A 144,179-nucleotide genomic window follows, 5' to 3' on the forward strand; every position below is an offset into this window, starting at 1 on the left:
TTCCGGCAAGCTCACCCGCTCCCTCCCAGTTGGATTGGTGTCAGTACAACGCGATGTATTACAACGCGTTCCGTTACAACGCGATTTTTACATCGCAAATACCATTACAATGCATGCCATTACAACGCATGGCATTACATAGCAGATACTTTTACAACGCATGGCATTACATCGTAAGTATAGGTAAGTATATCTTTTTTTTAAAAAAAGTAATAAAGTTAATTAAATTAATTTAAAATAATAAAAATAATATAACATTTTTAAAACAGTAATTAATTTAATTATAGTAATTTAATTAATATTAAAATTGATATTAATTTAATATATTTAAAATAATATAATTAATGAAATATAAAAAAATTATAAATAGAAAATAATATAATGTAATTAAATACAATAAATATAATTATAATTTAATTAAATTATAAATAATACATAATATAATTATATTTAATAAAATTAAAAGAATTTAATTAATGAAACATTTTTAAATAATATAATTTAATTATAATCGTTTATTAATACAATTAAATTAATAATTGTAAATATAGTTATAAATGTAATTAAATTAAATAAAATTAATTTAATTAATTTAATTTATATAAAGTCGTAATACCCCTGTACCCCCAAAAACAAACCCAGCCCTAAAACCTAAAAACACCCCTGTACCCCAAAAAACAAACCCTGCCCTAAAACCTAAAAACACCCCTGTACCCCAAAACCCAAACCCTGCCCTAAAACCTAAAAACACCCCTGTACCCCAAAACCCAAACCCTGCCCTAAAACCTAAAAACACCCCTGTACCCCAAAACCCAAACCCTGCCCTAAAACCTAAAAACACCCCTGTACCCCAAAACCCAAACCCTGCCCTAAAACCTAAAAACACCCCTGTACCCCAAAACCCAAACCCTGCCCTAAAACCTAAAAACACCCCTGTACCCCAAAACCCAAACACTGCCCTAAAACCTAAAAACACCCCTGTACCCCAAAACCCAAACACTGCCCTAAAACCTAAAAACACCCCTGTACCCCAAAACCCAAACACTGCCCTAAAACCTCAAAACACCCCTGTACCCCAAAACCCAAACCCTGCCCTAAAACCTAAAAACACCCCTGTACCCCAAAACCCAAACCCTGCCCTAAAACCTAAAAACACCCCTGTACCCCAAAACCCAAACTCTGCCCTAAAACCTAAAAACACCCCTGTACCCCAAAACCCAAACCCTGCCCTAAAACCTAAAAACACCCCTGTACCTCAAAACCCAAACCCTGCCCTAAAACCTAAAAACACCCCTGTACCCCAAAACCCAAACCCTGCCCTAAAACCTAAAAACACCCCTGTACCCCAAAACCCAATCCCTGCCCTAAAACCTAAAAACACCCCTGTACCCCAAAACCCAAACCCTGCCCTAAAACCACCCCTGTACCCCAAAACCCAAACCCTGCCCTAAAACCTAAAAACACCCCTGTACCCCAAAACCCAAACACTGCCCTAAAACCTAAAAATACCCAAACACCCCAAAACATATACATCAGTACCCCAAAACATATACTCCTATACTCATACTTATTTTAAAAAATACTTAAATTAATATATTTAATTTATAATATTTAAAAACGAAATAAATATTTTTTGATAATTAATAATAATTAAATCAATTATAAAATATTAAATAAAATTTTAAAAAAATTAAATACTTACCAATACTTACGATGTAATGGTATGCGTTGTAATAGCATCTGCTATGTAATGCCATGCGTTGTAATGGCATGCATTGTAATGGTATTTGCGATGTAATAGCTGCGTTGTAACAGCATTACGTTGTAAAAGATGCGTTGTAGCAGTAACACACCTCCCAGTTTCTCTCAGCACTCCCTGCCGTCTCTGCTAGCGCTACCCCCAGTCAGGAGTTGTTGACACTGAGTAGAGGTATGGGGAGTGGGATGCTTTCCCAAGTGCGAAAATTGCTTACGCGTTCTGCAGTTGGCTTAGACGAAAAAACGGTGGTTGCCAATCAAGCTTGTCAGTGGGCCAGGAATAACATTTATTCGTTTGAAGACATTTGGTCCACAATGAAAGATTTTGAACCTCTGATGCAACAGCATGCTTTGTGGCACATGTCGAACACGTTGATAGCGCTATGGGAACAGGGGTATGGAGGAGTGGCTCCCGCGACTCTACGGGACATAAAAAATGAAGCTTATAGGGCTAACACTGGGGTACGGGAGGTGATGCGAAGTTTACAATCCATGTTACAGTATAGAAATGAATTACCCTCTACAGGTTCACCCCACTTTCCTGGGATACATCCAATGCGTGAGGTGCACCCTATTTTTCACCCTGAGGCCCCCAAGGTGGTAGATCCAGTAACGAACGCCGTCACTAGGGCTCGTATAGATGCCCATTTTCAGGAGCAGTGGGTATATACACCGTGGAAAAGGAGTGAGGTGTTAGCTTTGAAGGCTCAGCTACCAGATTCCAGAAAAAATCTGACTGCCTATTATAAGGAATTGACAGAGGCCGCATCCTCGACTGTTATGACTTTAGCGGACATTGAATTATTTTTTGGGCTATTAGTCCCGGTGGACGTGTGGAGACAGGTGAAGGGTACTGATCATACAGAGGAGCTAGTTGGTACATGGGCGGAATTGCAGGATTGGGACTAGGAACGTAAGCCAGGGGAGAAGCCGAAAGCGGAGATTTTGGCATTGCCGGGGCGGATTATTAAGTATATGCACTCTCTCATTCCCCTGAAGAAAGTAGATTGGGATCAGCTGACAGCCTGTAGACAAAAGAAGGATGAAGCTGTCTCTGATTTCTTTACCAGGTTTGAGGAGACGTTTATGGACTTCAGTGGGCAGGATATATAACAGGACGGAGGGTTACGACTTTTCGTTAACAGGTTCGTAATGAACTTGTTACCGGAAATATCGGCAAGGTTGCAGGCATCGGAGAGTACGTGGACGACGTCCACTCCCTCTGGCATTCTTAGCATGGCCCAATGTTATGAACACAGAGAAAATGAGAGTAAGGACAAGCAGGAAAAGAAGGCCAAGGATTTGAAGGCGAGGGTTTTGTTACAACAGGTATCCAGAGGTCGAGGCAGAGGTGCTTCGCCTGCGGCAGCGGGACGAGGGGGCGGTGGTTATGGCAGGGGCGACAACAGGGAGCGATTGGGACCGAATCAATGTGCGAAATGTAAACAGGAGGGGCATTGGTGGAGAGATTGTCCTGAGTTCCAGTCGAATGCTGGCCATGGCAGAGGGCGGGGTCGAGGTGATCCCCGAAGACATGATGGGCAGTCTGACGGTGTGGGGAGACAAGGAGGAAATTGTTTCGATGGCAATAAGGATAGACAACATTTTCCGAGGGGAGGGGGACAGTACTACAACGATGATTATACAATGGATGATTGGACAGGATTCTCTCATAACTAGGACAGCGTAGGACGGAGCGAGGGACCAGTTTCTGTGGAAATTTATCAACGAGGACCCTATGTGACTGCAGATTTGTCAGGGTCCCAACAGAAATTTTTAGTAGATACGGGTGCTATGAAAAGTTCAGTGGCTCGTTCTCAGGTCCCAGGGGCGGCTCTGTCTGGCAAGAATAATATCTCTGTGGGGTTCTCAGGTACTCCGGTGATTAGCCCCATCTCTAAACCACTCACCCTTACGATTGGCCCTTTCACTGTTGATTCCCCTTTTCTGTTGACTTCCAACTGTGGCGAGAATTTGTTGGGTTTAGACTTACTGAAGAGGTTGCATGCCACCATTTATTGTTCCCCGGACGGTGTGTACCTCACATTGGGTCCTACTATTGCGCGTGCGCAGCAATGTTTTTCCAAAGACGAGCCTTTGCCGCCTGAATTTGAAGGGGTCCCAGAGAGCTTATGAGCCAACAGTGATACGGATGTGGGAAAAATGGACATTGCCCCTGTGACGATTAAGGTTAAGGTGGAGCCCAATTTCCTAGAATACCCCAGTACAGGATATCTAGGGATGGCGAAAAGGCCCTATTACAGATAATACAGGATCTGATTCGGTCAGGAGTCGTGGAGTAAACGGACTCTAACATATGTAACAGCCCTATCCTCCCGATTCTTAAAAGACGGTCACCTGATGCCAAAGATGATACACCTGATGTCTATAGGTTTGTGATTGACTTACGCCACATTAACAAGGTGGTGGAGCCCCAATACTCAGTGGTTTCTGATATTACAACAATACTGACAATGATTCCCCCATCGGCTAAATATTTTTCTGTTCTGGATTTGAAGAATGCTTTCTTCAGTATTCCCGTACATGAGGATAGCCGTTATCTCTTCGGATTCTCATTGGCTGGCCGAAGTTTTAGATTTAAGAGAATTCCCCAAGGATATACAGAGAGTCCCAGCATTTATAGTCAGGCATTAAAAGCACAATTGGATGATTTGGAACTCCCCGCAGGCAATGTTATGTTACAATATGTGGATGATATTCTTATAGCATCGGACACCGAGGACGGTTGTCGGGATGCTACGGTTAAATTGTTGCATCATTTGGCACACAAGGGCCACAAAGTGTCCCTTCCTAAATTCCAATATTGTCGAACGGAGGTAACCTACTTAGGTCATCTCCTTTCGAAGGAGGGGAGGAGGTTGACACCGGAGCGCATAAAAGCGATAACTAACATGGCTGTACCTAACACACAGCAAGAGGTGCGCGCGTTTTTGGGCATAACCTCGTATTGTCGCCAGCGGATACCTAACTATGCCTTACTAACAAAACCCCTACTGTATCTGACTACTAAAGAGGTGCGCAAACCCCTACCCTGGAGCCCCGCATGTCAGGAAGCTTTCGAGTCACTAAAAACTGCTTTATGTTCTGCACCTGTTTTGGGAACACCTGATTACCAGAAGCCTTTTGTGCTTTATGTACACGAGGCGGAAGGTTGCGCGTTGTCTGTCTTAACACAATGTTTTGGGGGGAAGCAGAGACCTTGTGCCTATTTCTCTGCGATGCTCGACAATGTGGCAAGAGCGCTGCCGAGCTGTCTGCGGGACACAGCGGCTACTGCGGTCTCTATTAGACAATCGGCAGGGCTCGTCCTGGGTTCAGACCTCACAGTGATGGTACCACATGCTGTGGACATTCTATTGAACAGAACGCAGACGCAGCACTTAACTAGTGCTCGTCTTACTGGTTATGAAATGACACTTTTCGCACCCCATGTCACGATAAGGAGGTGTGCCACTCTGAACCCAGCCCCGTTGCTACCCATCCCAACAGATACAAAAGACGATGAAATACACGATTGTTTGTTTCAGACAGAGGAGGAGACGAAAGGGAGAATTGACTTGACTGATACACCCTTAGATGATCCTGACGGGGAGCTGTATGTTGATGGGTCTTGTTTTAAACTTGCAAACAGTACATCGACGGCAGCATACGCAGTTACGACATTACAGACAGTAGTGGAGACCTCTAGGATCCCTTATCATTCGGCTCAGGCTGCAGAAATAATAGCCTTGTTGCGAGCATGCGAATTGAGTGAAGGACTAGATGTGAATATCTATACTGACAGCCAATACGCCTTTGGCGTGGCTCATAGTTATGGGCGACTGTGGGCAGAACGGGGTTTTTTGACATCACACGGACAAAAGATACAGCACGGCCCACTGATATTACGACTACTTACAGCACTGACGTTACCCAAACGACTGGCCGTGATAAAGTGTAGTGCACATAAGGCAGTGGTGGATGATGTGGGACGGGGTAACGCCTTTGCAGACCAAACAGCAAAAGAGACTGCGAGGACGAAACTCCCACGAATGTTTGTGGCAGGGCCAGCCAGATGGGTACCAGACGTTAATATGTTTGCAGATACTGTACAGAGTGTAAAGAATATACAAGAAAAGGCGACTGAGGATGAATTGAGGACATGGAAAGATGGTGGGGGGCGATTGGATTCTGATGAATGTTGGACAGATGTGACCGATAAAAGACGATGGTTACTCCCAAACGCATATGTCCTCCCAGTGGTGACAATGGCTCATGGGCCAGCACATATTAGTGCCAAGGGTATATGCAAATTATTGGACCCAGTGTGGAGCAATAAAAATATCCCTAAAGTGGCGACTCATCTGGTACAACAATGTATGGTATGTCTGAGGCACAATCCAGGAAAGGGAACACCCGTCCCAGTGGGAAATTTTGCACCCCCTTCTTTCCCTTTCGAGGTGATCCAGATGGATTATATTGAAATGGAAAGGGTTAATAACCTCAAATACGTCCTGGTGGTTGTATGCTCTTTTAGCAGATGGGTGGAGGCATTTCCAACAAAAGATTGCATGGCCATTTCCACAGCCAAGATGTTGATTAAGGAATATTTTTCTCGCTTCGGATTGCCTAGGGTGATTTGGAGTGATAATGGCACATCCTTCAATGCTGAATTGATGAAACAGATATGTAAGGGCCTGCAGATTTCTCAAAAGTTCCACGCGGCCCAACACCCTCAGGCCGCGGGACTCGTAGAGAGATTTAATGGAACATTGAAATTAAAAATGGCCAAAATACAGGAGACTACAGGACTCCGTTGGCCACATGCCCTTCCTTTAGCCTTGCTTTCTACCAGAGTGACAGTTAATTCTAAAACGGGTGTCTCCCCTTACGAGGTGATATTTGGCTGTCCTGCCAACGTGTGGGGAGTACCAAGACCTAAATGTTTTTCCGAAGTTGAGTATCCTTTGTTGATAGACTAGTTGTATGCTTTGACTAAAGATCTTCGTTCTATTCATCAGCAGGTAGCAGACACCCTGAAGCCGTTGCCGGAGGGGCCCGGACATTCCATCCTACCCGGGGACTGGGTAGTGATTAGACGATATCAGCTGAAATCCTGTTTGGAACCCAGATGGTCGGAGCCAAGGCAAGTGCTACTGACGACGCGTACAGCACTTCGAGTTGAGGGCAGGAAGGCGTGGACCCATGCATCGCATGTGAAGAAGGTCCCACTTCCATTACCATATGACAAATGGGTGAAAGATGGTGTTGCTGACGAGGAGTGTGAAGATATACCGAGATACACTCCTTTCTCTGATGCCTCGCTGAGGGGAGGGGAGCCGAGTGCAGTGAAAAGAAAGAAAGAAAAAGTTGCAAGCTCCAATACTCCCATTGAGAATAGTGATCAGGCATCGACGGACGCAACACTTGCCAAAGATACCCCCATTTTGTTCACAGATCCTGAAGTGCGAGGGAGCACTCGCTATAATTTGCGGCCCAGAAAGGAGAAAGGCATAAGGGACTAAACACTGGAAGAAGGGCTTAGATAGGGCACTGGAACAGGTGGCGGAGTGGACATTATCTCACAGAAGAAGACTAGTGATAGGGATGGACTTGTAAGAGCCCTGGTGTTTGGCCGAATATTCTGTTTTACGAGACATTAGAGTGGTACCTGGGCCCAGATTAGTGCTCCTGAGTTGTGGCAGCTGTGCAACTCCAACGAGGGATTAGGGAATGAACAATAGAAGTCTACCTGTGAGGCTTTAACGGACAAAGGGACGAAGATCCCTTTTAAGGGTTGAAGAACCCCTCTGGCCGGTTTTAGGAGTGCCTGGGACTATTTTTCTTAGTTTCGTTTTTTTTCCTTATTTTTGGTTTTGATTTTTGATAAAAGAAATGTACCCCTTTGGTCGTCCCGTCCCCGATGAGGAGCAGCCTTTTGCGGCTCCTCGTAGACCCGAGCTTGCTTCCCCATGGTTGGCCTTATCACGAAAAGGGAAAATAGTGGTCATCATAATAGTGCTCATTGCTTTCCTTGTGACTCTTGGAATACTGTTTTTCCTGGACAAAGCTTATCCTGTACATGTGTTTCCCACCACACCTTCTGCCATTCCCGAGCATAACATGATTACTGTTGATTATGGTGAACAAAGTTTGCGTAAAGGTTACAAAGATAATGTTTTTATTAAGACTCTACATCATGCTCATGCCGTGTACAATGTGACAGATTGCTGGGTTTGTGGATTGTTACCCTCTGCTGCTTATAAGAAGGATAGATTTTTAGCACTTCCCTTGACACCAGTGAATAGTTGTGTGGGGTGGTACACTTTGATTGGTATGGTCAAATATTTCCAACAGCCAGATTTTCTAACTCCCCGACTACAAGACAGAGGATCTACTATGACAATGCGGGTACGCCCCATGCCCACTTCTTCCCTTGGACGGTTGTATACTGATGGACGTTTCGACCAAACATTTTTGGAGACATGTGAAAAGAAAGTAGGACGATTCTTGACTCCCAATGACACTGACAAAGTTAGAGAGTTTCCTACAGTTAAATTCCTCCCTGTCTTATAGACACCCGCCAAAAGGAAATGGTAGCAATAAGTCTTTGGTGCCCTTAGCAGTTGTAGGACCATCACCATTCTTTTGTATTGTAGGAAGGGGTCCTATAAAGGTTGGGAACAGTTCCTGTAACGTGACAGCATCAATACGCCTGCCCCTTAGTCCTTCTCTAGTCACGCCTCCCAATATTTACTTCGTGTGCGGGGACAATGGGTATCTGTGGCTGCCTGAGGGTTGGGGTGGAGTCTGTTATCTAGCTTATATGATCCCACCTGTGTATGTGGCACCTTCTGACTATCATAAGACTCACCGTAGGTTTACCAGCTCGCCATTGCAGCATAAAAGGAGGGCACTTCAGGTTGACGACGTAGATCAGACTGATACCTCTTTACAACAATGGACAGATTTCTCTAAGGGCCTCTTGCCTTTCTGGGGTCCAATATTTAACAGCAGGGCCATCCGTAGGTTGTCGAGAGTGATGGAGAAAGTGGTTATTACTGAAGCAGACATAGCTACTAATATGTCTGTTGAGATGCAGGCTATGAGATTATTCACGATCCAAAACAGGATGGTGTTAGACGTCATCCTTGCTGATAGGGGCGGAGCCTGCCGCGTCATCGGGACGTCCTGTTGTGTTTATATTCCTGACTCAGCCCCAACAGTTAACTTAGCAGTACAGAAACTCCACATATTAGCGACTGAACTTCATCAGGACAATGGGACATGGTCATTACAGGGATGGCTCTGGGGTGTTTTCTCCTCGTGGGGTTGGAAGATACTGATGGGACTAGTTGGAGTAGTGAGTGTTCTCCTGACATGCTGCCTTTGTGTTTACTGCCTCCCCCCATGCTGTTCAATGTGTGCCAGTAATTTGCGGCCCTCAAGAAAAGTGACTGTCAATATCCTGCCTCAATGGCGTCCCGGCTTCCGCCTCAGGACCTGGGTCCTGAGGCGGAGTCAATATCCGCCTCAGGACCCAGGTCCTGAGGCGGAAGCCGGGACGCTGGTGGTACTAAGCCTTGCTTTTAATAATTGTTACTATCTGTGTGGTGTCACTTATTTTGATCAGTTGTGTTTTAAAACTGACAGCGTCTTACCTGACTCAGCGCCCTTCCTAGCGCTTCCAGCCTGCCGCCGCCATCAACAACGGCGTGCACGCTGACTCCGCCCCTTTTCGAGGCCACGCCCCCTTGATCCCTGGTTAAATACCGCTGATTCTCGAGCGGCTACCAGAAACCCTGACCCAGGTCCTGAGGCGGAAGCCGGGACGCTGGTGGTACTAAGCCTTGCTTTTAATAATTGTTACTATCTGTGTGGTGTCACTTATTTTGATCAGTTGTGTTTTAAAACTGACAGCGTCTTACCTGACTCAGCACCCTTCCTAGCGCTTCCAGCCTGCCGCCGCCATCAACAACGGCGTGCACGCTGACTCCGCCCCTTTTCGAGGCCACGCCCCCTTGATCCCTGGTTAAATACCGCTGATTCTCGAGCGGCTACCAGAATCCCTGACCCAGGTCCTGAGGCGGAAGCCGGGACGCTGGTGGTACTAAGCCTTGCTTTTAATAATTGTTACTATCTGTGTGGTGTCACTTATTTTGATCAGTTGTGTTTTAAAACTGACAGCGTCTTACCTGACTCAGCGCCCTTCCTAGCGCTTCCAGCCTGCCGCCGCCATCAACAACGGCGTGCACGCTGACTCCGCCCCTTTTCGAGGCCACGCCCCCTTGATCCCTGGTTAAATACCGCTGATTCTCGAGCGGCTACCAGAAACCCTGACCCAGGTCCTGAGGCGGAAGCCGGGACGCTGGTGGTACTAAGCCTTGCTTTTAATAATTGTTACTATCTGTGTGGTGTCACTTATTTTGATCAGTTGTGTTTTAAAACTGACAGCGTCTTACCTGACTCAGCGCCCTTCCTAGCGCTTCCAGCCTGCCGCCGCCATCAACAACGGCGTGCACGCTGACTCCGCCCCTTTTCGAGGCCACGCCCCCTTGATCCCTGGTTAAATACCGCTGATTCTCGAGCGGCTACCAGAATCCCTGACCCAGGTCCTGAGGCGGAAGCCGGGACGCTGGTGGTACTAAGCCTTGCTTTTAATAATTGTTACTATCTGTGTGGTGTCACTTATTTTGATCAGTTGTGTTTTAAAACTGACAGCGTCTTACCTGACTCAGCGCCCTTCCTAGCGCTTCCAGCCTGCCGCCGCCATCAACAACGGCGTGCACGCTGACTCCGCCCCTTTTCGAGGCCACACCCCGAAGTCGCCCTTAAATGTGCCTGTACAGGACGCGCAGCGGACGAGCGCAGCGGGAGCGCCGATTGCGCGCCGAAGGCGCGCCTAAGGCAAGCCCGTCTGCGCCCGTCTGCGCTAAGACCGCGCCAGGCGCCAGTCCCCCTGCCCAAATTCCATCAATCCTAAGGTACGCCTCTAGCGACCTCCACCAACTTCGAGGTAAGCTCGACTGCCCTTGTAAATTTGATATATCTACGGTACTTGTCTCCCCCAGTTGCCCCAATTGCCACTGGACCCTCAACCTAGAGGCAGAACGGTCAACCCCCCCCAATATCCTGCGACCTTTTTTTACAGGTGCCCTAATAAATGCCAGGTCAATGTGTAAACACAGCCAAGACATCCATGATCTCATCATTGACCACGATCTGGACTGCCTAATGATCACCGAGACCTGGCTCACCGAAGATAGTAACCCCGACATCGCCACCGCCCTCCCCCCGGGCTTTTCCTTCCATAGACAAGATAGACAGAAGGGTAGAGGAGGTGGTGTCGCAGTTATCGTCAGGAACACCTTTAGCTGTCACACCTTCTGCCTCGACCCTCTCACCGACGCAGAAGGCTTAGGATTCTGCATAAGCCTTAGCAAAACGCTCTCCTTCACCGGTGGCCTCATCTATCGTCCACCTGGCAACGCTACGAAATTCCTAGACTCGCTAGACGACGCTCTTGGTAGTTTCCTCCTTCGCTATCCACACTTCACTCTCTTAGGAGACTTTAATATACATCTTGAATCCACAGCAGACCCGCACTCCAGAAATTTTCTACAATCGTTGGACGTCTTTAACCTACAACAAAGCGTCAAGCTTCCCACACACTCCCTTGGTCACACCTTGGACGGCATCTGTTCTAACCTCCCGTCCCTCTACTCCCTATCCCCTATACCTCAAATCTGGACTGACCACTGTTTAATCCCCTTTCACATTTCTAGCGGAGACATCCCTACTCGCAATAAACGTTTACGCCAGCCCGCCCGTCCCATCAACTGGAATACTGTCCAGAAAAACCTCACTCTTCACCCCCTTTCCCCATCAAATGCCCCTTCTCCCTCAGGCGATATAGATAGAGACGCTATAAGTCTCAACAACTGGCTCACTCATGAACTTTCGACTCGCTGTGACCACAAACGGGACAAGGCCTTGAAAACAGCTAAATTCAAGGCCCCTTGGTACACGCCGGACCTTACCGCTGCCCATCTCCTTTGCAGAAAAGCTGAGAGGAGATGGCGTAGTACCTACGAAAACAGCGATCGCAGGAATTATATCCTACAGAGGAAAACCTACCTTGCATCCATCAAAGCAGCAAAAAAAATCTACTACGTTAACGCTATTAATGATGCTAGCCAAAAGCAAAAAACCCTTTTTTCCATAGTTAAATCCTTTACCAAACCCAAAGCTCTTCAACCGGAAATCCCCCCATCCCAAGAATTCTGTGACAAAATCTCGGATTATTTTGATGACAAAATCACCCTCATTCACAAAAACTTCCCTCCCCCTCCCCCAGCTTCTTCACAACGGGACCCGGTCCTTGTCCACCAGCCTATAAAAAGTCTCAAAAGCTTTACTCCGGTCACCCTGTCCCAGACCAGAGACGCAATTCTTGCCTGCAAATCTGGCTCCCCCTCTGATCCATGTCCACCTAGGATCCTCCACCTCATCATTGACGAAATCAACCCCTCCATTAACACCATAATCAACCAATCTCTATCATCCGGTTCAGTCCCATGCTCTTGGAAACAAGGAGTGGTCAAGCCGCTCTTGAAAAAGTCGAATAAACCCCCCTCTGACCTGACTAACCTTCGCCCGATCACCCTCCTACCTGCACTAGGTAAAATAACGGAACAGCTGGTCCACAGAGAGCTCAAGACCTATCTGGACTCAAATAATTTACTTCACCCCCAACAATCCGGTTTTCGGCCGAAACACTCCACTGAGACGGCCCTGATCGAGCTGACCGAAACAATCAAAATCCTTCAAGATCAAAGGAAGAAGGCTATCCTGATCCTTCTCGACCTCACGGCAGCTTTCGACACTATTTCCCATTCCATCCTGATCAAGAGACTCTCAGACATCGGTATTACCAACTCTGCCCTATCTTGGATCGGTTCTTTCCTCAGTGACAGGTTCCAAACCGTCTCACTTGGCCCTTATCACTCCAAGGAGAAAAAAGTGTTCTGCGGCGTCCCCCAGGGTTCCATCTTGAGTCCCCTCCTCTTCAATATCTATCTTATCCCTCTCCTTACCCTCATAGAATCGTTCGGCATAACGGTCACTTCTTATGCCGACGATACTCAGCTGATCATCCCCCTTGATGAAAATACCAACACGGCTGAGCTCAACCTGAAACACTGCCTTACAGCAGTCTTCCAATGGATGGACTCCAATCACTTGCGCTGTAACTCGAACAAAACCGAGATTCTTCCCATCGGAAAAAATGCATCCTTCTGCCCTGCCCTGTGGTGGCCGGACAACTCTGCTGCCCCCCCCCCAAACCGTCTCATCAGCCAGGAACCTCGGTGTCCTCTTCGACTCCGAGCTATCCTTCGACCTCCACGCTTCGAATACGGCAGGTAAATGCTTCGGCATAATCAAGTCATTAAGGAAATTCTTCGACTTCCTCCCGCTCGAATCGAGAAAAACGGTAGCGGTAGCCCTCATTCTGTCCCGTGTTGACTACTGCAACGGACTCATGGCAGGGACCAAAAAATCTACCCTCGCCAAATTACAAAGTGTCTTGCACACTGCCGCCCGGCTTGTCCTGAAACTTCCACGAAAATCTTCCATCTCTGCAGCCCTTAAGTCCCTGCACTGGCTCCCCCTACACAAGAGAATCCTCTTTAAAATTCTCATCGTAGCTTTCCGAGCCTTCAACAAAACCGGTCCTTCCTACCTAACTAAGCGCTTCCCCCATTATACTCCGTGCCGCTCCCTTAGATCTGCACAAGACAATCTCATGACCGTGTCTAAATTCAACCTGAAATCCAAAGGCGGCAAAACCCTGAGCAACTTAGCCATTAAAGCCTGGAATAGTATGCCAAGACATCTCAGGTTTCAAACAGCTGAGAAACCATTCCGGAAGCAGCTCAAAACCTGGATCTTCACGCTCCCCGACGACTGGTCCAAAGCTGCCATTTAGCATCCCCCTCTCCACTCTGTGACTGGAATCAGGATCTTCAGCGCCATGATGCTCCTTCCGGAGCGACCGCTTGCGCTTTATAAATAACACTCCAAATATCCAAAAATATCCAAATATCTTCTGCTATTGAACTTCCTGATATTCGTTGGTTGATGCTTATCGACCAGGATATTTTTGATTAAAGTGTGCCCGCCCCTAGAATGGAATGTAAAGGCGCTACCTTTTTAGCTAATAAAGGCTACGCTCCAGTTAGCCAAATGATGCTAAAAGGAGGGTCTGATAGGTTTCATTTTCGATGCCCCGCCCATTGACATTTACATATGCAAGTTAGCATCATGTGTCTAACTGATGAAGTATACACTTATGCTCTTACGTTATTTTTACTGCTCATGTGATTATTCATTTATACGTGTGGTGATATTTGGTTTCCTTAGCTTAGCTTGTGTGCCTCCATTTTGAGTATTCCTCTGTGTCTGCGAGCCACACTCGCTCATCCACCCCTCCCGTAGGAATAAGAAAATCACTAATGCAGCAGTTTTCGTTTCTCAGCTAACTCCAGAGACGCTGAGGCTCGGCTCCACAGCCTTGGGCAGAGATAGCTAATGTAGCCCTTGCAGGTGCAGATGCCTCTTGTATGATGCCATTGTTCCTCTCTCTCTGGGGTTCAGTAATTTTCCAGAAGGGGCGTGTTTTATTTCACTGTACCATGTTATAATGTATTGCTGTGATGATATGAGTTAGTCCTCTCGGCGCACTCTTAGGGGTGAGGTCGGACAGAGCCCTCTCATATGGGAGTTTGTGGCCTAATAAAATTACCTTGTTTATTCTTCTCCACTGTCCGGCTGACTTCTTACTGAGTAACTATAGGTGAGTGTGGTAAGTCACTCAGGTGGATTTGAGCCACTCTTATCAACCATATCACATCATATAATGTGCTACTATGCTGTTTGTTCACTGAACTGTCTATAACAATAACAATTTGCAATAAAAAGGATGATCTGCTATGAAAGTGGAATTGATAAATCTAGATTGACTAAATGAATAAAGAATAACTAAATCTGCTTCCATGGAATTTCTGTTATTGTCTAGGAGTGAAAACATTGAAAACGTATTTTGCTTCCAGGGTAGATGAAAATGTCAAAGGCCTACCTTGTACATTAAAACCCAACCTTCATGATGTATTGAAGCAAAAATATAGTACCACATTAAATGACCATTAGCCACAATGTGAAGAGTATGAATGTTCCACATGGTTATGAGTTTATGGAGATTCTGAGTTGTAGGATCTCTTTTTATTTCCAAACCTAACTGCCAAAAAAAAGGTAGGTAAAAGATGAAAACACAAAAATATATATGTACTCATAGTTGGCAGGGTTCAGTCTTGTAGAGACACGAAGTGTGTATTGGACAAATCAGTGTTGGAGACTTTGGAGAATCAGTCTATGGCATCTGTCTGGAAGGACTGAAACACTAGACTCCTAACCAGACATTTACCTGAAGCCTGTACTCACTTTCTGATTCTCAGATACTTTCTGGGTAAAAGGGATAGAGTCAGCACTTAGGGCACTAACTACCATTTATGTGATGCCTGCGGACGTGTGATTAGTTGCTGTGGCTCTCTATTCATACTAGTTTGCACCTCTCCTTACATCTCTCATCTGTGTTGGTTTTTCACTGTGTTGGTCCCTTCGAGTCTCTAGTCCACCTACCTTCTCCCCTTGTGGATATTTTGTTTTCTTGGTACCTTCAGGTAGCTTGCCTTTCTGTCTTGATTCCTCAGGCCTTGTCCGGTTTGGTTTGCATTGGCATCTTGGGGTCTCCTCCCAGTATCAAGTTTTGGAAGAAGTTTGTCGCTGCAAAATCCACCACTGAAACTGGTAAGCTGAAGTCTTGGGATACTAACCTTGCATCTCTGTACCCAGTATTAACTCGTGGTCTCCCCATCCCTTGCAGCCCATGATGCCCTGATGTCCCTTACTCCCATCAGTGAATCCTCCTGTACCGCTCCTGACCTGTGCCGATCCCAGCTCAGGAGGACACTCCAGTCCACTGTGTCTGTCTCACTCCCTTCCACTGTCTTTATCGTTCCCTTCTCCATCCATTCTCAAATCACAATTTGAAAGGAGTAGTTACTATACTCAACCACGTAGAGCTCAGAGACAGTGGGGCTGCACAGAAGGAGCCTGACAGTAATGCAGAACATAGAGCCCAATGTCCACGTCTCCTCTGTGTTTTGATGAAAGAGAGCACTCCACCCCAAAAGGCATTCTATAAGTTTATTCTTTGCTTTTGAGTGGAGAATACTGCAAATGAGAGAGGGTGTCTCATTTGGAACTGAAAACCCCTGCTCTTGTAAACTCATTTTTAAGTAAAAGGAATTGAAAATCCTAAAAGAATACTATGCTCTGCTCATTACAAATCTAACGAAAGAGGAAAATGTTATTTCAGATTATCCATCACCAAAAGTCACAAATGGGCAAATGTTCAAACATAAACAGCGTTGTTTCAATGTGATTCACATTGATTTAAAAGTACATTTCCTAATAAACAAAGGGCCCTATTCACAAAGGCATTTTGAAGCCTTTGTAAACTGTCCCCAAAACATCTAAAATGGGAATATTCATTGTATATTAATATACAGTTAGTACAAATATAAAGACTGTGTCCTCTTTGCACTTTCACTAAGAGGGAGTTGGATATTTCAGGACCAATTCACAAAGGCAAATAAGAGTACATAGAAGAGTACTCCAGTAGTACTGATACCCATAGTCTTAAACGCTTTGATGAAGAAGCTCAATTAGTCAATTGCTGTGTGCAACAAAAACGAAGTTTAGCATTTAAATAAAATTTAGAACTTCAATAAGTTAAAACTCATAAGATTTTCCTATTTTTCTGATCTCTGCCTGTAGCTTCAAAAGAATGTGAAATATGAGTTCAGCATTAATGTAAGGGGGGCAAAGTACAGGCAAATAATAGAAGAATGTGGACATTTTTGACAACATTTGGTTTCACCGTAATGTAACACCTATACAGGCAACATGAATCCAACTTTGTGTGAGTTATTACTCACCACATACAGGAAGTTCTGAATAAATGTTTTTTTCCCTAAACATCCTTGAAACGGTGACCAGGCAAAATAGATGTCAACTGGTCATAAAATATCAGAAAGGCAGAACAAAAAGGTGTGCCGCATGTCAATATTTGAAACTGAAAATCAAAAGTACACTCTGTATTTTCTATGTGTTCCTGTACAAATGAAAGAATGCATATTTTGGAAAGGCCTGTTAACATGTAAATGACAAAGATATTGAGAAAAATAATTATTATTGGGCTGCATTACTTCATTAAATTATAATTAAAATATAAAGTGACATTGAGGAAATTGTTAAATGACATCGTGATTTGCTTGTTTGGATACTGAAGGACTAGAATTGAGAAAACCTTTAAGAATCTAATGCAATACCAAGTAAAAATAATAACGAAGCCCATAAGACAGACTTCAGTTTAAGAAACAATGAAGGGGAAAAGTAAATATTTTCTTTTTAAAGAAGTTACTTTTGAAATATGAAAATAAGAGCTATTTTAAAATGCAATCCTTTTATCATGGGTTTAATAATTAAAATTACTTGTTATTTTTTATATTATTTCAAATATTAAATTACTGCATCCGTGGTCCAGTGACTGTGCATGGGTGTGTCCAGGATAGGTTATCGCATTCAGTAATCGAATTCCAATAATTTGACCCAAGGAAAGTACAGCCGGATAATCAATAGGACGTTTGTCCAACTGTTTCAGTGTTAAGAATGGTGGGTATTCATCATAAAACTGTAGATCTATTCTGCATAAAACAGTCACTATCTTGCCTAAAGGTGTTGGAAACAAACCATGATTAGTACAAACTTTGACCTGCTCTTACACACACCTGTTCACATTCTGGGTTGGGACCATGTAAATATTGTACCTCTGTCTAAATAGTTAGAATGAGCCCTAAGTCCCCCCCCCCACACACACACACATCATGCCACACTTATGCTCCAGAGCACCCATGTACAAATATGACACGTGTTTCAGAAATTGTTTTTTATTTTGCATTGACTGTAACCAGGTAAGTTGGTAAGAGATTCCTGGAGGGGCTGGAATCAGTGCACCCCCAAAATGGGATCCCAGAGCAGACTGAATGCACTAAAAGAACTGCTCTGAGGCCAGAGTGGGTTCTGGGCTGGTCCTTCCACAGCGTGTTTTTGGACCGGTCCTTCATGCTGGTGCGCTCTTCTGCTCTCCGGGGACGTCTCCTCACAGCGTTACACTCTGATCACACCTCTGAACCCTTGCTGTAGAGGGTGTTACACATGCACTGGGCCCTACACATTTTTGACTAAAAACAGGTGTATTCATTAGGTATTGTGGTGAAAGTGGGGGCTCCTAACACATTTGAGAATTTTTTTATCCAAGTGCTGCTTTAGTTGTCTCTTGGGGACATCACAACTTTAAGCTCCTGACTGCAGTAAATGGATAACAATGTCCCGGTAGATGAGGTTTCTGGGTTTTTCCTCATTTCTACTCCTCAGTCACCCAAAAGTAATCAGTGCCTATGACACACATAACAATCACACATTTTGTGCCTTCTCTTTCTTGCCCTTTCCATCCGTGATACAAACGTATATGAAATGTCATTCTGGTGCACTTTCACATAACGCTCTTCCTGTCCTTTACACAGTGACATTTCTTCCTAAACACTTTCCTTTAAAAGACTAACTCAAATTACGCCTGAAGAAACATCTCATTGTAACACATACACCCATTGAAATACTTTATAACACACAGTCATAAAAGCAACAACCTGCTTTTACTTCAGTTTATGGACAAACTCCTACTCTTCCATTAACAAGGCCTTTCACACAGGCACACGCACATGGCATATTAGGTGACAGAGAAGCAGAGATTTCGAGGGTGTACTTTAGGCCGATTTTGTTTTTGTGTTGCCATCTTTCTGTATTTTGGGAAGTTGGGAAATGTGTGAAATGTTTACGGCAAACACTTGGATGGCACAGAGGCCCATATTTAAAAATAAGAGATCTCCGAAGGTCCACCCACAAAATCAGTGCCCCTTGTTGAACCTCACACACACATTCTCTCTCATTCGCCCCCTCCCTCCTCTTGCACGCGGGGTCTCTACTTCTGCTCGGCTTGATTGTAAATCTTTTTCTGTGGACTGCGCGCCGCCCGCAGGTACTCAATGATGTCTCGCTTCACCACGGACACGTTGGTTCGGGGGTGCCAGCGTCTGACGGGCTTCCCATCCGGGTCAACCAGAAACTTCTCGAAGTTCCACTTGATGTCATTGACCTTGAGGTTATCCCAGAAGAGACGATTGGTGGGATTCCCGAAGCTGTAGCCAACAGGCGGGCAGGCGTTCTGCAAGGAAGGAAAACGCAGGAATGTTTATGAATATATTCATTGTGACCCGACCAGTGTTCCTTCTGGTTCAACCATTACAGTGTTGCATTTGCTGATGGCTTTGCTGGGTCAAAGTGGGCCCAGGAACGCTGGTGCTCCATGTTGTACACTGCATATTTTAGTAAGTACAACCTTGTTTTTAAACCTAGCAAAAGGAAGCAGTGTTTTGTGAGGAGATTCCTGTATTTGTGAACATGGATGCTAGCTTCCTTTCAATGCCTTTCTGCGCCTCCTTGGAGGAAAAGATTCAGCTACATGCATTTTACATTCGTTCTGCTGCTGAGGCTAATTGCTGTCTCATAATCTCTCTGCATTGATGTGTTTTAGCAGGAAATGTATATATGCCTGACCAAAATGTACATTATGTAAGCATGCTTCTCCACCTGGCCTTTTTCTAGCGTCAGCCGGGGTTAATTTAAATGACAATAGTCTTGGACCCTGCTTCAGCTTCCCCGTAGGACCTCTGTGAAGGCCGGACTAACAAGACTACATTGGCTTCCGGTGAAAGAGAGGATCAGCTTCAAATCCCTCTGTGTCGCTCATCAATCTTTCTGGGAAACTGGGCCACTGATCAGTCGCCCTTTAATCACTCCTTACCTTCCCAGTAGACAGCTCCGGTCTACCAATGCCTTATTAGCTGTTGTGCCAAAGGTTAAAAGGTCCAGATCAGGAGGTCGCTCCTTCTCTTTGAACGCGGCCAAGTTGTGGAACAGTCTACCTTTTCATCTCAGGTCTAACTCGGACCTTACCTCTTTTAGGAAGAACCTAAAAACTTTTCTGTTCAACAAATAATCTGTCATTCTGTATTCAGCCCTATTGAGAACACTGGTTAGCTTTCAGCGCTAGGATGCCTCCGGGCAGCTATTCTGCGCTTTACAAAACTCATTTTCATTTCATTCATTCATTTCATTTTTGCTTGGCTACCTGCTATTTTGTATTACACGCTCGTTGGGCTTGGACCTCCTTATGTGTTGTGTTCGATTTTTAACATCATTATTCTCCTTTTAAAATACACCTTTCCTTGCATTGGTTCTGTTTTAAACCTACTGGCTGTTCATTATATATATTTTTTTAATTCCTGTCTGAAAATAAAATTCCTTCAGTTTTAGCACTTTATCTCTTTATTGTTTCTCATTCCAATCCCGTGCACTTTTTCTTTCTGATCCATTCACCCTATTATTGTTCCATTCTTTAAGCTTTCATGGTTCCACTTTCTATTGCCTCATCCTTTCATTATTTCCCTTTTGAACAGTGTATCCTGATATTGTTTCTCTTTTGATCGTGTTCTTTTTCTTTTTGCCTCTCTAATATTGCATTTTTTCATAGATTCTCTTTCTTTTTTAGTCTTTTGCTGTGTCCCGTTGCCGTTTCTTTTTCAGTCTTCATCGTTATGTTCCCTTGTAACACCCTTTCACTCTACCCTGTCTGATAATATATATAAATTCATTACCTTGTTTAATCCATTATGCATTCAGACTTTTCCTTCCTAGTCCAGTAACATGGTTTGTATGCATCTTCAGCTTTGACTGTTTTTCTTTAATTCACCTTTTGTTTCTCTAGAAAATCCTTACTTCACTGTTTGGCTTGTATACTATTAATCCTTAATGTGTCATTAGTTGTCTTTACCAGCTTTCTTATTTGTGTTTTAATCCTGTCATTGTTTACTTCTAAATGACATTCAATAAAGTACTAAGTGGTGTACCACAGCTATCGTCCATGCCGTGTCCATGCCGCGTCCACTGGTACTGCTTCTAGAGCAGTACCGGGTAACTTCCAGATGTACGCCAATGGTACTCATATTCACTTCCACCCAGAAAACAGCCCAGCAAACTTGTCCGACATGTCCTCTTCTACAAAGCATGCATTTTTCTGGATTAAAACAGTTTTCATGTGCCTGGACTGAGCCATATTAGCAGCCTTCATTTTCAAAACACAAGAATCTGCCTTAGCAGCATTCACTGCCATTCGAGTGGGCCTTCAGTGTGGGAGCAGATCAGAAGTCTGGATTCTAAACTTTCCTCTTTCAATCAAGTAAATGAAGTGGTAATTATTCTGCAGCTCTTTTTTTTTAAGATTCCTTCCACTATACCAAAGTGGCAACAGGTTTGAGTTGAGAGAGGGGAAGAGAGAGAGCGCCATTGTAAAGGCTTGCTTAGGCTACAGTAATCATGGTTTACGCTGAGCTTCCAAACCAGGGGGCATATTATCAAGGGCCGGCGATGAATATCGCAAAGCGTGCTTAGCGCTTACACATTTATCGCCGGCTATCTCTGGTATTTATCGCCCGGTTAGCTCGTTATCAACAACGCGCATCACTGAGGCGATAAAAATTCCAGAGATAGTGGGGATATCGCCGTTTTCCATGGTGGAAAATGGCGATATTCTAGATGATAGGGCCTGTGGTCTTAGCCACACAATCCATCCCCCATGTTAGGTATGCCTTAGTCAGGAATTTAACAGACATTAAATTCCTGCATTAAGGCATACTAACACAATTTTATATATCACTAACCCTCCTTGATAATATCGCAAAGCTGCCTTCACGATATTATCCCATGTTTTCACAGCCATGCCTCCTTTGCATCTCATTATCGATGCGAGGTGTGTGAAAAATGGGTGATAAGTCAAGGAATCACGCACTAGCGTGTCCTTGATGATAATGTGATAATATTATCGCCGCTTTTCACCTGAAAACGGGCTCTAAAGCGGCGATAATATTATCGTCGCCCCTTGATGATATGCCCCCTAGACAGAAGTCCAGGATCAGAATGTGTCAGAGCCTGTGGCAATGTGACCATATAAAACCAACCTTGAAACGCCTCACTGTCTGCTAGATGGGGCAAGAATAAAGTTAGAAGTTCTATGCTGTATGCATCAGTCTTACTGGGCAGAGGTAACCAATATATCTGTTGAGAATGGCCTCCATCTATCTCTCTGGCCAACAGAAACGACCTGTATACAACAATAGCAAACCTTATCTCTCAATGAACCATTAAGTGCAAGAAGTCTGCAAAGAGCACCCTGCAGCTAGTGAAGGGGTGTCATTAATCGATCCAAGAGAGCCAGCTGTGTTTAGCATCTTTCCTCTGCTCCTTTGTCCCATTTCCTACTATTGCTAAAGCACAGCTCCTAGTCTACCTGAGTGACACCAGTTATTGGGATGGGCAAAGAGCTTGCAAGCCTCAGTGGCAGAGCTAAAGCCCTCTTTTAGCATCACCACCCTTAGAAAAGGACCATGCTGAGGTGTCTCTCTGTCAGTCTCTTGGAGCAGGGAAGGTGTCTTGGAGTTCCATTGTTGCATTCACTTGTAAATAAGAGATTCTGATATGTTGCATAAAGATGTGTTATTTAAGGAACTATAAATGCAGCAACGCAGAGTTCTGTTGGCTGTCTATGGCTGCCCAGATTTCGATGAGGTCTACCAAAGTTCTGTCATAAAGAAATCTGCAAAGGAATGATGTGCAAAGTTTAATATGAATGGAGTTTCCATTTGAAGTAAAGAGAGCTACAGCCTACAACGAATACCAACACATTTTTGGCCTCTCTTATGTATTGTATGTGCTTGGCAATTGAAAGGGTGTTATCAACTGGGTACACAAGTGAGCGTACTATACAGGCAGATTTTCTGGACTCCAGGTACCAAAGACTGTGGAACCCCCAGCATGAAACCTTAGCACACAAACACATTCTTGAAAACGAAAGTGTTCAAGCATGCATTCAATGAAACTCCTCAGTGACTGCTGAGCGTTGGTCTGAGTAGCTCCAGCGTTTAACTCTCTCTCTGTATTCCATTGAGCACTCCGGTGTAACCTAGACAAGCACGCGCTGCTGTACAAAACTCTCAGGGACTTATTTACAAGCCCCTTGCGACACCAGTGCATCACGTTGAGTGACGCACCAGTGGCTCAACCTGCTGCGTCATATTTACAAGCACACATAAAGCCACCCTTCGTGGATTTACGTGTGCTTGGAAAAATCGCCAATTTTCACGTAACACTTTGCGTGCTAGGGGAATGATAGAGGTGTTGCTGTGGGTGTTCCTACGCAATACCCAAGTCTACTGATGCATTTCCAGATTTATGAGCAATCATAAACCTGGAAATGCGTCCGAATGCAATGCCACCTTAGGGGTGGTATAGCGAGGTGCACTGAGGAGAAATGTTTCCATTTCCGCTCCGGTTTTTCCTCTTTCAATGCATGCTGCGTTCTACAGCATGCATTAGAAGAGGAAATAACCTGAATTGATTATTTTTGTGCAGGAAGGTGCCCCTTCCTACACAAAAACAATGTCCTCTCGACGCAGGCATCCTTGCACCATGGTGCAAGGATGTCTGCACCGGCGCATGGCAACAGTTTGTGCATCAGCGCAGGGAAAAGCACAGAGATGTGACATATTGTTGGAAGTATGTTGCATCCCTGTGCTTTGAAACTAACGCAGCGTGGCGCAGCAAAATGACTTGCTGCACCATGTTGCATTAGTGTCTCGTAACTAGGGCCCTAAATATATAAATAAACTTCCTCCATAACTTCCATGTTATTTTGCTTTTTTTGGTGTGATGGTGGGCGTCAGTAAAAAGAAACCTGTTCTGCCCCCCATTTTTCCTGGTTTTTTTTTTTTTGCAGAGTTTTATATAGCGCGAACTAGACCCGAACCGAATCGGGTATCAGAGAGCTTTACATGGCACCAGTTACGTTACATGAGACACACATTCATTTTTAGGCACGGGGAGATTAAGTGATTTGCCCAGAATCACAGGAGGTTTTGGCGTCGTTACAGAGACTCAAACCCAGATCCCCAGGTCACGCCTTAAATTGTGTGACCTTGGGCAACAGTGGGTGGAGTTAGGAATAGAGAGGAGTATGGTCCCTGGGAGGCCTTATAGTTGCCACACAAGTGGGAGCCGCAGTTGCCTCCTCCAGGCTGGCTTTTGCGCTAGTGGCTCCTGGTTCGATATTCACTTTTGGCACGCCCCATGACCGCCGCCTCGGATTCTCTCACTATCACCGCAAAAATGCCCCTCATCTATCCAATCATAAGATACTGCTAAACACAGCGGGGCAGATTTATGATAACTGGCGAATCCCCAGGGATGCGCCAGTTATTTTGCGCCGCTGCTCCGCCACCCATGGTGCGCGCATTTATAATGCGGCGCACCATGGGGCAAAAACGGCACAGATGCGTGACGCATCTGTGCCGTAAAGGTGGCGCATTGCTGGAGTTGCGACGCAGCTCCAGCAAGGCTCGGGGTGCCCCATCTTTACAATGCTGCGTCAAGACCTACGCCTGCTTCAAGCAGCCACCGGGTTTTGACGCAGCATTGGCCTGAAAGTGACTGAGTGCAATCTTATAGATTTCACTCAGCCACTTTTGCGAGGCGCACCTGCCCCGGAACGCCCACCCTGCGCCGGAACGCCCACAAGTGGCGCTGGGCTTTACAACGTGACGCATCTGCCTAGGTGCGTCACGTTGTAAATGGGTCGTAGGGATGCGCCGCGTTTACGCCGCAGTTGCGTGACGCAAACGTGGCGCATTCCCAACATAAATCTGCCCCTTGGTCCCTTCCTAAGGTCAGTGCCCAGTGCGGCTGCACCGGTCACACTTCCCTAAAGCCGGCCCTGTCCAGGGCTGGTGGGTACACAGGCCCCTGTGTGTACTTAACTCACCTTCAGGAAGGTGAACAACTTCTGCTCCTTCATCCCGTTGACATCTCCCTTCTCAAAAAGCTGAAAATTGGGGACGAACCCTCCTCCGGGCCGCACGTACCTGCAAAGGGAAGCAGAGGAACAATGCCAGACTGCGAGCAGACACCAGAAGAGGCCTTGAACCCACAAACACTTTCACACGCATGCAAAACAAAATCACACACAATGATATGCGGACGAACAAATGAAGGAACGTCCAGGTCTGACACAAACATATTAATTCATTGCAAACACACCAAGACGCACGGACACGCGCATAAACACGCACAGAGCATGAATGGCGCACACACGCGAGCTGTAATTCATTCATAAACACAAAGAACCACAGGCAGTTCTGAGCTTGGGTTAGGAAACAGGGCCGCGTGGAACAACAGTCAATCTCCGTCCGTTTGAGCTAAATATGTGTTTCTCCCGCCGCTGCAGGCCTGCACCAGCCTCTCCCCTGATAATCACCCGGCGAGGGTGCTGCAGGGGAGGGAGGACCCGGGCACGACTGGGGTGGAGCTGAAAGGAAGGTGCCAGGAAGTACCGCGGCGTCCTGGGTGGCTCTGGCACCGAGCACGCTACACAAGCCGTCATTACGTGACTGCTATCTTTTTCTCCTCTCCTCCCTGCTCAGCTTCCTATGATTTGAAAACCCACCCCGTACTTCCTGTTCACCCTCAAAAGACCAAGGAGGCAGACAGGACCCCCAAATAATCAAGCTCAGGCAATGCCAAATGCTCTAACCTTATCAGGGATGTCATGTTTTTTTTAAATTTATCTAATCTATGCAACTATTAGAACAATGGCGAAAACATAAAAATAGCAGCCGAGTAACAAGGCCCAAAACTTCTGGTTTGCTTTGATTTTTAAGTTGCTTTTTCCCCTCAGTTCACAATAGTAGAGACAGGGAGGCGAAATAAAGATATTTCTCTTTGGTACGCCTCACCTGAGAAGGCGTTTCTTTTTGGTGCATTCCCATGTGTACCAGTTTTGGTAAATTCGGGAATGAGTCAAAAACCTCTGGATTGCGTGGGAAGAACCACGCAAGGCCAATGGAGCGCCGTCCCACGCCATAGTAACCCAGCGCACCATTTGCACTGTGTTGTCTTACTCTAGATTTATGAAGCAACTCAAAGCCGCACAAAGTGGCCTTGTGTGGCTTCATAAGTCACATGTAAGGTTTGTGTTCCTGTTGCACCATGTTGTGTGATGCAAGAGTGACACAAACTGGTTCATAAATAGACCCCACAGATCCTGTAGATCTCTCAGAAAGGACCGACCCATTCCAATTGTGTCACCCTCGCTTCCCTCCTTTTCCCCTCACACTTTACTTAGTACAGTTTGTTCCATTGCATGGCGACTCTGCAGCCCGATATATTAGTGAGAACGCTAAATATAGCAAACTATTATTATATCCAGGAACTCTGGGTACAACGTTCATCGTAATGTCCTTCTGCTTCCCAGTGTGCTGAGCTGATCAACAAGTCTGATACCACCTCTAAAGCTGCCCTGCACCTGGGACTCCTAGTCCAGTTCCTGTGGCACTTCATGTGAGCGCTTGGAGAAAATGTGCCAAGTCTCACACGATGACTTCCGTGCTACCACGAACATTCTAATAATCGGAGCACTGAGTGCAGCACATGGAAAGGGTTATTGAGTGGTGTGAAGGGGAGGGTGAGGTCTAACATGGTTAGGGCGTCTGTGCACAGCTGGCTATTGCAGCCAATGGTGAACGCTGACGCATTGCAGGTTCAACCTCAGACCAGCGAGGATCTGGAAACGATCTGCTGGTTCTTTGTCTTCTCTCTACATTTCTCTTTCTTTGGCTTCTTTTTTACCTTCGTACTCACTCTATTGATCCTCCCTAACCATACTCTTTGATCTCGACATAAACCCTAATCGTCCTCTGCGGTCTATTCTTCACGTTCGCTGTCTGCGCCTCGTCCTTCATGTACCTCTTACCTTGCTTGACCCTTTTGTTATGGGATCAGCTTCTTTTCTCTTGAGGAACCGCTCCTAACCTGTTGACATCAAAGGCGCACCTAATGTCCCTGTGTCACCAGACCTGGCTTTGGCTGTTACAAAATACTGTACGTCACCGGTAATGATGCAGTTTCGATAAAGGTGCTATATTAAGTCAAATAAATAAATAATGCCATGATCATGGGACGAGGGAGTTTCCACGAGTGGACGTCAGTCAATGTTTTCATTGTACCTTGAACTGAAATCACGGTGAACTACAAACATTTTATTTTGGGAGCAACCAATGAGGAGGGGTCTTTGAGAAGCCAATGGTGGCCCTGATCATGGAGTGGGCCACAAGCCTGATAGAAGAGTAGGCCCGGAGTCTGCAGTATCAACATGTGGCAAGTGCTTCATCTACAAGTTCGGATGATTCCATATTTTGCGGTATGATCTTTTACATGAAGCTCACTCACTGTTCAGCTTACTACGGTGGCATTGTGGTGGCAACATTTTGGAGGCACCAATGCTTCAAGACAGTGTCAACACAGACTTTGAAGTGATATTTGGCTTTGACAATATGAGAGGAGAAATAGAAGCATTTGACTCAAAAGTATTTTTTTTTCGTAAATAATTACATTTCCTTTATTTGATATTTTATGTTGAGCCTATGATAGGGGCCTTCTGCATTTTACCTCACGTCTCTAGCTGTTGCTTCAATGTTCTAACCTCTGTATGCCATGCAGCAGCCGGATGTCTTTGTAGGAAGTATTACTGAGGAGGAGAGCATGGGTTCATCTAAAGGGGGTGAAATAATTCACAAACTCTTTAAAAAGAGAAAAAGATAAGAACAAGAAGTGACTAAATGGGGGTAGAAACTATCAATGAAGGCAAACTTCGAGGTGCGTCTGGAAATCACTGTAGCTTTATCCCTGGTAAAAAAATGTCTGACTGGCCAATTTTGGATTCAACTTGAAAGGGAACGGGTTATACAACAAGAAAGGCATGTTAGGAGTAGAACCCACCACTGGTTCCAAAATGCGAGGAGTGATTATGGATAGGAATGCACAAGGCATTCAATTTACTACCATAAACCTGCATCAACAGTTCTATTTCTTGAGACTAGTGGGCGAACAGGTCAAAAATACAATCAGACCAGGCAAATACCTAACAAAAGTGTAAAAAGTGCATAGACCAACAAAATTCAAAACACATCCCTCAAGGTCAGAAGACTCTAATCATGTTTTGAAAAACAAGTTGAAATGTCTTCATGGAACCCTCTTGGGGCAGACAAAAGCCCTATATTTGGAATCTTGAAAGGATCCCATAGCCCTTTAACAAGCATTATATGTTTACAGGTTAGAGAATATAGGGCTGGGAGCCAAAGCTTAATTTATACTCATTATGTCTAATGTTAGCGCCAGAGTTCTCTCGGATTATTTTCTTCTGTGTGCCCCAACAGCAGTGCTTTAAATGGGCCGGTACTCACCGGTACTGAGTACCGGCACTTCCGAATATTTGTGCTGTCAGTACCAGCACTTTTTCTGTAGACCAGGAGGGTACCGGTACCATGACGGCAGGCTCAGGTTATGCATCTCCTGCACCTCAGGGCAAGGCCATCGCCTCCAGGGCTTCCGAGCAGCATGCATGTAAATGATGCGTGAAGTAGCCGCCCTTTTGCAAAGTTGCTGCTGAAGATTAGCAGCGCCCATTTCATTGTTCCCAAACTGCAGGGGTTTGAGTGGGCACTTGTCACACTGTGATTAACAGGGCAGGGTCTCTAGACAGACCCTGCACTGTCAATCTGGTGTGCAGCTATGAAAGTGCTTTAGCGCCCCTACCCCCACCCGGTCTGCGTTCAATGCCATGGTTCCTTGCTTGGGAGGTAGTCTCTCGCAGCTCACTTCTTTGGATGCCCTCTCAGCTCCTTACGTGCTTTAAAAGCAGATCAATGAAAACTCCAGGATTTGCATACATATTGAATCGGATTACTACGGATCTAAAAGTACCTAAAAGTAGCTTTCCTTTTAGAAAGATAAACATTATATTTATATTAGGGTAATAGTGCGACCAACTAATTACAATGATTATTTACAAAGTTAAAACCCCGTAAATTGTATTTCTTTGGCATAAACAATGGTGAAACGAAAATTAATTTATGTACCATATTTATTTAATCTCTTTCCGTATTCCTGTCCTGATCATTGGAGAGGCTGCAAAGGAAAGAACCTGCTGCCCTAAGGAAACTTGCATGCCGCATTCGTTTACTTTCACAGGCGTAGGTTTCTGGACCATGAATAATTGTAAATCAAAAGAGAAAGAGTTCATTTGGGAACCAGCTTTATTAGTATTCTGCCCAACAGAGTCCCGGCGCTCAGTGGCGTCACTAGGGGGGTGCAGACTGCACGGGTGACACCATGAGTTACAGCATTGGGTGACACCAACCCTAGTGACGCTGCTGCCCACCCCTCCAGCAAATACCTCAAAACAAGGAAATGTTAACATATCACTGTTTGGCTGTCATTTTGTGTAATGAGGTAATCTGTTTTGTTGACAAACACATTTCTCATGTGTTTTGATATATGCTGCAACTTGTACAGAAATCATTATGTATGATCATATCTTCCAGTAGCCCCGCCCTAACCCCGCCCACTTGCCACGTCTCTAGCTCATTTTAATGAGTACCTGCACTTTTTTCTCTCCATTTAAAGCACTGCCCAACAGTATGTGTACAGTGACCTCTTCTGGGCTGTGTGTGCAGTGTAGAGCACTGAGGAACCACTATGCCAGTAAGGATGGTGAATGAGCCTTCAGATCTGAGGGTGCTGGAGGTGGAGACTCATAGATAAGAGGCCCCGCCAAGATGAAGATTGCTATCAAAGATGGTCTTAAAAGAGACTCGAGCGCGTCCTTCTCTCCCGTTTCCAGCGTACATCCAGTTACACAATTTGGACCATTAATTGGGAAAATGATCTTAGTGTGGGAAAGTTCGTGTTTCCTTTGTCTCAAATATGTGCAGGTTTGCTGCACCTTTACGTGTGAGCCAGTGCAAGCTTCACACAACCCCGCCAATGCTCAAGCACACATGTACAGAGCGACAATGGATATTAAGAGGCAAGCACACCCACGCATCCAAACACACACAGAAGCCCTATAGGGAAGGTAGCAGGACTCTCACACATAAGGGAAAGCACAGTCAGCAGCAGTACAAGATTACCTCACACACAGACCAAGGCGTGAGAATATCAAGCTTCCCTCACACACAAACCAAGGCGTGAGAATACCAATCTTCCCTCACACATAGACACAGGTGTGAGAACACCAAGCTTACCTCACACACAGACGCAGGCGCAAGAATACCAAGCTTACCTCACAAACAAACGCAGTTGTGAGAATACCAATCTTACCTCACACACAGACACAGGTGCGAGAATACCAAGCTTTCCTCACACACAGACACAGGTGTAAGAATACCAAATTTACCTCACACACAGACGCTGGCGTGAGAATACCAAGCTTACCTCACATACAGATGCAGGCGCAAGAATACCAAACTTACCTCACACAAAAATACCAAGCTTACCTCACATACAGACACAGGTGCAAGAATACCAAGCTTACCTCACACACGGATGCAGGAGTGAGAATACCAAGCTTTCCTCACACATAGACACTGTTGCAAGAATACCAAGCTTACCTCACACATAGACGCAGGCACAAGAATACCCATCTTACTTCACATACAGACGCAGGCGCAAGAATACCAAGCTTACCTCACACATAGACGCAGGCGCAAGAATGCCAAGCTTACCTCACATACAGACACAGGCGCAAGAATACCAATCTTCCCTCACACATAGACACAGGCGCAAGAATACCAAGCTTACCTCACACATAGACGCAGGCGCAAAAATACCAAGCTTACCTCACATACAGACACAGGTGCAAGAATACCAAGCTTACCTCACACACGGATGCAGGAGTGAGAATACCAAGCTTTCCTCACGCATAGACACTGTTGCAAGAATACCAAGCTTACCTCACACATAGACGCAGGCACAAGAATACCAAGCTTACCTCATACACGGATGCAGGAGTGAGAATGCCAAGCTTTCCTCACACATAGATACTGTTGCAAGAATACCAAGCTTACCTCACACACAGACGCAGGCGCAAGAATACCAAGCTTACCTCACACACGGATGCAGGAGTGAGAATGCCAAGCTTTCCTCACACACAGACGTAGGTGTGAAAATACCAATCTTCCCTCACACATCGACACTGGTGCGAGAATACCAAGCTTACCTCACACACAGACGCAGGCGCAAGAATACCAAGCTTACCTCACACATAGACGTAGGCGCAAAAATACCAAGCCTACCTCACATACAGACGCAGGCGCAAGAATACCAAGCTTACCTCACACACGGATGCAGGAGTGAGAATGCCAAGCTTTCCTCACACACAGACGTAGGTGTGAGAATACCAATCTTCCCTCACACATCGACACTGGTGCGAGAATACCAAGCTTACCTCACACACAGACGCAGGCGTGAGAATACCAAGCTTTCCTCACACACAGACGCTGGCGTGAGAATACCAAGCTTCCCTCACACACAGACGCAGGCGTGAGAATACCAAGCTTACCTCACACACAGACACAGGCGTGAGAATACCAAGCTTACCCCACATACAGACACAGGCGTGAGAATACCAAGCTTACCTCACACATAGACGCAGGCGCAAGAATACCCATCTTACCTCACACATAGATGCAGGCGCAAGAATACCAAGCTTACCTCACATACAGACGCAGGCGCAAGAATACCAAGCTTACCTCACAAACGGATGCAGGAGTGAGAATACCAAGCTTTCCTCACACATAGACACTGTTGCAAGAATACCAAGCTTACCTCACATACAGACGCAGGCGCAAGAATACCAAGCTTACCTCACACACGGATGCAGGAGTGAGAATACCAATCTTCCCTCACACACAGACGCAGGCGTGAGAATACCAAGCTTACCTCACACACAGACACAGGCGTGAGAATACCAAGCTTACCCCACATACAGACACAAGCGTGAGAATACCAAGCTTACCTCACACATAGACGCAGGCGCAAGAATACCCATCTTACCTCACACATAGACGCAGGCGCAAGAATACCCATCTTACCTCACATACAGACGCAGGCGCAAGAATACCAAGCTTACCTCACAAACGGATGCAGGAGTGAGAATACCAAGCTTTCCTCACACATAGACACTGTTGCAAGAATACCAAGCTTACCTCACATACAGACGCAGGTGCAAGAATACCAAGCTTACCTCACACACGGATGCAGGAGTGAGAATACCAATCTTCCCTCACACATAGACACTGTTGCAAGAATACCAAGCTTACCTCACACATAGACGCAGGCACAAGAATACCAAGCTTACCTCATACACGGATGCAGGAGTGAGAATACCAATCTTCCCACACACATAGACACTGGTGCGAGAATACCAAGCTTACCTCACACACAGACGCAGGCGCAAGAATACCAAGCTTACCTCACACATAGACGCAGGCGCAAGAATGCCAAGCTTACCTCACACATAGACGCAGGCGCAAGAATACCAATCTTCCCTCACACATAGACACAGGTGCGAGAATACCAAGCTTACCTCACACACAGACGCAGGCGTGACCATACCAAGCTTACCTCACACACAGATGCAGGCGTGACAATACCAAGCTTACCTCACACACAGACGCAGGCGTGAGAATACCAAGCTTTCCTCACACACAGACGCAGGCGTGAGAAAGCCAAGCTTCCCTCACACACAGACGCAGGCGTGAGAATACCAAGCTTACCTCACATACAGACGCAGGCGCAAGAATACCAAGCTTACCTCACACATAGACGCAGGCACAAGAATACCAAGCTTACCTCACACATAGACGCAGGCACAAGAATACCAAGCTTACCCCACATACAGACACAGGCGCAAGAATACCAATCTTCCCTCACACATAGACACAGGTGCGAGAATACCAAGCTTACCTCACATACAGATGCAGGCGCAAGAATACCAAGCTTACCTCACACATAGACGCAGGCACAAGAATACCAAGCTTACCTCACACATAGACGCAGGCACAAGAATACCAAGCTTACCCCACATACAGACACAGGCGCAAGAATACCAATCTTCCCTCACACATAGACACAGGTGCGAGAATACCAAGCTTACCTCACACACAGACGCAGGCGTGACAATACCAAGCTTACCTCACACATAGACGCAGGCGTGAGAATACCAAGCTTTCCTCACACTTGCGAGCTATAGGTGCCTCCCAGCCGTGAGCGGCCTAAGCGCCGCTCACACATAGTGAAGTTACGCCTTAGGTAACAGCAGATTAAGCTTCAATCTTTTTTACATACATTCATACACTGTACACAGACATGGTTGCAAGGCACCGCCAGTGCACAGCATTTACTTGCACAAGCCCATTTTTTTGTTTTTGTTTTTGCTGAAACCTGTCTGCAGAAGCTCTTGCACATTGTGGTGCAAAACGTGCATCCATTGACCTTATGTAGCATGCGCTGCACACGGGTCAATGGTCTTATGTATACGGATTTGCACACGTGTCTGCAGACTGGAGTGCTCAAAGTAGTGCATAGATCGTTTTAAACATCAGTTTGTGTAGAATTTTCTTGCAGAATCTCCACCAAGTACACTTCATTGCGAAGGTGTATGTTGGCAGGCACATCGCCTTATGCACACATCCATTAACAAGCAAAGAAAGACAACCGGTCTATGTGCACCTTGCGACTGCCTCCCGTGTGTTTGTTACCATAGCTTAAGCTCTTTATTACGCTGCATTGAGATTGCTGCGTAGTTGATTTTCCAGATGCATTTTAAAGTACGTAAATGTATGTACCCTGTGTGACATGTTGCGCAGGACTATTACCTCACAGAGTGTACTGAATGTTTCCTTGAATACTTATCTTTACTGTTCTGGGATTCACATATTTGTAAAGGTGCAGAGCTTGGTGTTCAAATAAAGTTTTGATTAACTTCTATGTAGTGCTATGACTAACTTTTTCCTGGTTTCTATTGAGGGGATGGTGTCTGCACCGCATATTAATGTAGCTCTATGTTTTGCTCTAATTGTAATTAAGTGACAGTAATGTTGATTTCAATTTCAGTACTTTCAAGTAAATAGAAGAAAAAACCTTTTGAATAACAAACCATGCTTACATAGAGGCAGGGCTGCTGCATCAAGTGGTCATGCAATTAGCCAAAAGGTTTATCTTTAGAGATGCAAACGAGAAGTAATGTGATGGGGCAAGGCCTTACCTACAGTCTTTGTTCTTCCTCCAACCACATCCACTCAAACTCCACATTAAGCGGTCCCAGCCATTAGTAGAGGCTCACACTGATACCACCCTCACCGCCCCACCGCACTCCGTCAGTCACTGACGTGCCCTACTTACTTGAGCCCGCGGAGGATCTCGTCGTTGCTTCCAGGTTCTTGCATCCCAAACTGGTTGCAAGGAAAGCCCAGGATGACAAAGCCGTAGGGTCCCAGTTCTTCGTGTAGTGCATTCAGTTCTGTAAGAGAGAGGGAGGCAGACCACTGACTGCATTCTTATCTCGAAGAGGGACTCAGACACATCATTCTCTGCCCCAATGAAACATCAGACGTTTGATGAGCTGAGAAGAACATACTTACACATGGTAACATTATAAGAATAATTTAACAGAGTAATGCATCTTGGCCATGGTGGTGTCCCGCCTGGATTATGGCAACGCCCTATATGCAGGTATTCCTGCATATAGCTTACGGCGTTTGCAACAGATCCAAAACCAGGCGGCCCGCCTGGTCTTCAAACTCCCGAAATTCCACCACTCCACCCCCCTCTTGAAGTCTTTACACTGGCTCCCTGTGCGAGCCCGGGTCCAATTCAAGCTCGCCTCCATCACCTTCCTGGCTCGACTGGGCTTGGCACCGGCGTTCATCTCTTCTGAGATCACCCCTTACGTTCCCACCAGGGAACTACGCTCGTCCTCCCAGTCCCTCCTCACCATCCCACGCTACCGGAGAAAGAAGTGGGGAGGCTCGAAATTTGCCACCCTTGCCCCGCTCCTTTGGAACTCCCTCCCCCTTGATCTTCGATCCCTCACCCTGTACCCACAATTTCGGAAACACCTCAAGGCTCATCTGTTCATGAAGTCCTTTGACTAAACCTTCGCAGTTTCCCCTGTCTTCTGGCCCCGGATTCTTTGTTAGTTGTAGCGCCAAGAAACCGCTGGTGTATGTTGCGCTTTAAAAATAATTTTAAACTCAAACTCTTAAACTCAACTCATGCAGAGCTCTGGGGCAGTCGAATCCTATCAGATGCAGCATGAAACCGAACCCCTCTGTTGACAGGGGCTCCAGTTTCCATATGCTGCAACCCCAGTGATAAACTGGGTGCACGCCACAGCCTTATTTACGAGGCCCTAGTAGCACTTTTGTACCATCAGAGCAAGTGACACAAGTGGCGCAAAGTGCTGCAGCATATTTACAAGGCCACGCAAAGCCACTTTATGTGGCTTTTCATGGGGTTGTAAATATGGGCCCATTTCATGCATTACTCCCATGCAACACCAATGGAATCTGAAGCATTCCCAGATTTCCGAGGAGGAATGGGGTGGTGTTAGCAAAGCACAACAATGAGGAATATCCCTATTTCGCCTAGTTTTTCCTCTATGCGTGCTGCATTTTGCAGCACGCATAGAAATAGGAAATCACCTCAATTAATCGATTTTGTACAGAAAGGTGTCCCTACCTGCACAAAATCAATCACCACTCAACACAGGCTCCCTTACAACATGGTGCAAGGGTGTCTGCATTGGCACTAGGCTGTTTTTCTAGTGCCGGAGCTGGAATCAGTACAGGAATGCACCGTATTCTTGTAATTACGGCGCTTCAAAGCACTTTTAGAATGACGCGGCGCTGCTCTGTAAAATTGCTTGCGGCACTGCGGTGCTCCATTCTATTGTAAATGAGGCCCTCCATCTTAATGCACATTGATTGCAACATTGTATTGTCCACCTGTATGCATAGACGGCCAGAAGGATACATAAATTCTTACCTAGATACTGCAGGGTCAGTCCTCAGAAGGTGGCTACGTTCACAATCAGAAGAAACTTCCCAGCATATTGCCTGAACGGAACAAACTGCGCGTCATCAATGGTGAGCGCACCATAGTTATGCACAGTTCCATCCACAGAGCTGTAACAGTTCACCTGAAACATGAAGATGAGAAGTGTCTGTCAAGCTGTGCTTCATGTCCCACTTGGGCTATTCTTATCAGTAACAAATTGATATTTCTGTCAGTCTAGCCTCCTTCCTTTATCTAAATATATTTTTCTGCAGTACACAACATCTAAGTTTGAGGGGCATATTTTTCATGGTTTTGCGTCATCCTTGTGCCATGCAAGGAAAATTCAAAATCTAGAATAACATTTACCAGGTTGCATGACCCTGCCTTGCTTGGTAAATGTGGCATAATGCACGGCAGCTCAAGCTGCTGCCCTGCGTTACTCTGCCCCGGTGAGGCGTTATGTGGGTGCTACCACACATCCACCTATGGAATTTGTTGCATTCGCAGATTTGCTATCAGTGCTAGACCTGGGAATGCATCAAAATGCTACGCCTCTCTAAGGGAGTCATAAAAGGCATCCAAGATAAGAACGAAATCCTTCTCCTCTCCAAGGACGGAAAAACCCACCAGGTCCAAGAATGGATTAAGCTTATAGACTCCCTAAACTTCGACCGTACCCTGACCGGCTCTGCCAAGTCACTGGGCATCCTACTAGACCCAAACCTGAACATGAGCGCGTACCTAATGGCTACCGCTAGGACTCCCCTTTACAAACTAAAACTACTCAACAAAATCAAGCTCTTCCTCCCGCCAAATGATCTCAAGACTGCAACGCAAGCCCTGGTTCTATCCAGACTAGACTACGGAAATGCCACCCACACAGGCACAGCGAAATCCCGCCTAGCCCCCATGAGAACAACTCTAAACGCAGCAGCAAGGATGGTCACTGGAACAAAAAGAAACAATCATATCTCACCCTCCATGAAAAACCTCAACTGGCTCCCCATTGAAGCTCGCTGCCAATTCAAAACTGCTTGTCTCACCCACAAAGTCCATCACACTGGCAAACCAGCCTACCTTGCAGCCAAGCTCACCAAGGCAGGCCAGGCAAGAAACCTGAGGCGCACCAACAACCTACTTCTCATCCCCCAAAGAGACTCAAACAAAAATCCCTGACATGCTCCTTTTCTGGAAATGCCCCCAAAATCTGGGACTCCCTACCAGCAGATCTCAGAACCAACCCCTTCTTCGTGACCTTCGAAAAAACCTCAAGGATCTCTTCCTCGCTCAACACCACTAACTTTCTGACAATTTCACTGCAGTGCCTTCCCATAGACTCTCCTTTTTGCTCTGTCTGTCTACTATCTCTTATTCACCTGTGTACATGTTATAAAGCGCGCTGATGCCCTCAGGTCTTGCCAGCGCTATATAAAACTCTCTAAATAAATAAAAAATAAAAAAAAGTAAAGAGAAATGTGTATTTCGCCTCCTTGTTCCCTCTTTCTATGTGTGCTGCAATGTGCAGCACACATAGAAAGAGAAAAAGTGCCAGAGTACTGTTTTTGTGCCGGAAGGTCCACAACGCCTGCATTGGCACTAGGCAGTAGTTTGTGCACCAGTGCAGGCAGAGAGAGCAGGTATGCACAGTGGGGCTGTCAGAAAACAGTGGTGGGGGCAGAGGGGTTAGAAAAAAAAAGAATGCTTACCTGCTCGTCACCCGTCACCCGTCGCCAGCCGCTGAGACTCCTCCTGCCTCTACAGTTCCTCCATCCGGTCAACACCCAGGCTTTCATACTCCCCTGGCCAATCACTTCGCTGCTGTCACAATGACAGCAGTGTCGTGATTGGCCTGAGTGCCATGGTTCAGCACTCAGAAAGGGAGTAGGAGCCTTTGCATGTTCTCCACCCAGGCTGTGCATTACAGCCAGGTGGAGAACATGCTAAGTGCACATGACGGTTTTGCCGGCCCAAGGCGGCTGGCCAATCCATCATGCACACTTAGGTGCACCATCCACTCCTCCCTTCGAACTAGCCTAGCCCCCCCCCACCCACTCCACCCTAACCTTGCTCCAGTGCATTATAGTAAATATGAAATAATAATAAGGTTCAGTTATTAGCATTTTATTTTTCCTTTACACTGCTCATAGAGCAGTGGGGTGAAGCTCCTCAACTTTAGTGGGTATGAGCTGTATAATATGAAATTTGGCATATTCCTGCCCTGTCCCTTTCACTCAGCACAGCACTATAAGGTGGTGGTTTGCTGCATTGCATAGCCTGAATATTTGATAAATATGCCCATTAGTGTTTCACAGACTTCTGCAGCATGATACAAGTAGGTTAATGCTTGGCAAAGTGGATTGCTCATCAATGGTCCCAAGTAGAGTAGGCTATTTATTGCATTCGAGAATACACTCTCCAGTGCGACCGCGGTGCCAAGCAAATTTGTCTAGAATTAGATACAGAGGATGTGTGGCAAGGGAGAGATCAGTGACCAGTGTCTTGATTGAGAAATGCTACCAGTCTATGTAACAAGGCGAACAGAGCAACAAGTTAGTTAGAAATCGAGGTCTGTCTGGTGAGCACAGGGTATGAAGCTTGCCCAGGATGTCTTGTGCAACGCTGCCAAATCCCATTCCCAGGAATGGAGGACAGGATGCCTTTTTTAGGTTTCGCCTCGTCGAAGGCTGCGCACTGCGCAGCTTTTCGGCGCAGGCGAAATCTAATGTTAGAACAGTGTGGGCTTGGGAATACGCCCTCTGTTCCATTGGCTAGCTCCATAAATGGAGGCTAGCCATTGGAACAGAGATCTGTCCGTCATGGCCGGACCAGATTCGTGGGCGTTCCCGGGATTTCTTCCCTCTCCGCAAGGTCATGAAGACGTGGCCACTGTGGGCGTGTACTTTATTTTTTTTTTTCCAACCGATGTTTGTCTTCATTATTAACTTTGTCCCTGTCCCGCATGCAACAAGACGGAGGCTCTGATCCGCGAGTTTTTGTTGCTTGAAGATCAAATGAAGACACCGGGCATTTGAATCTCCAGCTCAGACGTGGGCGCCAACGCAGACATCAACCAAACACAGCAGCGGGATGATTGCAGGTCAGCACGTCGATCGCCGACCATCAGAGCATGCAGTTCACGGACATGCCCATGGAGGTGGCTCCCGCCGGTCGGGGGCATCCTTTCCCCGAATTTCGCTCCAGTGCGTGCGATTCCTGCCCAGGGCCTGCATGCAGTGTGAGCAGCAGAGCCGGGGCTCAGGCGCGGGAGGAGCAGCACTTCCAGGCTTTGTGTGTGTGAGTGCGGTGCGTGCGCCGGAGAGAGCGAGAGAGAGGGACCGGCCGCGGCTGCCACTCACAGGGAGCCGAGCGGTGACCTTCCTGGTGCTAGCCCCAGAGCCGCATGCACAGCAGGGTCACTCCGAGACACCCAAAAACCCCGGGACAACTGCCCCAGAGCCGCTGCAGACATGGAGAGCGGCGCCCAGCCCCAGCCTGCCCCGGAACCCGCCCAGAGCAGGGGAGACGAGAGTCAGGAGGGAGCCTGCGGCCAAGGTAGGACTCTCGGGCACAGCGGGGGCATGGTGGAGTCACAGCACTCTGTGTGTGTGAGGGTCAGCGGAGACTCGGGTCTGAAGTGTGGACAGGCGTTCTATACAGGACTATCGCCGAGGATGCTGTCCGTGCTTGATGCGCTCTGGGAGGACTGGGATGTCCGCTTCGATATTTCTCCACAGTAAGGGACAAACAGACTGCTCAGACATTGCCCCGTCTGAAATCTTATGTACATCTGGCCAAACCTTAATGTAGCACATTGCATGGTGCCAGGTTTACGCCGTCGCACAGTGCTTTTAAATTGCTCCAACTCGCCGTGTTTACTATCTCCCTTAGCAAAGAATGAGTGTATGAATTATCGTTTAGTGCACAAAAATAGTGGCTCCAGTGCCACTGCACCCGCTGCACCACTCTTACCATGCTTTTATTTTGAGATTTAACACGTATAAGCCTAGCAGAGGAACAACGCTGAGCTGTATCTTGTTCTCCAAGCTCTATGTAATTTTAATGAAACCAGAAATGAACGCAAAGGAACAGTTAATGGGGCAAAGGGAAAAGTCAAAGAAAATACATTGGCTCAGTACCGTACTCATTGCGACACAGGCTTATTCGGCCTTAAGTCATCCGGTTTCTTATTTTTCAACAGACAACACAAATGAGAAGTCAAACATAGCCGATGATACTCTGAAGTGTAAGTCTAAACATCTCGGCAGCGATGCACAACATAAGGTCGTTTGAAGAGCAGTGTGGGTGACGGGTTAGGAGAACAGGATAAGAGGTTTTTATTGTCAGTGACACGCAGGTGATAAGCACGGGGTCTTTTGAGGATTTAAATATTTAAGTTGACGCTTAGGGGCAGTGAAAAGGGTTCTCCTTCACCAGGTGGTGCATAAGCAAACCTGGGGCGGCGTAGAACTCGGTTCAATAATCCTACCGTAATGTCCAAGAATGGTGGCTCCAGTGTCTTGTCTGATTTATATTTTTAGTCCATGCATGGTGTTGCTCGGGCTGCCAAAGTTGACGAGTTTCTCTATCATATAGGCAGAGGATTTTATCACAATGGCCAAGTAGGTAGATGCAGCTCTATTTAAGGGTGATATGGGCATGAAAGGGTGGCAGCAAGTTCTCTGCTGTTTGATGAGTTGTGCTGCTGCACGCAAAACAATCCTGATGGATGCCATAGATTCATTCACGTTGCTTGTAGCTACAGGGTTCCCGCCATTTGATAGTCATACACTGGGTCCTGTACAATAGTGCAGTATTTATACATTACATTACACTGCAATTAAGTTGCGTTCGTTTTCTTTGCAAACTAGGTCTTGATGGCAGTCTTTTGAATCTGATCGATTTGGGAGAAGTGATCCGGCGTGAGGTGAAGCCTTTGAAGCACACAGATGGAGCCACAACTGGACAAGAATGGGATGGTGAGGTGTCTTATGGGCTGGGTAGGCCTTAGGGGGTCTTAGGTCCTTGAAAGTGAAACGTTGTGTGTGTATTGTTTAAACTTTCAGCTCCCTTTGCTCTCGCCTTTGGTGGGGGTTTATCTCAGCACATCTGATTGGAGCATGGGTAGCCAGACATGAGTCATGAAGGACACATCAGTTGTGGTTCTGAGGGTACCCGAGAGACTATAAAGCCTTGGGGAACTGAGCGTTCACCCTATTGCCTGTTTGTTCGACGCCTCATTCTTGGGAGGAAAGACTTACTTGCAGGTGCAGAACTGGTGATGTAAATGGAAAAAAACTTATCAGGACCAGTGGCAAATTTGGGGAGTAGGCCTGGCTGGTGTGTGACAGATTTCCGTTGCAATGGAGTACTTGTTGTGCTTTCTTCGACCCTCTCCTTTGCCTTAGTTTTCAGAACAATCATAAAACAGCCCCATTAAGAATTCAGATCACACATGCAAATGTAATTGAAGTTCCCTAAATTTAGAAGCACAGAGAGGATTTGCAAAAATATTGAAGTGTAGATCTTCTATGTCTTATGGTTTAGGAGCAGGGATGTTGGTTCTGGAGTGGACACTTTATTGATTGCTCGCGATGTGGGAAGGGAAGCATGCTTTAGAAGGAGTTGCAACCAATAGGCATGTAAACATGTGTGCATGCCTACTCAGCTTGTACTGAGTCCATGGAACTCCTCTTCCTATATACAAGCCTGCTGTTGTGTATTTAGACGGGCACACTTGAATATTTTTGCATGGTAGGGGTAGGTTGCAGTGTTTGTGTTTTTTTTTTGTTGCAGTTTCATATAACGCAAACTCGACCCCAGTGCTTCACACGAGCACCATTTACATTACACAAGGTCACATTCATTTTATAGGACGATATTACTGGATTTGCCCAGAATCACAGGCTGTTGAGCAGACAACAAGACTCGAACTTGACTCCCCATTTCCATGATCAGCAGCTCTGGCTGTAGTGCCACATCCTTCTTTATTTTATATTGTGTGGAGGACGTTTGCATGTTGTACTGGCTTTACCTTGTTGTGTGTTGTGGAGCATGCTGCTGTGTTGTTGTACATTTAGAATAGGTTGAAAATCAAATTGTGCGTTTTGTGGGGTCTCCTGCACACTTTGTGCATTTTGCATAAGGTACTGCAGTGCATTTTGTATCTTGTGATGCCGGAAGTTGAGTGTATGCTATGCCTTGTGAAGGGGGTGACTGCTGTGTATCTGTGTGCCTTGTGAGACAGGCATTGTGAGACTTCGACCTTCATTGAGGTTGGCAATGTAAATAACAATGCCATTTATTTATAAGTAAAAAAAACAGAAATGTCATGAGCAATGCCAATAGCTCTAACTTTTCCAAAGGCGAAACCATTGCATTGTAAATGCTTGTTTAAATCGTCCCTGTCTGAAGGAGGTGAAATGTGTCTCCAGAGAAAAGCAACCTGCCATTCACTGACCCTGGGAGCGTGCTTCAGCAGGAGGCAGAGCAGAAAAATGCATAAGCAACAACAGCAGCAATAAAGCTTATTGGGAAGTCCTTTTCCAAATGCAAATTCGAAATCACATTTTATGAAAAACAGTAAAAAACCTGGATATAGGTGCAGCCCGTGCAGGTAAGAGCAGTGGTGGTGGGGAGTCGACATATGATGACGAGGGAAACTTAAGTTTAAAAAAAAAGGGAACCACTTACTTTGCGCTCGCCACATGGCGGAGTCGGTGATGCGGCGAGCGCAAGGTAAGTGTTTTCTTTTTTTTTAAATCTAAGTTTCCTTTGCTGTCGTCTGTCCACCCTCCCGGCCCCCAAGCACACTTACCTGCATGGGCCGCACCTGGTCAATACCAAATATAAAACTGACACAGCATAATATTGACCACTTGTGCAATCTATATCAAGCAAGAGTTAACATGCCCATGCCCTCTCACCTAGTCTAAGCAGGCTAACATCAGTGTTCAACCACCACCTACAAACTACCAACTCCTCGGATTACCAGACATTTTGGTTGTCAGGTTCTGCTAAGAAACTGGGTAAGAACCAACATACCTGCTTGTATACTGCTCTCTGCCCCAGCCCCATAGCCTCCCTTACTATACGAATCCAGGTTGCATTCATGCAGGACTTACTTAGGTTTGTGTGAGTCTGCTATAAAGACCAAGCATTCTCAAAGCCAATAAACCTGGCATTGGCTGACAATGGTGTTTGTGGGGTTTTTCATGTTTTTTAAAGCTTTATTGCAAAAACATTTTAGAAAATGCTCATTCATGCCTGCTCACACATGCTGACATATAAGTGGAGTTCTGTAAATGTTTTTTGTTATAAATTTTCAGAAAAACATTTGAAGATATCCTTCTGTGGGCACGAATGCATGCACTCATCCAGGCTGGCATCCTTGCATTATTTTTTTAATAAAGTAGTACAAGAAAAGATAGACACTGATGAGCACATGCACACGCAAGGCCAGCCATTTCAAATCTGTTTCACGCCCATAAAAACTATACAATAGCTCAATAATCCCTGGCACTGAAAGAGACTACTTTCTCTGTGGCTAAATACATTGTGCTTCCGCCAAATACTGTCACTCACTGAGAAAGAAACCATTGTCTCAAGTAGGCTGGCTCTTTCAATTTTGTATACTGTGGTGAGCAGAAGAAAAAATTAAACAGACCAATGGGTGAAGAAGGATGCCTGTCAGCCCCATGTGTAACTATGCTAACTATATACTTTTGACTAAATATAAAAGGCCTTTACTAACATCAGACCTAAATAATACATTGCTCACTTTAAGGCACATTCTCACATGGGCAGACACACACTTCCCTATGCCCATAACTGCAGTAACTGGTATGTGACTGAACCTGAACTGCACAGCAGCAATGTCTTAACAGGGATGAAAAATAAAGAAAAAAAGTACATATTTATAATGTATTTATAAACATTACACATGTACTAAAATAGTATATATACTATTTGGAGTTAATAATACTTAATACTGAAAATAAAACATATTAAGTATTTATAAACTAAGACATTAAAAATATGAATTATTTGTATATTGTTTACATTAATGTATATTTATTTATATGTATAACTATTTTAAATGATTTTATTTAATTTAACAATGGTTCCTACTGGGTTTTATTTTAAGTCCCTACCTCCATAATTTTCAAAGGGAGAGTGTTGCAGTACCGGTACTTTGCCATCTATAGTGCTGGACTTCATACAAAAGAGTAAGTTACTACAATAGTGCAGTTTAAGAAAACCGAAAAGTACTACATTTACTCAAAAATGTTAACTTACTTAAAAATGTTACCTTTGTGAATCAGGCCCCACAGTTGTTTATTTTAAATTGCTTGGAATATTTTATAGGTGGCTAGTACTGCATTGAGGAGCACTCAAGGTCTGAAACTTAAAAAGGCTTATTATATGGCCTTTTGGAAGGAATAAAAACATTAGAAACACTCACTGTTCACCATCCGGACACCGACTGAATCTGAAGGGACATGTTGAACTATGTAGAGGTGAGCATGCAATCATGCCTCGCCCCTGGTCAAACTGGAATGTTGATTCCAATGTTACCATGTGTCATTTGAGGAAGGAGTGAGGGTGCAGTATCTCTCTCATCAAGAATGTGTTATTCATTGGCTCCATGAAGGCCTGTGACCATGTCTTGGTGAACTTCCCTCTCCTTCTTATTGCAATGGATGCTAGGCTAGCACGCTGAACACGGTTCAGGCATAGAACATGCATGACTGTTGGACAGCTCTGTTCAACTCTTAAAGGGTAAAAGGAATAGGAGAAATCCAAGCATTGTAACACTATGGCTTTGCCACAGGAACACCTTCCTAAATACCATGAGGAAAAAATATTGTTCCACCATAATCTGTGAAATGTGTGCACGACTTAATGGTGATGGTCGCTAGGACAGGAGAATAGCATTGCTGAGGATTCCGCTTTGTGCCATCGCTATCCTAACTCCGTTTGCCTTGCAGCTGTTACCCTGGCTTTCAGGTTTTGTAAAGTTTGCAGCTTATCCCGTCATCAGTGATGCAAAGGCCTGGTCATCTCCACTACAAAGGCACATAAAGGCTGATCTATCGCTAATCTTGCTGCTCTTGACCCCATAATATTACGGGTACCACATCACCCGTCCGTTCCACTCTAGTTATTGCTTATTATCTACCACCTGCAGATTTGTCCACACAGTTTAGCATCTCCTGTCTTAAACCTCTACGGTAAAATGGCTGATGGTAAAGGTAGAGCCCCATGGTCCTATACTGAACATGGACAACTTACACTTTATGGACGAATTGTCAGTTTTACTATGAGACCTACAAATAAGCCTTGAAAGGGGCCTTAGTATTCATTGCATGTCTGAGTCTAGAAGAGTTCCAAGCTACCCTTAAATTCACTACCTTTAGATCATGCCTCCTTAGCAATGACAACGGTTGGGACCCTGCCCTTTCTTTCTTGTGGAAAACAACCAGCATTTCTTGATGCTACACTTTTCCTCCAAAAGCTTCTCCTCTTGTGTCTTTAGGTTTCATCAATAATCTTTGCATTCATTCTCCCTGCCACTATTGTACCCAGCTAACTTCACAGCTATGGCAAGTTGTTCGAGCAATTTCAAGGAATCATCTTTACCTGTTCCTTCATTGTACAATTCGATGATTTGGAGTTTCAAATTCGCATGTGGCAAAACTGAGAACCAGGTACTTCGGTCCTCCTGTTCTTGGAAGTGCCACGCAATAAAGGCTAACATGAAGGTCTGCTATTTTGGTTGTAGACCCACAAATTAACACTTTCTAAATTCTGTGGTGGACACTTCTTCCCAATGTCTGAGTTATTCAGCAGCCAAGCCACTCCGCGCATATCTGAAAATGATATTTGCTGTGCTCTGTATGAGGTTTGTTCACTCCGTGCTCTGGTGGGGGTGCAAGTTCATTAGTGCATTCTGGGGTAACCTCTTCAGGTTATGGTTTGGAATTTCGACAACTACTTGGACGAGGTTTTTGAGAAGAAAAACAATAATGTCCCAAAAAGCCCCACACTCCAATGCTTTAGGCTTCTTTCCCAGAATAGTTGGTCAAACGTTTTGCCCGATACAGAGGATCATGGGGGTAGGATTGAGGAACGAGACGGACCCCTTCTGCTCAAACACCCTTTAATGAGGTCCTTCCAGCACACCCACTTCCAACAACGGGCTCTCTTAGACTGAGAACTCTTTATGGAACATTTGTCAGAACTGTATTATGCAAGTTATTAATTTTGTTATCACATTTGCGGCCCGGAGCCCATGAAACGCCTAATTTATAAATGCCAGGAGGCTTTTAAAGCTGCTTTCAAAATTGTAGTTTCTGGGGTAGAACTAGTTATATATATGGGTAGACCCAATGGTACTGGGACCTGAGTGATAGACAGTACAGGAGAGAATGGTCCCAGCAAACAATACTTTGCCACAAGATATATAAAACATATATCATATATTTACAAACGACAATGCATAAATTGAATGATTGAACAGTGTTATTTGATCACAACGTCCTGTTCTCAAAAGCAAAGATTACAAAGTCAAATTCATGCACAAAGTATGACCCCCAAGTATATTGTAGGTTTACTTACACCTTCGAGGGGGCCTTCCTCAGGACTGTGATGGGGGAGTGGGCACCGTATGGGGCCCTACAGGGAGGGCTGGATGGGGAAAATGCGGGCATGTGGGCTCCAATAAACAGAGAGCGCGAAAACTGCACTACATGCCACAGTCAACAGCCGGCGCGTAGCGATTGAACACCGCCCGGCCCGGTTATTTTGCGATACGTTCCACATCACGAGGAGCGATTCTGTGCCCTTGCATGCTTAGAATTCTGAAGAAAGAGCAGATTTGTGCTGTAAAGTTCTTAGCTGATGTACATAGGCAGGACAACTTGACCAGTGTGGAAAGGACAAGTCTGATTTTATCCGATGAGTGTACAGTTTTCCCGCTCTCTGTTTAATGGAGCCCACGTGCCCACATTTTCCCCATCACAGCCCTCCCTGTAGGGCGCCATATGGTGCCCACTCCCCCATCACAATAAAAAATGTTCAGATAACTGGTGATATATGTTTCTGCTAGAAAGCAATCATTTGTCTGTTGGTCGATTTTTAAATGTAGATTAACTTTATTTTATGTGGATAGCTTAGTGGGTTACTGACTTTGTCACAGAGATTATTGTGTTACTTGCAGTTCAGAAGTTACTATCCAAACATAGGACAGTGACATATGGACTGTCATTTAAGAGCTGCATACAAACGACGCTTTCTTGTGTTGTGATATAGTTAGAACTTCCCCAGTCTTTCATTATTCCAATGTTGCTAAACAGAGTTTGTTTGAGCAGGTGTAAATGTGTATCAGTAAAGCCAACCCCCAATCACTGGAGTACTCTTTAAATCCTGAGTTTGTGCTTCTCCGGACTAAACCCTTGTAAAATATATTGCGAACCAGTATGGATGACGTGATTTCTACACCATGTAATCCTTATTGGCTTATGGGACATTCCCTGTAGACTGATTTATTGTCTCTGTATAATGGTTGCATGATGTAAAGTACTGTGATACCCTACAGTGATATGAGTAGCGCTATACAACAAATGAAATGCACATGAGAGAGGGGCAACGGAGAGATGAAGAGCACTGGTGGAGGGTGATAGTGAAGGAATCCGAGGAGGAGTTCATGGGTTGGGGGTGGAGCTACGGGGAGAGATGAGGGGCACTAGTGGAAGGTGGTAGTGAGGAAATCTAAGGAGGAGGTCATGAGGGGGCGGGGCTACATAGAGACGAAGGACACTGTTGGAGGGTGGCAGTAAAGACATCTATGGATAAAAAAGACTTTCACACCTCACTAAAGCCATCCCTGTCATGGCCTTTCTGTTCTCGTTTATTTAATTAACAGTTGGGTGATTAGGAAAACTATGGAGCATACTTTAAAGAGGTAGCCCGAGTAGTATCACTTGGCTGATACTCTCAACTTAGAAACCTCCTCTTCCCATCAAAGGGATATTACATGGAGAAAAAAAACACCTTTGAGAGTGATAAAATTTAGAAAGAGACTTGGAAAAGAGTATGTTTTCCTGGGCCCAGTAAGACTAAGGAGAGAAAAAGGAGGGCCCAGAAGCAGTCCTGGCTTGACATAAGCGACAATTCGGGCCTGCAGTGGCCCACCCGAATGTATCCTTGGCCCACCTAAATAAAACTTCCTGGAGCCGGGCCTGGTGCTGGGGCAGTCTGGATTGCAATCAAACCCAGGTTACAGAAGCCATCACTCTCCCACCTTCCTGCAGACGGGGTGCCAGCTTCTGCCTAATGGGCCACTCTCTCCTGCTTTTTACTAGGTTAGTGCCCTTTCATTTCCGTTGCTTTACAACAGTTTTAAGATCTTAGAGTTTCTCGTTCCTCAAATGGGTGTAATTTCTGATATTCAAATGTTTCTCTCATCTTCATCGCTTGCTTTCGTTCGCAAGAAAATGGCAACCATAGTTGTTAAAATGCCACTCATAATTACACTGAAATTATGAACATGTCACACATGGCAATCTGAAACCTTGAGTACTATGTTTCACATTTACAATGTCCGGCTGACAGATGCCTTCCTGCCTTTAAAACCCCTTCTGTCGCTCCTCACTTGCCTGTTGCTTGGGAACCCAGCTGCCTGATAGCGTCAAGCGACACAGTTCATGAATGTCATTTCCTGCCTTGATTTCATTTGTAATCCCTGCACGTAGGAGGTGGGTTGTTTACTTACTGAGCTCCTCGAGTGGTGATTTACACAGGATGATGTGGTTTAGAAATGGGGTGTTTTTTTCAGAGTGGAGGTGGGCCATCAATTTTACATGACTAAACTCATAGGTTTTGTGAAAAATAGAAGTGCCACACAAAGAACAAGTGTAGCAAATGATGTGTAGTAGGGTGTAATATGTAAGTAATTCTAGATGCGTTTCGGAGCACACTGTCACACATATATTACTACAGCATGACGTGGTAGCGCAGGGTCATGTAAAGACAGCACATTCCCCGTTATAATGGTCAGTAATATAGCTCAGATATACCGTTTTACGCAGGTTCGGCTTTAGCGCTGATGGCGCCCAGTGTGACAATCGTTTTTTTTGCCCCCCCATATGACCTCCTCCTCAGTTTCCCTCACTACCACCCTGCAAAGTACCCCTCATCGCTCCATAGCCTCTCTGTCAAATACATTTCACTTATTTTAAAGCGCTGGTAAAGGCTGGCTTTACTAATCCACTCAGCTATCAACACAAAATACAGATCTGTTCTTTGTAGCAGGGAGGCGGGCAACTAAAGCCAAATTTGGGGGGGGGTGGCTGAAAAATATCTGGGGGGGGGCTAATTCTTCCAACTATAGACAGAGCACCTTAAGAAGGGGTGAACACACAACAAGAGCCTCATTTACAAGTAAATGGTCTTTTAAAGTCCTGTTAAGTACTTGCTTTTGCAGCCCGGGCTGACACACACGACTGGGGGGGGGGGGGGGGGACTGAAGCCAGGCATACTAACCCCCTGCGCTACCATATGGTGAGTCAAAACTGCCACCAGACAAAACTCTGCACTCTTTCTCTAGCCGGAACATTAATCACACATTAATCACAACAATTACCATGCCATTTTTATTGCTGCCTGAAAGCTGGATGCAGAAGGAAATCTGCTTTTAAATCCTAGATACTTCTAAACACAGCGCCCCCCTCCCCGCCCCCCCCCCTCCTGAAGTCAGTCCCCCCGCCAGGTCAGGACCCGGTGCAACCACAGCGGTCACACTGCCCTAAAGTCAGTACTGGTTTTACTGATAAAATACGGTGCACAAATAATAATGTGTGGAAATAGTGTTTGAGCAAATATTAATCATTTACGAAACCACAAAGTAAAGTATTTTGATTTGTTTTGTACCTATTAAAGCCTTTGTTCACTTCAGAAATACAAAAACGTACTTTTTGTGTTTTCCTCGCTGCTGAGATATTTTGAAATATTTGTACTGTTCATTTATAGGTATTTACGTTCTGTTGTGTGTTAGAAAAAAATGGCAACCTATGATCTTTCCCTTCACAGCTGCAAAATAGTCACATTGTTCACTTTACAAAATCTTTCCACTTTGCAGTCCTAGAAACAAAAGTAAACACCAATCTCTATGTTGGTAGAATAAGCAGCACTTTGTTGAAAGACAGCGTGACACTTCACCTCTGTCTTTAACCCCTTCGCTGCGGCGGCTATTCCGCCGCAGAGCTAAAGGGGCGGGGCGGCCGCGGGGCGGCCGCATGCTGGTGACAGAACTGCTCCGTCACCAGCCGCGGTTGAGCTATGCTGGTGACGGAGCGGTTCCGTCATGACCCGCCCCGCTCATTAGAACGCCCGCGCAGGCGCGAAATTAGTGCCGCGCAGGCGCGGCGGCTGGGCCATGACGGAACCGCTCCGTCATCAGCACAGCCCAACTGTAGCTGATGACGGAGCGGTTCCGTCATCAGCAGGGGAGGGGTTAAATGTACAAAAATGTGACAAGATAAAATGTAAACACAAAATGAAAAGGCATCTTTATTGCTCTTTCAAAATCGAACTGCAGCATGGTTATTTGGGGGGTTTCAGCAACCAACCCTGCACGTCTATTTCCAGAACCCTCTGATCCTGGAATAGCAAAAAAATTCACAAAGAAGAAAGGGATGTTCCATAGTCCTGGGAAGCCACAATGACTACAAATGTGGTTAAAGGCTCTAATGGTTTCTGGTCATTGCTAGGAAAAAAGAACAAAAAACAGCTTCCATCTGTTGGATCCCAGTCCCAGTGTGGAAGGAATTTGTATCTGAATTACATTCTTTTCCCTCCAATTCTTATTTCAAGGAAATTGAGAATGATCAATATGATGACGAGATTACTTTCAGACATGTGAGCGAAGTTCATCAAAATACGGTGGGGTCTATACCATGTCAAGTGAGCTACATCAAAGCCAGGTGTCTCGTGGGGCACAATGGGCCCACATTTTAATAGGAAAGACGTGGAAATGTTCATAGACTCTCAATGCCCAGAAGTACGCATACATCATTCGTTTATTCTTTTTTACAGCATCAGCCCCCCAGTCTGAGACACCACAGCTGCCCTAGCTGAAAGGTTCCATCCAATGAAGAGAACAACATCAGTTCCCTTTATCCAGCCCTACATTTCTGACAATCACACTAATAGATATTCCTGAATGTCCCTATGTGTGATGCTGCCTCTTTGCATATTAAAATCAATTGTTACATAATTAAAGGGCTGGCCCCTTTAATTCCAACGTGGAACGGGTCTGAAAAGAAAATGTAGGGATCTAATTAACCTAGGCAATGTGTAATGACATTGCTTCATCACATGAAGGAATCTATACCGGTAGCTAACCTTGACTTCAATGGACATGCATCTACCTTCCGGCCAAAACCGAGGTGCAAACTTTCATTATATATATATCTAGATCATGCCCGATATATGTTAGGGGTGTGCAAAAATTGCATACTTATCTTTTGGGTAATAATGGAAATTTCTGCGAAATTATAACTATGTGAAAAGCAAGTCAGTCATTTAATGTTATATCTTATCGCCTATGCACACTGAAGTCAATTTATTATGCCAGGAAGCATTTCATACTTTAAAAACACCCACAAAAAACGTTATTGCCAAGAACAACAGCTGCGCGTATTCTGATTGTTTGGGCTGTACCCGCGCTATTGTGCTACAAATTTGTCATTACATTGTGTAATGGCGTAATGTGAGGAATTTTGCATAACACTTGTAATGCAAATTTCCCGAAATGATGCACTTCCCTAATAAATAGATGGGAATGATGGCTAAACAGACCCTTGAATCTTTTGCAGAAATGTCAGTTTTATCTAATGTTCATGGGTTTGAATTTTAGTAGGTCCATTCAGCCTTTCATCCTTCTAAGAGTGATATAATGTGAATCATTTAGTTGTTATTCTGCACCATAGTGCCCCCGGAGGGAAATTGTGCTTGACAAATACATGTTATGATAATTCCCATTCATACCCACCATACAATACAACAGAAATCAAGGAAAGGAAAGAACGCTTTAATAGGCTACCCAGTCTTTTGCAGTCTGTCTTTACATATGGAGCTATTTGAATTAGTATCATTGGGATGTATTCTGCTTTCTGGGGCACGAGTGCAGTTTTCCGTTTCTGATCATGTTTTATTTTTATAAGTGCTCTGAAGAGGCCTAATGATTTTCTAAGTGCTATAAACACATACATTATTTTGGCACATGTGGAAACGTGAAAATAACGTCTAAAAGTAAATGTACCTATTGTGAAGTCACACACATTTCCCCACATATTATGGGGCAGCTCATCGTTCAAGTGACACGAGGTGACCAGATCCTAAATCAAAATGGAGGTAGACTTGATAGTTATGCTGAAAAAAGATCTGCTTTCTGTAAGTATAAGGCATGTGTGTTTTTTGACGTGAGACTGCTAACTTTCTGATAAGTGCCAACGATGGGTTTCAGTTGGAACTAAACATGCATCTCTCCTCCAGTCATGGACAATGCTCATGCACCTATGGCCATGTTCAAGTTCTATCAGAGAAGAAGGCAGCGTTTAGCAATAGGGAAAAGAGCCTGGAGGTGAATGGGGTTTATGTTGACTTCCTGAACGGTCCCAGCCCTCTTCAGCTCATAATGTAGATGGACGGCATCACCTTCAGTCTCCAGGAGACAAGAAAGGTTTAACAAGCCCACTTGCATGCACTATTGTTGGGGCCCTGGTGTTCACCAACCCCTGGCACCTTTCCACCCAACTCTGACAAAGTTGTAGTATGAAACTAATCAGAGATAGGCTGAGAGACTAGAACACGCTGAACCAGGTTAAAAAACAGTTGTAAGCAACATTACACCTACGCATTGAGAAGATCAAGTACTGTGTACCTATTTCACCACACACGTAGGCCAAGGGCAGGGAAATTAATGATTGTACAAATTTCCTTTAATGTGCCTAGTGTGTTCTGTAACCCTCCTAGTGCAGATTCTGAATTGCAGACACTCTGTTTGCTTAGGGCTATAAAATGTGTCCATTTTGAAAACATTGAGCTTTATTTCTTTACATAGACAACATGTTTCATGTAAACTTTTATCTTCATTCAACTGCCAAGCAAAAGCAGGGGATTTTAGTCTTTAATTCACTTTGCTACCAGTGCTGCACCAGTGTCATTCTGTTTGGACTTTGGAACCGCAGAAAAAAGACTCTGAGTGGTTATACCATCCTCTAGGCAACACATAAGAATACAGATATATTTTAATATGTGACACCTCTGCATGCTGACTACTCATGAGCATAGGTTTAACCTTACGCGTCCAGAGGTAGGCCTGGGCATGAAATTCCGCTCCGCTTGCGGAGTTTGCAGAGTTGTTCCCACTCTGCGCTCCATGTAGAGCACAGTGTTTCGAAAAAACGCTGTGTAGCTGCATGGAGCTTTTCCTCTCTCGTGGCTCACCAACGTTAAGTTGGCGAGTGCAAGCGAGGAAAATCTTACTCCAGACCACCTCCCGGTGATATTTCCCCAACACGAGCGGACGCAGATGGTCGCTATCGCTCACGTTGAGAAACCTTCCGCTTGCATTGAGACAGCTGCTGCTCGAGTAGAACATTTACGCGAGTGGCAAAAAGAAGCAGCACTTGGTGCTGTTTGTGCTGATTTAACAGCATGGGACAAACACCTGGTGCTAAAAATCAGCGCGAGCAGTGCACGGTGTCGCACTCCGTCACTTGCAGAACTCTGCATATTACGCCCAGGCCTATAAAGGGGGCAGGTGGAAATGTATTTGTTTATAGTGCAACACAGATTAGAAGCAAAGAGCAGGTGAGCACTATATGTAATAAGATACCGCACTACTGCTCTCTTCCCCAGTAGTGGCGCTCCTTCAGGCCGCCTATCAACGGTCTCAAACCTTACTCTAAAGACTAAAGATGCATATGATGTCTAGTGTAGGTTTTATATTGAAAGGGTTCCCTTCTAATACAAAATATTGTGCTTATATATCCTTTTAAACATTTCCCACATTGCATGTGTGCTGTAGAGTTCAACACAAATGCAATGGGTCAAAAGTTAGGAGATAAATGAACAATTCTACTCACTAGTGCCTGCCTCAAGGAGCTGCTATATTTTGTGTGCAAAGTCCGGTCTAACATTATTAGTAGAAAGCGCTTGCCGCAACAAGCATTGGCATAGCCAATAGGTCTCGCCTTTGGGACCTTATAAGTATTTAGTTATGCAGCACAATATCCTTACTGCAACAACATTAACTGTTGCATGGCTAAACACATATAAGATCCCAAAGGCGAGACCTGTTGTTATGGAAAATGGTGGTAGTGGCCCACTCTTAAGAAAACGTCGGACTCACTCATTCTTAGTGAATATCAGCCTATTTCCCACTAGCCTTCCCTGGTTAAAATCCTTACTGCATATTTATTTTCACATGAGATATGGTTGACGTAATTTCTTCTGATAATGGCATTTGTTTGGTAATCGGTATATTGCCCTGTTAATGTTGATCAATAACGTTGCAGCATTGATGACTTGTCACAATTGACATATGTAATAGAATTGATTACTTAAAGTATATAATTATAATAATTTGTATTACAGCTGTTTGACAATTCAGGTATTATTACCATAAAAAACGAAAGGGTTGTAAACTATGTTTGTTGTATTAATTTTGTTTTAATAATTTGCATTACAGCTGTTTGACAAATGAGTTATTAACAATACAATTGCCATATTAATTGAAATGAAATTATAATTGTCTGAGCAGCGTAACATGTATGATTTAATTTCCGATGTAGTTTTTCGTGTCTACAAGTCACATGGCACTGTATATATGTCTCTAAAAAGGTGCCACCAGTGTCTAAACAACACCATTTGTATTGGCTGAAACGCGTCGTGGCAGACTGGGTTGTTTACTAAAGAATAATTGTAGTGAGCGACAAACTGGAGTCTGTGCCTGGTCTTCTGGGCTTAATTTAAATATATATTTATTCATCCCTAGGCCTTTAGATCAAACCAGCGGATTGAACAAGAATCTAGTATAAGTGAATTGGAGAATCCTAAAAGCCCTGTCCATTTGTTTTTAATCGTGCACTAGGGCATTACAATAAATGTATGGGGTGCAATGAAAGGACTACACAGTTTGAATGAACAGACCCCCAATTAAGTGACAAAGTTATCAGAGATTCGACTTACGAATTACATTAACAGGAAACTGAAAGGGACATTAATTGTCTTTAATTCCTAAGCATTCTAATCCTGTCTACCTGGAAAACTGTGTGAGTCGAGCTTCCCAGCAATACTACCGGGAATATTAGGAGGCATTTTTTGGAATTGCCATTTGCCTAGGGTACATTACCAATAGTACAAATCTGCCTTCAGGAAATGTGGTCTAATCTGCAAAAGCACATTTTTATGCTTTTATTGTTTTTCTATTTTTTATAACAACCAAAATCCCAGTGGAGACATTTCTTCTCCCCTTGGAGAAACTTCTGATTCCTGTCTTGACCGAGAAGAGAATTTACTGCAGCCAAAGGCCAGCACATTTCAGCCCATTTCAAGGGTGAGAAAGTGTCGGGGAACAGTTTATGAACGCCCACAAACTCACATGTCTGAATGTACTGATAAACTCTCAAGGAAAATCAGCCATTGGTCCTCCCACTTCCCACTCCTGGCATGGGGTTTGCTGATACCCGATTGGGCTCAGATGTGGCATACAATTAAGCCGTAGTGGAGGCATATCTGCATACCAGGCATACATCCGTGGCTAGCAGAACAGGCATAATGGCACAATTGTCACCTTTAAAACATATGTTTACAGAAAAAATGTCTATGTATCGAGAACTGCTTCTCGCAGTGAAACTGGAATCAGTTAGGCAAGTTGCACAACAAAAGTCGAGGGTGTGACTTGGACCCACGAGGCTCTCCAGCAGCCTCCTCTTCAAACCTCAGATTTGTGTTCCTCTCTTGAGACCCTATTGAATAAACAATAGACGGATACTCCGAGATTGCGGGGACATAGAAGCAGATCGTTTATCTGCACCAATAAAAGCACTTCTACGATTTGGAATCATGGGCATTACTAGTGTACATGGGAGGCAGCGCTAGGGGCAGATTTGCAGGCGCTACTTGTGGGAATGCCATGTGACATATTTCTTGGATTCCATTTCTCCAGTGTGGTATTATTCTGCATGGCGTAGACTGGGGGAAATGGCACCCGGTGACATTTATTTTCTTTTCCTCCATTGAGAACCTCCTTCTCCTAAATCTCCCCTAAGTTTGAAAGTCAGATGTTACCCTTCCTGTTCTAGAAAGAGAGTTACTCCAGCCGTTTTATGGAGAACATCTCCAACCATTTTAGGATTAGAGTTCGTGAGTGCCCACAAATGTAAACATTTCTGAGTGTTCATAATCTTAAAAAGCTAACCACGAATTTTTGTATCCACTTCCCACGCACTGATGGTGAATTACTGCATGAGCATTTCTTCACATTTGTGGCACAGAAATACAGTGTGGTAAAGCCATTTTCGCCTGCCTGGATTCCTTTTAATTTCCTAGCAGGCGTAATTTAAAGTATTACCAACTGTAAACATATATTTAAGGCTGAAAGTGAATTTTCCCAACAATCTGCAATATTCTGCGAGTTTGGGTTGTGGTACGTATAGCAAACTAAGCAGGCAAGCACAGCCATACAAATTGAAAAACCAGCCTAACAAGATGAGTTACAGAAATGACCTGTCCATGGAAAACTACAAACAGGAATATTTAAAGGGAAAGTCTCATTGAAGCCCCAGCCATAGATGGAGATGAGCTGTGAAGATGAGCGAGTCAAAGAAGCAATGGCTATCCATATAAGAGAAGCTCGTAGAACAGTGATTAGTATAAACAAAGCGGAAGTTGCGATTTAAACGCAACATAGTTTCTAACATTTGAAGCACAGACAAGCAAGAAAAGCAGTGATGAACAAAGAGTCACTTCCCTGGTGGCATTGGAGCTTTTTGAGGAGTGATGTATTCCATGGCAGAGTACAGTCCGGCGGGCTCAAGTCACTTCTAAACACCAAACACTGTAAATGTGCCCGGGTGACTTGCCACACTCCTTGTGTGGTAGTTGTGGCAACACTTTAAATTGAATGAAATTACACCTTGCTTAAACAAGCGGTCTTCAAAAAGGAGACAGCGGAGCCAGCCGCGGCCCGTGGAGGGAGTTGCGGTGGGGCAGAAAGGCAGGGAGGGTGGGGAGGGGAGGGGTAGGGTGGGGAGTGCTAAAAAACGGAATATGGATAATTGGAGGTAAGTAAACAATGTAATTAATAAAACGAATCTCGTAGCGCGCGCTGCATCGCATTTTGCGTTGCAGGGCGCTCTACGAAATTTGTTTTGTTTATCAAATTGTTTAATTACCTCCAATTATCAATATTTCCGTTTTTAGCACCCCCCACCCCGCCCCTCCCCCGCCCCGCCTTTCTGCCCCACCGAACTCCCTCCACGGGCCGCGGCCGAGCGGAGCAAGTGGGCGAGTAAAGAGAGGCGGAGCAAGTGGGCGAGGAGAGAGGGAAATGAGATAGGGAGCAGGAGGTGAACCCGCAAGAGGTGCACGCGCGCGCGCAAGCTTACTTTGAACAAAAGTGAAAGCGCAAGGATGTAGACCCGGGAGAGGTCTGCTCTTTTTCAAAGCACGCACTCGTGCTTGTGACATGCCGTTGCGCACTCCCGCAAGCTGTATGCCGCCACAAGCACGAGCATGTGCTTGGAAAAAGAGCTGCACGACGGCTAAAGATCTCCTATGCAGTTCAGGTGAGCCCTAAAAAACAATGGTGGCAGTGGTGAATCGCCCATCTTACACCCACGGAGCGCCACCTAGTCCAAAGTAACACAAAGTAATGCACAACGCTATTTGATTACTTTTTAGGGCTACTTTCCAGCAAATAGAGTATCAACAATTTTTACTAGTTTGCTTCTCTTTTTGTGAATTTGCACCAGCACATAGTGCTGCTAAATCTGGCCCAAGATGCTTTGTGAATCAGGTTTTTATGTGGACTTTTGAAATATTACTGTATTCATAATATGTGGTTACAATCTAACATTTCTTTCTATATTGACTGTTCAGTCATGGTGGGGTTGTACATTCTTCCCGATATACAAAAAGGGTTGTGCAAAACTGCTGGCTCATACAATATTTATTCATTTAACAGTCTTATATTGAACTCCTGCCCCCAAAAAATAGTAGAGTGAATAGTTGAGTGTTTTTCATTGAATTTCGTATTTCATACTGTTACAGTACAACAGGGAACATAAATATTAATCTAATAATAATTCCATAGGAGAGGTGGAGAGTGATAAATACAGAGCTAGAAAATTGATTGGACTGCAATGATTTGCAGTCATTAGTAGTCGATCAATCAATTAGTTCCTCGCTTACCTCCATCATCAAGCTGTGTGCTAGAACGAAAAATATGAAATTTCAATATTCTCGGTATTAATAATAATTATTTTCTATGATTAAAGGTTCATCTTCAGGTAGGGTTATCGAGCTTACTGAGAATTTCTTATTGACAAAGTGAGAGAATATGCTTGTTTGTGTTTTAAATTCACATCAATACATTTTTCTCACACCTTGTGGAAAAAATACCAATTCTAGCAAGACTGTGACATTACTCTTACTCCTTATAACCGAACACTTGGTGTCCTTGAAAGTTGGAACTTGGGGTAAGTAATATCTTTGCTACGGTCATTAGAGGCTTAGCTATGAAGGGCCCATCCCAAAAGAATCAAGGTAACATAGTGAAACTTATGCCCGCAGTTGCTGGGCCTTCTCCCAGGTACCTCAGTTAAATCTCTTAGGAGAGACCTAGGTCCTTTTCCTACTAAATATGTGCTCATAGAGAACTTCAAAGTGCACGCCTGTTCTTAAGATAATAAAAAATAAAAAACATCTTTGCTTCAGCTCCTTATTTTGCCTTAGGTAAAGCGGTGTTGGACTTTAAAGTTCAACGCTTTACCTACTGTTGAGCAGACTGGAGTGGGAATAGTAAATTACACTTTTGCAAAGCCCAGCGCTTTCCCGAAGGCAGGTCGTTGTAAGGCCTTGCGTGGTAAAGGAATGCGTGGTTAAGACGCAGTCATTGTTTCGACCGTGTTGTGAATGAATGTGTGGTTCAGGCATGCATGGTTGTGCCTTACAACCTCAGGGAAGTGATGAGGGACATCAGAAGAGTTCTGCATGTGCTTTTCTTGGAGTAGCAGGGTTGCTTAATGCCACGTTTGAGGGATGTGGTATCACTGTTCAAATTTATCAATTGAAGGTGTGATTAACTGCTGAGAAGGAATGTTGATATCTCATGTGGGATCTATAATGTCCCTCTTTTAGGAGCGGCAGAGAAGTGAATGACGTGAAACTGAAGGTGGCTGTGGATGAAGGGCGTATCTGGATAAACCTACAACCGCTTACTGACCATCTTGGTGTAACGTCTTGTACACATTCACAATGGGCTTCTTGACAATCTATAACAGAAGTGTATTGTTTCCCAACTCAGTGGCATTCACTTTATTTAGTGATTGTGAATTCTGAAATATCAGAAGGCCCTGCAGCAAATGTTTTCAGTGCTTTGCATGGGTTCTGCGAGGTCACTAGTGCAATAATACGCTGTATGGCTAGGCTATGGTACACTTGCAGAAGTTTTTAAGAGTGCCATAGCATCATGTAGCATATAGAAGGACATTCACTAAATAAGGGCAGAAGAGGCACTGCCTCTGGTACTTCAGCTGTGTCGCCAACTTGCACAATCTAGAACTACCTGCCATGTCGCCCACTATGGGGTTGGCACTTTGGGGAAATAAAAAACATTGAGCTTTGAGGTCCAACGCGATGACAAAAAAAGAGCAATTCCTTTGACTTCCACTAGCGGGTGCTCCATGGAGTGGTTTTCCTGATGGTGGATCCAGTGGTAGCGCCACCATCAGGAAAATCACACACCTCATATTCTATATGAAGGAGAAGGTGCGAAAGGTTTGGGAGGCATAACTGCTGATTTCCAGCAAACATCTGATTGCCACCAGCCTCTAAATGAGGCGCAAGTCTCGACTTCTTTCTTCAGGGGCTCATAGTATCTTATTCCAGATCTCATGGTACCATCTCCAAACCCCTGCAAAGCCATACAAAATTACCATCAAATGTAAAGATAGCAAAAGTGTATGGCTTTGAGCAACTACGTTTATCTGTGACTCCCACGTCAATAACGGAGACCCAGGCTTCTTCTATATCGGTCTTCTAAGGAATGGACTTTAGGGGGCCCATTTCCGAAAGAGGACAGGGGAGAGGAAAAACCCCAGCTGTCTTTGGACCCACCTCGCTCCCTGCAAAGCTGCAACACGTACATCTACGTAGTTTGTTTTGCACGGTGTGCCTTATACAGGGGAGTAATGTTTAGGATTATGGGTACTGCGCGGTAATGCCCACCTGGCCTTTTGAACACAAAAAAACAGACCAAAAAAAGAATTCCCGACCTGGAAGCGCGCCAGCATTGCATCACCAGAACCGCACGAAACACAAATCAAACAAGCCCACTAAGGGTCCTGTGTCCCAGATACAAAGCTGGCGCTGTGAGAAGCAGCCCGCAGGTCGGGCACGGAGGAGCGCAATGGCGGACAGGCCCTCGGGAGTGGGGGGCACCACAGACATAGGGCTGAAGAGATGAGTCAGCGGTAAACTGGCTGACAAATCCAGCGACGGCTCCTGTTCTGTACCACGGCGAGCCTGGTGACTGCCCACAGAAAGGACGAGAATGTGCCCTGCTGGCACCCGCGAGGGCCGCGCTCGGCACCCCCTGGAGCCTGTCAGCTGTGCGCCTCCACTAATGTGGCTGGGGGCTTCTCCGCGCTGCACACAATGGGGCGCCCTACTGTTCGACGCACCGTACACAGCGTGCATGGAGAGGTTCTTTGAAGAGAAAGATCCTGGCGCAACAAGCCAGGAAACTAGAAAAGTAACTCTATGGAAAGAAGGGGCAGCGAAAGGACGCCCGTGGTGCGTGTTCGAATGACCGTGCATTTCATACATATCCTCTTCATTTCCCTCTCTCCCAGTGCGATGAGTAGGGCCGGCCCGGGACAGAAAATAAAGCCCCGGGCACCAAATTCAAAGTGTTTGCAGGACTCATGAGCTGGGAGGAGCCCACAATCGAGTACCAAACTCAGATAATAACCCTAAACCCACCCGCAAGGAGAGTTCCTAGTCGTTCCCAGTCACAGAGGATTTCCTTGGTACAGAAGAGCAGCTGCCTTCTAGGCAGCAATCATTTTGGAAGCATAATATTCGTGCACGTGTTGGTGTGTCTGAGAGGTGAAACCTGCCTGCATTTTATTTCAAAATCTGCATCGCAGCTCAATGGCTATTATTTACATTTGGGAGAGTTCATCAGACTGGCAGTAACTGACAATTTGAAGTCTGAAGAATGGGTTTCATACGGCATTCCTCTAGCAGTTGGAAACGTTTGAATATTGTCTAATTTCTAAGAAATGCACTTATGTTTCATTCAGTGATAAATAAGAAGCATCTCCTTACCCACTCTCATGTCATGAGCAATCACTAAAAACAAGAGTTTCAGAATGCCATTTTGTATGATGAGGCCTGCTTGGTTTGGAAAACATGTAGAAAAATCATTCACTAGACGGATACTTTAATAATGAACTGTGGGGCATGTAGTACACATAGGAAACATACATTTGACTACTTTAATTTAAGTGCCCACCCAACCACCATATTCCCACTCACTTGTCCACTTGTCCCCCTTCAAAATATATAAATATACACAGTATTTCAATTCAGCAGATCTGCATTTCCACTCAGCTCATCCAGTGTTCCACTCACCCCTCCACAAATCCAGGCATAGTTCCATATTTCTACTCATTCCATCCATATCTCAGGCAAACCCTTCTATATCAATGCATCCCTCTGCTCTTCCACTCACAACTCAATATGTTCATTCACAGCTCCATGATTTCACTCATTACAGTACATCCCATAACTACACTCACTGCACTGCACATTGCTGTCCATGTGTGTGCTAACCACTCAATGTATTGACATTTATCTGTCCGATAACTCCGCTCTAGTCACTGACACCAGCACTCACTCTAATGCCACTAACTTAATCCATCTCATTTACTCTATCTCTACTTAATCCTCAGTTATCAACTGTGTCTCCATTCACCTTATTCATATCTCCATGAATCACATCAGCATCTCGCCTAATCCTCACTGCATACGTTGACTCTCCTAGGTCCCAATTCACCCACAACCCATCCCATGGGTGTTCCAGCCTAACAATAACAGCTGCATAATACCATTCACCTCATCTGAGTGTCTGTTTGTTTCATCTACGTCTTCATTCATCAGTTAGTGCATCCATTCAACTCATCCTCATAGTCACCCACCTGCCCGCATCTCGACTCACCTACCCAACATCTCAAGATCCATATTTTCACCCTCTTTGTTCATAGATCCATTCACCTTATTCAAATCTCCCCTTAGCCCAGTACTGACTCGGCCCCATATCTCCAGTCACCCCCTCCATTTACCATCCTCTAATTGTGTAGATAGCACTCCACCTGAGTCCATGCCCGATAGCTTGATTACACCCAGAAACACCAGGTGTGCTGGAACCAGGGCCGAGTTCCACCAGCCAAAATCACGTGAAACTCAAGATCGCTAATTTCCCAGTAAGGGGAGTAACGTGTAAATAGGCATGTTAAGTCTGACCTGCGTGTTATTCCGTGGTACTGTGTCATTATCTCATAATGTTATAGCAATGGCGCTGCGGTACAACACAGTGCCAGTAATTCTGGGTGTGGGGTCTTCTCTCCAAAGCTATCGTGCCACTTGCGATCTTCCTTTCTATCTCCCTATACTCACATGTATCATCCTTCCCTTCATTGCCTTTTACCCTATTTTCTCCCACCCTTGCACTGCTCCTCAACACCTCAATATCTGTCCTTGCCTTTTCCATATCACCAATCATGCCAAGCAGATCTCCGTTCACCTCAACCGTATATCTATTTATCTAATGGCAACCTCCACCACAGACCCTTTTCGCAGCACAGATCACCCCTCTGCCTCTCCACTAGGCTGCCATCCTTTCACACAACTCCCCACATCTTGACTCACTTCCTATGGTAACACTCACCCCCCTGATCAGTGCTTGCTCTCCGTCTCTCTGCTAGCCTTCTCCGTAACATTAACCCGGCTCTCAGTATCGCCTGTCGCCTCAGACTACCTCTTCCAGGCTCCAGCCCACATCTCCTCTCAAGCCTCCTTAGTTCTGCAGATTCCACTGCATCCCATATGCGATGAGCTATCTTCACAAAACGAGTGCGCATCTTCCACTCACACATTCTGCATCTCCTGCCAGCCACATACTTCATCACCTCCCAATACAGCTCACCACACACATCTCCACTTACCCACCCTATCTTCAGACCTTGCCTCACCCTGCTTCTCTCTGGTCTTCATGTGCTCACATTTCTTCCAGCCAACGGAGAAGCACTCACTTTTACACCTCTCTTCAAACCTCTACCACGCGTCTTCACCAACTCGCTCTCCAGTATTTCTCTCACTGCCCAGGATCACAGATCACCCTTCACTCATGCCTGTCTCCACTCACTGACCTCATCGGTATCAATACTTCCCTTCACTGTCTCCATCCAACTCACACCTCACCTCTCAAGGGCACCACTCAATCTCCTTATCTCCAACCACAAATCCATACTTCACTGAACACTATACATAAAATACTCTCGCATCTCCTCGCATTTCAGCGCATCTGCACTCATCTTTCCCGCATCTCCACTCACATGCAGACCCCCACGGAAGCCTCAGATTTCAACTTCCCTCTAAATAACTTCACGCTCCCCTGCACTCACCCTGCTCACCATTCGCTATCGAGTCACCCCTTTGTATCAAATCTAACTTCTCTGTATGTCACCTGAATCAACAAGTATCAACAGTTGTTCTTCGTATATACTCATTTCATCCTCATGATCACTCACTTCACTCATTTCATCCGAATTAACTCTAGTCGCACTAATCATAGTTCCATTGCCATCACTCACATTTCCACTCACCCCCTCCATACCCCCGCTCTCTCCTACCTGCCACCGCTCGCTTTCCGCGCATCTCACCCATACCTCATCTCGACGTCCATGATTTCCTTTCCTCCTTCACATTTGCATGCACCCTCAATACAATATCTAGTCTCCCCTTTCCTCCATTCACGCTTTCCATAGCTGCACAGCTTCGCTCTCCCGCCATACTCCCCTCAATCACTCCTTAGCACCAGTTCAGCCCCCCGCTTCTTTGCATATCTGCCCCTTACCCTCGCCGCCTGCCCACACCCTCCGCCCCCTCCCCCGGGTCCTCACATATGAGGGAAGGTGTTGCTCACCTGTTGCTGGTCAGGCTGTGCCTGCGCGAGGGCAGACAGCAGCACGGGCAGTAGGCACAGAGCCCTGGCTCTCCCTGCCGCCATCATGGTGATGGTCGGGGGGTGCCGCGCCGGTGCTTCTTCCCTGCTGGCGGTGACAGTCCCTCCCTCTCACTAGCCTCGGGCTCTGCCTCTCCAGCTCCCGCAGCGGATGCCTCGTTCGCTCTGACACCTTCCAGCTCAGTGACAGGGAAATAACAGGGGAGACGCAGCCAATCAGAGGCGGGCAGGAATTTGAGGAATGATGTCAACTTAACCCACCAGCTCCTGGTCTAAAACAGTCCTAGTTGTGTAAGTTATCGCGCTAGGGTCAGGGTTCAAGGACAAGCGTGACAGAGTGTGCCGAAGAGGACACGCTGTGTCACTTATTGACCTGTGTGGAGCCCTGAGTCCTGTGCCCGAGTCACTGTTAGTGATAGCAGTGGTGGCCGGCAGTCCGGGCTATGTCAGTACTCCATTAACAGAATGTGTCACTGGTGCGGGGAGGCGAGGGGGAGGCTCATGGGGGAGCGGGGGAGATGGTGGGAGGGAGATAGGGGGCTGGGGGGTCTGCACTGGAGCAGCTCGGTGTGTTCGTCCCACCGCCAAACCCAAAAGGGTACTGTGATTTAGGGGGCATTTGTTCCAAAATAACTAATTGTGTCCAATTTGGGAAAGCCAATAGATTTCACCTATGCGAGACTTATTGGGGTTGTCAACGTTTTTTAAAGACGACTCAAAGTAAATAAAGCGATTCACCGTGTCATAGCGCTTTTTAGGTTTCGCCTCGCCGAAGGCCGCGCTCTGCGCAGCTTTTCGGCGCAGGCGAAATCTAATGTTAGAAACAGTGTGGCTTGGAATCCGCCGCTCTGTTCCATTGGCTAGCTCCATAAATGGAGGCTAGCCATTGGAACAGAGATCTGTCAGTCATGGCCGGACCAGATTCGTGGGCGTTCCCGCGATTTCTTCCCTCTCCGATCGTCATCGCGGCCGTGGGCGGGGTTTATTTTTTTTGGTAGTCCGTTTCGTTTGGTCATTCTGCGGCCGACCGCCGCCAGAGGAAGTCCAGGTCCAGGTGAGTGCTGGCCGTTCCCGCCCCCCCTCCCGCTGTCCGTGCCTTTCCCGCTCGTCTTGTGTATAACGTCTTATGTTGCCTGCCCGCCCCCCTCCCGCTGTCCGTGCCTTTCCCGCCCCCCCTCCCGCTTTCCGTGCCTTTACCGCTCGTCTTGTGTATCCCGTCTTATGTTGCCTGCCCGCCCCCCTCCCGCTGTCCGTGTGCACGCCCGCACCCCCTCCCGCTGTCCGTGTGCCTGCCCGACCCCCCCGCTGTCCGTGTGCCCGCCCGGCCCCCCTCCCGCTGTCCGTGTGCCCACCCGGCCCCCCTCCCGTTGTCCGTGTGCCCTTCCCCCCGCGGCGTACGCCCCCATCCATGGTGTTTCACGACTTTCTACAGGTAGCTATGTGCATTTCTGTTATTAAAAAGGAAACATTGTTTCTGCAGTTTGAAAAGCCTGCTAGGAAAATCAGTTTTTGTTTTTTTCTCCTTTCTTTTTTTCAAATTATTAATTACGTAAGATATATTTAGCACTTCGAAGAAGCAGAAATATTTTGAACCGAAAGGAAACGGGTTTGAAGTATGTAGGCCAGTCTTACAAAACACTGCAGCGTCTCATCAACGTAGGAGTCATAACTCATAAATAACTTGGTGATCGTTTCATCTTCACTGAGGGTATCCTCGAAGCAGTCCTGCTGTTCGTAGGGTTGCTGTTTGGTTGTACAAAACGACAAAACCTTTTAGAGGTGTGTAAAATATAATAGCCATTATGTGAGATTGTATATCACCATCACGTGACTACCTACATTTGAAGGGATTTTGATTGTGAAAAAACAAACCATTGTGTAGTTTTAGTGGGGAAACCAAGGACATCGGAGCAAAATGTGTTTGAAATAGGTTAATATTATAGGTGAAGCCTCCAGTTCTAAGTATCTTGACATTGAAATGGATAAAGTTGCTGTAAAAACCTATATCTGCATAGACCACGAACACCGTAGTTGTGAGTCTGCGACACAAACCCCAACTCACCACTAAAGCTGTGAGGCAATTACTTGCTGCACATTACAGGCTCCTCACCTACTCACTTTGGTGCTAACCTTGCCACTCACAGCCCGAGGCGAAAGGCAATCACCCTCCACATTGCAGATTCACAATTCATTAACTATTACATTCCCAGTAGTATGGAAACCCAACAGCAGCAGAACAGTAAAAACACACCGAAGGGTGCTAAACAAAGCAGATATGCACAACAGTAGTAATCACAATGCCACCTAAGATTTCCGGTGTATTTAGCTCTCTGCAGAAAACATGGGGAATAACCTGCAGCTACTGATTTGTCCTGTTTGCTTCGACTTCTGTTGCTGGTGGCAATAATGATGGAATTATCATACATCAAAGCAGTGAATGAATGAATGAATTAAGGAACATTTCCTAAAGCCCGTGGTTACCCAGGGGCATCCCAGCGCTACGTCGCCAAGTAAACTGTGAGGAGGTTAATGCAAGAGAAAGGTTTTCAGAGGTTTCCTGAACTTGAGGTAGTCTTGCTCGGAGCATATGTGGATGGGGGTACTGTTTCCAGAGTCTGGATGCATTGTATGTGAACAGTTGGCCTCCACTACGTGCACGTTTAATCTTAGGTACTAAGATTAAACCTTTGTTCTCAGACCTAAGGGCTCTGTTAGATATATAAAGTTGGATCCAGGGGCGGATCAAAGGCGTGCCCTTTCCTGACAATCCCAATATTAAAACAGCTTGACAGCCCTCATCTGTCTGGTTTTTCTTATTTCTGTTGTATTTTCCTCACTCCTGTTCTCTTCTTGTAGTTCCTGTTTTTCTCCACCCTCTCCCCCTTCCTTTATCTCTCCATATCTTCCATTTCCCCCTCTTTCCAGCCTCTCTACCTCTCACAGGGCTGTTAATGACCCTTGGATATGTTTTGCGGCTTTGTTCTTTCATACAGGCTCATGCACTAACCGGAACGACAGCTGCTTCCTTACACTCCCACCTGTTAATTCCCATGTTAAAAGTTAGGCTGCAAACGTCAACATTATCGGCGCCATCTTGCTCTTTTTGAGCCCATTCGTGCACGTAAGCGGCAGCCATTTTGAGCACCATGGCCTCCCTGCCCCTCGCTGATAGCCAGCGCGTCTCTCCCTCTCCTAACCTCGCAGGCATCCCCCGCACGCTGGCAACCCCCCGCTCTCACATGCCTTGGGTCATAAACCCCTCTTCAGCGCAGCTCTGCCTCGGAATCCCATCCTGTTCCCAGCGCAACACCTCCCTTCATTCCTTTCATGGTCCCAGGTCCTTTGATACAAACCCCCTTTTCCTGTGTGCCCGTTTGTCTTCCTCGTTCCCAGGCCGCCACCTGGCCCTGCGGATACTGTTTTTGCCCCCCCCGTACAGTAGGAAGCTTCCCCTATTAAAGGACCCTCGAATTGATCAAAGCCCCCACCCTATGAGATCCGATCAAACCCCACACATTCCGTGAATCGGCGGAATGTCCAGCTGCGCGATAATCATCACCTGTTGTGACCGGGGTGGGAACTTCAACTGTAAATGTGTGTGGGAACGGGCCTGAAGGGGAGATTCCGAGGATGTCCTTTCATACTTCAAAGCATTGCAAGAATGTGTTACATGCAATAAAGATCATAAACTTGTGTATAAGAGGCCAAGCCTCAGAGATGCGGCTAGAGCACCTCGTGACGATACTTGCTGTACGAACTGATGTGTTCTCCTCCGGAGAGAATAAACCCTTGTTTCCTGCCTTCCAGTCTCCAGCGCCTGCCTCTTCATTGATTAATATTTTGTGGGTTAAAGAGGCGATACCGCCGGGCAATACTTAAGGATCTTTGTTTATTGGTTGCTTCTCACCTTTTTACAATTGGCGTCCCAAACGTGGGGCCCATCAGCGACTCGTGGATCCAGTGGGAGAGGTCCTGACGACAGAGTGAACGACTGCAACGATCGGGAGTGCACCTGTCCGATAGACCCTCGTCTGACAGCCGATCATCCGAACTTCACTGGTTCCGAACAGACCTCTCTCGAGTGATCTACGGTCCTGACTGGGAACCATCAGGAGTGCCGCGAGGAATACGAAGAAAAGAGGACGATCGGGCGCTGGATTCGGAAGACAAGAAACTGTCCATGCGGTCCGGGTAAGGTCGTGTAAACACGACGAATTGCGAAATGATTGTTTGATTGTTTGGAAAATACTAGTATTACTCTTTGTTGATTTGTTTGGCGATTCGCTGTCTGCAAACGGAGAAACAACAGGCTCTCTCTTTGCAAGCAGTGAAGGATAGGTAACGCAGCCGTCGTGCCTATCTTTCTCCCCCACTGATTAATTATTTGAACCCGAACTACTGTTCGCGGACTGTTTTCTGGAGATTCTCTGTCTGCGAACAGGAAAGAACAGGTTCCCTCTTCGCAGATAGTGAAAGGGTAGGTAACGCAGACCTTTGCGGGCCTACTTATTCTCCCCACTGATTGTTTGATTGACCGTACATTGACTGTTCGATATTGGTTCATGAGGTATTCACTGCCTGCAAACAACGTAGAATAGAAATATTCTGTCTAGTCTTTGCACGCAGTGATAAGATAGGTAGTGCTGACTTTTGTCCCCATTGTGATCCGTCATGCCTGTCTTCTCCCCACTGATTGGTAGCCTGTTTAGCCCGGACCGCTTATTAGAGATGAACCATCCGGCTCCACTGGAAGGCACCCCTAATAAGGACATGTTCATGAAGCATGGATTGATCGCTATAGCCTATAGCAAGCTGTGGCATAAATATACGAAAAAGGATTGAGAAAGTCAGTGGCCACTGATAGGATCCTTCGATGATGATAAAATAAACGCGCTAGAAACAGCCCTTGGTAAAAACAAGACAACGCCCACTATGCTTGATAGTTTCGGCATATGGCGCAAAGAAACTGAACAACGTAAAAAGAGAACTGAGAGTAGGTTGGGAAAAGAGCTGCGAAAAGCAGCCCACCTAGCTGCTCAGAAACTAGAAGAAGAGATAAAGGAAAGAGAGGAAGCCAAACAGAAACTAGAAATGGAAACATCAAGCCAGTGTCCGGTTAGAACGTCCTCCACGCTCTACCCTGAATTACCCTCGAAACAACGAGCCAACGATGATCTGCTGTTAGGTCCTCCGATCATCTACATGCCCCCTCCATATGCCCCTTCCCAACCCTTAGCACAGCACCCACCATCGCCAGGTACAAACGAGAGTAGCGCCACAGCTTCGGCCCCCATGGCCTCTGTGCCGGCCGAACTCCTTGTACTAGATACTACGCAAACGACAACGTTAGGCGACCCTGAGACCCGAAGGGTTGGTTCTGCAAGAACAAGCAGACTAAGCAAAGATGAGCGAGCAGGGATTGACAAGATAGCAAGGACACTGGTAGAAAGGAAGGAAGATGAAGAGTACATCACGGATATGTTTAACTCGTATACAGGGAGTCACAGACGACATTTTACCGTACGACTGTGTTACCATGTCTTGAACGCATACGAGGACCGATATCGAGACAAAGGTCCCGAGAGCCTAACGACTCTGTACCGGAAGGTCGATATCGGGGATGAGGGCGAGTGTGATGTGACGGACTTCCTTATGCGTACGCTTGAGGTTTTCCGCCACCTCACTGAACAAGAATCGGGAACTAAACCCACGACATCCGTAGCGACCGAACCACAAACTGAGCAATCTAACGCCATGATGCCGATACGAGAGGCTGCCCCTTACTGGGTTCCTCCACGAGGTGAAGGGACTAACGATGATGCAAACCACAAAGATGCAAAAGGAAGGGTAGTGTACAACTGGGTCTACCAGCCATGGGACCGGCAAGAGATTCTGACATTCCGGAAATCTCTGCCTGACCTACGTAAAAACCCCACTGCCTTCTATACTGAATTAGGTACAGCCCTAGGTTCAACGATTATGACCCTGGCTGACATCGACTTGTTTTTCGGGTTGATGTGTGGAAGCAAATCCGGAAAGTCGACCACCTTGAGCTGTTTGGACATACCTGGTCACAACTCGATGGCATTGATAAACAACGAGAGCCTGGACAAAAGCCTTTGAAATCCATTTTGGACCTCCCAGATAAAATCGTACAGAAATTAAAAACCCTGATTCCAGAAAAGAAAGTGGACTGGTCGATAGTAACGGCCTGTCGCCAGAAACCCCAGGAGGATGTATCGGACTACTTCTCCCGGTTTGAAACGGTGTTCTCCGATTACAACGGCCAGGACATGACCACTGCAACCGGACACCATCTGTTTGTCCAGAATTATGTTAAGGGTCTGTCACCAGAGGTCTCCCAGAAACTGCAGGCCAGCGAGAGTAGTTGGGCAGCCTCCAAACCTACGGCTATCCTCCAGATGGCCCAATATTATGAACATCAGAAAAATGAAAACGATAGAGCAACAGAGAAAAAGAAGAAGGACTTGAAAGAGAGGGTGATGATTGCACAACTGCAAGGGGTGACTATAGGACGAGACCAATACCGGGGAAACTATCAGACGAACGTCCCTAAGACTGCACCTCCCAAGGACCGCACCTTGACTCCCCACATTGGACGTACAGACATTAGAGAGGACCAGTGTGCTTTCTGTAAAGGAACTGGCCATTGGAAATCCCAGTGCCCGGTTCTTTTGGAAATAATCAGAAACAAAGACCCCAAGGACATAGCAAGTGGACCGAGAAATAGGGGACAGCTGCGAGGGCCCCCAAATGACACGACTAACGACAGATCAGGCAGACCAAATACATTTGATCGACCCAGACAGAACCAATGCCAGCAATCTGACTACGATGACGCCCACGACTTTGCATAGGACTGCCAAGGGCAAGGGAGGGATCCAGTCGAGCTCTATGTTGACCAGCAAGGCCCTTACGTCACTGCTAAGGTCTTGGGTACAAAGTCTCCATTTCTGGTAGACACTGGCGCAACACGTAGTGCGTTATCTAAACGACTGATTCCAAGGGCACCCTTGTCTGGCTCACTTATAACATCGACAGGTTTCGATGGAACGCCCTCCACTAACCCTTTGTCCGCCCGATCCTCTTCGACTTAGAAAACAACACCACTGACACCACGTTTTTGCTTTCCTCCAATAGCCCTGACGCCATTATGGGACTTGACTTATTGAAACACTTCCGAGCGACAATTAGATGTTCTCAAGACGGAGTTCGAGTTTTCCTTTACGACAACCCCGTTCTGCTTAGACATTGCCCTCCCCGACGCATGTTTTCCATCACCGACGCTAACACATCCCTGCTTGACACTCTGCCTCCGTATCTGTGGGCCAAGACGGATTCGGACGTAGGGCGCATGATGATTGACCCAGTGCACATTACTGTCCGACCAGACGCAACACTCCCAAAACTTCCACAATATCGGATATCGCCCGAGGGCGAGAAGGCATTGGTAAAGATTATTCAGTCACTGATAGACGCAGGAGTGGTAGAGGAAGTGGTTAGCAACGTTTGCAACAGCCCTATCTTGCCCATCATCAAGAAACAGGGAGAGGGAGATGAGAAAGCATACCGCTTTATCATTGACCTTCGAGAGATCAACAAAGTGGTGGTACCCCAGTACCCCGTGGTCTCAGACATCACCACCATCCTGACTTTGATTCCTTCTACTGCCACCACCTTCACTGTCATTGACCTCAAAAACGCATTCTTTTCCATCCCCATCCACCCAGACAGCCGATATCTCTTCGGCTTCACCCTAAAAGCCCGCTCATATAGGTTCTGCCGAGCACCCCAGGGCTACACAGAAAGCCCTAGCATCTACAGCCAGGCCCTCAAGAGACAACTGGATCAAGTCCAGTTACCCGATGGAGTGGTGTTAGTGCAATATGTCGATGACATCCTTTTGGCAGCCGACACCACTCCATTAGCAGTTACAGCCACCATTCAACTCCTGCACTTCCTTGCGGAAAATTGCCACAAGGTCTCCAAGAAGAAGTTGCAATTCTGCCAACCCCAGGTCACTTACTTAGGCCACCTTTTGTCCAAAGACGGAAGGAAACTCACTCCCGACCGGATCCAAACCATTCTCGAAACTCCTGTCCCTAAGACTCAGAAACAGGTTCGCTCCCTACTAGGCCTCACCTCCTTCTGCCGACAGTGGTTACCAAACTTTAGCCTCATTGTGAAACCGCTGCTTTCTCTGCTAGCTAAAGACGTCCCCTTCCCACTCCCTTGGACCCCTGAGTGTCAAACCTCCTTCACGGAACTACGAGATGCCCTTTGTTCGGCCCCTGTCCTAGGTACCCCCGATTACACAAAACCCTTCTCCCTTTACACTCACGAAAGGGAGGGGTGCGCTTTATCTGTCCTGACCCAGTCCATTGGCCCAAAGCACCGACCGTGCGCTTACTTCTCTGCCACTCTTGACCCTGTAGCCAGAGCCTTGCCTGCCTGCCTTCGAGCTGTAGCTGCTGCTGCAATCTCTATCCGACAGAGTGAGGGGATCGTGCTCTCGAATTCCCTCACGGTACTGGTACCCCATGCAGTTGACACCCTCCTGAACCAAACCAAGATGCAACACCTGACGAGTGCACGACTGACTGGATACGAACTGACTTTGCTTGCACCCCATATCACCCTGAAAAGATGCACCACACTGAACCCGGCAACTCTGTTACCCTTACCAGAGAACGATCCCAATGTGCACCCTGTACATGACTGCGTGACTCTTACGGACGAACAGACTAGAAGTAGGGTTGACCTCAGAGACACAGCTTTTCCTGACCCTGACGGAGAGCTGTGGGTGGACGGTTCTTGCATCAAACTCCCCGATGGCACCACTTCAGCTGCCTATGCAGTCACCACGGCTCGAACTGTAGTCGAGACAGCCCGCATCACGCAACGATCTGCCCAGGCAGCGGAACTGATTGCCCTGACACGAGCCTGTATTCTAGCAGCAGGAACCACAGCGAACATTTACACCGACAGCCAGTACGCCTTCGGGGTGGTTCACCATTTTGGGCTCCTTTGGAGGGAAAGGGGATTCTTGACCTCACACGGCACCCCCATTTTGCACGGGGATCTAGTCTCCGCCTTGATCGAAGCTGTCCTTCTCCCCAAAAAGCTTGCAGTCGTCAAATGCCAGGCACACAAAAAGGTGACAGACATTATTGGACAGGGAAATGCACTAGCCGACATCACTGCCCGAACGACAGCTGAAAATAGGACGACAACACATATGTACGTGACCAGGTCACAAGCAGAAAAATGGACTGACGCTAGGGACACTATTAGAGACATTCAAATGGCTAGCACACAACACGAACTGACTGAATGGACACGGGTGGGATTAAAAGATGACGAAGGCTGCTGGCGGACAAAAGACACAAACAAATGGTTGCTACCTGACTCGTACCTGATTCCCATACTGACTATGGCACACTCCCCTGCCCACATAGGATCAGCCCCCATGATTGAACTTGTCTCCAGAGTTTGGCACAATGATAAAATCACAGACTCCACCAAACGTCTGGTCCAACAATGCTTGATATGCCTGCAACACAACCCCGGGAAAGGAACTGTAGTACCCCGGGGAGGGTTTGGGGTCCCAAATCACCCGTTTGAAGTCCTGCAGATGGACTACATCCAGCTAGACAGATGCCAAGGCCTGAAATATGTACTTGTTGTGGTATGCGCATTTAGCAAATGGGTGGAAGCATACCCAACCTGTGACAACACTGCTATGGCCACTGCAAAAGTACTGTTAAATGAGTTTTCCCCCGTTACGGCCTTTGTCGGATTTTATGGAGCGACAATGGCCCCCACTTCATAGCCGAAGTCATCCAGCTCATCTTAAAGGGGCTGGGCATCAAGCAGAAGTTCCACGCAGTCTTCCACCCCCAGTCTGCTGGACTTGTTGAGCGACACAATGCCACATTAAAGCTTAAATTGGCCAAGATAGTGGCTACCACTGGTCTGAAATGGCCAGACGCCCTCCCACTGGCATTGCTATCGATGCGTTCCACCCCCACCAAACATCACTTGACACCTTACGAGGTTGTTTTCGGTCGACCCATGAGTGTCTGGTCTGCACCGAAACCAACTTCCATTCATGACGTCCCGGACGTCCTAATGTCTGATTATCTGTATAAATTGACTGAAACTCTGTCTGTCATTCATCAGCAGGTGCAGCAGGCCATCCCCGATGCTTCCACGGGTCACACCATCCAACCTGGGGATTTCGTGCTGATCCGAAATTTTCAGCGAGCAAAGAGTCTGGAACCCCGGTGGACGGGCCCCTGGCAAGTGTTAATCACCACCCGGACGGCTCTTCCCGTGGAGGGGAAACGGCACTGGCTGCTCGCACACCACTGTAAGAAGGTCTCCTCGACCCTGGCCACGACAGAAAACATCGACAACCAAGAAGAGCTCCTGAACAAGGACCGACTGTCACTAACCTGCTATCCTGATACCGAAGCACTTGAACTTTCAAAATTCTCTGATCCCACTGTGCCATCCAGAGAAGGGTATTTCCTGCGCCGAAAGGAGGGAGCTTCGGCTAAGTAGACCACGGACTAAGTTAAATTTCAGAACGGTGACCTAAACACCACCAAGGGTCACCCGGAGAGAAGCTAAACAAAGTCTGTGGTTCTGCCCGCTACCGAGCACCTTGAAGATGATGGAAGCGCCAGATAAGAAGATGATGGAAGCGCCAAATAAGAAGAAGCAACAGGAAATACCCACTACAGAAACCCAAGAACAGACAGACTCCACAGCTCAAAGACAATTGCACTCTTCATCACAATCCTTTTCTGCTTTCTCCTCATGACCACACTCTGGATTATGGAAGAAAATGCACCTGCTCACGAAACATTCCTGACCACTGCTCAGCCTACCACCATGAAGGAACATTATCTGATTTCGCTCTCTCCTCAACTCAGAGAGAGGCGAAAGGAGTTTTGGAATAACTCTTTCGTACAGCTACTTTACCAGCACAATCTCGCCACCAATGCCACCAACTGTTGGATCTGTGGGTTGCTACCCCACGCCACTGGACACTCGATACCATTCATCCCTTCACCCTTCTCAGTTCATGGCTCCTGCCTTGCTTGGCTGATCCTCCTGCAAGAAAGCTATAAGGACAATGCCACCTCCAGCAAAACCGTAATGCATTTCTTCCACGGGGTCTGGCGAAACAAAACAAAGACACACTTCTACCCGCAGACCTCCAACCACTCAATCCACATGGACATCCCTGCTAAAGAACGAATTGAAATGCAGGTGTTCAACAATCCAACCAGACCCACCTTCTCCTACCTGCGGAAACGAACGGCTGCCACTCTGACTGTGGCCCTGTCAGTCATCAACGTCACAGGCCACATGTGCATAGAAGGGCTTGGGACACAGCTGGTAGGCCGCAGTGCTTGCCGTTTTACCAGAACTTTGGACTCCACCGATCCACCTTCCTTTGTGTCGTCCCCAAACATGTATTTCGTCTGCGGCACAAAGGCTTACACCTGGCTCCCCAAAGGCTGGGGGGGCACTTGTTTCATCTCCTTCATCCTTCCTCCGACTTATGTGGCTCCAGCGAATCATCATAGACAAAAACGAGCCAAGGACATTGAGCAAGCCGACTCAACAGGAGCACAGTTCCTCGATGCTATGAAGGGACTCGTTCCCCTCTGGGGCCCGATGGCAAACGGCCGTGCCATCCGACATCTGACTCAGGCAGTTGAGACAACAATGAACATCACAGCTGGTATGCTTGCTAACAACACCGCCGAGCTTCAAGCGGTCCGCTTGGTGGCCCTCCAGAACCGCCTTGTCCTAGATGTGGTTCTTGCGGACCGTGGTGGAGCATGCCGCATTATTGGGTCCAGCTGCTGTACATACATACCGGACAACTCACCCTCAGTGTACAAAGCCATTGAACATCTTCACAGACTCTCTTCAGAAGTCCACCAGGAACAGGAAGAATGGTCGCTTGGTGGTTGGTTCTGGAACACCGTTAAGAACTGGGGCTGGAGACTGTTCACCATTATCCTGATTCCTGTAGTTTGAATATGCGGTCTATGCTTAGGAATTCAATGTCTGCCACCTCTGTGTTCATTATGTACAAATTGTATTTGCCCTAAGACTGTGGACTTTGGAAACGAACGCATGGGAGCATTATATGATGCCGAGGTTAGGAATTTGATGAAGATTGACATTGAGTAGGCAAGTTGGCTAGATATGTTGAAAAGGGAGGACTGTTAAAAGTTAGGCTGCAAACGTCAGCATTATCGGCGCCATCTTGCTCTTTTTGAGCCCATTCGTGCACGTAAGCGGCAGCCATTTTGAGCACCATGGCCTCCCTGCCCCTCGCTGATAGCCAGCGCGTCTCTCCCTCTCCTAACCTCGCAGGCATCCCCCGCACGCTGGCAACCCCCCGCTCTCACATGCCTTGGGTCATAAACCCCTCTTCAGCGCAGCTCTGCCTCGGAATCCCATCCTGTTTCCAGCGTGACACCTCCCTTCATTCCTTTCATGGTCCCAGGTCCTTTGATACAAACCCCCTTTTCCTGTGTGCCCGTTTGTCTTCCTCGTTCCCAGGCCGCCACCTGGCCCTGCGGATACTGTTTATTGCCACCCCCGTACAGTAGGAAGCTTCCCCTATTAAAGGACCCTCGAATTGATCAAAGCCCCCACCCTATGAGATCCGATCAAACCCCACACATTCCGTGAATCGGCGGAATGTCCAGCTGCGCGATAATCATCACCTGTTGTGACCGGGGTGGGGACTTCAACTGTAAATGTGTGTGGGAACGGGCCTGAAGGGGAGATTCCGAGGATGTCCTTTCATACTTCAAAGCATTGCAAGAATGTGTTACATGCAATAAAGATCATAAACTTGTGTATAAGAGGCCAAGCCTCAGAGATGCGGCTAGAGCACCTCGTGACGATACTTGCTGTACGAACTGATGTGTTCTCCTCCGGAGAGAATAAACCCTTGTTACCTGCCTTCCAGTCTCCAGCGCCTGCCTCTTCATTGATTAATATTTTGTGGGTTAAAGAGGCGATACCGCCGGAAAATACTTAAGGATCTTTGTTTATTGGTTGCTTCTCACCTTTTTACACCCACAACAGAGTTAGTGAGGAGCTATATAATAAGAGTGTGTGCCAGCGGACTGGGCCACAGGAAGAATACGCGGGGGCGCGTCTAGCTGTCATCGGACCAACATTTCACCCGAGTCTGCTGCATTTTCGGTGAAAGGCTGAGATTGTAGATATTGGAGCATCCCAGGCCACTCCAACCCTCAGATCCTGCCGTTCCTCCACTCTTGTGCCAGGTCTTCCCAGCTCCTTCGCCCACACCCAGAAGTTCTGTCACAAATACGACTCCTCTCCTCCCTCATATACACAAACCCAGCAGTTTCACCCTAGTTCGGCCTCCTCTCTCAAGGCCACCGAGTACAAACAACTATAGACAAACAGGCGGTTTTTCGTTTTAATGTATGTCCAGATTTGTGTCGCAATGTATGGTGGTGCAGTGTATGACTGGGCGTTCGAGACCAAGTGAGTTGGGAAGGGAGCATGTATTGTATTGCACAGTCTTGAATACACTACCTCCTACAGGGACGCCTGCTGACTCTCCTCTTGATACTCTTCTGCAGGAGTAAATGCACAAGCCAGTTTTCATCGTAGTGCAAAATGCTAACTGAAATAGTTGCAATACAAATCGCATTTGCGAGAGATTAAGCTATTGCCATTGTAAATGACAATGCCATTTATTTATCTGTTTTCAAAACAAACACATAAATAAAAAGTTTGTCATTCACAATGCCAATAGCTCAAACTTTTCCAAAGGCGAAACCGTTGCATTGTAAATGCTTGTTTTTGTTTAAGTGACACTGTGCGGCATCTTTAACAAGCATTTACAATGCAACGGTCTCGCCTTTGCAAAATCTAGAGCTATTGGCATTGTAAATTACAAAAAATTTATTTATGTGTTGGGTTTGAAAACAGATAAATAAATGGCATTGTCATTTACAATGCCAATAGCTTAATCTCTCGCAAATGAGAGACCTATTGCATTTGCAGCCACACACACACACAGAGCCACACACACAGAGCCACACACACACAGAGCCACACACACACAGAGCCCCACACACACACACACACAGCCACACAGAGCCACACACACACACACACAGCCACACACACACACACAGACACACACACACAGAGCCACACACACACACAGAGACACACACACACACAGAGCCACACACACACAGAACCACACACACACAGCACCACACACACACACACACACACACACACATAGAACCACACACACAGAGCCACACACACACACACAGCCACACACACACACACACACATAGAGCCACACACACACACATAGAGCCACACATACAGAGCCGCACACACAGCCACAAAAACACACACACAGCGCCACACACACACACACACACACACAGGGGCTCCCCGGGACGCGGCACAGCTGAGGCTCTGACGCAAGCAGCATATCTGCTTGTAGGATTTATACTATGGTGTAAAGTGGTGGCAAACACGTGTGATATTTTGTAAGTTGCAAGAGGATGGACGCGAGAATGATGTAATCTGGGTCAACAGCAGATACTGAAAACAAGATCTTTTATTTTTTTGGTGCATACACGTAATGAAGCAGATGGGGTTCTAAAGCCATGGCATACTTTTTCAATTCACCCTCCAAGCCCCAAAACGATGGGGATGGCCCTCTGATTGTTATTAATGCAATCACCACCATCAAACCTCCATTCCCACCCATGACACAACACAAGCAGTTGGTACTGAAGGATGACCAATACTTCAGAGTTACCCCCCCACCACTCAGGTACCACAAACCCTCACCTATGGTGGTGATGAAGGTGATGTTGAAGTCATCACCGGAGAAGCGGAAGAGCACGCAGGTCTTGCCCACCCCCGGGTCGCCGATGAGCAGCAGCTTGAACAGCAGGTCATACATCTTCTTCGCCATGGGGAGGTGGCTGGGGACTAAGGCCTGTCACCTGACAGGGGGGGGCGTGAGACCTGTCACCGAAAGAGGGGGGGGGGGTGAAGCAAGCCTCTAACAGGGTTGGGGCAGGCGGGGATCTTGGCTCTACACAGGGTCAGCTCTGGGGAGGTGGGGAGCCAGGCCTGTCACCTGGAGCACGAATGTCACTGGGCAGGCGGAGGCTGTCAAAGGCAGGGAGTGGGAAGCCGGCCTCTCGGGAGGGAGGGCTAGGGCACGCACTCTCACCCACTGGGGGCGCAGCAGTCTTCCTTCCCTGCACACTCAGCGGCGGAGCCAGGCGAGCGTGACTGCTACAGGCCGCGACACCTCCTCATTGCTTGAGCTCTGCTCTCTCTGCACCTTCAACCCAGCACAGTCGCAGCCTCCTTTTCTCCAGCAGGCTCACTCGGGACAAAATGGCTCCTGTTCACTCTCTGCTCCAGCCTCGCGTCCGCCCCTGCTAGCGCATTGGCAGTCTGCTGCAGGGGGACATGAAACACTACCGCTGGCTCGCTGGCTCGTGGGAATGTCCGCCGCAGTCGCCATAGTGAGGTTAGGCAAGCCTATATGGTACTACCCTTACACGAACCAACAGACTGTTGATGCATGAGTGACATCTGGCCTGACCTGAAGATGGCCGCTGAATGGAAACCGGCCAAGCCCATGTCAAGAGAGAAAGAGCAGTCCATGTTTTGGTGTCGTAGGTTTCCCTGCCTCCTTTGTGCCGGGAGACATGCACGACAGCGACGTCTTCAATTTAAGTTTGTTTGGTTATATCTGTAAGTCAAACGGTTACTGACACGCCGATACAACATGAATTATGCGGCGTGGGCGTCTGGAGTGGCAGGATGGGATGAGTTCATTTATTTGGCCCCTGAAACATTCCGGCGAACTACTCCCTTTAGCGTCTCCAAAAAACAGAGCAAAATACCCCCTATCTTGGTGCAGATTTCTTCCGGCGGGCGGCGGTCGGGGGAAATGAGTAAACGCCTACCTCCAATGACGGAGAGAAAAGGGGCGGGACGTAAAAAAAAAACAGAAACACCCACGAATCGCGTCGTGACGGGGGAAAGAGTGATTGACAACCATCTCTTCCAATGGCTAGCCTCCATTTATGGAGCTAGCCAATGGAAGAGAGAGGCGGGTTAAAGCCGCATACTGGAGATCAAAAGATTTCGCCTGCGCGACACTGCTTCGCAGTGAGCGCCAGGCAAAACCTAAAAAACATTGACAAAGCCTAATAGCTCTCTGAGAGTTATTTGGCTGTTACAACCAGAAACGCTGTCTGCGGAAATGGGGAACTCTGTTTGAGTCTCGGCGTCAGCTGAACAAGCCGTGATTATGGGCAAATCACTGAAACTTCTTCGGCCAAAAAATTATGTTTCCTTATGTAAAGTAAATGGTGCCCATGCTAAGTGCTCCAATACCTTTCGGGTTGAGTTTAGGCTACAAACCTATAAAATCTATAAACCTGGGAAGATCTTTTTTTAAAAAAAAGATGCAAAAATAAGAAGGAGGGTGGGAAACAGAGGTGCAGGGTGGATTAGTTAAAGAGAATGATGGGGTGCCAAAAAGCAAATAAACAAGCATTTACAATGCAATAGGTCTCGCAATTACATTGTTTTGAGCTATTGGCATTGAACTATTGATTTTTTTTCCCTTCGTGAAGCATTAATCAAGTAATGGTGTTGTAAATGACAATGTCTTTTACCCCCTGTTAACCCCCGCAAAGCTCATCAGCATGTGCCCGTCATAAAAAGGAATATCTGACAATTGCACCTTAAACATTTTGCAACAATTTGATAGTTTCACTGCGGTTCTAAATTAAACTGTAAAATAAAATGTATATTCTCATAATATTAGCACATTGAATGCATTTAAATAAGATGTTATTCTCATATTTCTCAGATCGCTTTGAATATTTTTGTCCAGTCCACCATTTTCCTCCGAGATATAACCCTGAAAATATCTGCACTAAACACCTCAGTGCCTCATCACTGGTAGCAGGCACAACATAAATACCCATGCGAAGATCTTCTCCCACGGTGTATTTTAACTGTCCTAAAGGATGTCAGGAGACTTTATCATCTGAATCTAAAAACCAGGCATCCACACCTTACCGCATTTGCTAAAAAACAAACGTCTCCTGGAAGTTAAATGATACTCGATTTGCGGTTGTGAAACGTACCCAAAATGTCAACTGGTCATAACATAACACAAAGTATGGCGAGCACATTCCATGCCTTTTGCAGCCTGGTGGCGGGCTGAATTAGTAAAAAGATGCCTTGATGCTGAAACACGCCGTTAGCTGTTGGTTTGTTTGCTCCTTACTGTGTGCCCATGTGGGTCTTCTGTCTGGCACGGGTGCTTATCCTGCCAGCAGCCCCCTTTTAAGCCCTGGCACCGAACATTGAACACAAGCAAGACGGAAGCAAACTGGAACCAACATAGGATCTATGTGTTATGTAATATGCAGCTGTACAGCGCTTTGCTCATAGTTGAATCGTTATATATCACTTTAGGACACCTGTCGCCATGTTAGCTCGCTGAGATTTTGGATTAGGAACCTTTGAATGGTACACCTAGTGTTCCCCTGTATACTAAAACCATTACCTGTCGCAGTGCGCTTTAGGAAGGGGTTGCACAACCATGCACCTCAGGAAGGGGTTGGCATGGGGGCTCTGGTTCAAGCACTCACCCAGGGGTGTTGACCCAGATGATGTCCAAGTGGCAGAAGTAGATGCATTCCTTGTCCAGCCAGTTGTTGCAGGAACACCTCTTGGTGCGCAGGTGTCTCGCGCCACTGGCGGGGTTCGGATCTGCTTCCGGGAAGGGGCTTCCTTTACTTGGGCAAGGGAAGAAGGAGGTGCGGGTCAAGTGATGTGGTCTAGACTTTCTGTGGCCACGCTGCACCATGTGGCCCTCGCTTGACCGTCAGTGCAAGGGGCATCTTACGCACGGATATCCACGCAGAAAGCAGAAAACAGTGATAACACACAAAAAGACTCGGGCATCAAAATACAAGGGGAGGCAGCCGCTTGCTTATATCTGCATCGCGCTGTCACTTTAAGTGATAGCACAATGCAAAAATAAACAAGCGGCTGAGTGAAAACAGATGGCCCCTAAAGATAAGAAATTGCTTCACGACAGCCGCAAATGATCCTGTGCTTTCCCAGCTTTCTGAAGGCTGCTCTGAAGTCACCCCTTCTCTCCCGGTCCACGCTGCTACCATTGCAAGTTGGCTTCAGTTTTTGTGCTAGTTTGCTCCTGATTCAGGATGTAGCAGCTAACATACTACGGGGCTTATTTACAAGCCCCTTGCACCTCCATGCTTCACCATTGCATCACTTTTTTCGACGCAACGGTGGCCCGCATCTGCTCCATGTATACATGGATGCAGATGCGTCACTTTTTCACAGGCTGCGTGGATTTTCACCTGTGTGAGAATCGCCTGTGCTGCCTCAGATTTTTATTTATGCAAGGTAGGCTTTGCGTCAGAAATACCTACCTTGAAACTGACGCAGTGATATTTACCACTTTTTTTTTTACTGTTACGGACTGCTGCACCGCCAATGCGTCACAATCCCTATGCCTACTAAACCCAGGTGTAGGGATGATGCATTGGCTGTGCTCAAGGGACTACACTACCTGCAGTGACTTGATTACGATATGCAATCAAGTCACGAGGTAAGTGGGCCACATATGGTAAGTATGCGCATGTAATGTCACATTTTGTGACATTATGTGCTGATGTCACACATACTAGTTGGCGCTATGCCCACTTGTATCCGTCACATCCAGGACCAATATGTTTGAGCACGTTTTCATGCTCAAGCACATTGGTCCCCTGAAGGAAGTGACCGGTTAGGGTCCCCCGGGTTACCCACAACTACCTCCTAGCCTTCCATACAAATGAAGAGTTCATCAGACAGTAGAGAATACGAACCAAAGACATTTATTGAAAGTACACTCAAGTGGAGTCCGATCTGACCAGCCTCCTTAGATTGCTGCAGAGGAACTGACTGTCAACTGTCAACATGGCAATGCATAAAGTACATTTCCAATACCCCTAAAGACACGCCCAGACTGGAATTTTCCACTTGTGGGACACCCCCGCGCCGCACGGCCACCAGCTGCTGCGTGTGTTCCCCTCTGCCTGCCTTCTGCCTCGCCGCCGGCCTCGCTGACGCCGTGGTCGCTCCCCTCTGGTTTCCCAGTTGTTTTGCCCTAAATTTGTGCTTGTCTGTTTCTGCCGTCTGCTCGCGTATTTTGCTGTTTTTCCTTGTTTTGCCCTAAATTTGTGCTTGTCTGTTTCTGCCGTCTGCTCGCGTATTTTGCTGTTTTTCCTTGTTTTGCCCGTAATTTGTGCTTGTCTGTTTCTGCCGTCTGCTCGCGTATTTTGCCGTTTTTATTTGTTTTGCCCTAAATTTGTGCCTGTTACTTTCTTTGTATCCCCTGTGCCGTGTCCTGTTTCCTTCCTGATTGGCCGCCTACCTCGCCGCCCTCCGCTCTCGCTTCCCGCCACCGACATTGGCCCCGCCCCTTTTTCTCTTCTGTTCCCTCCCCGCTCCCGCCTCCCAGCTGCTCCGCCCACCCGCGCACTTGGCCTTAAATGGCGACCGTGCAGCGCAGGTGAGTGTGACCCACTTGTGGGACACCCCCGCGCCGCACGGCCACCAGCTGCTGCGTGTGTTCCCCTCTGCCTGCCTTCTGCCTCGCCGCCGGCCTCGCTGACGCCGTGGTCGCTCCCCTCTGGTTTCCCAGTTGTTTTGCCCTAAATTTGTGCTTGTCTGTTTCTGCCGTCTGCTCGCGTATTTTGCTGTTTTTCCTTGTTTTGCCCTAAATTTGTGCTTGTCTGTTTCTGCCGTCTGCTCGCGTATTTTGCTGTTTTTCCTTGTTTTGCCCGTAATTTGTGCTTGTCTGTTTCTGCCGTCTGCTCGCGTATTTTGCCGTTTTTATTTGTTTTGCCCTAAATTTGTGCCTGTTACTTTCTTTGTATCCCCTGTGCCGTGTCCTGTTTCCTTCCTGATTGGCCGCCTACCTCGCCGCCCTCCGCTCTCGCTTCCCGCCACCGACATTGGCCCCGCCCCTTTTTCTCTTCTGTTCCCTCCCCGCCCCCGCCTCCCAGCTGCTCCGCCCACCCGCGCACTTCGCCTTAAATGGCGACCGTGCGGACGCGCAGCGGTCACGCGCAGCGGGCGCGCCGATTGTGCGCCGAAGGCGCGCCAAAGGTAAGCCCGTCTACGCCCGTCCGCGACCGGATCGCGACCAGCGCCAGGACCCCTGGCCCACGAAGACCCCGACCGACCCGCCTGACGTACTCCGCCGCCACCCTCACCGCTCTCAACACCGGCCGACTCCCAGAATGCCATCAAGCCTCTCCACGACGTACCCACGGACCCTTCAGCTGCCACGCCTGCAAGTTCACCTGCATCCGGACCTGCCTCGCACCAGCACCCACCAAGCCGAACACCAGCAGTACCCACCTCAAGTGCATCCTGCTCAACACCCGCTCCATCCACAGACATGCCATCGAACTCTGGAACCTCCTCGACACCACAGCTCCAGACGTTGCCTTCCTCACGGAGACCTGGATGAACGCCTCTTCAGCTCCCGACATCGCCATCGCCATCCCAGAGGGCTACAAGATCGTCCGGAGGGACCGAAACGCCAACCAGATGGGAGGAGGCATCGCCATCATCCACAGGAGCACCATCCGTCTCACGACCAGCACCGACAACTCCCTGACCACCGCCGAACACCTGCATTTCCAGATCCACACCAACCCGAACACCACCCTCAGAGGCACCCTGATCTACCGACCCCCTGGACCACGCACACAATTCAGCGAGGACATCGCCGACTTCGTCAGCCCACATGCCCTCCCCTCCGCTGACTACATCCTCCTGGGAGACCTCAACTTCCATCTGGAGAACAACAACGACCGCAACACCAGCACCCTGCTCGACAACCTCACCAACCTGGGACTCAAGCAACTGGTGTCCACCCCCACCCACCTCGCCGGACACACACTCGACGCTGTCTTCTCATCCAGCAAGGACATCAACTTCAGCCACACCACAGAGCTTCAATGGACGGACCACAGCTGCGTCCACTTCACCTTCAAGAAAACAACGACCCACCACCACCAGCAACAGACCGCCCGCAGAAGCTGGAACAAGATCACAGCAGACCAGCTCGCCACCTCCCTGAGCCAGCACCCTCCTGCCAGCTCAGCGAACCCCAGCCAGGCCGCCGACAACCTCACGAAGTGGATCAGCAACTGCGCGGACGAACTCGCCCCACTGAGGACCCCGCCCAGCAGACCCGGCAGCAAGAAAGCCCCATGGTTCACCGACGAACTCAAGAGCTCCAAGAAGAACTGCCGAGCCCTCGAGAAAGTCTGGAGAAGGGAACCGACACCGGACAACAGGACCTCCTTCAAACTTGCCACCCGGAAACACCACCAGCTGATCCGCGCCGCCAAGAAAACAGCATTCAAGGACCGGTTGGACAACAACGCACACAACTGCAAGGAACTCTTCAACATCGTCAAAGAGCTTTCCAACCCCAGCGCAGGAAACAACGACATCGCCCCATCGCAAGACCTCTGCAACTCCCTGGCTTCATACTTCCACAACAAGATCGCGGACATACACAACAGCTTCAACAACCAACCAACGCACACCATGACCGAACAACCACCCCCCACCGCCACCCTCCACGCCTGGACCCCGATCAGCACCGAAGACACCATCCGCACGATGAACTCCATCCACTCCGGATCACCGACCGACCCCTGCCCTCACCACGTCTTCAACAAAGCCGACGCTGTCATCGCACCCCACCTGCGAGACATCATCAACACATCCCTCGACACCACCATCTTCCCCGAGAGCTGGAAACACGCCGAACTCAGCGCCCTACTCAAGAAACCAACAGCGGACCCCACCGACCTCAAGAATTACCGCCCCATCTCGCTCCTCCCGTTTCCAGCCAAAGTCATCGAGAAGACCGTCAACAAGCAGATGGCCGCTTTCCTCGAGACGAACGGATCCCTCGACCCCTCACAGTCCGGCTTCCGAGCCAACCACAGCACCGAGACCGCCCTCATCGCCGCCACCGACGACATCCGAGCCCTGATGGACAATGGAGAAACAGCGGCCCTCATCCTCCTAGACCTCTCCGCGGCATTCGACACGGTCTGCCACCGCACCCTAGTACGGCGCCTCAGCAACGTCGGAATCCAGGACAAGGCGCTGGAGTGGATCACCTCCTTCCTCGACGGGAGAACACAGAGAGTCCGCCTACCACCGTACAAGTCAGAGGCCACCGAAGTCATCTGCGGCGTCCCCCAAGGATCATCTCTGAGCCCCACCCTCTTCAACGTCTACATGAGCCCCCTCGCGGCCATCGTACGCAAACACAACCTCAGCATAATCTCCTACGCCGACGACACCCAGCTGATCCTCTCCCTGACCAACGACCCCGCCGCCGCCAGAGCCAACCTGCACGAAGGGATGAAAGAGGTAGCCGAGTGGATGACGACCAGCCGCCTGAAACTGAACTCGGACAAGACGGAGGTCCTCATCCTGGGCTCCTCTCCCTCCGCCTGGGACGACTCCTGGTGGCCTCCCGCCCTGGGCACCGCACCCAAACCGACAGACCATGCACGCAACCTGGGCTTCATCCTGGACTCCTCCCTCTCCATGACCAGGCAAGTCAACAACGTCTCCTCGGCATGCTTCAACATCCTACGCATGCTACGGAAGATCTTCTGGTGGATCCCCACCGAGACCAGGAAGACCGTCACCCAGGCCCTCGTCACCAGCCGACTGGACTACGGCAACGCCCTCTACGCCGGGACCACCGCCAAGCTCCAGAAGAGACTCCAGCGGATCCAGAACGCCTCAGCCAGACTCATCCTCGACATCCCACGAACCAGCCACATCTCCGGACATCTGCGAGACCTTCACTGGCTCCCCGTCAACAAAAGAATCACCTTCCGCCTCCTCACCCACGCACACAAAGCCCTACACGACCAAGGCCCGAGCTACCTCAACAGCCGAGTCAACTTCTACGCTCCCAACCGCCACCTCCGATCAGCCAACCACGCCCTCGCCGCCGTCCCCCGCATCCGAAGAGCGACTACAGGAGGAAGGTCCTTCTCCCACCTGGCCGCCAAGACCTGGAACTCCCTCCCGACCGACCTGCGCCTGACCCAAGACCACCTCTCCTTCAGGAAGAAGCTGAAGACCTGGCTGTTCGAGCAGTAGCGGCTCCCCCCCCCCCCAGCGCCTTGAGACCCCACGGGTATGTAGCGCGCTTTATAAGTGTCACTGATTGAGTAGCCGGTGAACAAACTAGATACAGAAGGATGGGTTGTAATCCTGGGACCGGGCACACATTATCTTGCAGTCAAGGTTACTCTGGCTGCTCTCACCGCTCCGAGCGATGGGAACAGGCCTATCCAGTCAGAAAGGTATGCGATAATAAGAACAGTCTATTCATCAGCCCAGCAAAACTCAAACTTGGAGAAATACACACACAGAAAATACATTAGCAGCTGAATTTCAGTGAGGCAGACACAAAATGAGACAGAAGTTAGTTTCAATCATTGCTCAAAATGGCGGCTAAATACAAAATGGCCCAGCGAATGCTAACTTAAATAGTACAGTGCATAGAGAATTCGGGAAAAGCATTTTTTCCAGTCCAACAGACTCTCCTTTTAGCATGAGCTAAGCATTTTGTTACTGCCTAAGAACAAATAATATCATAGAAGGAGGGATACATATCATCACTACAAGCTAATATAGGCATTATTAATTCTCAAAAACGCCTTCATCTATTTACATGAGATACTTGATGTCCCTCATCATCATGATAGTGTCATTAGTGTCATGTATTGCTACTGTTCTTTTAGGCTTCAGGGCATTCACACAATAGGCACAACACGCAGGAAGGCATTTTATGCAAAGACAACATGTAAGGATAATACCCGCTATCACCACCAGGGAAGTAGCAACCTTCCAACCCCAGGAAGCGAATATATCCCAAAACCACCCAGACAGGGTCCAAGTAGCTGTTCTCCTGATGTATGTGAGATGAGAGTCTATGTAATTTCTGTATGGCAGCATACACATTAGGGGCGTAGTCAGGTATGTATATGTAACAACTACTGCCAATGACGCAACAAGCCCCACCCCGATCAGCAAGCACAACGCCTAGCACCATCCGATTTTGTAAAGAAACGAGTCTCGTGGGTTGAAGCTCAGCAGTGATAGTTGTCAGTATACCTGCTGTTGTATTAATAACCCCTTCTACATCTCTTGTGAGCTGACAAATGTTAAGGCTATTGGACAGAGGGCCCCATAAGGGTATAATAACCTTCATGGCATCTGTAAACTGCTGCAAAGTGGTGTCTGTCTGATCTATATCTTCTGTGTTAATAACCCTTCTTATTCTGAACAGATATATACTTCTACGCTGCAGTCGATGGTCCTTGGATGGTGCTATATACACAGGGGGTTAGAGGTAAGAACTATAAAATGTACCTGACCATCACTCGCCGAGCCAAACATAACCTCGGGAACCACAAACAAAATAGACAGGGGGTGGGATTAGGGGTGGACTATCTATTATTCTCAGCTTATCTGTGGTGTTGCATCTGCTCTCCCCTACCTCTATCTTCCCACTCCCCTGGACACAGAAAGCAGCTTTGGTGTTAACCATTGACAGCGGCAGAAATATTCAGACATGTAGAATCCCAGGAAATCAGCTAGTTCCGTTTGAGACCATGTTCCATTTCTCACCTCTTTGTATGCATTCAAGAGCTTAAGAACAATCTACTGAATGGCCCTCGACCTGCAGGAGCACCAGGGGGTGCTCTATGCTGGAAGTGTACATTTTGTATCATGGTGCAGGGATCAATGCTCTTTCTTTCTAATGAATTGAATTGGGGAGGTGGATGTACCATACTGAGCAATGCAAACCACCCCTCACAGCTACTAATATAGGACAATGGCATGGACAATAGGTTCTCACTTTTATGGGTCACTGAGGGAAGTAGTGCACACACCCAACAGTTTCTCATGTTAGACGCATTATGTGTCTGGTGGAGCATTTGTATAAACACATTATCCTTATAAGACTTTCGGTGCTCCCCCTTGTGAGGAGCCAAAGTGACAAATTTATACTCAGGAGAAACAGGTGTCGTACCAATCAAAGAGCGTACGGGATACCTTTCCTCTAAGAACCAGGCTACTCCAAGTATTGTTATTAAAGAAATCACCACAAACACTACAAAAACTATTTTACTCTTTATGGACCAACCAGACCAACTAGACTCATCCATCTCTAAACGTGGTACTGCAAATGGCTGTTCCTCCTGAGTAATGGGTCGGCAAAACGGATACATTATAGAACCAAGGGGGAAAGAAAGCAAAAAAATCTCAACAAAAAAAGGACAAAAGGCCAATGTTCCCAGCGTCCGTTAGAGCCTCGCTGGCAGACTCCTATTGTTCAGCAAAGTTGGCCCTGTTGAGCACGGCGGTGGAGCTGTCGGACCAGCTCTTGAAGAAAATCCCTCATCGTACTGGATAAAGTACCCCCCTCCAGGGGAGCAACTTTGACCTATCCTGTCCAGTGTTCAAACAATGCACCAATTTCGCCTCTCCCTACGCTGCTGTTGCCTGACTTATCGAGTCCTTCCCTGGTAATCTGACTTTTCCTTTGGTGCACTGTTCCTCCGTTGGGGGCGTAATTTGTACCTAACTGCACCAGGCACAGAGGGGTCAGGAAAGAGGGGCGCAGGGGGCTCAGACACAGAGGGGCCAATGGACTGGGACTCAAGCACAGATGGGCCAGTAGAACGGGCCCCTGAATGGCCCTGACCTCAGGGGGCACTGCCGCATTAAACACTGCATCATTCTCATCTTCAGTTTGGGTCCACGTGAGTTGGGCATCCGAAAAGGGGATGAACTGTGGGACTCTCTCACACTTGAAGTCCCCGATGCCCTCACAAACCCACTGATCATAGGGTAAGGGTAGAGGTACTTTGCGGCAATGCTGGCAATGAATTCATTTCTTTTGGCTGGCAACCTTTACTGCGGTGTGGGTGGAGAGGAGCACCAGGACTGACCCCTTCCACCTCGGCTCCAAGGCCTTCCTCCTCTGGAAGTTGCACGTCAGAATGTCGTCTCCGGGCTGAATGTCATGCCCAGGCCCCTCAGGTGCTGGCAGGAGTGTGCCCTGGATCTGTTGGTGAATAGTAGGCCTGGGCGGTGAACTTCGCTCAGTTTGCGGAGTTTGTAGAGTTTTCTGCACTCCGCGGAGGTCGCCGAGTGCAGATAACTCCGCTTTGTCATGTGCAGCGGAGTTTTTTCTTCGCTCGCGAACGGTAAGTTTGCAAGCGCGAGCTGCCACTTGGGTAGAATTTCTACCTGAGCAGCAGGAATACCAGCACAAACTGCAGTTCACACTGCACTCCGCCACTCGTGGAACTTCATGGAGTTTTTTTTAACTTTGCAGAGTTCCGCGTAGCAAAACTCTGCGAACTACGCCCAGGTCTATAGACCGCAGACTTTTAGTTAACTCATACGGATAGTCCACTAACAGAGGGTATTCAATCTCAGAAAATTACTGAGGACGCAGGACGCCCCAGACATTTGCCGGGTGCCCAAACACGACCTCGTCAGATGACAATCCCGCTCTAGAGTGAGTTGTCGTTCTTGTAGACAAGAGGGCTAATGGTAAAACATCTGGCCACTGCAACCCTGTGCTCTCCTGAATATTTGCCAACTTCAATTTCAGAGTACCATTGTACTTCTCAACCAGACCCTCTGACTGGGGTTGATTCACAGCATGAAACTTTTGTTTGATGTGGAGCCCTTTGCAAACTAACTGTATGACTCTAGTGTTAAACTGGCTTCCATTAACATTCCAAATCAAATGTGGCAAGCCGAAGAGAGGAAAGAACTCCTTCATGAGTACCTTTGCGGTCACTATGGCTGTAATTTCTTTAGTGGGGTAAGCCTCAATACATTTACTGAATGTGCAAACAACCAGTAACACATTTCAAATTTTCGACTCTGTCCATTTCAATATAATCTATATGGAGGACCTCAAAAGTGAAAGTGGAAGGTGCAAAATCACCAGGTGGTGTAGGGGTACCGTTTCCAGGATTGTGCATCCTACACACCATACAATATTTAACCAAGTGAGTGGCAGTCTTTGGGAGGTTGTCATTATGTCATATAGGGTCTAACAACTTACAAATACCTTTAGCACTGATATGAGCTTGCCCATGCGCCATGGTAACAATGGGAAGAACATATGCATCTGGTAACATCCATCTCAGTTTTCCTGACTTATCAGTCCAACACCCATTTTCATCCAAACGTGCTGTGCTTTCCTGCCATTTCCCTAACTCCTCAATAGTTGCCTCACTCTGTATCTCCTTGACACTTTCCAGTGTATCCTAAAACATGGTAACCTCGGGCAACCAGCTAGCAGGACCTGCTACAAACATCTTCTTCATCTTCGTTCGGGCAGTCTCCTTCGCTGTCTGATCCGCAAATGCATTCCCTTTACCCACATTGTCAGCAATTGCCTTGTGGGCGCTTCACTTCGCTATCGCTAATTTCTTGGGGAGTGTCAAAGCCGACAAAAGCCTATGTTGTATCTTCACCCTGTGAGAAGGGAGAAATCCCCTCTCTGCCCAGAGCCGTCCAAAATTATGGGTGACTCCAAATGCGTATTGACTGTCAGTATAGATATTGACAGCCAGTCCCTCACTCAACTCACAGGCTCGTATAAGGGCAACGAGTTCTGTTGCTTGGGCTGACTGATAGGAAACTCGTGATGTCTCAACGACCGTATGCAGTGTTGTGATTGCATATGTAGCAGCTGTAGTGCCATCTGTTAACTTAAAACAAGAGCCATCAACAAGTAGTTCCCCTTAGGGGACAGATAAGGGAACATCGGTCAGGTCTACCCTTCCTTTCGTCCCTTCCTCTGTCTGGAAGATAGAATCATGTATGTAAATTTCCTTACTCTTAGAAGGGAGTGGTAGTAACGTGGCTGGGTTCAGAGTGGCACATCTTTTGATTGTAACATGTGGTGCAAAAAGAGTTAGCTCATAACCAGTCAGATGCGTACTGGTGAGGTGCTGCATCTTAGTCTTATTTAAAAGGGTATCTACAGTATGGGGTGCCATACCTGTGAGGTCAATATCAAGTACAAACCCAGGTGATTGTCCTATAGAGACACCAACAGCCGTGACTGCTCTCAGACAGCTCTGGAGGGCTCGTGCGACAGGGTCCAACATACAAGTAAAATAAGCACACAGCTGTTGCTTACCTCCAAAGGCCTGTTTTAAGACAGAGAGCATACAGCCAGCCATTTCATGTACATACAGCACGAACAGCTTCATGTAATCAGGCATACTAAGCAAGGGAGAAGAGCAAAGCACAACTTTTAATAGCTCAAAAGACTTCTGGCATTCATGCGTCCAGAGCAAGAGTTCATGCACATCTTTAGTGGTTAATGCTAGCAGAGGTTTTGTTAATAATGAGTAGTTAGGGAGCCATTGATGACAAAAGGAAGTAATGCCAATGAAAGCATGCACCTCTCTCTGCGTTTTGGAGACAGGCATTTTAAGAATGGTACTGATGAGTTCGGGAGTCAATCGCCTACCCTCCCTTGACAGTAGGTGACCTAAGTAGGTGACCTCCTTTCGACAATATTGACATTTTTAAAGGGACACTTCATGTCTGTGTCGAGCCAAATGCAGCAATAATTTAACCGTGCTGTCTTTTCAAACCTTTTCAGTGTCAGAAGCAATGAGAGGGTCATCTACATAACGGAGTACTACATTACCTGAGGGAAGAGTAAGGGAGCCCAATTAGGCTTTTAAAGCATGACTATATATACTAGGGCTCTCAGCATAGCCCTGAGGAGCTTGACAGAATCTAAAGCTCCTACCAGTTAGTGTAAAACCGAACAGGTACCTGGTGTCTGGGTCTATTGGAATGCTAAAGAATGTTTTTTTTAGATCAATGATAGAAAAGAATTTGGCAGTAGAAGGAATCATCGTCAAGAGAGCAGTGATGTCAGGCACCACCAAAAACTGGGGAACTACTATCTTGTTAACCTCCCGCAAGTCAATCACAAAGCGATAAACATCAACATTATCATCAGAGGAACCCGAAGGTGCCCTCTTAAGAATAGGACTATTACACACATTAGCTGTTGTCTCTTCAACCACTCCCGACTTAATCAAATCCTGTATTATTTGCAACAAGGCTCGCTCCCCTGCTTGTAGTATTTTATACCGGGGAATACGAGGCAAAATAGCACTGTCTTTAACTTTGATAGAGATGGGGGTATCTGCAATGGTTGTACGTCCGTGTCACCCGTTGCCCACAGCGTGTGCGGCACATCCTTAAATTCAACAGGAAGGGGCGCATCTGTGGACAGGCACTGTTTAGTGCTTGTTACATTGGAGCCCATTGTCATATAAACATCTTCCGGGTAACAATACATGGTAGCATGCAACTTCATTAATAAATTCAAGCCCATCAGATTTTCTATGCAATTAGATGTCAACTAAAATGGTGAATCCACAGTGAAAGGACCTATAGTCAGCGTAAGAGGCTTGGAGATGGGGATTACACCTGGAAAAGCCTACTGAAACATTATTATGGCCAGACAGAGCTGCCCCAGGGACCAATAAATGGGAAATAGAGCTATTCATTGCACCTGTATCCACCCACTATTCCTTAGCCTAGCCATGCAAATCTGCTGTAACATAAGGACCGCCCAGATCTACAGGTATCTGAACTGGTCACTCACTTCGTCCCTGGCTGTCCTGACTGGGCAACATCCCTGTCACCTCATCCATATCATAGTCATTGTGATAGTACTGACCACCCTGCTGTCATCAACGTAGTTACTGTTTGGGCCATTCTGTGAGACCGCACCAGACTGGGCTCTGTTCTGTCTACCAGCTCCACGTCCCTGTCCATGAGAACTTTGTTCTCTAGTGGCTGCAGCGTTCTGCAACAACACTGGACATTCGCTACGCCAGTGTCCCTCCTCCTTACAATAAGCACACTTGTTTGGCCCTACAGGCGAGGAATCTGATGCATATATCAGACAAACTTTATGCATGGATACTTTTCTTGCACCAAAGATTTGTCCAATAACTTAGGCAGACAACATTTCCTGATCTCAAGCCTGCTCTCCAAGTAACCATTCTAGAATGGAGATTGCCAGGCAGCTATTAATGGAAAAAAACATGTCTTCAATCAGAATAGCGGCAGAATTGAATGCCAATAAACTGGATGTGCAAATCATTATCTTGCAAAATGTAGCTGATTACACCAAAGCTATTGATCAAACATTAGATTACCTCAATTCATTAATAACACAAGTGCAGCAATTATTGCCCGACAATGTGGTTACCTGTTCCTGTGCCTATCTTCTAGAAAAATTGGCTGACATTCCATCAGAGATGACATCTCTAACAGCAGGCTTAAATAAGGGGGAGCAACATAATGAACTTGATATCACATTATCAGCCCACCCAAAGATAATTTAGTGGCGGCAGATATGGACCCTTTGACTCATTAAACAAACACAGGGGCATTTAAAGCTCCAAAGGAGAATCCTCATGCCCAGGAGTGGTCAACAGGGTTAGTTGTCTCTTCCACTGCCAGTAAGGATTGAAACTCTTCCATCTCTTGTATAGAAAGACAACAACAAATATCTTTGACAATGATGGAAGAACAATTTGCTCCACCTGAGCCTGTCTTTTTGAACAGTAGACTGTGTTCACATCCTCAATTATGTAAAAAAAACAATGGCTAACATCTGAGGAAACTCAATATAAAAGGCAAGAAAAGGGGCCTCATCGCAACAAAACCTGCTCACCACCTTCTTCAAAGCAGGGCAGCAGCTAGATGATTCCAAGCACACCCTGGACTCAAAAGCCATAGGCAATGGCAGAACTCCCATATCAACAGATCTGCTGTTACCTGTTGTTTGGAAGGAACCGGGGTTAAGAAAAAGACATTCAATCAGGCCATTATTACAGAATCCTCTTTACACCCAGAGAAGATTGTCGTTGCTGAGTCCACTTTTCTTCTAATATCAGGTGCTATGATGGTACCTGTCCACAACAAGAGCCACACAACTAAGGTTGTACATACTGACCAATGGATTAAGCATATTCCTTTGCCGAAGGAGGATGACCCCTCCTTAACATCTGTTGAGACCATGACAGTTGACGAGGATAAGTAGCAGAGTCAATCTCTCTGTGAGCTAACCAGGGGCAAACAGGCTTTTGAAACGTCCAAACGGAATTTTATTGGTGCAGGTAGTGATAGTACCCTCAAGAATGCAAAATCTCTGGAAAACCATCACATGTTGCCGGCTTCTTTTAGCACTAGGCAGAGAACCACTGGACATCCAGCCCACAGAACAACTGCTTGAAGAATGCTGCAGGTCCCCTGGCTGCCAACTCGTGGACTAACCCTGCAGACTGTGAAGGAAGCGACAGAAACAGTGTCACATTATATGGTGAATATGCCTCACCTGGCAAGGAAGACACATTAAATAGGGGTAACTTACTGGGGCTATATGCAACTAATCCAAGCCTGAATAATATAACCTTATAGGACATAAATTATTTTGCCTTCATGGAGGGGCTAAAGAATGTACGTAATGTAAGAAGGGAAATTCCATTATTCAATAAAAAAGTAAGGTTCATCGCATCAAGTCAGGAAAGGAAAAGTTTGTGCAATGGTGCATAAGGATTGTCAAACCCACCAGGGCTAAATATCCTCCAATTATTGACCTAGCCAGACAGCCTACAAGGGATTATAATGCTATAACATTTTCTCCATCTAAGGAAACAGTTTTGTGTGACATCAACAGCCATCCCAACAGTAAATCATGCCAAAGTTATCTAATTACGTGTAAAGACTTTGAATCAGGCAGTAGAACATGTCATTGCGGTCAAACGGGCTGAGATTTCAGTTGCAAGTGCTCCCCAACCCTAACCTAAACACAAGCCAATTTTCACGCCTGCTAAACATGTGCTTGTGGAATATACGGGATTACAGAAATCTCACCTCCTCATCTGAACACTTGGATCATTTACATACTTTCCGGATGCCATTATATTGGCCTTTACAAAAATCTGTGAGGAGATCAATATTTCCCTGGTAGGGCAAGAACAGAAAAGACAAAAAGATAAAACTGAGGGATGGTTTGATTCAAAATGCAGTAAAGCCCACTCCGCTTTAAAAAAAGCCCTCAATAAAGTACCAAAATGCACTATAGAAATCAGAAACGCCAGAAGTACATATTATGCAGCGGTAAAAAGTAGAAAAAAGGATATAAAGCAGGAGGCCTGGGAAACCTTACATGAAGCCTCCCAGAAAAAAGATAATATAAGTTTCTGGAGGGCGGTTAATGCCCCTTTTTTTACCGATGGCAAAGCAGACTGTATTGAAATAGTAATAGACGAAGCCACCTGGGTCAAACATTTCACTGGTCTTTACGAGAAGGATTCCCTGTCGGGGGGCTCGGATGTCGCTTTAGCTGGTGATACAATAAATAACTCATCAAGAACATTTCCCCTGAACATTATCTTCGAATTATCGGAGATAGAGGTGGCAATAGCAGCGAGCTCAGGGGCCAAAGCCCCTGGGCCTGATCGCGTCCCAGTGGACATTTATAAATCAGAAGCCAAATTATGGGCCCCTCTCCTGACTCAGGTACTAAACAGCTCCAACAAACTAGGTTTTATAACAACATGGCAGGAAGCAATAGTGATCCCCATCTTTAAAAAAGGCGATCGCCAGGACCCCAAATGTTACAGGCCAATTTCATTATTAATGAAAGTGGCCGGAGGGTCATCTTAAATAGGCTTCAGCAGTGGGCAGTGGATTTGGGGGTGCTCTCTGAATACCAATACGGGTTTAAAGAAGGCCTGGGCACAGTAGAGCAAGGATTAAACCTAGCTATCATTATTGGTAAATATATGGTCGCAAAAGAAGATAAGTTATTCATGACTTTTGTGGACCTAAGCTCGGCCTTCGACTGCGTTAGCCATGAAATGTTGTGGGAAACTTAAGCTGATCTAGGTATTGATCTCTGCCTTATAAATTTTATTAAGGAATTGTACCAGGGGGCAGGCGCCAAGGTCCGCTTCGGTATTAAAGGAGAGTGTATAGCCAATTTTCCCATTAAAAAAGGAGTTCGCCAGGGATGCATACTTGCACCTTTTTTATTTAACTTATATATTAATAGTGTAGCATCCCACCTGATTGATAACCTGCAGGATTACCCTCAAATCCAAGGTAGTTCAGCGCCAATCCTGCTGCACGCGGATGGCGCGGTTATCATGGCGCTCACGCAACTGGGTCTTCAAAGATCACTCAACTCCTTTGCTGAATATATGAGTACTCGGGGCTTAAATATTAACACTTCCAAGACCCTTACTATGACATGCTCCAAAAAAAGCAAGGCACATTGTAATATCTTTTTGGCCGATGCTAAGATAGATGAAACCAAAACTTTCACTTACTTGGGCATAAACTTTGCAAATAACGGTTCCTGGGTTGCAGCAGCAAATGCTAGGACATTAGCTTTCTCGCATGCAATAGGCGCTATACGCAATTTCGCTATTAAGCTAGGGGGAAGACCAGTAAAAATCCTGATCGAAATCTACAAGGCAAAGTGCGTGTCCACCGTAATTTATGGAGCAGGCTTATGGGGCATTACTGACACAGCCAAGATCCAGGCTTGTGAAAATGCCTTTCTTCGTTATCTCCTGGCTGTTCCTAAATCAACCTCCACATATGTCTTACACAGAGAGTTGGGCCTAGTCTACGTGTCAGACCTCATAAAGATGAGCCCAATCCTGTTGTGGCACAGGGTGTGGGTTTCCCAAGAGACAGGGTTAAATAGGGACATCATCCAGGTTTGCATGAACCTTCAAGGGAGTAAGAGAATAGAGTGGTTCAGGTATGTGAGACATTTCCTAATAGCCATTGGCCATCAGGAATATTTTGACAACCCGTCTAGTATGATAGACATTTCTAGGAAGAAACTGAAGGTAATCTGTCTAACTTACCTAGAAGAGAGTAGGTGGCAGCTAGAGAGAAAGAAAGTGTCTGTCATGCAAAATCTTTTGATGCTAGATGGACAAGGTCTTCAGAGATATTTAGTAATTACCCAGAGTAGTTATTCCCGTATGCTGCTAACTCGCTTTAGGGGAGGCAGCTTTCTTAGATTAAGCACTTTCCCTGAGGTTAACTCCTGGCCAAGATCCTTTACTCCTTGTCCTTGTGACGATGTATCTCAACAATCCATGTTACACTGCATCCTATTTTGTAAATTTTGCACCACAATCAGGAGAAGGTATATACTCAGCCTATTTAAAAAATGGGGATTGAGACAATGTAGACCTGCCCTACTCAGACTACAAATGTTGGAGGACGATTTCACTCTGTATAGAGTGACAACTTTTTTAAAGAGCCTAATGCGTTTTAGATTGTCAATGATTTAACTCTCTTTTATATTGGAATTTAGTGGCAATTCGGTATGTTTCTCTCTGTATTTATGAAATGGGTTTTTATCTGATGTAAATATGAATGCTATGTAATGTTTGTTTTATATTTGTATGTGCTTTTATGGATTCTTGAAACTGAAAGCGAATAAAGCTTCTTTGATTGATTGAAACATACTTTCAAAATAATCGTTAGCCAAAGACCTGGCAATTATGATCTATCCATTTGTCAGATTATACAGATTGTCACTCACCTGCAATACGATTGACCAAGGGTGGCCTCCCTTCTGGAAACATCTCAACATACATTCTCAATGATGTGGGGTTCACCACAACCATCTTGGCTGAATTAAAAGGTGGTGTCATGATACTCAAACTTGTTACATCGACTGGTCAATATAGCCCTTTAAATTCTATGGTTTTTGCCAACATATACATAAATCAAAATTTAGAAAAAAAATAGGGAAACAATACAAATTTAAATTTACATTTTCAACCACCTATGACTGGATCATTTAAATTCTGCATGGTTTATAGCGGGCGATTCATTGCCAACCTGTTAATGATCACCAATCAGCCAGAATGGCTCAACAGAAGACGAGATATGGAAAATTCCACCATTAAATGCTCCTACATCTTTCAGACGCTCTAAGCTTTTAATGCATTAGCTTGTGCCTTGAAAACTCTGGGTCTGCTCACTCAGAATGGTTGGAGCATCACTGATCATGATGCTGCATATATGCATTCGTCAGCCAAAGATTGGCAATGTTAGATTATGTATGGGTGGCGATGCATGGCTTTAAATGAATCTCAGATTTTCAAATTGAGCACACTCTTATGTGTGGCCATGCCATACTGTCTGCTGACGGTCACCCCTCAACATAAAGAAATCTTGCTAGGCCCACAAGCAGATGTGGAACTCGTTATTAGGATAAGGTGGGACAGCAAAGCATTAGCTCTGATGAAAAAGCAAATATAAATTTATCTGATGACCGTTGAAAAAGATCTCCCAATTTCAATAGAAATTGTGGCCTGTTAAATTCTTTGGCAGGACTACAACCGGCTTGACGCCCTCCCTGCAACCAAGTGGTGGCTCGCAGAGGGAGTGCTGTGGGGCAGTGGGGTGGGTTGGGGCTAGTGGAATTGGACATACGACGGAACGGAGCAAAGTATGTAAATAAATAAATACAACTATTTACTTTGCTCTATCGCCGAGTTGGCAATGCAGCGAGCGCAAGGTAAATAGTTTTATTTATTTATTTACCTACTTTACTCTGTTCTGTCGTATGTCCGAGTTCACTACGCTCCAACCCTGCCCCGCCCCCGCCCACCCCCCGCAGCAATCCCTCTGCAAGCCGCCACTGCACTGGCTCCCGGTTGCGCAACGATGCATCTTCAAACTTGGTTGCACCATTTTCAAATCCCTTTTTGTCTCTGCTCCTGTTTTTATTTCTCGTTGCCTACACCTTTATGTTCCCCCCGACACCTTAGATCCTCTGCCCACAACCTGCTGGTCATTCCCAGGTTCAGACGCAAGAAGCACGGTGGTGCTGGCTTCTCTTTCCTTGCCCCATCCACTTGGAACTCCCTTCCCCTCCCAATTCGGCTCACTTCTGATTACCCCACTTTCCGTAAATCTCTGAAAACCCACTTGTTTCGTCTTGCTCACGGCTAGTCGCCTACACTCCCTGTGTCCTATTCCATGGTCCTTGAGCGCCAAGAAACCAATTGGTGTATGTGCGCGGTATTAAAAAGTTTTAACATAACAACATAACATAACACTGCTGCAACCATCGCCCATGCTTCACTAATTGCCGAGCATTGCTATTCCTGAAAAGAGAGCTAACCTGAAGCATTAGGGCAGCACACAAGAATTCAACAAATACAGCTTGTAAGCATGGCATTAAATTGGTAAGCAAAAACGATAGGCATCATTTCTATGAGGAAAAGCAGCACGTCTTGGACACCTTAATGGAAGGTGGTTGTTCTTGCAAAAAAGCCTGGGATTATAACAAATTCTGGCTAATGATTTATATCTTGTCTGAGAAGCAGAGAAAAAAGAATTGTCTAACATCTATGCATCCAGATGGACGATGTATATCTCATCGCTCTGTCAACCCTACTCCCTTGCTGGTGGTGCCAGCGGCAAATCAAGACACGACTGATGTCGCGGGTGAAACACTGAGCTTGATGACAGAGGAGATGGACGTAAACACCTGGGTATCAATCTGCTTAGAGGGTGCCCTCAACACTAATGGCCTTCCGGGGGCATTATTAAGGCAGAAGAATGGTCCACCTGACTGACCCCATTGTTTAACTCCTGCCTATCATGCAACCAGGTGCCGGGGAGTTGGCAGGGCTCCTTCCTCGTTCCCATCCATAAGAAGGGTTCCTTCGACAAGCCAGAAAACCTTCCACGTATTTGCAAAAATTCTGCATAAGAAACTAGAGGCATGGACGCTAGATTAAAAAAATCATCCTATCCACGCAAACTGCTTCCCAAAGGGGTAATGGAAGAGAGGTTAATCTGCTATGTATATCGTCCCCCTCTTATCAAATGTGTGACAACAAAGGGAGCAGGCTCCCTTTACAGTGCATCAATTGGCTTTGCCACATCCTTTGCTAAAGGGGATAGAGTCTTGCTGTGGGCAAACTATCAGCATGGGGCATTCCACCTAGCCTTTTGCCAGCCATAATGAGCATCTATATTAACACATAAGTCAAAATAAGAGTGTTAAGCAAGTGGTCCACGTCAGCAAAATTCTACACAGAGTCCTCAAACAAGGCTGCATCCTGGCACCTCTACTTTTCAACTTATACATTTCTGACTCAAATGATCACATGAGTTCTGCAAAACAATTTGCCCCACAAATTTCAGGCAGAAGCTTGCACCTATTGCAATACACTGACAATACTATATTATTAGACCATACTGCGATTGGGCTTCAAAGAATCCTTGACCAGCCTGGCTGAATACTGTAAAAGCAACAAGCTCAATCTTAGTACTGCCAAAATCAAGATGCTAGTCTGTAGTAAAAGGAAAATCGCTTACGGTCCTGGTTCAAAAATGCCACAAAGTGGAAAGTGTGTAATATCTGGGAGTGTGGCTACATGACAGAGGCCTTCCACCTGCCCACTTGAGGCACTGGCAGCAACAGCGGACGCCCTCACTTTAGCTTTCCAGCGCCTGCTTAAGAATCACTCAAACACGGATCTTTCTGCTGTTCATAACTTCAATGATTGTAATCTGATGCCCATGCTTACATATGGCTCCTTTGTGTACAATAATCTCATTTCAAGCTGGCTGTATCCGGTGCAATGTCAATATTGTGGGCACCTGTTCGAGCTACCGCCTGGAGTTCACTTTGGCCTGCCAAGAGTATGTACTCAATGCAAGTTTTCCTTCTATCTGTGCCAAGTTGCCGGCAGCTCCTGTGGGACATCGTCCAAGATAAATCAGAAGATTTGCATGGGTTTTTATCAGGCAGCAACTGATCAACTCGCCCCCAATGACCTCTTGCAAGCTGCTCTTCCCGCAAAAAACTTTCAAAAATTCTGCTGAAACAAGCCAGTCTACTTTCAGCACTTGGTGATTTGCAAACCATACTCTCGAAAAGCAATGCACATTTAGCAGTGGGCTTATATGAACCTAAAATGAATCCGGTGTATGCATCACTCCCAACAAAATGTTAACATCAAGGTTCAGCTCCTGCGCTTGTGGCTTGGTCTGATACCCCTCAAAGCTTCTAAGTAAGGACGTTTAACAGGAGACTAGGATGCTTTATGTAGGGGCTGTCGTACCACGAAGAAAACTCCTTCACACATCCTCTGCCTATGCCCTTGCCTGTCCTCCCTCAGATGCTACTGGCCTTTACGCATTTTTAGACAATTGAGCACAAGGGCCTTCAAAGAGGCAGTCGTAGAATGCCAGAAGGATGTATGACGTTACAACGCATACTTTTACCACGCATGCCTTTACAACGCGGTTTTTACAACGCATGCCTTTACAACACATAGCGCTTTGGGGTGCTGGATAGTGAAAAGTTTAATTTACTATTCCAACTCCAGTCCCCGTGGACACTAGGGAAGGTGTTGGATAGTAAATTAAACTTATTCCCTATCCTAGAGAGCCCCCCAGCGCAATGCGTTGTAATGGTTTGCGTTGTAATGACTGCGTTGTAATGGTAGTGCGTTGTAAAAGTTTTGTTGTAAAGGTTGTATATCATGCCGGAAAGAGGAATCACATATATATATATGTACAGAGTGCCGTGGGCATCATTCAAATGGTAGGAACCACATGCTCATTGAGTGATCGCCTCACTTAATATAATAACTACCATATATAGAGGACATTTCTGAGTTAGAACACAAACAAGAAAGGTTTGGCATGGGTTGCTTTTGCTGATATATACTCTCTCAACAGATCTCAGTACTCATCAGTATACTTATATACAAAGTGGAAACGATGCATTGCTGAAGTGAATGTGACAGTACATAAAAGTGTACACATGACACTGTATAATCCCGGCCCATCCGATAATTTACAACAAAAAATATGTCAGGAATATTGCACATTCATAATCATCATAATCGAAAAGTGAGCCAGGAATAATAACTGAGAGTTTTTCTCTATATATAGCAGTTATTACATTAATTGAAGGGATCACTCAATGAGAATGTGAGTCAAGCCTACTGAATGATGCCTTTGGCACTCTGTACATACACATAATACTTACCCCTGTCCAGGTGGGCTTATAGGGAGGTCCTTGTTATAATGTACATGAAAGGGGAATCAAGCCAATTAACAACAAGTGGGCATATTATCAAGATAGGAGATAACATTATCGCCGTTTTAGCGGCAGAAAACTGCTGCTAAAACGGCGATAATGGGCTTGATAATATGCTCTATGGAATTCCAATTGAAGCCCATGTAAAATGTGAAGGACATCTAACATGGGCTTCAATTGGAATTCCATAGAGCATATTATCAAGCCCATTATCGCTGTTTTAACGGCAGTTTTCTGCCACTAAAACGGCAATCATTTTATTGCCTGTCTTGATAATATGCCCCAAGATTTTTAGTATTGATAACGTCGTCATCATTATTGCTGAGCAAGGCGGCAACGGGGCACTAGCAAGGCCCCCTTTTGTACTTTCAAGATATGCTGTCCATCTTACTTTTTCTTCTGTCCAATGCAGTGGAGGCCATTGGCTGTACTTATGATCATGATGGCTGTTGTATTGAACTGCAATTTTATTTAAGTTCTTAAAACGATTTCTCCAGTTTATGCAGTAACATTAGGTACATAAGACCTTGGGATAGATCTTATCATGTAGAAGCGGCTGCAGGCGAGCCCTGTGGGTGTATTTATAGACATGATGGGATTGACTCTGCATTGTACTTAAATCTGCATCTCTTCGCAGGCTGGATCTGCACAGTATTGCATTTGCACTTTAGATCAAAGGAGGAGTCTTCTGTAGTTCAGCTTGCACAGCCTTCTTGACCCCAGATCTCTGCATCAGAATCTGTTCTGAACTGCAATGAATTTCTGCGCAACTTTGGATCTTGCCATGTTAGACCTCCTGTGGCACTCATTTCTTTTCACTCAGGCAATCTTCATACTAACTTCTGGTTAACATACAATGGGAGTGGCACAATATTGCACCTGCACCTTCTCAGGGAGTGCATATTCTTGCATGGTGGATCTGTACTATAGTGCACTTGCACTTTAGATTTTAGCAGAGATCCTCCTTTTTTTTAGTTTATGTTTCATGATAGCATTGCTTCAGAATCTGTTGTGAACTGCACCAAGCTACTTTGCCATTTTACATCTCTTGTGGCATACTTTTTTGTTTACGCAGTTAATTTGCATAATAACTCTTGGTAAACATATTAACATTGTGAGAAGTTGGCCTGGCATATGCTGTCCACTGTTCTAGTGGGCACCTTGCACCAGTCCAATCGACCCTTATTGATGGAAGGTTTAAAGACAACCTTTATAGAAAGCTATCCTAGTGGTAGCTGTGGAGAGCAGCCTTCAGGCTAAGTCTCGAAGTAATGTAAAGCAGCTTGTTTTACCAGTCTATAATCTCATGAATGACCAAATGAAAGGAGAACCACACCAGGTATATATAAAATATATATGTATTTATTCTAAACACATCCCTCTAGTCTCTTTATGAGGCTAGAGGCAAAAGTACACAAGTTAAACTTAAGTAGCACACAGTAAATTAGCACAGTATACGTTTTGCCCTAGGGGCCTCACAAACCATATACTAAGAAAGTGGTATAAGTACCGCTGTGAACATAGAGATAAGGCCTAGGGCCTGTAGAACCACTGGGGCAACCAGGAACCACCCAAGGTAGGGACGCAGGAGACCCATGGGGGACACGTGCAGTGTCTAAACACAGCCTCGAATCACCATTGACTTCTATGGAGAAAGTTGCAATTCGATTTTTAAGGATTAAGGACACTTAGGAGTAGACTAGGAACAAACCCCTTCAGTACTGGACAGTTCAAGAGTCAAGACCCATGGGAGCACTGAAGTACTCGTGTTACCTCACCCAGGGAAGCCGGGTGCATAGGTGTCTTTTCGTGTCGGGTTTCGTCATCGTTTCCTATGGAGAGCTGCAAAGAAGTGCTGCAGGCGACCAGATGAAAAGTGTCCGGATGGATCCAAGGGTGGATCGAAGATCTGAAGAACCTGAAAGCAGAGGGGACAGAGTCTGGGTCACTTGCCAGTGACCAGGGAGTCAGTAACAAAATGTCCACTGATGTCGGGTGATTTCAGGTGCAGGAGGAGAAGCTTGACTCTTCAGCCACGAGGACCAGGAGGTGTTGATGACAACCAGCAGCTGGATTCAAGCTGGCCCATGTCGGATGTCGAGTTCGGCAGTATTGGTATCCGGATTGGACCCAACAAGCCTTGGCAACAGCAACCCACGCAGATTGCAAAGATTGGCTTTGGAGCAGACCAGCAAAGTCTGAGGGACTCACCCTTTGGAGGGGAGTCAGGGCATGTCTAAGAAACTAAAGACTTACCTTCGTGGGGGCCCACCAGTCGACGGACCAGGGATCACAAAGGGGCCTCAAGCAGAAATGCTAGAAGCGGGACCACGGAACACTCGTGGAGTGTAGGCCCACAATCTTCGGTGCAAATAGTGCTCAGGGCTTGGACTACAAGTACTCGAATGCACAACTTCAGGAAAGCTCGGGAAGTAGATGCACTCGCAAATGTGCATGGTGTCCAGGAGTTTTGGTCCCACGTCTCTCATGATGGCTGCGGATCTCAGCTTTGCTGTGATCTCTTGTCGGCCTTAGAGATGTCTGGAAATCCATGTCCTGTGTCACAGATTCTTCTGGATCCGGCGGGAGCCTTGAAAATGTAGACTGGCAAGGTGCTTCTTTGGTGCCTGTTTGAACAGGGGGGTCACTCCTTGACCCCAAGGGAGATCCTTCCGTCTTCTAGTCGAAATAGAATGTCGAAGTTCCAGGATATATGTTGCAGAGTTTCGTTCAGGGTAATCTAAAGTCCTAGGGACTGGGTTCCTATACTTATACTAAGTTTAGGGGATGGACTAACTCTAAGGTCCCACCTACGGGAGGATCTGGGGAGGGGGTGGTTACACCCCTTCCCCTTTGTCCAGTTTCACACCAGAGCTGGGGCTGAGTGTCCCAGCAACCGGTTTGAACTGGGATATGCACAGGGACCCCTTGTGTGCCCCAGGCACTGTCTGAAAAGCATTCACTGAATGCACCCACCCTGCCCCAATACACTAACCGTTGGAGGGTTAGAGCCCCTCACTTGGAACTCACTTCAAGTCGGGGATTCACGTGGTCCGTCTGGTTGTTTTTTAGAGATCACTCAGTTCACAGGAGTTTAATACTTTAGGTGTCTCATTTGGGCGAAGTTTTCATGTATCTTTAATGAGACACTTTTTCCTTCCCTTTTTCTTTTCATTTCTTTTTTCTTTCTCTTTGAGTGCAAATTCTATTCTATTTTTCATACTGATGTTTTCACCTGATGGATAGTTGCATTGTGCTTGATGCATTTATAACTTATTGTGTTGTAGATCTCTGAGGAGGATGCAGCTGATTGATCAAAGCTCTTTCATGTTAATAATATGTATCCCCTGATGAAGGGTTCAATTTGAACCCAAAATGCATTGGGATTGTCTTTGTTTGAACGTTGTTGACATGTAAACTATTCATGTGGTTTTTTGTTAACTTGTAAACGAGATTTTACGTTGGTTCAATTTATTGTCCTTGTTTAAATCAAGTGCAAAATTCCAAGTATTGTTAATTTCAACTTTATGTTTACGAATGAAATATATGACTGATTATTCATTGATAAATGGAAATGCTTTTTAGCATATAAGTCTTTTTTGAGTAATTTGTTGAGACACTTTTGTCCCTAGCTGTGCTCCACGTAGGCTGTGGTTTTCCGCAGCCTCTACAGATTATTTGATTACACAGAGGGGTTTAGGGCTACATCCCTCACAACGTGGATGCACGCAAAACTTGTTAAGCTTTGTTTAGTTTTGGTTTATTCTCTTTGAATCTATTGACAGACTTTAGGTGTGTGGAGTCACTTCAGATACTAATAATTTTCAGAAAGGGCCCACAAGTGAACCAGCACCCGCTCGTTCAGAATGTCTTGGAAGGACATAGCTGACCTTACCACTAACCAAGAAGAAACTAAAGCATATACTACTGATGAGGCAGAATCCATATACTCTCTAGTAAAAGAAGTTCAGGATTTTAGTTCCTCCCCAGGCAACACAACACAACAGTTACGACAGCTAGAATATTTACTTAGGTAGGAGATAAACAAGCACCTCCACGCAACAACTCTAATAGAGTACCACAAAGTTAAGAGGATCCCAAGAGGATTGTGCATTGCTTTGAGACCAATGTTATTTAAATTTAATAAAGCTTTCATGTCTCGCTGGTATGTGATACTGAACAAATGTTCTCTGGATTTGATCTTTTTAATTATTGAAGAGATTTCATCAATACTAACAGACCTGTCACACGATATTAACAAACTGAAGGATGATATATCCCAAAAAATGGATCAAGAAGACTGAAATAAAGTACTGGAAGAAATTAATAAAAACTTGGATAAACATGCAAAAGAGGTACACAAGCGTAAAATTCGCAAAATTGGTAGGGACACTATTGACTATAAATTAGACGAGGTTTACTCGTGTGCTGAGGCCTATGCACAGAAACATTTTTTTTTAAATGGGAGCTACTTCCTCTGAGGAAAGTATAGTGACTGACCAGGATCTGACAATGCAACGTCCCAAAGCCACTCTAGTACAACCGCAGACGAGTGAACCATCACAGGTAATTGCATCCTCATCAGGCATGCAGCCTTCTCTTTTAGCGGAGGGTCCGGCTTCAAAGTCACCACTGGACAAAACTCCAATAACCCCAGAACTCGCACACGAAGGGGAAAAATCAAAAAAAGTTCCAGAATCAGGCAGACCCCAGAGGAATCTCAAGAAATAGAATCTCTGGTTATGAACATATCAAAGAGAACTTTGATTATAGATGAGCTGAAAGTCTTGAATAAAGGGATTTCCTTTGTCCCAACATACACCTCGAATGAACTGGAAACTATAGTAGCTGTATTTAAGTTCATGCGGAAACTTCGTCTTAGATGGTTTTGTTCCACGATGCCTGCGACTGATGAACAAACCCAAGAATCGAAACTTTTCCGCCCAAAGAGCAAGTTTATGCCTCCCATCATGCATAAATCCCTTGATACTTTTGAACTTTTGATGAAAAAAGACCTTAAAGATATTGGGTATAATAAACCTTCACGGCCCAACTTGACACGTAAGGAACTTCGGATTCGTAATGCTTTAAAACTTGACGCTTCTATCACCTTTCAGCAAGCTGATAAGGGTGGAGCCCTGGTGGTTCTTGACACAGATACTACAATTTGAATGTTGACCTGCATGTACAAGATGAAGATACGTACATTTTACTGGACCAGGATCCTACACAAGAACTGGTGACCTTATTGACTAATATAGTGACAAAAGCTGTAAATAATGGTACCATTGATGAAAACACTGGCAAATTGTTGATTAATTCCACATCAAAGGTTCTGCATATCTGTATGCCTACTAAAATGCACAAGAATAGTCTTAAATTATTTTGGACACAAGGGAACCCAGTAGGGGACCTTCGGACCGTGGGTTACTTTAACTTGTTATAGAGAACAGGGGTCCTAAGGATTCAAAATATCACATGCAGATAATAATATAGACTACAGTCAGTACTATATTTTTGGAAAACGTCCAGCCGGACGTAAATTTATTCATAGAATAACATAGAATTGGGTTGGCCCATGGAGGGGCCACGAATAGTGGCAAGATAGGGTACAGTCCTGTACCTATCCCGAAAGGTTCAGAGGAGATAAACCAGGAAGAAGGAGATAGAGCAAAGAAAAAGTTTTTCAGGCAAACAAGAATTTTTGAGCCAAAAGGTGACTTGTGGTTAAAGTAAATACAGTCACAACAAATTCACCCTGCAGTGTCAACAATTTCAAATAAACATATTAAGTGATATGCTACACTGCATTTTGCGTCACTGCAGGGTGAATTTGTTGTGACTGTATTTACTTTAACCACAAGTCACCTTTTGGCTCAAAAATTCTTGTTTGCCTGAAAAACTTTTTCTTTGCTCTATCTCCTTCTTCCTGGTTTATCTCCTCTGAACCTTTCGGGATAGGTACAGGACTGTACCCTATCTTGCCACTATTCGTGGCCCCTCCATGGGCCAACCCAATTCTATGTTATTCTATGAATAAATTTACGTCCGGCTGGACGTTTTCCAAAAATATAGTACTGACTGTAGTCTATATTATTATCTGCATGTGATATTTTGAATCCTTAGGACCCCTGTTCTCTATAACAAGAATAGTCTTAAGACACTGTTTCGACCAATAGTTGCAGGATGCAGTTCTATCCATGAAGCATTAGGAGATTACCTAGATTACCATTTACAACCATTGGTACAGTCCTGGAAAACCTATATTGGGACACCACCGATTGTCTGCTAAAATTGGAAGCTGTTTGCCATGTTTTTTTCTTTTTTTTAAAAAAAACCTTTATTGCAGCATTCATAAAATACAAGTATGGGCCTATAACCACAGGGGCCGGCCGCTAAACATAATTAGGACCCATTATATCACGGTACGACACAGCTCATCAGCCGACAACCCTGAGGTCCGGCAGCAATTCAGGATAGAACTTGTATTAGAACGCATTAATAAGTCACCGGATGTAATAGAGGTTTTATTTTATATTATCTAAATAAACGGATCAGGTGCCATACAATCAAACAAAAGTATACGGGGGACAGGCCAAGAGACAGGATATGCATTTAGGAACAGTTATAATTGGAACTCTGGCGCCAAAGCATATGAATCGGAGTAAACAACAATACAATATACATTTTCATAAGCGCCAGTTCTCAGGGCCTGCCCACCTGGAAGTCCGGCTGACGTAAGAAGCATGAGCACTAAACTCCAGAACACAGTGAAATCAGAATAAATCACAAACTATACTGATCCTAAAGGAAAGAAAGGGAAGGGAGAAAAAGGCCATAGAAAATAAAAAAGGCAAAATAAAAAACCCCTCCAACCCCCCACCCTGCCCCCCAGCCGATGGCTACAGCCTAACCCCACTAGCAGCGTGCCTGTCACACCAAGTAACTAAAACCCTAAAAGAAGGAAAAAGAATGGAGGCGGGCCTATTCGTATGTGCTCCCAGCCCCTTTAGTCCCCCCGCCAGAAACAGACACCCCCTGTCGCAAAAAAGACTGATGTAGAACGACCCTTATAAAAGAAATTAGGGGGCACTTGATACACCGCCCAGGCTCTTAAATCAAACAATTGCAGATTGAACATCCATAATAGCCACTCCAAACCGTCCCGATGTAATTGATCTTAACCTTGACCCTTTCGAACCAGCACACGAACCCTCCCCAGCGAGACCCAAAAGCACACAAAGGAGTCATAGAGGAGAAGGAAGTCATCGAGAGTCAATCCGTTACCACTCGTAGCTAGTAAGCCCACGAGAACTTCAGGCGCAGAAAGTCTCCCTCTCCTAGATGGACAGTCCCGATGTATCTTGCCCCGGGGTCGTAAAATCTCCAAGAAGGGAGAAGACGACCACAAGATGAGAGAAGAGTCTACAACACAAGTCTCCGGGGGGGGAACGCCTTTCGATACCTCCAAAGTCAATAGTGATGGAAGGTGCGGTGGTACACTCACGACCTCGGGGACACCATCTTCCAGGCCACCATCCGATGGTTTCAATACTCGCTCCCCCACGGGGTCCTCGCACGGAGTCAAAATGGCCGCGGCATGAATGGCTGCAGATTGCTGTTCCAACAGTGGGGCAGGGTCCGGTACCATAAGTAGCATCTGAAATAGGCTTGCATCCAGTTTATTCAATAAAACCTCCACTTGTGAGTGAAACGCCCACATTTCTGCCAATATTGACCTCAGCGATGGCTCAGGCACCGTTCGATCCATAGTCTCACGCCGATACCAATCACAATCACCTCCCCGGGTGAATCTGGCATCTCCGGGGGGGACAAACAGGATCACGAAAGGGCAAACGTGGACGGTGACCCGTCGTTCTCTGCAGCCGCGTTCACCCGGCTTAACGCCGCAGGCCGGGGCCCCGACCCGCCGAACCCCGGCGGGGACCAATACCGGGTCCGCGGGACGGGGACCCCCACCCACAGTCAGTAGCAAGCAAAGTCACCTCTCCATCAATGCTGAGCAAAGAAAACAATCGCCAACAAATTAGGGCGCAAAAGAAGCCTCCACTACGATTGACTGGACCCTGCCTGGGTCTCTCAGCCGATGTTGTTGCACTGCAGCCTGGCCTTGCAGATACTCGAGGCCCCAGCTTCACCGCTGGTGTAGGCCACAATCTTCAACTCGATGTAACTTCATCAAACCAGCCGATAACATTTTTTGGAATTCACCATCGGAATGAGGAACAGTTCATTCACACAGGGGCTGGGCGTAAAATCTGGATAATGTATAGGATCTTGTGGCGGGATACGGAGGTCGGCGGAGCCGGGAGCCTAAGCAGCTATCTTGTTTGCCGTCGTAGCTCCTCCGTTTGCCATGTTTTTGATTATGAGATTCTTTTGTGCACCATTGATGTGGTTGCCCTATATACATCAATAGCTCATAAGTCATAACGAAGGTTTGGAGGCTGTTGAATGGAGGTTGCTGGTCTCCTCTTTAACATCGGACAAAGCAATTTTCGTACTTGAACTACTACATTTCGCTCTATACCACAGTTATTTTATTTGGCAGAAGAAGTTTTATTTACAGAAGACGGGCACATCCATGGGCTTTCCCAGAGCCCCATCGTACGCCAATACATTCATGGCCCACTTTGAGCACAATTAGATCCTTACAAACCCTAAATGGACAGAGAATGCGGCAGTTTTTCTGCAAAATATAGATTACATACTTGTTATCTGGAAAGGCTCTAGATCTCTGTTGGAGGAATGCATTGTTGAATTAAATGGCCATAATCCTAGAATCCAATTTACCTATGATATCCAATGTGAGAAAATTCTTTTTCTAGACATAGAAATCACCAAAACAGATACTAGTCTTGTGACGTCAGTATATAAGAAGCCAACGGATGTCAACAATGCACTACACTTTTCAAGTGCTCATCCTTATTCACTCAAGCAACATTTACCGGTTTCCCAATTTACCAGAATAAAGAGGATCACTTTAGATGCAGCAGTTTGTACCAATTTGATACAAGATCAATTTACCAGATATAGGGCAAGAGGCTATCCGGTTGAAATATTGACTAAAGCTGAACAGAAGGTTGCTTTAAAGAATAGGGAAGAACTATTAAAGCCAACTGAGAAAAAATCAAAGAATCATGAGGTTTTTGTATTAAAGTATTCTACACAAGCATCTCAGATTAAAGCAATTATCAGAAAACGTTGGGAAATTATAGATCACGAAACAGATTTTGCTGATCTTTTTCGAGGTCCCCCGTTATTTGCGTACAACCGACCCAAGAATTTACGTGAACTACTGAAATCCAAAGTTACTGTTGAAAAACAGGTTACAAAGGGTTTGAGAAAATGCCACAATTGTGGCCAGTGCGGCAATGTAATTTTAGGAGAAGTGTTCACCCATCCGCATACAGGCAAAAAAATGAAATTACATCACATATCAGACTGTAACACGGAGAGGGTAATTTATGCTATCAAGTGCCCTTGCGGATTGGTTTATCTAGGGAGGACAAGTCGCAAAATTAAAACATGTATGATAGAACATAAGAGTAGAATCCGCAACATTACTACTAATTCTTCTCTTGTTACACACTGGTTACAGGCTGCACATACCATACAACAACTGAGATTCACTATTCTTGAACAAGTGACGTTGAGTTTAGGTACAGATGCTAACACAGCCCTAGCACGGAGAGAGACATACTGGATCAAACTGTTAGGTACAGTGATCCCAGGAGAGCTCAATGACCATTATGAGTTATTATGTTTTCTTTAATTACACATCATACAATATACAGCATTGTAAACTTCTTAGTTTAAATATTGCAGTGTATAACACTCTCTTGTCTTTTTAAACTCTATCTTTCCTTTAAATACTCTAAGCATGCCGGGCAGTCTTTACGTGCTTGGGCATTTGCGAGATATACATGGGAGCAGTGAGAGGCTGTGGCGTTTGAATCTTCTGACACAGTGAGAATCTTGGGGTTTACCGTGTATGTAACAACACTGTTGTTGCTTCTGTTACACGGTTTTCTTATATGATAAGGCTCATATTGTACTTCACTTACGTTTTTTAGAATACGAACTACCAATTTTCTGAAAGGGATCGGCGCGTGCGACAGGCTGAGTTTCTGACATTTACAGACATGGTGAGAATCATGGCATTTACTATCTATGACTTATTATCGTAGAAGTCTTTGCCATTCGGCTTCCTGAATAAGATTGGGTTTATGTTGCATTTAATTTGTGTTTTCAGGACACGGAGTACATCCTTTGGACCTACACGTATATTTAGGAGCAGACGCTTAATATTGTCAGTCGGGTAAGATATCTTTCGACCTTACCGCCAAACCAGACGTTGTTTAAGCCAGGCATTCAAGTCCCTTTTATTTCTACTTATTTGCTCCATTTGATTCCAGCTAGACGCATCCGGCAGTCCGTTGGAGGGTAAAAGCCACTCACTTCAATTCGGGGATTCACGTGGTCCGTCTGGTTGTTTATTGGAGATCCCTAAGTTCTCGGGAGTTTAATGCTTTAGGTGTCTCTTTTGGGAGAGGTTTTCGTGTATCTTATATGAGACACTTTTTCACGTGAATCTTCACACACAGGGTATTTCAGTGATATGTTCCATAGTAGACTTACATTTTTCTCTTTTTCCTTCCCTTTTTCTTTTCTTTTCTTTTTTCTTTCTCTTTGAGTGCAAATTCTATTCTATTTTTTGTACTGATGTTTTCACCTGATAGATATTTGCTTTGTGGTTGATGCATTTATAGCGTATTGTGTTGTAGATCCCTGAGGAGGACCCAGCTGATTGATCAAAGCTCTTTCATGTTAATAATATTTATCCCCTGATGAAGGGTTCAATTTTAACCCGAAATGCATTGGGATTGTCTTTGTTTGAACTTTGTTGACATGTAAACTATTCATGTGGTTTTTTGTTTATTGTAAACAAGATTTTATTTTGGTTCAATTTATTGTCCTTGTTTAAATCAAGTGCAAAATTCCAAGTATTGTTGATTTCAATTTTATGTTTATGAATGAAATATATGACTGATATTCATTGATAAATGGAAATGCTTTTTAGCATATAAGTCTTTTTTGAGTAATTTGTTGAGACACTTTTGTCCCTAGCTGTGCTCCACGTAGGCTGTGGTTTTCCGCAGCCTCTACAGATTATTTGATTACACAAAGGGGTTTACGGCTACATCCCTCACAACGTGGATGCACGCAAAACTTGTTAAGCTTTGTTTAGTTTTGGTTTTTCCTCTTTGAATCGATTGACAGACTTTAGGTGTGCGGAGTCACTTAAGATACTAGTAAAGGAAGAAATTGCACCATGTCTGCTGTTTTATAAAATAGAGCAATAATCAGGGTTCCATGGGTCCCTCAGGCCTCGGGACCTGGTGCCACTGCCTCTGCTACACAAATGAAAGCCACACCCATGTGCACAAGGTCTAAGATGGTAGAGGAGGTCTCATCACTCTTGCAGTCCTGGTATGCTCTTTGAAGAATTTAGGCCTGGGCTTAATTTAAAAAAAAGAAAAAAAAATAGGTGCCATGGCCAAAAGATTTCGTTCAAAATACTGCATCCACTGCTATTGAAGGAACATGTGCTGAATACCATGTCTGTGTAGTCTGGATCCCACCTGATAAGCTGTAAGCTCCTCCTGTCTTCTGGGAGTCTCACTTCGTCAAGACATCTTCTCACCATCTTCCAGTTACCTGGACTTGCTTTTCGACTCTTACCTTGGGGCCTGTTCCACTGCACTCGCCAGGCAGTAAAGGGTCCTGCACATTGTAGCAACAGGTGCATTCAATTTCTATGCCTTGACCTGCCCTTGTTTGAGGACATAGCAGGATACAGCATTGTCCCCCTTTTAAATGTCTCCCCAGGCTAGTTCATTAAGCCTCCCTTCGAAATCCATACCAAAGAGGGATGATGGACGGAGCGTTTGAGCAAATCAAAAACTCACTCCCAGTCAACTAATCTGGGTTTAATCCATCATCATTCTTTAGCTCACTCCACCACCCCAGTTCAGACATGGCCATATGCAAATCAGTCTGACCCTGTGCCTCATGGGAACAGTCCAGCCTGAACTGCCAAGCTGTGTCCTCCCTTGACTGGAAGCAAGCATCCTGGGATCAGTTTCGGGTTCATAACCCTCATCAGCCAGGCTATCTTGCATCCAGTGGCAAAGTGAGCAAGGGACCCATGTCTGGGCATATCCTGCCAATTTAGGGCGAACAAAGCGATACCAAAGGGGATGATGGATGGAGCGTTTGAGCAAATCAAAAACTCACCCCAGTCAACTGATCTGGGTTTAATCCATCATCATTCTTTAGCTCACTCCACCACCCCAGTTCAGACATGGTCATATGCAAATCAGTCTGACCCTGCCCCTCATGGGAACAGTCCAGCCCGAACTGCCAAGCGCGTCTTCCCTGGACCGGAAACCAGCATCCTGGAACTGGTTTCAGGTTCATAACCCTCAACAGCCAGGCAATCTTGAATCCAGTGGCAAAGTGAGCAATGGACCCACATCTGGGCATACCCTGCTAACTGAGGGCGAACAAAGTGATACCAAAGGGGATGATGAACGGAGCGTTTGAGCAAATCAAAAGCTCACCCCCAGTCAAATTATCTGGGTTTAATCCATCATCATTCTTTAGCTCACTCCACCACCCCAGTTCAGACATGGCCATATGCAAATCAGTCTGACCCTGTGCCTCATGGGAACAGTCCAGCCCAAACTGCAAGCTGTGTCTTCCCTGGACCGGCAACAAGCATCCTGGGACCGGTTTCTGGTTCTTAACCCTCATCAGCCAGGCTATCTTGAATCCATTGGCAAAGTGAGCAAGGGACCAACGTCTGGGCATACCCTGCCAACTTAGGGCGAACAAAGCGATACCAAAGGGGATGATGGACAGAGCGTTTGAGCAAATCAAAAACTCACCCCCAGACAACTGATCTGGTGTTGACATTGTTCTGCATTCTGTCCATCAACTGTTGTTTTTACATTTGTCAACCCGAGTAGGATTTATATGCTCAGACGTGAGTCCCGTGATCTCCATGCCACTGGAATCAAGCTATCCTGGCTGATGAGGGCTGAAAGCACGAAACCGGTCCTAGGGTGCTTATTTCCAGTCCAGGGAGGACCTGGCTGGGCAGTTCGGGTTGGGCTGTTCCCACGGGGCACAGGGTCAAGAATGATCTGCATATGGCTGGGCACAAACTGGAAAGGCATGGTGAGCAAAAAACAATGGATTTAGGCCCAGATCTCTGTACTGGGGTGAATGTATGACATTGTTCTGCATTCTGTCCATCAACTGTTGTTTTTGCATCCCTTCGAAATCCGGACACAGAACTACCAGTTGAAAGTGGCCAATATCTATTATACTTCTGCAGTACTGGTGGATAGGCGGGGACTAACAAAGCGCAAACATTATTTACAATTAAAATTCTCTTCCAATCGGAGCTCATGTTTCAGACTTTCTTGTGTTATTCTTTGCATTTGTAGAGCAGAAATAGAAGGGGCTGGTGCCAAATGGTCAGTGGTTTTTGAACTGTATCGGAACTCATTTAATCAAAGCTGTCTTGTTTCTGGGTGACACCTACCATCAGATACTAGATGGGGGCCAGCCAACAAATTGACATGGAGAGCCAAGCAAGAGCTGTGCTGGAGGTCAGGCTTGGCTATAAGAGCTCATGCATGAACCGAGCTATGGAAATCTCTGACATGCAAATCAAGCAATAAACATCTTGTAAAAAGTGTCTGAAAAATTCAAAAGTGTATTTATGTAACATAGAGAAGTGTTTGACATCAGTATATAAGAATATATCACTAATGAACTGAGAGGTATGTTATGAGAAGTATTTAATAAAAGTTTAAATGTACAAACCCCCCAATCCCAATCCTACCTTGCTAACAACGTTGCCATTAGTAAACAAAAAAGCAAATAAGACGTCATGTGCACCATATATGAGGCCTAGATTTTTAATTCTATAGATCAAAATGATGGTCTAATAAATCAAATACAAGCAGGGCTTTTGTACAGCACACATTTTGAACTTATTAATTTCAATAAGCCCTCATAAATGACAATGAAATAATAGGAGGCAGGGTGAAATTAAATATTTACTGAGGATCACAGATTCTGGTTCAGCATGGAATCTGAGAATACAAGGTTTTCTGGTTTACATTGCACAATTGCACAATTCAGTTACATTAAAAATAAATACATTAAAAGTTAATACTTTGGGCCTTATTCACAAATGTAAATTTTCATGTGTAGATTTACTCATGAGTAAATTTACTGGAGCAATTAGATTTACATCTACACTTTTGTGCAATTCACCACTTTCAGAAGTAGATTTACGACTAAGGGCCTGATTATGATGTCGGTCAGAAAGCAATCCGACCGACTCGGTGTCGGAATGCTTTCCAAACGCTTCGGATTCAGGGAGTCCGACCTACCGATTACAATACTTCCAAACACCGTTCGGTTGCACTCCTATTGACTTCAAATGGAGCCTGTTTTCCGACCTACAACACAGGCTCCATTGAAGAAAGGGGTGGTTGCTGAAAACCTTGCACCCTGTGGCGGGCCTGCCACACTGTGCACGGTTGGGAATAAGGGTCCCATGGGTACCCCCATTGGACCCATTTGGAGTCCTCTGGGTGAAGTCAGATTTCGACAGCCGATCCATGCCGGAAAAATCGATTCGGGAAGGCTGTCCGAATCCAACATCATACTACGTTCAGTGCTTAATTTGTGCCGGTGCTTTCCGGTGCTTAGCACCGGCACTTAATTATTAGGGCCGGGTCTACATGCATCTGCTGCGCAGGTCACATATTGCACGATGATAGATGTATATTTTATCATTTCCCCTGTACTGTACTCGGTGCAACCACAGCGTGTTTTTCACGTCTCCCGGTCGAGTGAGGCACTGTGCTGTGCTTAACAGTCAGTGTTGCGGCTGCGACTCTTCTTAGTCTGTGACTTAGCCTGCCCAGGCTGAGCTGCGAGCCCAAGTCAGAGGAGATTCAAATTAATAATTATGTTGTTGATCACGAGGACAGCGGCCTGCCCTTTCACATTCAGTCAGTGTTTTTTATTAAAGAGGAGTTTGTTTGTGGGGCAGCTCTCTGCCCTCCAAGGACTGATACTGTGCTGCGCCAGAGAGGGGTGCTGCGAGGTATTCCATAGGGTGAGAGAGACTGGGTTGTGCTCCAGATAGAGGGAGCTCTGCCTTTGAGTGTGGGGCGGCACTCCAAGGGGGGGAGAGTCAGACTGTGCTCCAGGGTGGGGGGCTTACTTTTCACAGAGGGTGACACTGTTTCAAGATGCGCCGTCAGGCTTGAAAAGGTCATTAGTACTGGACGAGGTATTCAGTGAGTAACATCGACACCGCGTCTGCGTGATGACAGTACACAGGCTGTGTCTATAGATTCGTAGAATAACCAGACAACTGTCGAATGTGTGCAGTTTTACCACAAAGCTACGCACAAGGCCACATATGCACAATTATTCATAATTAGCCTCTGTGCTACCTCCTTCATGTGTTCGGGTCATGTACTGACTGGAGTGAAGATTACACAGCACACAGATATGGTCGGTAAAACCGGCCAACCCAGCGCTTGGTTAAACAGAAATAAATTTATTATATAGGCACCTCAGTGATAACAGCGCCCCATTTTGGTAAAGTGGACGGGGGCGCTTGTTTTGTGGTTTTCACTTCTGTTTTCGCTTTGTGTCCAAGATGCATTGTCAAGCAAAATTGTGATTCCACTGCTTTTTCCACGTTTGAATTGCCCATTGTTGCTGCATATGTCACAATTTACTGCATAAACTGCAGGTTTAAATAAAAAAACGCTTCTAGTTCAAACAGGCCAAAGCCGGTAAAACCACTAAACCGCCTGTTCGGATGTTTAAAAATGTGTAAATTTTTAGGCTCACTTAATCACTCGCCCAAATGCTTGGCGGGCTAAGGGCTGGCTTGGCGGCCTGACATCCTATACTAGCCCTCCTGACTGGCCATATTCCCAGCACTGCATATTCCAGATTGATCCATCAGGCTTACTGGCAGTGGCTCAGGCTGGGCAGGCTTTAAAGTTGAAAATGTTTGCACGCACGACGCACACACGGGCAGTCCAGCACCCATCAATCTAAAAGCACTTATTGCAAAAAAAGTTTGCAAGCATGCGCCTGAGCATGGATGGGATATCTATGATAATGTAACACACACACAGTACTGGTGCTAGTGGAGGAAATGGGTGGAGCCGAAGAAAAGTAGGTGTGGCCTCCAACAAACATTTGAGCACCTGCACTTCATATTTTACAAATTAAGCACTGACTACGTTGATCGGAACCGTGGTCCATAGACCTGTACGAATCGGCTCCGACAGACTCGGAGTCTCTGAATGCCGTTTGGAAGTGATTTGAAATCGAATCGGAAAGTCCGAACTGTTTCCGACCATTGTAATATGTTGGTCGGAAATGTTTCAAAGTCGGTTGGAAACGCGGGGTCCGAATTGGATTCATACAAACCGCAAGCCGTTCGGAGGCTTTCTGACCGACACTGTAATCAGGCCCTTAGTGTAGACTTACATGTCTCCATCCCCTGAGAGCAAGGGGCAGAGACACCTAGGAGTAAATTTACAAGCGGAAAGTCACTAGCAGTAACTTTTTGAAAGTAGGTACAGATCTCCACCACTGTTGTAGAGATCTCCATCACTTTCCGATGGGGAAAGGATATTAAAAAACGTGTATTATTCTTTAAAAAAGTTTTTTAAATATATACATATTAAATATTTATGTAAACATTTTTTTAAAATCTATTATTAGCATAGAACTAATTAAAAAAATGCTACAGAATACTAATCATTTAATAAAACATGCATTAATCTATTCAAATATATTTAATTTATAAAGAAACGTTGCTTAAACAATAAGAAATTGAACATTTATTTATTTTTATTTAATATGTACCAAATTGTATTGAATGTTTTTTGCTGAATTAATTTAAATTATGTGAATTGTTTAAAGAAATGTTCAAAGGTTAAATTTAATTGTATTTTAATTAGAGATTTTTTAAATTAAATCTAAGTCAAAATTATATATATGTGTATATGTATCTATATGTATATATATATTTATATATATATATATATATATATATATATATATATATATATAAAGATATATTTGTAATTATTTTAATTTTAATTTTTTTATTTTATGATAATTCATCAAAATTTATAATGGAAATATGGAAACATGGTCCTAACTATAACTACTCGGTGGTGACTGCCTGTATAGCCAGTCACCACTGAGTAGTTATAGTTAGGACCACATTTCAATAGTTCCATAGGAAATAGATTATTTGGTTTGCTAGTAACTTTGGTGCTGTTTGACAATTCTTCATGATGCTTCCAAAAATTTGTCTCCTCTACCTCAGCTTCTTACTTGAAAGTTTTGGGGTGATCTGTCAAGAGGGGGCCGAGACAAAGGTGGATCCAAAAACATGTTTTTCCATAGGAAAATTTTACAGCGATACTGCAAAAACGGCTGAACCGAATTACCCAAAATCTGTCAGAAAGCTAGATCTTGATCCATAAAGCATGTTTTTGTGATTTGATGTAAATCCATCCAGTGTTTTTTGAGAAACTAAGTTTCAAATAAATGTATATTTCATGCCACGGTCCCTGGTATAACTGCAGATCTGCGAGCTCAAGCACCTGTTGCAATTTGCTGGCTGAAACCAGAAGGAAAACTAGCACCCAACATCTTAGGACTCAAGTAATCAGTTCCCAGAATCCTAAAAAATAGAATGTAAAACGATATAAAGCACTCATGGTGTCCTGACCTCTTGTGGCATGTGGAAGATCCCAGAGGGAAGGGCCAAATAAGTGGTTCCATGAATCTGTGGCTCAACCACGAGCCCCAGCATTCTGAGTTGGAGAATTGTGGCCAATAAGCAGATCCCTGGTGCATAACAGGGTTGGAAGTCTGCAGGGGTGTTGGATGCCCATTGACTGAGCGCAGTGGAGGAGTTGGGCACCCACGGGGGATTGGACACAGGACCTGGCCATGGCCATTCATGGCAAAGGGTTGTCTGGCCCTGGGTGTAGGCTTGGCACCGCGGACAACACCATGCCACTGACGACGATGGATACCTTACTTTACATTAAAAAACACATACATTTCCTGAAAAAACAAAGGTTAAAATTAAGTCATTGTCTGGAATTGTAATACTTTACTTTAATTTACAATATAAAAAAACGTTACGAATTCACTGAAAAATGCTGAGGTTAAAAGAATGTTATAGTTGGGTGAAAATGGCAGTTAAAATACAACGTTTTAAAATAACAAAACCACTCAAATTTACCATTTATGTTTATCTCAAGTAACTATAACTCGTGCCCTAAAGTAACTACAGCTCATGTGCTTGACATGCACTGCTTTTACCCAAACATGTTACTTCACTCATGGCATGTTCAATGACTGCATTGGTAACATCCCTAATGACATCTGAAACTATATCATTGATGACAACACTGTGCATAGCGAGGGCGCACATTATAGTCACCAATTGAAATGCTTGCAGAAGCTGCAGCTTTTTCTATGAACGTGCTGTGCCATGTAACAGGCACAATACTGCGCTCAAATACTCAATCAACTACTTATAAAAGGAAGAAATGGGCCCTCGAAGGAATGGAATAAAGGCAGATGCTGCCACTGCAATGCTTTCTCTTTCCTTCAAGATATTTTTAAAACAAAGAGGTCAGGTGCAGGACACAGGAATACCTGTTGTCTGACCTTGTTCCAGATATTTGAGCTTGAACACACCTCTTTGTACAGAACTTCTCTAGGTTCTTTTCATGCAATGAAGAAGACAGGCACAGGCTGAATGAAAAGTGGTCCTCCGGAAGTGGAGGCCCTCTGAATGGTTGTCAGTCTTGTGACTTCTCTGCCCCGAGGTGTGGAACATAAATTGAGCTCGAAAAGACCAATCAGAAGCACCTCGTCTCCTGTGATTGATATATTATGTAAATATTGCTTATTCTGAAGTTGTGGGCGAGAGGTGATGGATGTATACAAGAGACGATTCTGCCCATAGCACTCAATGAACAGATCCTGTATTTTCTTAGCAAACACATCAATGTACGGAATATGACTGGCTTTTTCTCCTCGATATTTTTCAAACGAGAATGAGCATTGAGAAGCGTGCCTGGGTTCAGTGGTAGTCCACAGGGAAAGACTCCCCCAGATCTTGAGTACTCATTTATTATTTTAACATTTCAACCCTAAGAGGGAGAGGGGAAACTAAGCAATACTTCATAACCTATCAATAATATAATGTTCATCACGAGTGTAATCAACATAACCTGGATTTTGCAGGCTAGAAGCCATAACACACTCTCTCTGAGATCATCAAATTACCCTTGTCCCTTGTCATGTCAAAGATAAGAGAAGAAATGTTCAGGGTTGGAATCATGGAATGATTTTAGGTGCTGGAATAGGATGTGGAATGCTATGGATTTCTTTATTCACCTGTTCTGGGCACTATCAAACCCTCACGTGCATCCATTTCCTTAAATAGTTCTGTCTCTCTTCCTTTAATCAATCAATCAATCAATCAATCATAACACTTGTATAGCGCGCTACTCACCCGGAAGGGTCTCAAGGCGCTTGGGCTAAGGGGGCCGCTACTGCTCGAACAGCAAGGTCTTGAGTTGTCTCCTGAAGGCGGGGTGGTCCTGGGTCAGCCGAAGGTGGATGGGGAGGGAGTTCCATGTCTTTGCCGCCAGGTAGGAGAAGGATCTGCCTCCGGGGATTGCTCTTCGAATGCATGGAATGGCGGCGAGGGCGAGGCTAGCGGATCGTAGCTGGCGGGTGGGCGTGTGGAAGGCCAGGCGGTCGTTGAGGTACTTGGGGCCCAGGTTGTGGAGAGACTTGTGTGCGTGGGTGAGGAGCCTGAACGTGATCCTCTTGTTGACGGGGAGCCAGTGCAGGTTCCTCAGGTGGCCGGAGATGTGGCTGCGTCGAGGGATGTCCAGGATGAGTCGGGCGGAGGCGTTCTGGATGCATTGTAGTCTTTTCTGTAGCTTGGCTGTGGTTCCGGCATAGAGGGTGTTTCCGTAGTCCAGTCAGCTGGTGACGAGGGCCTGGGTGACCGTCTTCCTGGTTTCGATCGGGATCCATCGGAAGATCTTGCGGAGCATGCGGAGGGTGTGAAAGCATGAAGAGGAGACGGCGTTGACTTGTCTGGTCATCGAGAGGGAGGAGTCCAGGATGAAGCCCAGGTTGCGTGCGTGGTCTGTCGGCTTGGGGCGGTGCCCAGGGCTGGGGGCCACCAGGAGTCGTCCCAGGCGGAGGGTGATGGTCCAAGGATGAGGACTTCCGTCTTGTCTCAGTTCAGTTTCAAGCGGCTGTTCTTCATCCACTCGGCGACGTCTTTCATCCCTTCGTGGAGGCTGGTTCTGGCGGTGTCGGGGTCTCTGGTGAGGGAGAGGATCAGCTGGGTTTTCTTCGGCGTAGGAGATAATGTTGAGGTTGTGATGGCATGCGATGGCTGCGAGAGGTCTCATGTAGACGTTGAAGAGGGTGGGGCTGAGTGATGATCCTTGCGGGACACCGCAGATGACTTCGGTGGCCTCGGAACGAAACGGGGGGAGGCGGACTCTCTGTGTTCTTCCAGCGAGGAACGAGATGATCCACTTCAATGCCTTTTCTTGGATGCCAGTGTTGCTGAGGCGTTGGATTAGGGTGCGGTGGCAGACGGTGTCGAACGCGGCGGAGAGGTCCAGGAGGATGAGTGCCGCTGTTTCCCCGTTGTCGAGAAGGGCTCGTATGTCGTCGGTGGCTGCGATGAGGGCGGCCTCGGTGTTGTGGTTGGCTCTGAAACTGGACTGCGAGGGGTCGAGGGATCCATTTGTCTCGAGGAAGGCGGCAAGCTGTCTGTTGGTGATCTTCTCGATGACTTTGGCAGGAAAAGGGAGGAGCGAGATGGGGCGGAAGTTTTTGAGGTCGGTGGGGTACGCTGTTGGTTTCTTCAGTAGGGCGCTGAGCTCGACATGCTTCCAGCTCTCCGGGAAGGTGGCGGTGTCGAAGGAGGTGTTGATGACGTATCGGAGTTGGGGTGCGATGGTGGAGTCAGCCTTGTTGAAGACGTGGTGGGGGCAGGGGTCAGTCGGAGATCCGGAGTGGATGGTGTTCATTGTGTGGTCTGTGTCTTCGGTGGTCACTGCGGTCCAGGTGCGGAGGGTGGCGGTGGGGTGCGTTGGTTCGACGGTTGGGTGCAAGGATGGTGTGCCGAAGCTGTTGTGGATGTCGGCTATCTTGCAGTGGAAGAACGAGGCGAGGGAGTCGCAGAGATCTTGTGAAGGGGTGATGTCGTTGTTGCCGGTGCTGGGGTTGGAGAACTCCTTGACGATGCTGAAGAGTTCCTTGCTGTCGTGGGCGTTGTTGTCCAGTCGATCCTTCAGTGATTTCTTCTTGGTGGTGCGGATGAGCTGGTGGTGCTTGCGGGTCGCGTGTTTGAGGGCGGTTATGTTGTCAGTGGTCCGGTCAAGGAGCCAGGCTTTCTCGAGGGTGCGGCAGGTCTTCTTGGAGTCCTTGAGTTCGTCGGTGAACCAGGGGGCCTTCTTGCTTCTGGGTTTGCTGGGAGGGTTCTTCAGTGGTGTGAGGTCGTCAGCGCAGGCGGTCAGCCACTGCGTGAAGTTGCAGGCTGCTTCGTTGGGGTCCGGTGTGCTGGCAGGTGGGTTCTGGCTGAGGGAGGTGGTGAGCTGGTCGGCGGTGATCTTGCTCCAGCTTCTGTGAGGGACCTGTTGCGGGTGGTGGTGGGTAGTGTTTTTTCTGAAGCTGAAGTGGACGCAGCTGTGGTCGGTCCAGTGAAGTCCGGTGGAGTGACTGAAGGCGATGTGCTTGCTGGATGAAAAGACGGGGTCAAGCGTGTGGCCGGCGTAGTGGGTGGGGGTGTTGACCAGTTGCTTGAGTCCGAGGTTGGCAAGGTTGTCCAGCAGGGTGACGGTGTTGCGGTCCTTGTTGTTCTCCTGGTGGAAGTTGAGGTCCCCTAGGAGGATGTAGTCGGCGGAGGGGAGGGCGTGTGGGCAGATGAAGTCTGTGATGTCTTCGCTGAATTGTGTGCGTGGTCCCGGGGGTCTGTAGATGAGGGTGCCTCTGAGGGTCGTCTTTGGGTCGGTGTGAATCTGCAAGGGGAGGTGTTCGGCGGCGGTGTAGGTGTCGTCGGCGTCGGTCGTGATGCCATTAATCAATACAGTAGCCATCCTCGTGGGGCTTGAGGGCCACAGAGCATCTACTCTAGGTCAAGGACTGTAAATGTTCAATAGGAGGGACGTGCTGACGTGAAGTTGATGTTGAGCTGCGCTAATTGTCTGTTCCATTATCAATTATCAGTTTCATTACAAGGATTTCCTGAGCTCTAATGCAAGCAGGGAACATGGGCCATCTGCTCCCAAGCTGGGTAGGAAAAGACAATCATAACTGAGGTTGCAGGGAGTCCTTCTCAACATGGATCACAGTGCATTTCTCAAAAAAGGAAAAGAGTGTGGTTATGTTTAAATTCCTGACTACAAGTAAATCAGAAGTTGTAATTAACTCGTGGTTTGCTCAAGAAGCAAAGCCCACATATCCCGATGCCTCGATGTAAAGTGCTTATCTTACTTTGTCCTTCAGATGCACTTAAGGCCACAGGGCTGGAAGGTACCAATGACAGACAGAGGGTAGACAGTCAAAATATCGAGTTGGAAATATCGACCTACCATAATATCGAGTCTGAAATATCGAAGGAGCATAATATCGAAGGCAAGAATATCGTAGGACAGAATATCGACCCAAGGTAAGTAATATCGAAATACTTAATATTGATGTAAGTAATATCGAAGTTAGTAATATCGATAGCATATATATCGATGTTAATAATTTCGATGACACTAATATCGATATTTGTATTATTTTATAGTTTTTTATTATGTATGTGTTATATGTTTAATTTAAGTATTTAAAATAATTACTATTATATGTGTATACATTTTCTATAATAATATATAAATTTATAAGGAAATTTGATGTTTTAGTACCGGAGCGGGTTGTGGGTTTATAGGGGAATAGGGTGGGAAGTAATTTAATTATGGTAAGTTGATTAATAATTAGTAGGATTAATTAATTAATTATAATTATTTGCTAATTTATATTGATTAATTGGGAAATAATTAATTGATTAATTGATATATATTTTCTGTAGAGGGATGTGGGTTTATAGGGGAATAGGGTGGGGAGTAATTTAATAATAATTAATTAATTAATATATGTTTTTAAATATTTATAACTAATTAATTGGCAAATAATTAATATTAATAGGTTAATTAATTAATATAATTTTGTACATATTTTAAATTAGTAATTAATTGGTAATTAAATAATAATAATTAGTTAATTACATTAATTAGAGTAATTTATTTATATATATAATTTTTAGTTACTGTTAATTAATTAATTGGGGAAAAATGATATTAATTATTAAATTATATTAATTACAGCTTATGTGCTAATATATTTACTTTATTGTTATTGTTAATTAATTATTAATTGCTAATTAAATAATATTATTTAACTTTGGGTTAAGGAGTATTTTTAGGGTTCAGGGTCATTTTTGAGTTTTTGGGTAAAGGGGTATTTTTAGTGTACAGGGTCAGTTTTGGGTTTTTGGGTAAAGGGTTTTTTTAGAGTTCTGGGTCAGTTTTCAGTTCTTGGGTAAAGGGGTATTTTGAATGTTTAGGGTCAGTTTTCAGTTTTTGGGTAAAGGGGTATTTTTAGGGTTCAGGGTCAGTTTTCAGTTTTTGGGTAAAGGGGTATTTTTAGTGTTCAGGGTCAGTTTTCAGTTCTTGGGTAAAGGGGTATTTTTAGGGTTCAGGGTCAGTTTTCAGTTCATGGGTAAAGGGGTATTTTTAGGGTTCAGGGTCAGTTTTCAGTTTATGGGTAAAGGGGTATTTTTAGAGTTCAGGGTCAGTTTTCAGTTCTTGGGTAAAGGGGTATTTTTAGGGTTCAGGGTCAGTTTTCAGTTCATGGGTAAAGGGGTATTTTTAGGGTTCAGGGTCAGTTTTCAGTTCATGGGTAAAGGAGTATTTTTAGTGTTCAGGGTCAGTTTTCAGTTCTTGGGTAAAGGGGTATTTTTAGGGTTCAGGGTCAGTTTTCAGTTCATGGGTAAAGGGGTATTTTTAGGGTTCAGGGTCAGTTTTCAGTTTTTGGGTAAAGGGGTATTTTTAGGGTTAAGGGTCAGTTTTCAGTTTTTGGGTAAAGGGGTATTTTTAGGGTTCAGGGTCAGTTTTCAGTTGTTGGGTAAAGGGGTATTTTTAGGGTTCAGGGTCAGTTTTCAGTTTTTGGGTAAAGGGGTATTTTTAGGGTTCAGGGTCAGTTTTCAGTTGTTGGGTAAAGGGGTATTTTTAGGGTTCAGGGTCAGTTTTCAGTTTTTGGGTAAAGGGGTATTTTTAGGCTTCAGGGTCAGTTTTCAGTTCGTGGGTAAAGGGGTGTTTTTTGGGTTCAGGGTCAGTTTTCTCAACTGTTGCACTCTCTGGAGTGGGAATAGTAATTTTATCCCTACGCTATCAAACGCTTTCCCTACTGTTCCACTCTCTGGAGTAGGAATAGTAATTTTTACCCTTACGCTATCCAACGTTTTATATAATTAATTGTTAAAATATCACATGTTTATTTTATTTTCTATATTACTTACATTTTATTTATGTTATTATTTTATGTTTGTAAATGTATTAGTAAATTAGAATATATTACATTAATTTATAAATTAGTAAATTAATTATTAATACTTATTGTTCAGTACATATATATGATATCTTTACTGTATATATTAAATTAATGTATTATTAATATATATGTATTATTTATTAATTTTAAACATTATTAGATACTTTTAAAAATGTATATTTTATTTATTAGTGTTATATACTTACTTTTACATTTATATATATATTAAAAAAATCGATATTTTTAACATCGATATTTTTTACATCGATATAATTTTTTCGATATTTTTGTACTTACCATGTTGTAGATAGGATGTCGATATTTTTGCCCTCGATATTGTTGACTCGATATTCTTGTAGGTCGATATTTCTGAGGTCGAAATTCTGTCAGTGATCCCAGACAGAGACCATGGACCTGGCTGATGACAGCTGCATGCCTCAGATGGAAGCACTTCTAGGTTTCAAACTCTGCAGAGCTGTGGTACACTTTCATTGATAAAAAAACACAGTATTTGATAGAGATGGCCACAGCCGGGCAATCTCTTTACATGCATAAAACACAAACAAAGATCCCAGATCTTTAATGTAAGTGAGTGGCGTGGCCTACAGCCCTCCAAGCGTATTCTGCCATTCAGGGCACTTACCCAGCTCAGCGATCTATGCTGCACCGCACCGTTTCAGAAGACAGTCGCAGAGCAGGGGCAGTGACTGCAAGCACAATGGTGATGGGTAGGGGAGAGTAGGGGAAGGCCATACTCTGGGAACACTTCGGCCTGAATGCCTGAGCTTGCTGATACAACTCTATTTTGAGGTTTGGCTGTAGAGAGTTGTAGATCTTAAGCACCTGCAAAAGAACAAAAAAGGGCCCCAGATGGTCAAAAGGCCAGAACACAGGACTCCTGTTACCTGTTCGAGTTCTCATTTGTGGTTAAGTGAAATGGACTTTTTCAGTGGTGGTTTAGTTTATCTCCTTCCTGAGAGAGTGCAATGGTATATTGGATGCACTGCAACAGCTTCCTGCTGGCCAATAAAGACCCAGAACTCTTCTAGCAGTTGCTTGAAGCCTACAAAGACGTATGCAGGGGCAGTAGCAGCCGCAGGCGAGAGCCTACCAGCTCACAAGCTCAAGAGGAGATTCACTGTTTTTTTGCAATTTATCATGAGACCGATAAATGTCTCCCTATGAAAAAGTTCTTTTCGGAGTCTCTCAAGACCAAACTAATCACCCACCTGTTAAAGAACTCTAACAGTGACACAAATGTATTGCAAACTACCATCCAGTTGCAACTGTGCTGTGGCTGGGCAAGGTTCTTGAGGAATGCATGGCTAACTAACTTGCCGCTCCCATTGAACAGAACACTTTTCTAGCCCCTTACAATCTGGGTTTGAAAGGGATGCGGTATAATCCTGAATGCTTTGCACTGCATGTTGGACAATGGTGCCACCTTTCCTTCTCGATTTGTTGTGGCCTCCGACAAAGTTAATAATCATATGCTATTCCAAGACCTGGATGCCCTCATGAGCATAAATGGCAAGGTTTTGAGCTGATTTCATGACAGGACCGGAGGCTAGCATTATGTATTACTTTTTATTCTGCTCCTTGCGCAGTAATACATCACAAAACCTAAAAAATTCCAGAACATAAAATGTCCATAATACATATAACCCTTAACACAGCAGCCATCCTCCTCTTTTTATTGCTGTTCCTTGGAAGATAAGTATTTTTCTCATTTTGTACTTTGTTTCTTAAGGTTATGAATTTATGATTGTTGATACGTTTTTTAAAGGTATATTAATGTATTAAGGATGTACTGTAAGTAATTATTTTTTATGTATATGTTTTAAAATTTGTTAGAGTATTTTAGATTAAAGACCCAATTTATGGGTCGATTAGAGGTGGGACTTTAGGTTGGGTAGGCTGTGTGTTTATTATTAGGGTATTATCATTTTAGGTATTTGCAAAAAAGAAACTGGAAATCGGGAAGAAAATGGGTTTACCGTTTCGTTTTCCGTTGTGCCACGAGCATTTTAAATCTTGAAGCTCACGAGGAAGAGGTAGTCTGGTGCGTGTGAGCACAAGAGATTCTTGTGGAGACTGTGCTTGAGTGCGATTGTCTTCTCCGTATCTTAGACGCAAAATATTATGGATTAAGAGAAGCTTCGTATTGCATCATCATGCACGTTACGTGAAGACCCAAGGTAGCCATTTTAGATGTAGAGTATTACGCATTATTTTTGACCGATCAACTGATTTCTTTCAGTTGACACTGAGTGTGTGAAAGGAAGCGGTTTGGCAGTTTTAGGTAGAACGATTTATGAAAATTAAAGGAAGATTATAGAATAGTGTAGGAATAATATTAAGAAGTAATCATTTAAAAAATAAAATAGAAAAGATAAATTGATTTAGGCAAAGGGAAATGGAGAACAATGAGAGCACACAGACATCTACCCAAGTCAAAAAGGTAGATCATCCAGGAGTTATTCTGAAGTTATCTGATGATTACAGCCAGGCTATTCCTGCAATTATCTGGGGAAGTCATCCGGAGCCATCCCGAGTTATGCCAATAGGGCAGAATATTTAAATGAGATGACGAGTCATCAGAGAAACGACTCCAGGATTAGATCCTGATTGCTTTAGTGGAAAACATGTGATGATCTTGTACTACAAAAATGTATAATAAGGGTACTCCCAAATTTTCTTTTTAGGTCTAGAGGGGGGAGAAAACCTTAGTAATAAGCATGCTATCAGTGTTTGTGCTGAAATCTAAAGCCCTGTACTTAACCATCAACGGGGAAGCTACCAACATCTAAGTGTCAACGAGCTAATTATATCAAATGCTCGTGGTTTTTGCCAAAAGCCTTACCTCATCAGAATAGCTTCACCTATCACTAGTAGATAGCCTGAGTGAAAAACATACGATGTGTGCATATTTTTCGATATGTACGGCCCTCAGGCATAGTTACCGATATTTTCTTGCGGTTTTTCTTAGACAGGATAACACAATCTTAAGTAGAGCTGTACCCAGTCTCACAACCACTCGAAGAAGAAAGACATTAAGTTTCAGTAACTGTTTTGAACTGCTCTAAGGTAAGATGTGTCTTCCAACTTGACGCGATCAAATGAGCTAGACCACTGCAACCATACAAGTTTCCAGCATAAATGGCAATTCTCATAGTGGACATACCTGTCTTCCCTTTAGGACTCAGTCTTTACAAGAGAAATTTGACTATATAGCTACTCAGCTCTCCACTAGAACCAGAAGAGACCATTGCGCCCTGTCATATAGACACCGCGTGTGCGATCAAAAACAGCTAAAAGGTAGAAATCCCCCTTTTTAAAATAACATTACCAGAAACGACAAACAGAAGTCATAGTCTAATCTTTGTGATTATTCTTTCTCTTCAGGATCTTGTTCTAGCGGTATATACAAACGTGAAAGCAATTCTGCGAACTGCATTTTGTAAAGCGTTTCTTTCACTTTACAAGTAGGTACATTGAAGCATGACCCTACTAGGTGGTGGTTTAGACACAAGAGAGTATTTTGAACCTAGACACACTGTGGGAGACAACTCTTTAGCTGGCTTTATCTGTCTTCAAATCCTCATATTAACTACACGCCTCTCTCTATCTCACCAACTTTATCTCTCCAATTCTGCTACAAGCTAGGAACCTTTGGGTCTTTAACCTCTCTGGTCACTGTAGCAATATCTTCCTGTTACAGGCATCACTAGGTGAGCCTGCAGCATCACAATAGCACTTATTAAATAAATAGAAGCACACATTTTGGCTTCTGGAAACAGGATGCAACGTGTACTGTTAAACTAATACGCAGTATATCATATTTCTTATTTCAGATGTGAAGAACCCCCTCATTTTAATATATGTATGTTTATGTATTTGTCTGGCCCTGATGAAGATGATGCAAATTATATATTTCACCGAAACGTACGTAGGCCCTATACATCTAGGACCCTCGCACATATATAAGGAAGAAGAACTAAATGATTAAGCAACATACAAATTGAACTCATCAAGATAAAGAGATATGGATATTCAATTATAAAAGATCAAATGTTCTTATGTGGGGGTCAAAATAAGTCTGTTACTGCAAACAATGATTTTCTAGGACTGAACTATTTATTTGTTTCATGTTAAAAAATACCAAAAATGCTAAAAAAAATGTTTTTTCTACCTCATATTCTGAAAATGAAAATAAATGAACTAAAGAATAATATGTCTATTTGAATACCTTCTATTAGTGTTGCATCTCTGTGAAAGGTTTAGATTAACTCTCCTTTGAAAGATTAATAGGTCAGATTAGAGGTTCTGTGTCCATAGTTATGATCTTGTACTACTGCAGGATTATCCCATGATGATTTAAGGATTAGGCTGGATTAGTCCAGGATAGGTTCCTGAATATTTCAGTGAAAAACATGTGATGATAATGTACTACTCCAGGACGATCCCATGATGATTTCAGGATTGGGCTGGGTTCCTCCAGGATGATACTATGAGTATTTCATAATGGGGCTCTATTATTGCAAATCCTCTTGTGATGACTTCAGAATGAGGCTGCATTACTTAAGGATGATTCAAGGATAACTTTAGAATGGGACTGAGACCGTACTTGTCCATGATTTCATGATGGGGATGTCTTACCTTAGGTTGGGTTCTGGCTGTATTACTGCACGGTGTTTTCAATATGCAGAAGTAATATTCTAGGATGATCTTGAGTAGTAATACTTGTTTGACATACACAGGATGTTAAGAAATAACCTGTTTTATTAGTTTGTTAGCACAGCAAATAATTGTTACAAAAAACAAGCATTAGCAAAGCCAATAGGTTTTGTCTTTTTGACCAAGTGGCTTGCCAATATCTTCAGCCAATGGCCTACAGTATTGGTTAAAATAAACAAGCATTGGCAATGCGAAAAGGTCTGGCCTTTTGAAGAGCTATTGGCTTTGTCAGTATGTTTCAGCCATATTGTACACCAGCGCAGCTGGTTTTCGGCCTGGCTAAAAGTTAGTGGGGTAAAGGAGAGTGATGTTTCAAAGTGGAGTGTGATGAAGTGGCGTAGTTTATAGTGGCAGAGTGTCATTGAGTGTTGTAGAATGGAGTGGCATTGAGAGTTTTGTGTGGAGTGGTGTAGATTGCTGTAGAGTGGAGTGGCATAAACTTGAGTATTGTAGGAGAGCGGAATGGTAGCATGGAGTACAGTCTTGTAGAGTTGAGTAAAGTGTTATAGAGTCGAGTGGCAGAGTGGAGCGGACTAGAGTGTAGTAGAATAGAGTGGAGTAAAGTGGCATAGAGGGAGTTACGTAGATAGTTGTTGAGTGGTGTTTGGGGTGGCATAGCATGGATTAGAGCAGAGTAGCATGGAGTAGAACATCAAGAGTGGAATATCGTAGCTTATAGTGGTGTAAAGTGGAGTAGCCTAGAGTGAAGTTGTATAAAGAACAGTGGTGCAGCATAAATTGGCGTAGAGTGCACTGGTTGAGTAAAGTGGTGTTTGCATTGGCGCAGAGTAGAGTGCAGAGTAGATTGCAGTGGTGTAAAGTAGATTGTTTCAGAGAAGAGTGCCATACAGTCGAGTGGTGCAGGGTAGATTGTAGAGGTGTAGAGCAGAGTGGCGTAGAGTGCAGTGGTGCAGAATAGAGTAGAGTGGCGTGGAGCTCTGCAGAGTGTAGTGGTGTAGAGTGCAGTGAGGCAGAGTGCAATGGTGTAGAGTGGCATAGCGTGCTGTGACTTAAGGAGCCGTGGCATAGAGTTCAGTGACGGAAAGTGCAGTTTTGCAGAGCTGAGTGCAGTGATGTTGCGTGCAGCAGCACAGAGTAGAGTAGTGGTGCAGAATAGAGTGGTACAGCTTACAGTGCAGTGGCATAGAATGCAGTGGCAGAGTTCAGTATTGCAGAGTAGACTGTTGTAGAGTACAGTTGAATATAGGGGAGTGGCGTAGAATACATTGGCATGGACCCTAGTGACCTAGAATGGTGAGTAGAAGGGCGTTGAGAGAAGTGGTAGCAGAGCAGTGGTATTATAGAGTGGTGGCGTAGGGTGGTGTTGTCGAGTAGAGTGGTGAAACGCAGAGTGTTTGTGGAGGGGCAAATAGTAGAGGGATGTGGAAAGGCATAGAGCTGTAGAGCAAACTTATTCTAACATGCTTCTGAGATTGGTAAATAGAGGAAGATGAAAGAGTGTAATAGTAAACAACTGTAAGATATAGCGCTTAAAAGAAGGAAGTATAGTATAAAAAAAAATATTTATACTTTGGTGCTAGCAGACCATTAATGTAAGAAAAATCACCTTATGGTACCCTAACTTCACTGCAAAATCCTTTGCAATGTGAACAGTGCCCTTGACACTAATAGGACTCCTTACCACCAGATGTGATTTCAGTACAAGGCAAAGAGCTGCCTGACTCATAGCTTTTAAGTCTGGCATTATATATATATATATATATATATATATCTCCACACGCCGGTTCCTGTTTTCCCAGCCACTGCGAGCGCTCAATGTGGGTGCGTGGATACTCGTATTTATGTCAAGGAAAACCATATTCACACGACACTTCACAGGAAAGCAACGGCCACCAATGCTACATTGGAAGCAACCAGTTGCCACCAAGCTTCTCTTATTTCAAGTATACCCTATGGAGAGTTCCTCCGAATCAGAAGGATATGTAGTGAAGATACCGAATGGCAGGAACACAGCACCAAAGCAAAACAAAGATTCAAAAATCGTCAATATAATTGGGGAAATATCGAAAAGTGCTGGCAAAAGGCAAATGCAAAAACAAGACAGGAGTGTCTGACAAAGTCAATTGAAAAAGAAAAAACTACACGAGAACCAATTCGACTAATCATGGATTACTCAGAAAACAGCAAGGAACTTGTAAAAATAATGAGAAAAAACTGGAAAATACTCCATCTGGATGACACAGTAGGAAAAATAGTGGGCTCACATCCGGTGGTAACCTACAGAAGAGCTCCAAATCTGAAAGATCAACTGATCCACAGCCATTGTAGCATAAGCAAAAAGAAAGACTGGTTGAAAACCACAGGCTTTGTAAAATGCTATAACTGCAAAATGTGTCAAATTGCCAAACCCACCAAAGAAATACCGCTACCCGACAACAAAAAATGGCAGATAAAACAACTAATCACCTGCACGACAGAATTCACAATCTATGGCGTTGTATGTCCATGCCCCCTGATGTATGTGGGAAGCACCAAGGGAGAGCTAAAGAAACGAATAATGGAACATGCCAGAGCAACGACACACAAGGATAGAGCGAATGCGGTGGCAAAACACATGGAGCAGAAGCACAATGCGGATTGGCAAAAACTAAAATTCTTCGGCATAGAAACGATACCGAAGAACATACGTGGAGGAGATCGTGAGAAAATCATGCGCAAAAAAGAATCGCGCCACATCTTAAACTTCAGAACTCTACATCCACATGGCCTGAACCAATCAGAGGAGTTGTACATCCACCTCGTTTAAGAAATCATAATGAGCTGGTGAAGGACAAAGAGAGATGAGTGATACCATGCATGGAAGGACTGGATAAAGCTAACTGGGATGAATCCCACTGTAGAAATATATAATGGTACTAAATGGATCTCTGACAAACTGGTTGCCAGTTAAGTAATCCCACTGGAGGGATGTAAATAATGTCAATATGGTCCAAAATAATAATTATTCATGATGTAATGAATAACTAAAAACATTGACTTCTGCATAAGTATTCAACTAGCGGACCTAACTTCACAAAACAGACTCTTTTTATAAAAAACTACAAAAACCATAATGCCTAGAGTAATATAGGATGTGAGGTAACATCCAATGTTATTGGTTACTTTAAAAAAAGAAAAAAAATGAAAAAAAGTGATCGTGAGCAAGGTGCCAGGAGCACTGAAACGCGTTGATCGTTTTGTTTGTTTCCATGCTGGAATAATTTAATAAATTAAATGTGGAAAGGCAGCGCGTGTGCGCCCATTACTTTCGTGAATTCGGAGGAGTGTGCAATATATATATATATATATATATATATATATATATATATATATATATATATATATATATATATATATATATATATATATATTACCTACTGGCGGTCACCAGTAGGTATATATAGTTAGGATTTTTTCTCTATGGGATTTTTGAAAATTCTATGTCTAATAACTTTGGCGTTTGTGGACGGAATTGGCTGAAATTTTCAGGAAAATGGAACATTTTGTTTCTGAGCAGCCCCTGACAATTTGGGGGGGTTTCATCAAGGGGGGCCGAGAAAAAAGGGGGGTCCCAAAACGCGTTTTTCCCATGTTAATTTCCATAGGGCGGTTGGCCTCACTTTTAGCTCGAACGGCTGAATGGATTTGCACGAAACTTGGCAAAATTGTAGGGACTGTTAGCCCGATGTGCCTTTGCTAGGTCTCAATATATGTGCTCCAGTGGATTTTGAGTAATTTAGGTTCAAAAAAAGATATATATCTGGGCGGAGCCTAACCACACATCTGATCTGATTGGCTGTCAGCACTTCATCCAAGAAGTGTTGGCAGCCATCTTGGGACCAATATACATGAAAGCACCTCATTAGAAAGCATTGTAGTTAATAGAGGGTTTTAGGACTTTAGTTACATTATAAATCATTTGTTGATGGTACCATACTCGTTTTAGGAATTGTGGTGGGTTCTAAGGTGATTTTACCATGTGAAAAAACCTTCTGCTGTGATATCATGAATATTGTTTGAAAGAAAACTAATATCTCATGATTTTCCCACAGTGGTTTGGAAGGGAATCTATAAGCTAAACTGAAAGCATATTTTCTGTAAATTCACATTATCTTTCTCAGTCATGTGAAAATGAAGTCTGACATTCTCAGTAAAACATGTACATCCAACAAGGACAGAGACTGTCAGTTGATTCCTTTGTGTTCTACTGCAGCCTCCTAGAGTGTTCTAAAGAACAACTAGAGCGCTAACAGTCCTACTTATTACAAAGGTATGGCACACCTGAAGCCATCTTGATTGGAATAAAGTGGTAACTCTTAAAACATTTAATTTAAAAAGAAACAACATGAGGGGGTATATTTTGCCATAGAAAGTATGATTAGTGCTGCAGAATGAAAAATTAGGGCAAATTTTGACTTCTCAAATCCTTTTCTATTTCATTAAAACATTCTGACATGCAGTCTCCCAAAATGGCCACCAGAGACAAAAGAGCCCAAATGTAGCCCAAATATCACCCAGATGTAGCCCAAGTATAGCCCAATGACAGAATGTCCCAGAGTGTTCTAAAGAACAACTAGAGCGCTAACAATCCTACTTATTACAAAGGTATGGCACACCTGAAGCCATCTTGATTGGAATAAAGTGGTAACTCTTAAAACATTTAATTTAAAAAGAAACAACATGAGGGGGTATGTTTTGCCATAGAAAGTATGATTAGTGCTGCAGAATGAAAAATTAGGGCACATTTTGAGTGACTTCTCAAATCCTTTTCTATTTCATTAAAACATTCTGACATGCAGTCTCCCAAAATGGCCACCAGAGACAAAAGAGCCCAAATGTAGCCCAAATATCACCCAGATGTATCCCAAGTATAGCCCAATGACAGAATGTCCCAGAGTGTTCTAAAGAACAACTAGAGCGCCAACAGTCCTATTTATTACAAAGGTATAGCACACCTGGAGCCATCGTGATGGGAATAAAGTGGCAACTCTTAAAACATTTAATTTAAAAAGGAAAAAAATGAGGGGGTATATTATGCAATAGAAGGTATTATTAGTGCTGCAGAAAGAAAAATTAGGGCACATTTTGAGTGACTTTTCAAATCCTCTTCTATTTCATTAAAAAATTCTGACATGCAGTCTCCCAAAATGGCCACCAGAGACAAAATAGCCCAAATGTAGCCCAAATATCACCCAGATGTAGCCCAAGTATAGCCCAATGACAGAATGTCCCAGAGTGTTCTAAAGAACAACTAGAGCGCTAACAGTCCTACTTATTACAAAGGTATGGCACACCTGAAGCCATCTTGATTGGAATAAAGTGGTAACTCTTAAAACATTTAATTTAAAAAGGAACAAAATGAGGGGGTATATTTTGCCATATGAATTATGATTAGTGCTGCAGAAAGAAAAATTAGGGCACATTTTGAGTGACTTCTCAAACCCTCTTCAATTTCATTAAAAAATTCTGACATACAGTCTCCCAAGATGGCCACCAGAGACAAAAGAGCCTAAATGTAGCCCAAATATCACCCAGATGTACCCCAAGTATAGCCCAATGACAGAATGTCCCAGAGTGTTCTAAAGAACAACTAGAGCGCTAACAGTCTTACTTATGACAAAAGTATGGCACACCAGAAGCCATCTTGATTGGAATGAAGTGGTAAGTCTGAAAACACTCAATTTAAAAAGGAACAACATGAGGGGGTTAATTTTGCCATAGAAAGTATGATTAGTGCTTCAGAAAGAAAAATTAGGGATCATTTTGAGTGACTTCTCAAATCCTCTTCTATTTCATTAAAAAAATTCTGACATGCAGACTGAAACATGCACTTTGAATACCAGCAGCAGACGTCCCTGGTGAGCTTTACTACAGTGATCTAATGTGCAACTAGAGTGCTAACATTCAGAATTTATGGCAAATGTGTGACACATCTGAATGCGTTCTTGATGGAACCAAAGTAAACAAGCATTGAAAATGCAATAGATCTCGCCCTCGTTTAAGTTAAAGCCATTCTGTTTGTAATGAGGTGGCTTTTTAGCTTTGCTTTTATTAGTGTTTTTTCAACTTTCATGTAAATAACATGCATCTGTATGCATATAAGTATATGTATGCATGCATTTATGTTTGTATTTATATAGATATACAGATAATACATGTTTATATATGTATGTATATATATATATTCACTGAAAAAACCATAGGCTATAGACCATATATAGTTAGGAATTAGCATTTACAAAACCTTGAAAATTCACTGAAAAAAACATAGGTTATAGACCATATATAGTTAGGAATTAGCATTTACAAAACCTTGAAAATTCACTGAAAAAACCATAGGTTATAGATCATATATAGTTAGGAATTCGCATTTACAAAACCTTATTTTACTCACACAAAACCATTGAAATTCCATATATAGTTAGTTGCACTAACTATATATCGCGCACCCGCAATCCACTGCTGATGATGTCACATATTACATCATTCATGACATGGTCAGTGACATCACTGATGACATCACTGATGACATCTCAAATGACATCACTGATGACATCACTGATGACAACATCCAGTGACTGTATGTTTCTGTAAAGTTAAAATATGTCTTACATATTGAAGAATGAGTGGATGTATAAGTGTCTGGATGAAGGATTTAGTAGGTGCATGACTGACTGTATGAGTGAGTGATTAAATGTGTCTCACTGAGTGCATGGGTTAGTGACTAAACTGTCTTAATTTGTGCATCATTATGTCTGTTGTTCTGTAAACTGTTGCATGTGTTGATAAGTAGCTATATGAGTAACTATATGGGTTATTGATTGGTTGCCCAAGTATTTGTATGGGAGACTGAGTGTGTGTGTGGGTGGCTGGGAGGTGTATGACTCTGTGCATAGATGTGTGAGCAGTTGATTCACTAGATGTATGGTTTCAAAAGTGCATGTGGAAACAACTGTATGGGCGGTTGACTGTGTGCATGAGTGTATTGGTGAGTGAATGGATATCTCAGTGCTACATGTCAAAGTAAGTACATATGTAAAACACAGTACATGTGAGAGTTGACATATATAAATAACTGTGCATAAGAGCCAGTGAATGTGTGAGTGGCTGTATGGATCATTGTGAACTTGTATCAGGGATTGTATAAGAGAGTAAATATTTGGTTTTGTAAATGCTAATTCCTGACTATATGTGGTCTATAACCTATGTTTTTTTCAGTGAATATATATATATTCACTGAAAAAAACCATAGGTTATAGACCATATATAGTTAGGAATTAGCATTTACAAAACCTTGAAAATTCACTGAAAAAACCATAGGTTATAGACCATATATAGTTAGGAATTCGCATTTACAAAACCTTATTTTACTCACACAAAACCATTGAAATTCCATATATAGTTAATTGCACTAACTATATATCGCGCACCCGCAATCCACTGCTGATGATGTCACATATTACATCATTCATGACATGGTCAATGACATCACTGATGACATCACTGATGACATCTCAAATGACATCACTGATGACATCTCAAATGACATCACTGATGACATCACTAATGACATCTCATTTGACATTACTGATCACATCACTGATGATATCATTCATGTGATAATACGATGAACCTCTTCAGACTCTAATATAACCTTAGATACAATCAGTGTAAACAGACACTCACAGACTGTCACTCATCCATGGAGTTACTCACACACCTAGTCAGTCATGCAAAGAATCAATCACACCTCCATTTCCTCAACTATACAGTTATACAAACTTTACTTATTCAAACATATACTAACACATATTTACTCTCTTATACAATCCCTGATACAAGTTCACAATGATCCATACAGCCACTCACACATTCACTGGTTCTTATGCACAGTTATTTATATATGTCAACTCTCACATGTACTGTGTTTTACATATGTACTTACTTTGACATGTATCACTGAGATATCCATTCACTCACCAATACACTCATGCACACAGTCAACCGCCCATACAGCTGTTTCCACATGCACTTTTGAAACCATACATCTAGTGAATCAACTGCTCACACATCTATGCACAGAGTCATACACCTCCCAGCCACCCACACACACACTCAGTCTCCCATACAAATACTTGGGCAACCAATCAATAACCCATATAGTTACTCATATAGCTACTTATCAACACATGCAACAGTTTACAGAACAACAGACATAATGATGCACAAATTAAGACAGTTTAGTCACTAACCCATGCACTCAGTGAGACACATTTAATCACTCACTCATACAGTCAGTCATGCACCTACTAAATCCTTTATCCAGACACTTATACATCCACTCATTCTTCAATATGTAAGACATATTTTAACTTTACAGAAACATACAGTCACTGGATGTTGTCATCAGTGATGTCATCAGTGATGTCATTTGAGATGTCATCAGTGATGTCATCAGTGATGTCACTGACCATGTCATGAATGATGTAATATGTGACATCATCAGCAGTGGATTGCGGGTGCGCGATATATAGTTAGTGCAACTAACTATATATGGAATTTCAATGGTTTTGTGTGAGTAAAATAAGGTTTTGTAAATGTGAATTCCTAACTATATATGGTCTATAACCTATGGATTTTTCAGTGAATTTTCAAGGTTTTGTAAATGCTAATTCCTAACTATATATGGTCTATAACCTATGGTTTTTTCAGTGAATTTTCAAGGTTTTGTAAATGCTAATTCCTAACTATATATGGTCTATAGCCTATGTTTTTTTCAGTGAATATATATATATATACATACATATATAAACATATATCATCTGTATATCTATATAAATACAAACATAAATGCATGCATACATATACTTATATGCATACAGATGCATGTTATTTACATAAAAGTTGAAAAAACACTAATAAAAGCAAAGCTAAAAAGCCACCTCATTACAAACAGAATGGCTTTAACTTAAACGAGGGTGAGATCTATTGCATTTTCAATGCTTGCTTACTTTGCTTCCATCAAGAAGGCATTCAGATGTGTCACACATTTGCCATAAATTCTGAATGTTAGCACTCTAGTTGCACATTAGATCACTGTAGTAAAGCTACTGCTCACCAGGGACGTCTGCTGCTGGTATTGAAAGTGCATGTTTCAGTCTGCATGTCAGAATTTTTTTAATGAAATAGAAGAGGATTTGAGAAGTCACTCAAAATGATCCCTAATTTTTCTTTCTGAAGCACTAATCATACTTTCTATGGCAAAATTAACCCCCTCATGTTGTTCCTTTTTAAATTGAGTGTTTTCAGACTTACCACTTCATTCCAATCAAGATCGCTTCTGGTGTGCCATACTTTTGTCATAAGTAAGACTGTTAGCGCTCTAGTTGTTCTTTAGAACACTCTGGGACATTCTGTCATTGGGCTATACTTGGGGTACATCTGGGTGATATTTGGGCTACATTTAGGCTCTTTTGTCTCTGGTGGCCATCTTGGGAGACTGTATGTCAGAATTTTTTAATGAAATTGAAGAGGGTTTGAGAAGTGACTCAAAATGTGCCCTAATTTTTCTTTCTGCAGCACTAATCATAATTCATATGGCAAAATATACCCCCTCATTTTGTTCCTTTTTAAATTAAATGTTTTAAGAGTTACCACTTTATTCCAATCAAGATGGCTTCAGGTGTGCCATACCTTTGTAATAAGTAGGACTGTTAGCGCTCTAGTTGTTCTTTAGAACACTCTGGGACATTCTGTCATTGGGCTATACTTGGGCTACATCTGGGTGATATTTGGGCTACATTTGGGCTCTTTTGTCTCTGGTGGCCATTTTGGGAGACTGCATGTCAGAATTTTTTAATGAAATAGAAGAGGATTTGAAAAGTCACTCAAAATGTGCCCTAATTTTTCTTTCTGCAGCACTAATAATACCTTCTATTGCATAATATAACCCCTCATTTTGTTCCTTTTTAAATTAAATGTTTTAAGAGTTACCACTTTATTCCCATCACGATGGCTCCAGGTGTGCTATACCTTTGTAATAAGTAGGACTGTTAGCGCTCTAGTTGTTCTTTAGAACACTCTGGGACATTCTGTCATTGGGCTATACTTGGGCTACATCTGGGTGATATTTGGGCTACATTTGGGCTCTTTTGTCTCTGGTGGCCATTTTGGGAGACTGCATGTCAGAATGTTTAATGAAATAGAAAAGGATTTGAGAAGTCACTCAAAATGTGCCCTAATTTTTCATTCTGCAGCACTAACCATACTTTCTATGGCAAAATATACCCCCTCATGTTGTTTCTTTTTAAATTAAATGTTTTAAGAGTTACCACTTTATTCCAATCAAGATGGCTTCAGGTGTGCCATACCTTTGTAATAAGTAGGACTGTTAGCGCTCTAGTTGTTCTTTAGAACACTCTGGGACATTCTGTCATTGGGCTATACTTGGGCTACATCTGGGTGATATTTGGGCTACATTTGGGCTCTTTTGTCTCTGGTGGCCATTTTGGGAGACTGCATGTCAGAATGTTTTAATGAAATAGAAAAGGATTTGAGAAGTCAAAATTTGCCCTAATTTTTCATTCTGCAGCACTAATCATACTTTCTATGGCAAAATATACCCCCTCATGTTGTTTCTTTTTAAATTAAATGTTTTAAGAGTTACCACTT

General features: G+C 45.0%; 1 protein-coding gene across 1 annotated transcript; it reads right to left on the reverse strand.

The window, feature by feature from the left end:
* Window positions 1-17,812: 17,812 nt before the first annotated feature.
* Window positions 17,813-64,704, reverse strand: GPX3 (glutathione peroxidase 3). Its single transcript, XM_086931289.1, has 5 exons — window positions 64,499-64,704; window positions 35,989-36,142; window positions 34,345-34,462; window positions 24,869-24,968; window positions 17,813-19,162 (listed from the first exon to the last, which is right to left on the reverse strand). Exons 1-5 carry the CDS (start codon window positions 64,583-64,585, stop codon window positions 18,920-18,922), a joined length of 702 nt encoding a protein of 233 aa, XP_086787415.1. The 5' UTR covers window positions 64,586-64,704; the 3' UTR covers window positions 17,813-18,919.
* Window positions 64,705-144,179: the final 79,475 nt, after the last annotated feature.

The sequence above is a fragment of the Lissotriton vulgaris genome, chromosome 7 (genome assembly GCF_964263255.1).
Source record: "Lissotriton vulgaris chromosome 7, aLisVul1.2, whole genome shotgun sequence".
NCBI classification, from domain to species: Eukaryota; Metazoa; Chordata; class Amphibia; order Caudata; family Salamandridae; genus Lissotriton; species Lissotriton vulgaris.